Source organism: Carassius gibelio, chromosome B3, assembly GCF_023724105.1.
Source record: "Carassius gibelio isolate Cgi1373 ecotype wild population from Czech Republic chromosome B3, carGib1.2-hapl.c, whole genome shotgun sequence".
NCBI lineage: Eukaryota > Metazoa > Chordata > Actinopteri > Cypriniformes > Cyprinidae > Carassius > Carassius gibelio.
The window spans coordinates 41,805,894-41,945,592 of NC_068398.1; the positions used below are offsets into that span (position 1 = coordinate 41,805,894).

The window sequence follows — 139,699 nt, forward strand, 5'->3', positions numbered from 1 at the left end:
TCACTTTACTTTGGTCTATCTCAGTTTTCTCTCTCTCGCCTACAGCTAGTGCAAAACGCAGCAGCTAGACTCCTCACTGGGACACGCAAGTATGAGTCCATCACCCCTATCTTATTCAAACTCCATTGGCTACCTGTTAAATTTAGAATTGATTTTAAAATGATACTTTTTGTGTATAAAGCTCTTAATAATTTGGCCCCTCAGTACCTGACTGATCTGCTCTGTCCGTACACTCCTTCTCGTACTTTGAGATCCAGCGATCACTGCCTTCTCAAGAAATCTTCTTGAAAAACTTTTTTGTTTTCTCTTGCTTTTGATGCTCATTAATTCTGATGCAATTACTGCTTATTTTTTCTTATTTTTTCTTTTTTCAGTTGTTTCTTTTGTCCTGTACTGCTCTGTATTTAATTCTCTGCTATGTAAAGCACTTTGGTCAGCCTTGGTTGTTTTTATATGTGCTTTATAAATAAATATTGTATTGTATTGTATTGTATTTATGAGGTGAGTTAATGAGAAAATCTCTACCAAATTCACAGGCGTATCAAGAATCAATAAAAGCAGAGCCCTAGTTTATCTTTGCAACTTAATAACGACCTTGCACCATTTCAGCAATAGATAGAGGTTTGTTTGCCTTTACTTGTGGTTGTGCTGCTGGCCGTGGTGTTGTTTCGTCTCCTTGGCTCGCGTTGAGCTGAAAGGGGAATCCCGGCTGGGATTCGTGGTTGTGTTGATGACGTCTGGGGATGCCCTTTGCCTTGATTGGTTGGTTGAGTGCCCGGCGATTTTGAGAGATTCAACAGCTCTTGCTTCTCCTGAGTCCTCTCATATGTGCGGCGTGAGCTTTGGAGATTCTGTCACGGAAAGTTGAAGTTCTTTATGACTTGCAAGCACGCTGATGGCTAGAAGCCTGGGTTGAAAAAGGGTAAGTAAGTGAGCAAGCATGGTTTCGCTGTCATGAAGTTTCAACAGAGAGGTTTTGAATTCTGGATGGCAAGAACGCAAGAGCGTGTAGGTAGTTCAAGCCATGGCCAAGACAGAAGAGCAGCGTAGTGCAGCACACCGCATTTAATCGACACGATACACGACACAACCCTCGACAAGAGAGGATGAGCTTGGAGACTAGACTAGAGACTAGTTCAAGCATGGGGTTTTATCAAAGCAGATTTGGTCCATCCAACGATGCGATCTCCCAATGGGATGCTGTTGCAGAGCTTAGACACGCCCCGTACTGTTTCTCGATTAAACTTCATGTGGCATTGTCATGTGGGATGGATCTTTGGGTTAATACCATATAAAGTGTCATAATATGCACACAATACAGAATCTGGAAATTTAATTTGCTCCAAGTTTAGGTAAACAACGTGAGCTTCCATTCAAGACTAAACTTTCCATATCTTACACAGCTCATATCATTTGAAAGCACTGTTAAAGTTATAAAAACCATACATAAAACATTGGTTAAAGTTGCACTGATTACATTGAGCACTTTAAACATATATAAAGACATAACACATTATTTGTGAATATAGTTAAACCTTCAGATTTCTTAATGGTTGTCCTTTTGAGATAGTTTGTTGAAAAGTACACAGGGTCCTTGTATCTTGTAAAAAGAGTTAATTAAATAAGCTCCCTTTTAGGGACTCAGGATATCGATGTCCCATTAGTTTCCTCATGAGCGGGGGCATTTTGCAACGGATATTTTCTCTGTTGTATGATCACGTTATCCCTTTGCTTAATGTCACAATGTCCTTTTGCCATTTGTTTCCTTGACAAAAAGGGGTCCAGGCAATCTTGAGAATTGTTTTCCTCAGCTAATCATTAACTGTGTTTAGATCGCAAATGGGAGGTATTAGGCTCTTATAATTACTTTAAATTATCTTCTTCAGTAGAATGAGTCTCTTGTAGAAAAACCAAATGTGTCTTTTGCCCCTTACAAAATAAAAATATACCTTTGCATTTTACTTTGTCCTTTAGACCCCTTGCATTCAATGAACAAAAAGATAATCAAGATTTTAGAACATACTCCACTGGAACTCACAGTGAGCTTACAGAAAATGTCACTGAACAGTCAGAAAATAGATCTGAAGAATAAACTTGCAACACAAAAAGAGTATCTCAGAAAAAAAAACTTTTCCCTTTCTTTCATTTTCATCATCATTGAAAAACTTGCTTTCCCTCAATGAAAGCAAACTGACCCCGAAAGTTCATCCATTTTCCTTCTGCTCGAGCTTGTTCAATGCATGGCAAAAGCACTTGCCTTGCCTCTCTGTCCTCTTTTTTTAAGTCCTCAGCAAAATGACAGCCTGCCTCCTTGCACACATTTGAACCCTTGGACAGAGCCAAGATTTGGTCTCTCTATATCCTCTTTGAAAACTGCATAATGATCTCTAATGTTCTCCTTCTGTTTCTCTGCCAGTCCTTTCATACGTAAATTCCAACATCTTTTGTAGCGATCCAATTCTCCTACACTAGATCTCACCTTTTTTGAGATTAGAAAGTTCCATCTCCAATTCAACTGCCTTCTGTTTGTGAGCTTTCATCTCTTCCTTGACTTCGGAGATGATTCTACCGTTCTCTTCCATTTTTCTTTTCAACTCCTTCAACTTCTCTTCCTGCTTGTCAAAGCTTTTACAGAGGGAGTAAATAGCCTCGAGGATATCTGCATTAGAGATGTCTTCCTTAGAATCAGGATGCACTTTCATAATATGCACTTTGCTGGGAGTAACAGGTAGATTCTCAGCACTACAATCCTCCAAGAGACGCTTTTTAGCTTCAACACACACTTCCATCATATCAGCATAATCATGCTCAATTCTCTTACTGATCAAAACCTTATCTTCAGCTTTTCTCCCTCTACACAAAAATGCATGGTATAGAACACAGAATTTGAAGGTTGGCAGGTTTTATCTTAATTAACTTCTACGAAAGGGATGGCCAAATTTGGTCTTGGAGAGCAACAATCCTGCAGAGTTTTGTTCCAACCTTGATAAAAAACTCACCTGCCTGTAGCTTTGAGGTAACTAAAACCCTGTTCACACCGCCAGCGACACACAGCGACAGAGCATCAAAATTCCATTTATTTTCAATGGTGAGCTGGCGACTTCCAGTGACACGTGCAACATTGACCATTGGCGAAGGAATGTGGGCATGTCAAGCGATGCGAGTCAAGTGACAAAAGTTCTGAATTCTTCAACTTTATACAAATAAATACAAAAAATTCATTGTTTTATAAATCTCTGTGTAATAGAGTTATATTTAATCAGGTCTTTAATTTCTGTGTGTAGCTATATCGCATGGTTTTAATAATTCTTGCAGCTTTCAAGTTTATAATGAGGGAAATTCCTGCGTTTATTCAACATAGCTTAGGTTTGAAATCAACACAAACTATAAGATTAAATCAGTCAGTCGAAACCAGTCTTAGAATCCATGAACTCTCTCGGAGCGCTCTTCTCATCAGCACATCTTGTCTGTACTAAAGTGACCTGCTGTACACTGAGATAAGACTCACACGCATTTCGATCGGGACAGCTGACAGAACTGTCACTTGACTAATTGGGTAATTGTTGCATTGTCACAAAAATTTATAATTTGCACACATTTTAAGTATTTTATGCCATTTGGTATTTGCCCGCTTCACAGGCTGTATTACAGAAGCCTACATGCCCAGTCACATCCAAAGCTCGCAATACAGTTGAAGCATTTTTTTTATTAACTCAGTGTTACATTTTTAGACCCTTTGAATTTCAACATAAACCGAGCCAGCTAGTTAAAGGGTCATGTAACCCCCCTCTTTCAGCTCAAGTCTAGCTCACAATCTTTTTGAAAAAATGCGACTTAAATGGGCGTGGTGGCTGTGAGAAGAGGGGAGGGGAGTGGGTGTGGTACGGCAGGGGAGGGGAGGGGGGAAACTCTCATCGCCAGTAGCCCATACATATCGACTAAAAATCAGTGTTAAAACGTGAGGAAATACTACAATTTAAAAAAAAAAACTGGAAAAGTTAAAATCTAATGAAATGCACTGACACTTTATTTTTGTCTTTTCAAGAGTTACTGAATGCCCTGCTACATATATCCTACAGTAATCGTAATTCTATTTAAAACATATTAATGTACATGTGTAATTACAGTCATTATAAAATATATAGTTGTTTATATACACATTATAAATGCATATTTGAAAAAAAAAAATAACGCTTAAAAAAAACCTTGCATACATACAGTAGCATAGATCCAAGCGCCCCCTCAGTATGTAATCAGTCAAAATACACGTTTTACCATATGTAGGTTTTTGGCATGTTTCCATTACACACACACAAACACACACACACACACACATATATATGTATATATATATATATATATATATATTATGTGTGTGTGTAATATATGTGTAGGTATATATATTATACACCTTTTATTTTATTATTACTTTTAATTCTTAACATGTAGGTGATGCTCAAATGTGAGCAGGTTGGTGGGGCAGCACGCATAACTGCTCATCCAGGTTTTGAACCTGTCGCCCTAAACACATTTGTTTTGCAAGCTGTTTATGGCACATATCGCCAGCTCTATGGTGACATGGAGAACACAGTCCTCAATAGGTTAGTAACATTCTTACCTGGTCTTAACTAAACATCTAATTTCACAGATTACCTTTTCAGGTTTTCAACCCCCTCCCCTTGACTAAAATAAAGAACTTTACATTTCAATTTTTTCATGTAATTTGTTTATTTACTTTAGATCACAGACAGACAGAAGGTGGTCTAAATCGTGACGTGTGTTGTGCAACAGCTTCACTCTTTTCAGGTCTTTGAAACTGTGTGCAGAGGTGGTCAGGAACTTCAGTCCTTTTAGAGATTCCTGAAACAGTTGTGGCTGCTCCAACACACTTTCAAAAAGCAGATCCTACAATCTGTCAACATATTCTGCTGAACATTAAAAAAAGAAATAGCACATTACAGATAGATAAAGACAGATAGACAGACAGATAGATACATAAATATAGATAGACAAAGATAGACAGACAGATAGATAGCGAAATCTAGTGACCAGGGAACAATTGCAGGAACACTTTACCCCTGTATTTGCCGGAATGGCAGTGTGAAAGGGGCTTCGGAAAGATCCACGTGGTGTCATGAATAATTAAGAGAGTGTCTTCTCATTGGATAAAAAACTCAGTCTCATTAATAATTATGAGACACCGATGAGTCATCAAAGTACTATCGTGCTCTGGACAGGATGAAGATTTTAAACCCAGAAGACGAAAATAGCTTATAAAAACTAACATTTAACCATTTCCCCCCTACTATTAAATCTAACAGAGGCTAACATTGTCTTCAATGGTGTTCAATTTTGGTTTAGGGTTTCAGGACTCTTTAAGTGGTGCTGGGTCCACTCATCAGTCCAGCCACAGTGATGTATCTCAGCACAGTGATGTATCCCAGCAGAGCAGTGGGTCCCAGGACAGCAAACCGTACCGACACAGGAAGCAGACCAGGCACAGCAACCAGTCCAGGGACAACAACCAGATGGGACAAGGCAAGCATTCAAGGCACAGCGATTTGTCCAAGGACAGTATTCATTCAAACCTTTATGCGGTTCACAAAGTCAAGAACATAAATGTTCTAAAGTAGCAGTGTTATGAGATATTTTGAGCATATTTTCAACAACTGGTTTTATGTTTAACATTCTGAGCCTCATGGTAGAACATAGGGTGTGCTGATAGATAATAGTATCATGTCATATTGCCTGTTGCTGATGCCTTTGACGATAGCTAAATATCAGCAAATATTATTATTATCCATCCAAAATACATTAGGCAGCTATCTTAAGTAAAGCAGCATGGAGTAGCTGGGATAAATAAAAAGCATTGACTAAACTGGCTGCGTTCAGCTCGTGGCCTTGTCAGAGCTGTAATGTGCCACCTACGTGTGCAATGTAACTAAGTGGTAAGAGATTTATTCAACATTAGATTAACATAGCTTCACTGGTTATAACAAGAGTGTTTTTGCACCAATTGAGCTTGACTGACTGCTGAGTACAGCAGAAGCAGGAATTACACACTGGCGTTGCTTTGAAAAAAAAACTTAAATAATATGGGCACAAACTTGCTACAAGAGCTATATCAATTATTATGGACAACAGAGTATAAGTTGACAAATTTTGTCTTTCAGATTATAAATTGATCAAAGACAAATCTCAAGATCCTCTGGGAGGTCTTTCTCAGAGAAGAGTAATAGGTCTTCTGCACATGAATCAAGACGTACAGGGCCTCGTAGGGAAACAGACTTAAGATTCCCAATGGATGTGGCAAGTAAGTACTTAAGTTGGAACTGGTATCAAAAGCACAAATATTGAATTAAACCGGACATATAGCATTAGCAGATTCAATTCACACATCCGTTTAAGGATAACAATAGCACAAGTTTCAGCACAAAAGCATAATTTTGATTTCAGAGTTTCAGAAAGAAGTTTTGTCTAAATTGGTGAAAATCCACATGGAGGTCAGAAGGCTGGGAAGAAGCGAGTCTACCCTTTCATCCACCCATATACAGCAGCTGGAGACAATGAAGGAGTTTGTGAGACTTTTCAAGCCTTTGAGTCCCTGGTATGATTTGCAAGACAATCTGGAAATAAAGTAATTTATCAGTAATATATCAGTGAAGCATGTTATTGTCTAATGTTTTCTAACATGACAGGAATATTATCCCCTCTCTTTGAAGGTATTCCAACTTGCAATAATTGGAGGGAAAGATGTAAGGGATTGTGTCCATAGAATGCTTGACAGGTATTTTCAACAGTATCCCTACATATAGAACTTGCCAAACATGTTACATTTATTGTCACAGTTTGCCAGTCGAAAGAGATGTGACATATCTACCTCTGCTTATACTATACTCTCATTTTGATCAAAATCTGCATCTATTTCTTTTTTGTGCCAATATTTATTTTTGGGGAGAATGTGGGTAACCAAACAGTTGGTGGTCCACATTGACTTTGACACAGAGACAGTTTATAAGAGACATGTCACTTCCTCAATCCTCAATACATATATATAAGGAGAACCCGTAACGGCAAAGATGGTGGTTGTGTGCACATGTCCCGCCCCTCTCGCTGGATAGCCAATCATCTTGCTTTTAGCAGTTAAGCCGGGAAACATTTAAGCCTATCGTCTGGTTCCACTGACGTATGCGCACAGTTGAGGAACCCTTGCGCATGCGTAGTAAAGGTATAACCTGTGGGGAAAAAGGCGTTTTAAACCTTATTTTGGGGCAAAGTCATCAATTTTTTTCAGCGATTTTTATCATATTTCACTGCTGTTTCTATACATGGTGTTTTTATGTCCCGGTGACCTGAGAAATTGCAGTTCTGACTCTCTGCCCATTAATTTAGATAGGAGCTGGTCTTGTTATTCTGAAATAGCTGCCCGGAGGCGTTGCCAAGATGGCGGCCGAGTGGCACGACTTGCCTGAAAGGACTTTGCTTTGACAGCAGGAAATAAATACTAAGGAAGTCACTAAGGACCAGCAACTGTTTGGTTACTCATATTCTTCTAAATAACTTTCATGTTCAACAGAAGAAATTTAGATTTAAAACAACTTGAGAGAGGAAAAATTATGAGAGGATGATAATTTATTTGGTGAACGATCACTTTAATGTTAACACACAAAACATCTTGACTGAAGAACTTTAATACTGTTGCTTTAATAAGAATCAAGTGTTACGCAGTATATAATGCTTTATATTTCTTCATTCAATTTCTTGAATGCTACTGCTAAATACACCTACTGTATCTAAAAACAAGACACCGCTTGTTTTATTTGTATGTGTAATTTTAATGTGTATCTTTGTTCTTATTTTTTAATAACAAAGATGACATGATGACAAAGTTTTTATGTTTACCCATTTTGGCCTAAATGTCTGACTAAGGTTTTTCATTTAATATTGTATTACCTTGTAAGGCTTTGTTTTTAAAATAGGGAAACACGTTGCATCCACTTTTACAATGGATTATATTTCTCATAGTTATAATGTATTATAAGTCTCATATCTTGCCAATTTTCTGATGCTACTTAAAGCGGATAAAGGCCACTTATAAGTAGTAATAATAATCATAATAATATTAAAAACAAAACAAACAAAAAAATCTCAAACAGCCATAAGATCAGATATCAGATCAGATGAATGTGTAATATTAAACATTTGCTTTGAACTATTTTTACTGTAATATCAGTTTGATTATTTTGATGGTATCCTTTACATTGCTGTTGATTAGTAACTCTGCAACTCATGTCAACTAGCAGTCATTAGAGTATTAGTGTGTCTGCTACTGTAAATATACTAACAGTTAAACTGAATATAAGTATCTTTGGAAGTATGTCAGCTTATTTTACCAAACTAGATTCTACCACTCTTGAGCATACTAATACTCTAATGAGAGTAAGTTGGCATGTAGTTGCAAAGTTGCTTATAGTCGATTGATTAAGGGGACCATCAAAATAAAATCTTACCATATAAAACACTGCATTTTTTTTCAGTAGGAGTATTAAGTTCACATCAATTAATTAACATTAGCTACGCAGGAAAGAATCAAATAACACTCAGTATCTAACCACTCACATAGAAAGTGTTCCCAAAATTTCTTCTATGATGATGTCAGTCTGATTGGGCAGAATATCCTTGACCACATCCCTTCAGCCGTTAGTTTGCTATGAGTGAAATGGAGAGGAGCACTACAATAAAACCATCCCTGCTATTTAATCTGTTTCAGTTGGAAATGTATCACTATACTGAAATGAAGTCAGAAGCGAATTCCAGTTTACACAGACTTGAATTATCTGAAATGCAATCATGAGACTGCATAGAAACCTGATGTGGAAGTTAAAGAGGATGGGGTTTGACAGGTGCAGGGACAGATGAAGGGAAAGAATGTCATTAGAGCTATCAAACGGTCACCTCCCAGAGGTTTGTTTAATCAATTTCAGAAAACTAGAGTGTCCAAAATCACATCCATGCTACAGCTGTAGATTTTTACATGTACTTTTTAATTGGTGCATTTGTTTCTTTAGGCTCTTTACCAACCGGTTGATGGCCAAATTCAACATGAAGGGGAAGGGAAAGAAGCAGAAACTGCCTCTGGAGATGACTAAAACTTATGCTAAAAAAGTTAACAGTTTAAGTGATTTGTGGATTGGAGATGTGAACCGTTTCAAACGATTCAGTTCGATTAGGTGAACTGGTTCATGAAGAACCGGTTAAACTTGAATGATTCATCCGCGAACCGCATATCATATACTGCAGTCTTGTCCTCACAACAGACGCGGAACAGAAGACAATTCTGAATAAAGTCATATTTGTTATTATTTGTTACCTTTCTGGACATGGACAGTATACCGTACATACATTTTCAGTGGAGGGACAGAAAGCTCTTGGACTAAATCTAAACTGTGTTCCGAAGATGAACAGCTGTCTTACGGGTTTGAAACAACATGAGAGTGAATAATAAATTACATAATTTTCATTTTTCGGTGAACTAACCATTTAAAAACATGAGCACTCCTATTGTTCCAGGATTAAAAAAAAAAAAGGGTACAGTGGCTTGAGATCACTTGCACTGCATAAAAAAAGAAGAAAAAAAGAAAGGGTGCACTGAGTACAGTGGTCAGTAATTAGCATAGTTCACGCCCCAACCCAGCTCCATATAAGGGCTTTCGACAATGAGTCACTTGTACAGAGAAAGTCAATTATAGCACCGAAACAAAAGACAAAGAAAAATAACTTTAACGATTATGAACGTGAGGTTTTGCTGTCGGAGGTGGAACCCAGGAAAAATTTGTTATTTAAAAGTGTATCCACTGGCATAACGGGCACAGGTAAAAAAGAAGCATGGGTTATAACACAGGCTTTGAAATAAGGTGGTATAGGGTGAGAGCGGTTGGTGATGTGGCTTAGGTGTGGTTCCAGTGAGTTGCATAAATCAATGAGGACTTCTCTGGGCAACCTAAAGCGACTGAATAGCCATTCGTCACTCTCAGCGAACATATCTGTGCGCTCTCTAAAGACACGCTCTCTCCTTAGAGCACGCGCCGCGATGTCTTCAAGCAGTACCAAGTGTGCCATGCCTCTAAACACAAGATGAGACACATTAATCACCGTTTATATAAGGATAGATCAGGTGATTGTTGTTTGGACCATATATATATATATATATATATATATGTATATATATATATATATATATATATATAATAAAATTGGAACTGTAATTATAATTTATCTATAACATCTAATTATATGTAGGGTTCTTAACACATGCTTATAAGGGCCTGGTTGTCCATGATTATTGCATACGTATGGTATAAGTTCTTGAATCTTTTCGTACATTCAGAATAAATTTTAGTACAAAAGTTTTTGATGAATCATGATTTATTCGTGAAAACGTCCGAATGCACATTTCACGCAAAAATCTGTGCCTATGCATATTTAGTGAATGAGACCCAGTGTTCTTAAATCTTTAAGTTGACTGAACTTGTAAAACAGTTACCAATACTAAAGTTTTCATACTTCTAGTTACCTCTGCTAAAACATAGTGTGTTTTATGAAATCAATAATGAGCGAATTTTCATGGGCACACTCATGGGCAAAGCGAGACTGTGATGCCAATAAGAGAAATAACATAGCTATCAATGTAAATATATCCATAAGACATTTATCATGTAAAAAGAGCAGGTTGACATACACTTACCACATATTCTTTAATGAATGTCTCATTGTCTTCATTTAGGGAGATACTTTAGCCCCTCGGGATGTAATTGCAATTGATTTTAGTCTTCATTCTCAAACATGCAGTGCAACAAGATCACAAAAACACAACATTAGTCATTGATTTACTCAGACATACAACTAAAGCTGAGTTAAAAATCTGGCTCAACTAATGCTGCAACTATACAGTAAACCATGTCAATTGGTACATTACTATATTACAGTGATTTGTAAAGAAACATTTAAATTGCATGTAAAGCTATTTTTATATTATTATTTTTTTGTATTATTATTTTGTTTTTATGATATTATTTTTCCTCTCCAGTTTGCTGAAATACAAATATTTAAACAATGGATGTCATTACTCGTTATTTAAGACTAACTTATATAAAAAAAAATTACAGTACATATTGAAGAACAGGTTAAGTAAAAAAATATTTATGTTAAGTGCATATATTTAGCAAAATTACTTTTTATTAATTTTTTTCTAGTTAAGTAACAATTTCACTTAGTAGATAACACTTCTGATGATGGTTCATGTTTATTTGCTGTGGTATTTAGAAGTGAAGAGAAAAGGATGATCAGTTCATGTTTATTTCATGTAGTAACTAGAAGTAAAGAGAAAGAGATGATCATTCATGTTTATTAGCTGTGGTATCTAGAAGTAAAGAGGAAGAGATGATCGGTTCATGTGAGTTCTGAACTGCTGCTTGTACTGAGGCACTAAAATCATCTTTCACCTTACATTTAACAGTAAAACTTTATTTACTGTTTAATTTAGTGATACAATTGGCAGAATTGTTCATTATGTTTAACTGATTAAATCGAATTGCTTTGACAGTTAAAGTGGGGTGAAATGCTCGTTTTCACTCAATATCCTGTTAATCTTGAGTACCTATAAAGTAGTACTGCATCCTTCATAACTCCAAAAAGTCTTTAGTTTTATTATATTCATAAGAGAAAGATAGTCTGTACCGATTTTTCCCGGAAAAACACGACCGGCTGGAGGCGTGACGTGTGGACGGAGCTAAAGAATCACGAGCGCGAGTAGGCTTTTGCGTTGAGAGCATGTGGAAGCTGTGACATTACCGTGAGGGAAAAACGAAGCCGTTTATTTATGATCCAGAATCAGATCCAGAGGCTGAAACTGAACGAGAGCAGCAGCAGCAACGACTCGCTCCGAGCGAGGCTCGAACCTGGGTCTCTGGCATGGGAGGGGACACACTAACAAGGAGGCAGAGATATTTTAAGCAGTTTTACTCACCGCCTGCCAAAAACACACTTCTTTTGTGACATTTCGCGACGCTCTCGCTCTGATCAGTGAATGTCTGTTGTGCTCTCAGTGCTGTGCTATACGGGAGTGCGCGCTCTTCCGGCAGACGTGCCCTTAGGACCCATATAAGGTAATTCCACTCCATCTAACGTCACACAGAGCCATACTCGAAAAAAACTTTCCGAAACTTGTGACAAATCGGAAGGAGTATTTTGGGAACAAACTTAATTTTTTAAACTTTGTCCATGTTTAGCATGGGAATCCAACTCTTTAACAGTGTAACCCCCCCCCCCCCCCCCTTTAACAGATTTATATTGATTCTATGTAATCGGAGTACATAGAGTAATAAAAAAAAAGATTGTTTAAATAAAATCAAATAGATGCAAATGCTTAATAAACAATTGTGCCAAGAATCATTTTAAGCTATAAAAAAACTTTCAGTAATTAAAACCATATTTATTAATGCTAAGGGAAGTTGTGGCCTAGTGGTTAGAGAGTTTGACTCCTCACCCTAGGGTTGTGGGTTCGAATTTTGGGCCAGCAACACCATGACTTAGGTGCCCTTGAGCAAGGCACTGAACCCCCAACTGCTCCCTGGGCGCCGCAGCATAAATGGCTGCCCACTGCTCCGGGTGTGTGTTCACAGTGTGTGTGTGTGTGTGTGTTCACTGATCTGTGTGTGTGCACTTTGGATGGGTTAAATGCAGAGCATGAATTCCGAGTATGGGTCAACATACTTGGCTGAATGTCATGTCATTTAAAAAAAAAAAAGTGTTTCGACATTATAGCAAATACAGTTAAAAAAAATCTGTGTTGAACGCTCACCTCACTTTAAATCCTTAATCAGTTACTCAAAATGCTCAGCAAAACATGCATCATCACTGTTGTTGCATATGCCAAACATTAATTCACATCATTCAGTGACTGGGTCACAGGTAGCAAAGTGTTCTCTTTATTGTGGAGAACACACAATCATCAACTCAGAATACTTCTGTTTTCTATTCTTTTATTTTTTTATACTTCCTGGTGACAATGGCCAATGTCACCACTCCTATTCACCTGAGCCCTTTAAAAAGCAACATTTGACTACGGAGCAAAGTGACTACACAGGGCAAACTATAGAGGATTTTTTTCTGGTAAAACAAATTATATACTTACATTACTATTGACTACCTTTATACAAATACCTCTAGTTGCATTAAGTCTGGATCTTATTTCTGTTGTTTAAACTATATTATACTTATGAATGTATTTCCTTTATGTGGTAATAATTTATAATGGCTGGTTGTACACTTAATTGTTTATACATTTATTTATATAGTCTTTGGGAAAATAGTACCTGCTAATTGCCTTACATGTACAGTAAATGATGTATATTAAATTTAAAAAGCTATTTTACATATAGTACATTTTCTATTTCCAAGATCTAATAAGGATGTTCTAGTTGATGACAATAATTCTACCAATTGTAATAACTACTATGATATAACTGCAGTCATAAATGTTTAAACAATATGAAAAACACAATTATAACAATTATAATGAAAATATCCTTTCAGTAAAACTGGATTTAAATTTTTAGTTTTTTACAAAGAAAATCTATTTTATGATCATGTTCTTTACATGTTTTAATATTCTATGATTTTTGTTTAGGACAATTTCAGGTTTGGAAGCAAGAATGTCTCACACAGTCTTACCCGTGAACTCTTCAACACTCATCATCCAGATTCAACCACCAACTGGGTCTGTGACAAATGCTCCTGTGCCTGTTTATTCTCCTCTTCATGGACTTCAGGCATTTCTGAAAGGCCAACCAAAAGCCCTTGGGGTGAGAAATTGTTCATAAACCCAAATTATAGATTTTTATTTGTGTATGCCAGTGTGAAGTAAGAAAATCAGAACATTATATAAGAAAATTATAGAAGAAAAAAAGCAGAGTAGTAAACGTTATAGCATACATGTTTTTTTATTGCATAATGTGACTTATTGCCTTGGTGACAATAAAATATAAGAAGACAAAGACCAATTTAATTTTAGGTTTAGCATTTACAGAGTTCATTTACAGTTTATAATTTACCAGTTACAAAAAAAGTCACAAAGAATGTTTTAAGAAGTGCAAACTATGAACAGATCGGCAACAGGGCGGACACACATTACACAGCTTTTCAGTACTTCTGTTCGGTCTACACACAAAAGCCACGTTTCCACCACAGGAACTTTACACAGGAACTATGGACTTTGGGCTGGTACACGATGTGTTTCCACCGCAGGAACCAGGAACTAAATAAAGTTCCATAAAATGCCCCTCAGAAAGTCCATGCTGGCGAGGTAGTACTTTTTCAAAGTTCTGGAACTTTCGGGGGCGGGACTTGGGCGCTAAACATCCTGATTGGTTGAGTTCACGCAGCATCGTGATTTCAACAACCATTTATTCGGATCATTTTCTGGTATACATTTTCAAGTATTACTGTTATTGTATCATGAAATGTAATTTGAAAAGTATTTCAGGCTGGAATGTAGTTGTTTAAAACTCAAATCTGTGGTTTATTTATAAAGACAGCGCCTATTTAAAAATGTGTTTCGCCGATCTCGGAGACGTGAGCTCCACTCGATCAGCGGGAGCTCAGTGATCATCTATCTGCCGAGAAGCAGCCTCACCACGGCTAGACCTTCTGATATGTGCCGCTGGCTCTGATGTCTCTTTAGTGGTTAAACATAAAATATAATTCGTTTTGGGTAAATCTAACAGGTTATCTTTGGTCTGTATTCAATTTATCTATATATTAAAATGAAAATAAAAAAGGCAAATTTATATAATATTTCGTTTCATTGTAATGGCTGTATATATACACATTTACCTGAACTAAGTACATGTCTGCAGCTGTTATTATGTTTAAATGAGAACAAAAGGAGACAGTGGTATTTGATATAATAATTTGTTTTATTGTAAATATACAGTGAGGAAAATTGCAGTAGTCAAGGCGAGCTGACTGAAGTTATCAAGTACGCTGCTGTTTGCAGAATTACCGGACTTGCGTCGTCGCGGAGATAACACTTCCGAGTCGAATGCATAGAGTCTGAACTACCGAGGATGCACGTCCAAAATCAGTGAACTTTGTATTGAGAAACGCACGCAGACTTACGCCACCAGTCTATTTGTCTAATCTTCCCAGTACTTTACACAACGGTGGAAATGCTGGAAGCAACAGGTCTGGGGGAAAATAGTTCCTAGGGAAAAAAGTTCCTGGTACAAATGTTCCGGGTAACTTCGGTGGAAAGGCGGCATAAGTCTCACAACATACAAGTGAGCACTGATACAGGAAATAATGCGATTTCCACAAGACTGTTGGTGACTGAAAATCAGGGCTAAAATCATGTAGTATGAACTGAACATTTATTGTTTAGGATTATTGCATCTTTGAGCATTCATTCGGTGTGACTCAAATACTTAAGTACTCTTAAAATCAGATACTTTTAAGTGTTTTACTCAAGTCGTATTGGAATTGGTGACTTGTCATTTGTAATGGAATAAGGAATCTTTACTTTTACTAAAGTATGATTTTTTTGGTATTCTTCACACCTCATCAGTATGTGGATTCATACATTGAGCATTCCACACTTGTAGAATATTTTGGGGGTATTTTTCCACTGCGATCATAAGCTCATAACTACAGATGCAATTCATTTATAGTGTAGATTTTGTTTTGATCCCCAAAAATGTAAACTGTTTTACTTTAGAAAAGACTATCTTGTCCCACACTGTACATTTTTCTTTTTCCTCACAGACTGTCCAGATAATGATTGCTCTGTTAACATTCCTGCTTGGGATCGTGTCTACAGTTTATGCGGAATCCATCTTTGTCTTTAGTGGTATTCCTTACTGGGGATCGGTCATTGTAAGAAACAATTACAATTAAGTGATCTGTCTTTTATAATTCAAGCTAAAATTTTTTCGGGAAGACTAAATTTTTGCCTTTCTCTCTCTTCTCAGTATATTATTGCAGGTTCACTCTGCATTGCTGCCGAAAACAAAATTAATTCACCCTTCGGTTTGTGTTTGGTATGTACACAAAACTTGTTACTTTTAGGGGTCCAAGCTGCCCAACATAGACAGGTTGCATTTTAATAATATAAATAGCATTTTGGAGTAAATGATATAAACAATTTTTTTTAACCCCTTTGAATCTTAAATTGTATTTCTTATGATTTAATTTCCAGCTATACAAATTCTGCCATTTTTTATACTCCTCCTAGGCTATTGGTCCAATCTTCTCTAAATTTTGCACATAGCAGCTAGGAATGTTGCTGGAAAAAATATCTAATTAGATTAAATTAATCACTGTGATGATATAAGTGAATGAATTAGTATGTCAGAACTTATTTTATCTCCTAAGCCAGGGCTCTGCAACCTTCAGCATCAGAAGAGCCATTTTGGCCCCTTTCCCACTGAATAAAATTCATGTGGAGCCACAAAATATTTGATCCCCAAATAAAGATAACATGGCATATAGCTTAAGTGTTATATTAAGTTATGTTACAGGGCACTGGAGAAGCAATCATTTCACAAGTGAGGGGGACAGAAATATGATTGTATAATCAGTATAATAGTTTTTATACTATGGGGTGAATGCTTGAATCTGTTTGGCTGACAAACGTTCTGAGATGTGCAAAACAAATTTGGGAAATGCATGGCAAAGGTAGTTTTGGCTGCTCTCTTGACCACATTAGAGTTCCATATCACTTCGCTTAGTTAACAATAATAATGGAAATTAGTATAAAGTACCTATATAGCACAGCACACATGAATTAATGCAATCACACGTGCACGCAGTTTGCACAAAAAGGTGGTGTTGTCAGCGCTGCCCTGACAAATTGATCAGTTAGCCAATATAGTATAGTAACTTAGGCTACACATGATATTTCTCACTAGCGAGGTAATAATCACACACTTTAGAGATGCTGCTGCAGAACACTTAAGGGACACACAGAGGTACGTTAGCCTAATTCACACAAGCTCTTTCTCTCTTTCTTTCTCTTTCTCTGTGTGTCTCTATCTCTCTCGTTCTCTTTCTAATAACTTTATTAATAACTGCATTAGAATGCTATCAATGGATCAAGCATCCATTATGGTCACGGCGCTACAAAGGGCGCCGAGGAAGAAACAGGGTCTGGGTCCAGGTGCAGGGAAGAAATTACTTTAAAAAATGAAAACAAAAAGGGAAAACAAAACAGAAACAAATCATGATGACAAGAGCAGACGCAGCCAAAATGCAAAAACACGAGTAACCAGGAACACTACAAATCACAATTAACATTATAACACAGCCAGCTAGAGTGGTGCTTGAGACGAAAATATATAGTCTGTGAAAATGGGCAACAGCTGTGTGTGTGAGTGAGTGTGACTGAGTGACCACGTGTGCTGAGGGTAGGTAAAAGATTCCGGGAGCAGGGGAGAAACACATGTGGAGCAACTAAAACAATGATTAGGTACTGTAACAAGATGGGCGGGGTCAGAAACAGACAGCAGAGAGAGAACATGGCACCAAACAAGCACAACACTCAGAGAAGACAGTGACAGAAAGACTGAAGACTGTGACAGTTACCAGCTTTAAAATGAAGTTTTGGAACTAGCAAGAGGGGCGTTGGATGAGATGAGGAAGAAATAATTCTAGTCACAATAGCGATTTAAGTACATAAACTGGACAAATACCTTTCAATTTATCATCTGATCGATGTCTTGAGCTGTGGTAACCATAGTACAAGCAGAATAATTGACAACAGGCCATTGAAATATTAGAAAAATAATGTAAAATAATGAAGTTAGCCATTGGTGCTTGAACCCCAGATGATTGCTGCTTGCATTTATTTATTTAAAGTAGTGTATTTTTTATCCCAAGCTATGTATTTTTCTAAGTTAACCTGATATGATTATAAAATGTTATAGTTTTTTCTAATTCATTACTGTGTTTTATGTGTTGTATTTGTTTATTTGCCTATAGTTGAGAGCTTCACTTGGAATGAACATTTCCAGTGCTTTAACTGCAGGCATTGCCCTTATTTTAACTTCAATGGATTTGGCTCTAGGACCAATGTACTACAGTTACTGCAATGATTATCAATGTTTTGGTTTTGAGGCAAGGTATAAGGTATGTCACCAAATTTTGCATTCACATTCATTTAGTAATTGCAATAAAACTACTGTCTTGTCAGTGCACTTGTCAAAAGTCAATCCGTAATCCACAATCATCTGTCCAGGCTTTTTCCCAAATATTTCAGAAATAGCTTATAGATCTCTTACTATTAGTGATCATGTATAATGCAAGAAGGCACTGACATTATACGTTTGTGTTATTATTATTTTTTTCTGTTGAATTTCCACTCAGACTCTTTTCTTGGGAATCAGTATTGTATCACTGATATTTGCCTTGCTTCAGTTGATCCTCTCCATATTTCTGTCAGCATTTGCCTGTAAAGTTTCCTGTTCCTGTTGTCCTCCACAGGTGAGTAATGCATCAGGGGTTCACAAACTTGTTGTATGTTTTAGTAAAGTATGTGAATTTTAATAAAGTGAATTTAGCACACGTGTTCCCAAACGTTAGGTTCTCAGCGCTTGCAGCTGATTTCTCAATTATGAGAAGCAGCATTCATTGCTACCATTGGGTGGATTTTATGTCCCCATGAAACAATACTAGTGGTTTGATGATACACTTAGCTCAAGAGATGGTATTGAATAAATTACCATGTGTAATAAAAGGCAGAAAAATATCCAAGCACTGTAAAAGGTATTGCCACAAAATCATATGACTGGTTTCTCTTCTATATGTTTTCACATCAGTCACTTGAGACCTTATAACTGAACATGAGCTTCTTACATCTGGTTGAAGCTGTGTGTGAACTTCTAACTGAACTCCTTTCCTAAACTTCACATCTAATTAATTACACAATGACTCCCCCTCTAAAAGATAATTTGAAGTCATTGCTGTGTTAAATGACTAAAGCATTGAATAGACAGTTTAAAAATAATTTTTTTTATATATATACAGTATTGTTCAAAATAATAGCAGTACAATGTGACTAACCAGAATAATCAAGGTTTTTCGTATATTTTTTTATTGCTACGTGGCAAACAAGTTACCAGTAGGTTCAGTAGATTCTCAGAAAACAAATGAGACCCAGCATTCATGATATGCACGCTCTTAAGGCTGTGCAATTGGGCAATTAGTTGAATTAGTTGAAAGGGGTGTGTTCAAAAAAATTGCAGTGTGGCATTCAATCACTGAGGTCATCAATTTTGTGAAGAAACAGGTGTGAATCAGGTGGCCCCTATTTAAGGATGAAGCCAACACTTGTTGAACATGCATTTGAAAGCTGAGGAAAATGGGTCGTTCAAGACATTGTTCAGAAGAACAGCGTACTTTGATTAAAAAGTTGATTAGAGAGGGGAAAACCTATAAAGAGGTGCAAAAAATGATAGGCTGTTCAGCTAAAATGATCTCCAATGCCTTAAAATGGAGAGCAAAACCAGAGAGACGTGGAAGAAAACGGAAGACAACCATCAAAATGGATAGAAGAATAACCAGAATGGCAAAGGCTCAGCCAATGATCACCTCCAGGATGATCAAAGACAGTCTGGAGTTACCTGTAAGTACTGTGACAGTTAGAAGACGTCTGTGTGAAGCTAATCTATTTTCAAGAATCCCCCGCAAAGTCCCTCTGTTAAAAAAAAGGCATGTGCAGAAGAGGTTACAATTTGCCAAAGAACACATCAACTGGCCTAAAGAGAAATGGAGGAACATTTTGTGGACTAATGAGAGTAAAATTGTTCTTTTTGGGTCCAAGGGCCACAGGCAGTTTGTGAGACGACCCCCAAACTCTGAATTCAAGCCACAGTACACAGTGAAGACAGTGAAGCATGGAGGTGCAAGTATCATGATATGGGCATGTTTCTCCTACTATGGTGTTGGGCCTATTTATCGCATACCAGGGATCATGGATCAGTTTGCATATGTTAAAATACTTGAAGAGGTCATGTTGCCCTATGCTGAAGAGGACATGCCCTTGAAATGGTTGTTTCAACAAGACAATGACCCAAAACACACTAGTAAACGGGCAAAGTCTTGGTTCCAAACCAACAAAATTAATGTTATGGAGTGGCCAGCCCAATCTCCAGACCTTAATCCAATTGAGAACTTGTGGGGTGATATCAAAAATGCTGTTTCTGAAGCAAAACCAAGAAATGTGAATGAATTGTGGAATGTTGTTAAAGAATCATGGAGTGGAATAACAGCTGAGAGGTGCCACAAGTTGGTTGACTCCATGCCACACAGATGTCAAGCAGTTTTAAAAAACTGTGGTCATACAACTAAATATTAGTTTAGTGATTCACAGGATTGCTAAATCCCAGAAAAAAAAATGTTTGTACAAAATAGTTTTGAGTTTGTACAGTCAAAGGTAGACACTGCTATTTTTTTGAACACACCCCTTTCAACTAATTGCCCAATTGCACAGCCTTAAGAGCGTGCATATCATGAATGCTGGGTCTCGTTTGTTTTATTGATTATTCTGGTTAGTCACAATGTACTGCTATTATTTTGAACAATACTGTATATATATGCCACTTGACAAATTTCCCTCTTTCCATTTCCTCCTTTCTCTTAAATCACATAAAATAGAATTCACTTTGATACATATTTTTAAGTACAAAACCATTTAATTAGTTTGTCACTGAAAATCCAATCCACCTTGTAACATTGGTGCTACTTGTCCTCTAAAATCTTAAGCATTATGCCTTAAATCACATTACTTGCTAGAAGTAACAATTTACTTGGAGAGAAAGCAACTTCAAGGACGAAGTATTAGTTTTTCTCTCTACTCCTCATTTCTGAAGACTAAAACATACCATGTCCATCTTGTTGTGTCAAGTTACACTGGACAAGAAAGTGTATATTACATATCTATTGCTATTTTATGATGACATTTTTCCAAAATGTAATTTTAGAGCTAGTAATGATGGTCATTGATATGCAGAAATCAAAGTGTATATAATGAGTCTGTGGTTCTCTACTAATCACTAAACCTGTTATAATGGAAGTGTCTGTCAGTGTTATTGCATTTCTGGCATTTTACAGTAAGAAAACATAAAATGTTACATGTGGATTTTTCCCAAGGTGCCAAATGTTGCACAAGGTTTACCTCCAGTGCCCTGTCATTGCCATGATCTTAAGAGCCCTGAGGTAAGAGAAGCTTGAAACACCAGTTTTTTATTGGACTAGAGAGTAAAAATGGTACACAAAACAATATTTTTTTTTATTTAGTGTTGATTGTGCTTGTACTGGAAATATGTAAAGCACTGATACATTTTTGCAATAATTGTCAATCAATAATCATTATATAGCTAATCATGTTTTTTTTTTTTGTTTTTTTTTTTTTGCAGATATCTGTGATCAGCAACCCTTCTGTGCATCACCATTCTGCAGAAATTCCTCCACAATACAGTGGAAGTACATAAATATTAATAGTGTGCATGATGCTTTCCTGGGGCTTTCCCAAAGGTTTCCTGTCACTTGCCTTTCATAATTATTTCATCATTACAAGTGATAATGAAAGCAAAAAAGAAAAAAAAAAGAAAAGAACAAACCAAACCAGTTGATCAGTTGTTTTTCTTCATGTGTAGACAGTATCTTTTCAAGACACTTATAGATACTATTTCCTGATTTTCTTTTGCTAATTAAGTCAAAGCTGTCTAATCATCAGTGTATCTGGGTAGATTGTTTCGAACAAGTAATTGTTTAATATTGTATAACCTATAAAAATGAAGTATACTGAATAAACAACAATCGCAGAAGGATGGAATCTGATGGAGCACATTCATATCCTTAAAACTTAAAAAACAGGAAAATGTGATTTCTTAAACACGGGTGATGGAGCTGTCTCGTTGACACTTTAAAACAGCCTTCCTTTTTTGCTTCAAACATGTTAAACAGATAATTAAATACAGTTGAAACGGTTTTGACAGGGATTATGCTAGAAGTTAGAAGGAACAATTTTATGTTGTTTTAGTCATGTCTTTAACGCAAAGTCTTCTGAGAACTGTTCTTATGTCATGAAGTGCCAAAACGTGACCTAAATACTCTGCTGAGAACTCAAGAAACAGGAGATACAAAATATTTGCACCCTGGTAGAGTGAAGCCCTGTACTGAACAGAGGAGTAACTGCTTCTAAAGCTGATGATAATTGTGTTTACCTCAGTCAAGGCCTTTTGGGTGGGATTAACTAGATTTTTTTAATGACTTTATATTTTAATAATGTAGGAATGTTACTTAACAGTAAAATAGCATTTTGATTTGTGAGTATTGTGTAACAACTGGCTCCAAGTTGCAACATGAACGAGAGCCAACACGGACCAGCAATTAGCAAAGAAAAGTAATTTACTTAACAAAAGTATAATTAACAAAGGTATTCCAACAGTCAGTATTAATGTAAGTCAGTGATGTAAGCGTACATGGCGGTGGACTGTGAGCTCAAGGTCTGATTTGTATGCAAACCAAATAAACAACGAAAAAAAGCAGCAGGTCCGATTAGCGTGATCGCATCATGCCCCCTTCCACATCAGCGCTGCAGTTTGTATAGCTCCACGTAATAAGCCTCAGCTGGGAAGACACACCCGCAATTAACCCACATACCTGCAAACCAAAAAAAAACAAGAATAAACAGGCTCAGCAATCACTGGGTAAACTACAACAACATAATTTTGTGGTTTTTAAATGCATTATCTACTAAAAGGGAAGGTATTACAGTATGTAGACAAGTCAAGTCACCTTCATTTATATAGCGCTTTAAACAAAATACATTGCGTCAAAGCAACTGAACAACATTCATTAGGAAAACAGTGTGTCAGTAATGCAAAATAAAAAGTTAAAGGCAGTTCATCATTGAATTCAGGTATGTCATCTGTAGTGGTGTTAGTGAAATGTCAGGTTTTACGTTCTTGGAGAAGTAACTAGTTTTATCACCCCTCCTAACCGCCCGGGCTCCACCTGCGTCACCTGCTTCATTCTGGGAAACAGCATCAGCAATTATAGTTATGCCATAAAATATGCCTTATCTCATCTCAGACAAGTTACCTATTAACAACAGGGGCAAAAAAAGTTCATCTGGAAAACAGTGTGATATACCACAGTTGACGACTAGTGCTTTTTGTCTTTATTTTTGGTTAATTTTGTTTTAAATGAAATTGTTATTAACAAATGGTTTTGGTTATAAGTGGCTTTATAAGGGCTGGTACAGCACTTTTCTAAATGTCTTTGCAAAGTAGCATCTGTTAAATAATGTAAATATATCCACCTAAACAGTCTGTTTGGTCCGTGATGATTCTCTATTGGGTCTAATGAGGGTGACGGTCTAATAGAATCATCCTAGCATCCAGCTCAAAACAATAACTCTACTCATTTATAATATTGTGTTTAACAATATAAAGACAACAGAACAATTCTGAAAATGAGACAGAATACTACATTTTAACTTGTTCTAAGGTAATACATAGGCTTTCGAGTCTTTTTTTAAAATGTTTGTCATTTTACAATTCTATTATATAATCATATCCTTTGCATGTCTTGATTCAATATGAGATCAATATAAGATTAATTAATCTGTCTCAAGAATGTAGAACATGTCTCAATTATAAACTTGCCATTCAGTTTCCAACCCTCTATTCAAACAACACTCGTGATCCTGTGCCTGGTGTATGTACAAATGGTGGAAGACTCAGCTCTGCAATTTTTTCTTTTTTTTTTTTTAATTCCACATTCCAAGTAATAACAAAAATGTGGTTGGGTTGTTTTGATTAAGTAATAATAACTTAAATACAGGTGATTTACAAAATTAAAGGTCATTGAAAGTATGTTTTTTTTTTTTTTTTACATATAAAGTTTGTTTTATAGCAAGGAGTTAACTCCAATGTTCATTACTATTATTATTATTATTATTATTATTATTATTATTATTATTATTATTATTATTATTATTATTATTATTATTGTGGCAAAAGCAGATAACTCCACATTTCATGTTTTAGAGCACTTCTTTTCAAAGTGAAAGCAGCCTTCTCACCTGACCTGAATACAGTGCGCTGATTTACTAAAATGGACTTATCGGCTTCTGTTCAAAAACAATAGCGCTTATTGGCTTCTGCAGTAAAATGTGAATTTGTGATTCCTTGAAAGTGGACAAAACCAGCTTTTTTGACAAAACATGTTTAGAGTATAAATAGCACTTTATGTTGAGAATAATGCACGAAAAGTAGGTTTTATCGGTTTTTGCAAATTAATTCTTCATATTCACATCTTTTTCTGTCACAAACACAACTTTGCCTTGCAATCATTTGCGAATTCTATTCTGCATGCATTTGTGGATCACTCCCCCGTACATTTGTGAATGGCTTTCCATGCATCCGATGATTGCTGTGCGCATTTCTAGATTTTTAAATGTTTCAAGACCCACTGTCTACTCAAGCCAATCAGATAACAGCAACACTTCCCTGACCAATATAGCATGTTCCCGCTATAGCCAATAACGTTTTGCTTTACAGTCAGGATGGTCTCTTTCTGAAATGACGTTATTCATCTGCACTGGCTTAAAAAGGAAATATAAGTAACAATATTGGTATGGTAAAAATTGATTAAAATTTAATTTCATTACACCATTGGACTATGCATCAAGCCAAGCCACAATATTATACTTTCCATGCCTTATACAAAAATTATTATACATAAAATGCCAGAGAAACAGCACTTTAACCAACGCTACTCTGGGAACAACGCTACATTGGATTAAAATGCACTATAGAAGTGTCACATAACTTACTCATTCACTTTTGCTCCATCTCCCATGCAGACGTCATTATCCTGAAACCATCCGGACCCAATTATGTCCTGTTCTGACCATGGTTAAACAAAGGTTTCCAGAGGATATTTTCCCTGTGTTAAGTTCCATGCTGCTTCAAATGCTATCTTATCGGTCTCACATACTGTGTTCATGCTGTCATTTGAAAGACATACCTAAAGGACATCACTGGAGACACCTACAGAGCAAACAGGATTGTGGATGATGCAGTCAACATGGGAAGGCATTATGTGTTGTAACACCTTAACAGACCTGGGAATTATGCAAGAATCTATTTTTGGCCTTCAATATCATCATGCCTGATCTTCTCATGGACAAACTGACATAGCTCTCTGTACCAACCTCCATCTGTCAGTGAGGCTGGGCAAACTGAAGTCATGAAGTGAAAAAGGCTCAGCAGAGTCTGTATTTTCTTCGCCAGCTGAGGGATTTCAACCTGCCAGAGGACCTGCTCACACAGTTCTACTTGGCCATCTTAAAGTCGGTCCTGTGTTTGTCTATAAGTATTTGGTTTGGCTCGGATACCAGATCAGACATCAGGAGACTACAATGGACTGTCAGGACTGCTGAGAAAATTATTCGAGGCCCCCTGCCTAAATGTACAACCTTCAAAGTGAGGAAAAATGCTGGTAATATCACTCTGGACCTCAGAACTGAGCACCAAAACAGCCAGACAGAATTCCCTTTTTTTTCAGGACATATTCCACTGGAACAACACTAAACACATCTTAGGACTTTAAATCTGTAAATCACTTTCCTAACCTTTTCACCTATAAATAGCATATATGCACATTCACAATTCTGTATATTGACATTTTTCTCAGTATTACTAAATTGTTAATTTTTATATATTGTCTATTCTCTTTGTTATCACTGCTTTATTACTTTAAAATTAAATGCGCGGGTCTGCTTTTTTTCCAACCCGCGGGTCCTGCTTTTCTGAAATTATTGCCCCAGCCTGCCCTAGTCCACCCTGCAAATAAAGTAAAATTTCTTTTCCCGCCCTGACCTGCCCCACGCATTGGGGACATCACGGAAGTTACGTTGCTACTCGGACCTTCGTATTGTAACCTTATCAAAGAACCTAATAAAATACGAAAATATAGATTTCAAATATTTAATATAGGCTATAGGGAATTGCACTAGTGATGGTTCTCCGTGAACGAATATTTTAGGTGAATGAATCGTTCTTGTTCACGTAATCCACTGACTTATGTTTCTCGTTCACTGAAGTTCCTCCCTCCACAGCAGAGCACGAGTGCGACGCTATAGAGGTCGGGATCGTTGCGTCACGTCGCAATGCATTGTGGGAATCGCGGTACAGAAGTAGATGTACTGTATAGTAGGCATTAGGTAACGTTGGTCATTTGGTCATTAATTTTGATTATTTTTTGGAAAATGGTTCAGTATTGCTGTATTGTGAACTGCTGTAATCGGTTTCATGATCGACAGGGCAAACGCCTCGTGAATCATATTAGTTTTCAACAGTTTCCTACTTGGAAAAAAAACACAAGGTGTCTGAAATCACCAAGAGGCGTCAGATGGCTTGGGTCGCCACTGTACGGAGGGAAACCATCACCTTCGATAATATTATAATACATAGTTATGGTGAGACATGTTGTGTATGGTCTCTCTCTCTCTCTCACATACACACACACACACACACAAACTCAGACACAAACACATTACGTTTTCTCTAGTTTTTGGCCAGTAAGGGAGTCAGTTTAGTGTCTGTATTTTTTGTTTAAACATTTTCTTTTGACCCAATCCTGAACTTAATTTGCTTTTTGATATTTTTGTGCTGACTGTATTTAACAAATTTGAACAACTTGTTTAAAAAAAAAAAACTGGAACGAACTTCAAAATAGGAAGTTAAGCGTCTTGTTTTGGTGAATGGTGGGTTGTGTCTGCGGTGAATGTTCGTCAATATTATACCGGATTACAGAACTACCGGAGGAAAACAGTGGATTTTTGCAAGTATGATAGGTGAGTAATTACTCCTGAAGTGTAACAAACCCGCATAGACAAGCTTCATAGCTCGCAGAATCTGAGAAGTGTGTGTGTGTCACCACTGATGCTTGGATAATGTTAACATTTCCTTAGTGAAAAAGATTGTTTTCTCCACGTTTAATTTGCAGATCCATTTATGATCTGCAGGTGAGCCTCCAGTGACTTTTTAAAAAGTGAAAGTGACATTTTTAAATTGATCGGAGGTGTAAGCGCTCACTCCACAGACCCGGTAGGATAAATTATCAGGGAAACTGAGGCTTGGTAAACTTTCATGTGTTCATAGGGATCGATTCCGCCTACAACCTCTTTTTTTTAATTAGCGTTGTTTGGCTTCATTATTAAGTTTGTCCGTATAGGTATAGGCAACTTTTTTTGCACGTTCTATAACTTTTTCTGGAGACTGGCTATTATCTTATTACAAACCTGCTTTGCGATGCCTCTAAAATGGCCGCCGTTACCCACAATGCACCATTCCATGACGTCTACGCCCGAGCTCTATTAGCAGCGCATCCGCAGCTCGTGAACAGCTCTGTGAACTTTCATCCTGTCAAAAGACTCAAGATGTGACGGAGCACGTGATTCGTTGAATGTAGTGAATGAATACGATCTTCTCGTTCGTAAACGAGTTGAATGAACTGATACATAGCTCGTTCGTGAATGAAATGAATGAGAGTATACCGGGTCAGTCGGCCAAGCATGTAAATCTCGATCAGCAATCAGCAGAGACAAAGTGCAGTTATAGGTACTGTGCACATAGGCCTGTTTTCATATTTAGTATACAGAACATAACACGTTTAATCTCTGATTTATTCATGTGAATATATTATATATGAACTTTCTGACCAAACAATTAAAATCTTTAATTATGCAAGAAACCTTGTGCTTTGTTCATCTGAACAACTTATTTAGACTATTTATTTAATACGATCATGCACACACTTTAATAAAGCCAAATCAGTTTTTGTCACAAGTAAATATGTTCGTTTATTTAATACATAAGACACTCTTTTTTGCCACCTGCTGTGGCGTATTTGTGTAATATGAAGAAATGTCACTGAACAAATCAACAGCCCATGCAAGAACATGTCCCACTGCGCATCCTTGTTCCATTTGCACTCTACCACCAACGTTCTGAACTCGATGGAGTAGTCGGCTACTGTACGGTCACCTTGTCTTAGATTCGTGAGGAGTCTGGAAGGGTCCTTGCCTGCTACCGCATGGTCTAAGACCCTCGTCATCTTGGCTGAGAGTGCCTGGAACGAGGTGCATCATGGATCCTTGTTCTCCCACACCACCGTCCCCCATAGTGCCGACTGACCCGTGAGTGAGCACAAACACCACCTTGGACTCTTCTCTCATAAAAGGTCATAAGCTCTAAGGAAAAGTGCATAGAACACAGTGTAAGAAAGGCTCTGCAAAAATTGGGCTCACCAGCTCACCAGCATGGCTCAGGTTGGTTACTTGGCTCCGGTGGTGTTGGGGGAAACGGTGGTGTGGGATTACTCAGTAGCTGGAACTTTTGAGAGAGCTCGGAGACCTGCGTCACGAGCGCTTGCACAGCGTGCCTCGTGGTGGTGATACTCTCCTGCTGCTGGTCCAAATGAGCGATACTGTGGTTGATAAACTCAGTCAGAAAAGCAGAACTTAATGCATCCATAATTAAGGTCAGATCGTTCTGTAACGTGAAAGATAAGCGGATGCAAGTCGCAAGTAAAATAACTCTTTATTGAGAGAACAGCATAGGTCTTCCCGTTGCATCCAGCAGGAGAGTGGTGACGCAGGGACTTCGATGTGCAATCCAGGTGAGGTGAGAAAATGGGAAATGACTTGATCACTGATCAGCGTAACGGGACACCCACACACACAAACACAGAAGACTAGGATGAGACAGAGGACCACCAACAGTGACATTAGTAGTCTACAGATACCTGCACCTTTCTTTTTGCAGCGTTCTTATTGTTTGGATACGGTTTCAAGGTTGAAATATTTAATTTGAGATTTTGAGAAAAATGTATGGGACAATATCTCTAGTACTGAAAAGTGATGACTTCACAGTTGCAGTGGATTGATGATTCAGAAGAACAGAAATAACATCTTCCTCAACAACTATGCTGGTGAGTTCACTTAACTCTATTAATGGTTATTATTAAAATTCATATTTATTATCAAAGCCTATATAGCCTATATAAGCCAGGATATAGCCTATATAAGTGTTTCTGAAAAATTAAGTGATTTAAGTGGTAAAAATTCAATTTTGTAAACTCATATGCCCTATTCGGATGGGACTAGTTTTACAGGGGGTCGTTAGAGAAATCTGTGTTTCACAGACGTACTGTGTTTTTCTCACACAACCTCTGTGATAATTCCAGAGCAAATTACCTACTGTTTTTCAGCAAACCCAGTGATCCTCTGAGAAAACTTATCCCGTCCGAATGCGAATGTCTGCACACAAACTACACACACACAAAAAAAAGGAAAACAAGTTAAACTAAAGGAACCACACATTAACATGATTTTGCTATAACTACTAGCCATTTAGTATTTATTGTGTAATACTAAGGCAATCATTCTGAATGAATGCAATGCACTCATACAGAGCGCATGATCTCTGTGACGCCCAGATGCACAAAACAGACCCTCCCACCTCTGTGATAAACACGGAGATGTTAGTCCCGTCCGAATTGGTACATGAAAATCGCAGACTTCAGGTGGTAAGAATCGAAACTCAAACGTAGTTTAGAAAACTAGTCCCGTCCAAATAGGGTTATATTTGATACAGTAACAATTGAGCACTTGAAGAGGTTTAAGCATGACATTAGCTAACTTAATGAGATTTAGTAGTAAGCATCATTATCAGATTGATATAGTTTTGAGAGTAGAAGATGATAGATAACTTAATCTTAGGAAACGGTTTATCAGTTTTAGGTTAAACTTATGATACACCGACACACCTCTTGAGGGTCTAAAGAGAATAAATCGTCTTTTATTCTTAACTGATGTTTTAATTCTGTAATATCGTTCGTTTTAGTGATCCATTTGATATCAGCCTTACATTTTCTGCCTTCAATTTTCTTCCTATCACAAGCTTGAACTAAAGATGTAAGTCTTTTATTATTGTTATTTTATTATTATTATTATTTATTTACAATTATATTTACTTTGTATATAATTTGTCTTTAAGGTCATGCTACTTAGTATTTTAAATATTTAATAAAAAATATATAGCATTACAAAATACTGAGCAAGAAAGAGAGAAACTTTTGGCAGAGGTCAACAATAAACTTGTTTATTAACAAAAAAACAATAATATCAATATGTTTATGAACTCCTCAGAATGAACTGTAATAAGAAATAAAAAATAATATTGTAATGGATGAAGAAAAAAAAGCCCTTAATGATTTCCTGGCTTATTTTATTTTATTATTTATTTTTTGGTGCCTAATTCATTTACTCTTTGTGAACATGACTGACTACAATGCTGTTCAGATGGTTCTGGCGTGAAGCCATGTCTTCAGTCCCCGAAGAGCGCTGAAGCTTCTCTCTGCCTCAGCTGATGATACAGAAAACACGAGAAGTAAGCGGACCAGAGTTTCCACTTGCTTGAAGAGTCCACGGACCTAATGTACCATGTTCTTCATGGTATTTATAATTTGCACTAAACATGACCATCTGCACCTTTAGGTTCTGGGATTCCAGCTCCGGGTACAGTTCAACAATGTTGTTGACTTGTCCAGAGATTAGGACATTTTCACTTAGAATGTCTCCGACTGTTGCTCCTCTCCCTTGCAGTAAGGTGTTCAGGCCTTAAAAGCCTATCATGATGTCCTGTGCCAACAGCTGTCCAACAGCAGTGTTTCCTTTCTGGAAGCGCTCACAAAGGCCTTCATATTGGTTGAGCACAGAATTGATGGCTGGTGTATGCACTGTCCATCTAGTTGGACACAGGGTTTTCAGTGTTGTATAGCAGCCAGATGTAGCTTTTGCCACAGACTTTTTTTGTTTTAAATGTATTGTTTTAAATTTGCCTGCCTGGCCACATAAACAGCCAAGCTCATGGATCCATTGCAGAGTATCCCGATTATTGGTGAGACAGAAACTTCATAAAGGCCAACAAACTCCTCTTTTGGTTCCAGGTCTATGTCAACATAATGTATGCAGATAGACACCTGTTCAACACCACTGATGTCTTACAGCTCATCCATTATTATTGAATATTGCACTACTGGTAAAGCAGCAATTTCCTGTGGAATTTCATGAATTATGCTGTTGCTCATTAAATTAATTATTTCATTTAGAATAGCAGGGCTTATGTAACAGTGATTTCGTTTGAACCAGGGACCAAGGGCCATCCTTTCTCAAAGATCCTTCAAATCTGTGGCCAGAAATCCCACACCCTGTGGCTGCAGATGAATGTCAGCTACATAAAACAGTTTCCTGCCTCCTTTCCTGCTTCACAGCCAGCTCGTCATAACCTGTAATTAGCAAGTATAAGACTTTTGAAGAGCTACTGGAGTCCAGGGCCTGTCATGGGTTGGCAGGCAATCTGACAGCTGATGACTATAGGACGGCTGAAGTCAGTGTTCTACAGCAAGCTCAGGAAGAGTGTTTTCCCTCTGAATTGGAGCAGTTAAAGCTGGGTAAATCACTTCCCAGAAACAGTCGGCTAAAGACACTGGCCCCTGAACTTGACAACAAGACTCAGCTCATCAGAGTAGGAGGTCATCTTTACTGTAAGCCCTTATCTAGATATTGATACTGTGCACCCCATTATCCTAGACCCAAAATGCCCGGTCTCTAAACTGCTTATACAGAGTTATGACACTATATTCCACCATCCAGGCCCTGAAAGACTCTTTACCCGGTTTTGGTGTAAATATTGGATTTTCCGAGGCAGACAAACCCATTTCTAAATCAGCAGGTAGGTTACTTTTTATACTGCACAACATAAAGACATTCATGAATACTTATCTTATCTTAAGAAAGGAAAGATATTTGTTTATTTCCTGCTAGCAGTGGCCAGGTTTGTGTTTTATAAAGCTCAGGTGATAAGACAAAATGGCAAAGTGCGACTACGTTTCAAAGTGACTCCACAGAGCAAACTGAAGAGAGTTTCTGGTAAAACATATTATACAGTTACATTAAATTTGACTAACTTTATACAAATACCTATCTTTGCGTTATGTCTGCATGTTGTTGTAGTTGGTTTTTAACTAAATGCTATTAATTGATTTATTTTATTTTGTAAAATTCTTTAATGGCTGGTATTGTACTTTTGTAAATGTCTTTGGAAAAGAGAATTTGCTTAATGTTTAGATTGTACAAGAACACACACACACACCCATTTACATGTTTTGGTGTACTATGATTTTTGTATAGGTAAATTTCAGATTTGGAAGCAAGAATGTCCCACACAGTCTTACCCATGAATTCTTCAACACTCATCATCCAGATTCAACCACCAACACAAACAACACCAGCTGGGACCGAGACAAATGCTCCTGCACCTGTTTATGTCCAACAGATTGCAGGAGTTTCCCCTCTTCATGGATTTCAAGCATTTCTGAAGGGCCAACCAAAAGCCCTTGGGGTAAGAATTCCTCTTCTAAACCTATATAGGATGAGGTTTATTATTTACAGATTAAAATTTACAGTGTATCAGTCACATAAAAGTCACAAAGGCTGTTTTAGGAGTTGAAACTATCAAAACTTTAGCTCATCTGCAAATCAGTATATGAATACATACAATGAGAGTTCAATGCTTGTCGAATATTTTTTTTGATGGATATTTTTTTTTTGTATAATCATACGTCCATAACTACAGTCACCATAAATTTGTATTGTACAATTTATACTGATTTCCAAAATTTGAAATGGTTTTACTCTATAAAAGACACTCTTGTACACTTCTCTTGTCCCTCACAGACTGTCCAGATAATAATTGGTCTGTTGACTTTCATGCTTGGGATTGTGTCTACAGTTCATGCAGATTCCATATTTGTCTATAGTGGTATTCCTTACTGGGGATCAATCATCGTAAGAAACAATTACAACTAAGTGATCTTACTTTTATAATTCAAGCTACATTTTCCAGCAGAAGACTTAAATTTGGCCTTTCTCTCTCCTCTCAGTACATTATTGCAGGTTCACTCTGCATTGCTGCCGAAAACAAACATAATTCACCCGGCAGTTTATGTTTGGTATGTACACAACACTTATTACTTTTAGGGGTTCAAGCTGCCCAACACTGGCAGGTGACATAATAATAATAATAATAATAATAATAATAATAATAATAATAATATGTATAGCATTTTTCAGTAATGGCTAGAAACAGTTTTTCCCTCTTGATCATTAAATGTGTATTTCCTGTTTTTTTTTTTTATATATTTATAAAAATTATATCTTTTTGTCACACTACATATACTTCTCCATCTACGTTAACATGATATGTTAACAAAATTTGTCCGCTCTTCCTAATTTATTAATGGGTTTTATGTTTTTTTTTTTCTGGCTGTAGGTGAGAGATTCACTTGTAATGAACATTTTCAGTGCTTTAACTGCAGCCATTGCAATTGTTATAATTTCATTTGATTTGGTATTTGGACCGTTGGACTACAATAACTGCAATGAATATAAGGTATGTGACCTATTACATTTACATTTATTTAGTAATTACATTAAGATAACTGTGTGTTCACTAAACTTGTCAAACGTAAATACATAATATGCACTCAGTCTTTTTCCCCCATAAATTTCAGTATAATAGTGTATAGATCTCTTATCTTGTATTTTGGCTAATTTTTAATGCAAGAAGGCATTGGCATTATACATTAAGCAGCCAGCGTTCCAGTGTGAGTACTAATTATCAATTGCCTTATCATTATTTGAGGATTTGTATTTTCTCTCAGACCCTATTCTTTGGAATCGGGAGTGTTTTGGTGATATTTGCATTGCTTGAGTTTATCATCTCCATCTGTCTATCAGCATTTGCCTGTAAAGCCACCTCCTGCTGTTATCAACAGGTGAGAAATGCATCAAGTCAATTAAATAAATTAAATAAATGGGTCATTGCTACTATTTTTTTGATTTTATGGCCACCAGAAAAAAAAACATTTAGGGATGTGATGATGCACTTCGCTCAAGAGACGATATTGAAGTAATTATCATACACAATTAAAGACTGAACAAAATCTGAACACTGTAAAAGTTAATGGCACAAACTCAACTGACTGGCTTCTCTCAATTTGATTTCACACGAGTCTTTTCAGACCGTACATGAGCTTCTGACTTCTGATAGAAGCTGTATTGTGATCTTCTAATTGAACTTCTACAAACTGATCAGAAAAAATAAGACTGTCAAGGGATAAAAAAATGTAATCTAATTAATCACCCCAAAGAACGAAGTCATTATTGTGCTAAAGAGAAAAGCATTGAATAGACACTACAAAAAGAAGCTTTAGAAATTAATATTTTGATTCAACACTATAAAAAATAATTATAAATGGGTATTAATGTTACTATAAATATGAAACTAAATACCCCAGTAGGTGGTGCCACTTATCCATTAAATTCTTAAAGGGTTAGTTCACCCAGATAGCAAAATTATGGAATTAATAACTTACCCTCATGTTGTTTCAAACCCGTAAGACCTCCGTTTATCTCCGGGACACAGTTTAAGATATTTTAGATTTAGTCCGAGAGCTCTCAGTCCCTCCATTGAAGCCGTGTGTACGGTCTACTGTCCATGTCCAGAAAGGTAAGAAAAACATTATCAAAGTAGTCCATGTTGCATCAGAGGGTCCGTTTGAATTTTTTGAAACATCGAAATACATTTTGGTCGAACGAATCATTCAGTTCAGAACGAGTCAGTCTATTGTTCATTATCTGGCTCGGCTCGGTGTTCACCTTCAGTTCTCTCTTCACAGCAGTTCAGTCGGTGTACTGTTTGAGTAAATGAATTACTCCGGGATATTGGTTTGTTTGAACTCAGAGGGAGTGTCAGCCGCATTAAAAAAAGTGAACAGCTTAAGTCATTTGTGGATTAAAGCGTATTAGAGATGCGAATCGTTTAAAACGATTCAGTTCGATTTGGTGAACTGAATGATTCGTTCGCGAACCGGATATCCAGACTGCTTTGTTTTGAACTCTCTCTCACAACAAACACGGAAGAGAAGACAATGCTGAATAAAGTCGTAGTTTTTGCTATTTTTGGACCAAAATGTATTTCGATATTTAAAAAAATTCTAACTGCCCCTCTGATGTCACATGGACTACTTTGATGATGTTTTTCTTACCTTTCTGGACATGGACAGTAGACCGTACACACAGCTTCAATGGAGGGACTGAGAGCTCTCGGACTAAATCCAAAATATCCAATATCCAAAGATAAACGGAGGTCTTAAGGGTTTGAAACGACATGAGGGTAAGTTATTAATTACATAATTTTGCTATCTGGGTGAACTAACCCTTTAAGTGTAATTCCCTAATTTACATGACTTGCTCTAAGTGACAATTTCAAGAAAGCAACTCTTGATATAGATTTTATATGTGCCAAATGTGCCAAATGTTGCACAAGGTTTACCTCCAGTGCCCAGTGATTTTAGGTCTTGTCATTTCCATGATCTTAAGAGCCCAGAGGTATGAGAAGCTTGTAACATCAGTTTAATTGGACTTTGAGTAAATTGATACACATATTTTGTTTAAAAAGTGAAAACATTATTTGGTTTTAATGTTGTGTATCCCTGTACTAGAAATGTCTAAACGGAGTAATTGGTGGAATAATTGTTTATTATTAATAAAATAGCAATCAATATGTAAGGAAGCTGATCATATAGATTTTCTTTCCCCTTGCAGATATCTGTGATCAGCAACCCTTCCATGAATCACCAACCTGCAGAAATTCCTCCACAATACAGTGAAAAATAAATGAATATGAATAGCAAAAATCCTGCAGTTGTCTGTGCTGCTTTTGTGGGACAAAAGGCTTCCTGTCCCTTACTACTAATGTGTAAATTATAACTATTCAAGACACTAATAGATACTATTTCCTGATTTTCATTCTTTAGTTAAGTCACAGTTGCCTAATCATCAGTGAAACTAGATAGATTGTTTAGAATAAGTAATAGACAAAACTGTACTACTATAAGAATAAAATATACTGAATCAAAATGGCTTATTCTTGTCTATAACCATTATTTAACCATGCAGGTCACTTGAATTAATTAATTCTTATTTACAACAATGGCCTGGAAGGAGAATATCAATCACCTGGAGAACATACAAAGTAAAACTTCATTAAAACAGGAAAATGTGTTTCTTAAACATGGGTGATGGAACTGTTCCATTAAAAATAGCATTCTTTTTTGCTTTATACATAGTAAACATATACAACTTTAGATATGAAAGAGTTTAAACAGTGATTATGTTAAAGCTAAATTAGTATAATTTCATTGTTTCAGCCATGTCTTTAATCCAAAATTACATTCTGAGAACTGTACTTACACCAGCCAGATGAAGCTCTGGTAATCTTTTTATTTATTTATTTTAATTCATTTTTTTGCATGGCCTTTTAAAAAATAAGCAACACACAAGTTAATAATAATCATGGGGAACAGATGAGAAGTAAAAACAGGATCCAGAATCGGACACTGATTAACATTTTGCTCCCCAAGCCTGCTATACCAATAACATCTATTATATTCTGCATCTAAATTCAGTGGGAGAGAATCTTCTCTTTAACTGGCAAAGTTAAGAAAGGCCATTTTTGCTAAAAGAAACATTAATAAGGAAGGGCTTAGGCCTCAGACTGAACAGAGGAGAAACTGCTTCAATAGCTGTGATGATGATAACTGTGTTTACCTCAGGGCTTTTGGGAGTGGGCATAAGGGTGGGAATAACTTGATTTTATGACTTGATGTTTTAATAATGTTTGTAGGCTCTTTGTAAACAATACTTAACAGTAAATTAGCATTTTAATTAATGGTTATCAGAAAGGGGGGTACACTGAAACATTGTTTTGTGTTTATTAAATGTAATATCTTATAAAAGGGAAGTTATTGTATGGTGAAGTGCCAGGCTTCATGTCCTTGTAGAAGTGGCCAGCTTTATCACCACTCCTAACCACCTGAGCTCCACCTGCGTCACCTGCTTCATTCTGGGAAACAGCATCAGCAATTACAGTTATGCCATAAAATATGCCTTATCTCAGATGAGTAACCTGATAATGACAGAAATTAGGTAAATATAATTATGTCACAGTTATCTAGTTTTGCATTTTGTTTGCATATATATATATATGTATATATATATATATATATATATATATATATATATATATATATATATATATATATATATATATATATATATATATATATATATATATATATACTGTATATATCAAGGGTTGAGAACCAGAAGGTTTTTAGTAACATTTTGGGTGAAGGACCCAAGTGAATTCTTAATCATTTTGGAGTTATTCATTAGAAACCAGAAAACTTGACTCTGAACATACCAAACCTGTTTATGACAAAATGGTGTAACTGCACATATGCCCTTTTGGCTCTGAGAACTGTATTGTCTGTAAAGCCTGTGGATAGCACATGACTCAAAATGGCTGACACCACATATAAGCCAGGTAGTTCAACCATGAAAAAAATTGTTGAAGATGTATTATTAATCTTAGCCACAAGAGAGAGGATGCAGGGAAAGGACAGACAGCCATTAGCCCCTTTCACACCGGAGGAACCTTTTCATAGTTCATAGAATTATTGGTGTTAGTACCTGGATGCATTCACACGCAGGAACTACGAACTATTTTAGTTCCAGGAATTCCTTTTACGGGAACTAAATTAGCTCCTAGTTCAGAGCAGGGTCTAAACTGCACTATAGGAACTACCCGTGATGTAAGTGTATGTTGATTGGCCAAACACACACGGGAAAATGCCGGCACCCAGCGTTTTTTAAAAGCTGGATAAACACACAACAGTTTATTATTCATGGAGCATGAATGAATCGTCTTTTATTCTTAACTGATGTTTTAATTCTGTAATATCGTTCGTTTTAGTGATCCATTTGATATCAGCCTTACATTTTCTGCCTTCAATTTTCTTCCTATCGCAAGCTTGGACTAAAGATGCAAGTCTTTTATTATTGTTATTTTATTATTATTATTTATTTTCAATTATATTTACTTTGTATATAATTTGTCTTTAAGGTCATGCTACTTAGTATTTTAAATATTTAATAAAAAATATATAGCATTACAAAATACTGAGCAAGAAAGAGAGAAACTTTTGGCAGAGGTCAACAGTAAACTTGTTTATTAACAAAAAAAAACAATAATATCAATATGTTTATGAACTCCTCAGAATGAACTATAATAAGAAATAAAAAATAATATTGTAATGGATGAAGAAAAAAAAGCCCTTAATGATTTCCTGGCTTATTTTATTTTATTATTTATTTTTTGGTGCCTAATTCATTTACTCTGTCTTTGTGAACATGACTGACTACAATGCTGTTCAGATGGTTCTGGCGTGAAGCCATGTCTTCAGTCCCTGAAGAGCGCTGAAGCTTCTCTCTGCCTCAGCTGATGATACAGAAAACACGAGAAGTAAGCGGACCAGAGTTTCCACTTGCTTGAAGAGTCCACGGACCTAATGTACCATGTTCTTCATGGTATTTATAATTTGCACTAAACATGACCATCTGCACCTTTAGGTTCTGGGATTCCAGCTCCGGGTACAGTTCAACAATGTTGTTGATTTGTCCAGAGATTAGGACATTTTCACTTAGAATGTCTCCGACTGTTGCTCCTCTCCCCTGCAGTAAGGTGTTCAGGCCTTAAAAGCCTATCATGATGTCCTGTGCCAACAGCTGTCCAACAGCAGTGTTTCCTTTCTGGAAGCGCTCACAAAGGCCTTCATATTGGTTGAGCACAGAATTGATGGCTGGTGTATGCACTGTCCATCTAGTTGGACACAGGGTTTTCAGTGTTGTATAGCAGCCAGATGTAGCTTTTGCCACAGACTTTTTTTGTTTTAAATGTATTGTTTTAAATTTGCCTGCCTGGCCACATAAACAGCCAAGCTCATGGATCCATTGCAGAGTATCCCGATTATTGGTGAGACAGAAACTTCATAAAGGCCAACAAACTCCTCTTTTGGTTCCAGGTCTATGTCAACATAATGTATGCAGATAGACACCTGTTCAACACCACTGATGTCTTACAGCTCATCCATTATTACTGAATATTGCACTACTGGTAAAGCAGCAATTTCCTGTGGAATTTCATGAATTATGCTGTTGCTCATTAAATTAATTATTTCATTTAGAATAGCAGGGCTTATGTAACAGTGATTTCGTTTGAACCAGGGACCAAGGGCCATCCTTTCTCAAAGATCCTTCAAATCTGTGGCCAGAAATCCCACACCCTGTGGCTGCAGATGAATGTCAGCTACATAAAACAGTTTCCTGCCTCCTTTCCTGCTTCACAGCCAGCTCGTCATAACCTGTAATTAGCAAGTATAAGACTTTTGAAGAGCTACTGGAGTCCAGGGCCTGTCATGGGTTGGCAGGCAATCTGACAGCTGATGACTATAGGACGGCTGAAGTCAGTGTTCTACAGCAAGCTCAGGAAGAGTGTTTTCCCTCTGAATTGGAGCAGTTAAAGCTGGGTAAATCACTTCCCAGAAACAGTCGGCTAAAGACACTGGCCCCTGAACTTGACAACAAGACTCAGCTCATCAGAGTAGGAGGTCATCTTTACTGTAAGCCCTTATCTAGATATTGATACTGTGCACCCCATTATCCTAGACCCAAAATGCCCGGTCTCTAAACTGCTTATACAGAGTTATGACACTATATTCCACCATCCAGGCCCTGAAAGACTCTTTACCCGGTTTTGGTGTAAATATTGGATTTTCCGAGGCAGAGAGGCCATCAAACAATGTCAGAGTAATTGTGTAGAATGCCAGAGGTGGAGAAAAAACCCTGAAATACTCAAGATGGCAGACCTACCTCCAGCTAGATTACGTTTATTCAGCATACCTTGTATTCAACAGGGATGAATTGCTTTGGTACGTATATTGTTAGTTGGTCACAGAAACAAGAAGAAATTTGGCATCCTGTTCAAATGTATAACTACCCAGGCAGTTTACATTGATGTCTTTCATAGCCTCGACTCTAATTCATTTCTCATGTCTCTCAGACGATTCATCGCTAGGTGAGGCAAACCAACTTCAAAGGAGGAGAGAGAGAATTGAAGGAAGCTTACACAGCTATCATCTCATGACTGCAAGAGCAGCTGGCCAGCCAGCAAGTCCAATTCCACTTCAGTCCCCTTAATTCTCTACACTTTGGTGGCAGCTGAAAAAGAGAGTTTCGCTCCCTAAAACAGGCCTTGAGGATAACACTTGGTGCCTTTGAAGTACTTTTGAAGCAGAGTAAGAGCAACCCAAATTAAGGTGGGGGAGAAGTCATACACACGCCCAGTCGCATGCCTTATCCAGTTGCCTGCCATACCAGATTAAAGCTACCCTGAATGGTATAGTGTAGCTCTAATCGGCCATTAAGTAGTTATTGCTACTGCCACACTCTCTGCCTTTTTTAGACTTCCTATCACATTTGCATTAGCTTTGTGGTACAGGGCTAGATTATGTCATGACTAAAGTTCAGGCCAGATGGGATATTACATTGTACAGAATACAATTTATGAGGGGGGGGGCATTAATGAGGGCAATTGACAAGACACACCCAAACATATTGGTACAAGCAGCAGGAGACAGTAACTATGTCACACAGAGCACATGGGGAATGAAAACAGTTCAGGGGTGTGACTCATAAATTGGGTCACAAATCACTGTTCTGATCATTATTTGTAATGCTTTTTATTTCATTATGTACAAACCCATTTCTAAATCAGCAGGTAGGTTACTTTTTATACTGCACAACATAAAGACATTCATGAATACTCATCTTATCTTAAGAAAGGAAAGATATTTGTTTATTTCCTGCTAGCAGTGGCCAGGTTTGTGTTTTATAAAGCTCAGGTGATAAGACAAAATGGCAAAGTGCGACTACGTTGCAAAGTGACTCCACAGAGCAAACTGAAGAGAGTTTCTGGTAAAACATATTATACAGTTACATTAAATTTGACTAACTTTATACAAATACCTATCTTTGCGTTATGTCTGCATGTTGTTGTAGTTGGTTTTTAACTAAATGCTATTAATTGATTTATTTTATTTTGTAAAATTATTTAATGGCTGGTATTGTACTTTTGTAAATGTCTTTGGAAAAGAGAATTTGCTTAATGTTTAGATTGTACAAGAACACACACACACACCCATTTACATGTTTTGGTGTACTATGATTTTTGTATAGGTAAATTACAGATTTGGAAGCAAGAATGTCCCACACAGTCTTACCCATGAATTCTTCAACACTCATCATCCAGATTCAACCACCAACACAAACAACACCAGCTGGGACCGAGACAAATGCTCCTGCACCTGTTTATGTCCAACAGATTGCAGGAGTTTCCCCTCTTCATGGATTTCAAGCATTTCTGAAGGGCCAACCAAAAGCCCTTGGGGTAAGAATTCCTCTTCTAAACCTAAGTAAACTTTAATGTGTGTTTTTAAGTGTGAAGACAATTACTTAAATAATTTAATTTGAATTCATAAAAAATAAAGTATTAATGTTAAATCATAGGTAGTGTTTTTTCATTGTACTTATTAAAAAAAATATTGCCTTGGTGATAACGCAATGTAAGATGAAGTCCAATATAGGATGAGGTTTTTTTTATTTACAGATTAAAATTTACAGTGTATCAGTCACATAAAAGTCACAAAGGCTGTTTTAGGAGTTGAAACTATCAAAACTTTAGCTCATCTGCAAATCAGTATATGAATACATACAATGAGAGTTCAATGCTTGTCGAATATTTTTTTTGATGGATATTTTTTTTTTGTATAATCATACGTCCATAACTACAGTCACCATAAATTTGTATTGTACAATTTATACTGATTTCCAAAATTTGAAATGGTTTTACTCTATAAAAGACACTCTTGTACACTTCTCTTGTCCCTCACAGACTGTCCAGATAATAATTGGTCTGTTGACTTCCATGCTTGGGATTGTGTCTACACTTCATGCAGATTCCATATTTGTCTATAGTGGTATTCCTTACTGGGGATCAATCATCGTGAGAAACAATTACAACTAAGTGATCTTACTTTTATAATTCAAGCTACATTTTCCAGCAGAAGACTTAAATTTGGCCTTTCTCTCTCCTCTCAGTACATTATTGCAGGTTCACTCTGCATTGCTGCCGAAAACAAACATAATTCACCCGGCAGTTTATGTTTGGTATGTACACAACACTTATTACTTTTAGGGGTTCAAGCTGCCCAACACTGGCAGGTGACATAATAATAATAATAATAATAATAATAATAATAATAATAATAATATGTATTGCATTTTTCAGTAATGGCTAGAAACGTCTCGGTTACGTACGTAACCCTCGTTCCCTGATGGAGGGAACGGAGACGTTATGTCGACCGACAAATGGGGTCTCACTTGGGAGGCCAATCATCTCTGATTTTAAGAGAAAACGCCAATGAAATTGGCAAGTGGATTAACACACCTGAGCCACTCCCCATGCCAACGGGTATAAATAGGGCGACAGGTGCATCCACTCATTAGGTTTTACGCTGAGGAGCCGAGAACGTGTCCCGGCAACAGCGAATGGTTCAAGGTTGTGGCATGGGGACATAACGTCTCCGTTCCCTCCATCAGGGAACGAGGGTTACGTACGTAACCGAGACGTTCCCTATCTGTCGGTCACTACGAGTTATGTCGACCGACAAATGGGGTCCTATGGAAAACGCCATAACCTGAACCTCGTCACAACCCTGAGGCGCTGCAATTTGTTGACAAGCCTTGGCGTGCCACAAAAGCTACACTTAAGGTCGTAACCTTCCCAAAGCCCCAGCGCAAATTCACTGACCTTGGTACCGAAGGGGCCAAAGGGTGAGTACATCGCTGCTGGAGAAGGCCATGCGGCTGTTCCGCCCACATAAAGTAAATGGAAGGGATTTCAACCTTCAGAGAAAGATTGCTTCAAATCTTCCCTATTTGTTCTTTCAGCTGGCAAGACAATGGGGAAGCGAGCCTTTAGGGAGGTAGGGAGGTGACATGTGGATATACCGATATGGACTGGCCCAGAGGGCAGTACTACATATGGAAAGGGTCTCTGAGGCAGGTCCTACCTTGGAGTAGGGATGGAACGGCTGCCAGAAGAGACTGACAGAGCGATCTGTCAAGGGAAGACACGGGTTTGCCAAGAGGGAAACCTTACCGTGGAGAAATACACATATGGGATTACCCGTAGGGAACCCAGCCATATGGACACCTAGCCCAGTACAGGGGCTGACCGGCTCCGGGCATGCTAACGCCAGTACTGGGCCTGGCGACAGACTGCTCCGCCAAGTCTGACGCCGAGGGTGCTGGAGGATGCTCGACCAGGGTACGCCAACCGGGGAACTCTACTGGGAGAAGAAGGCGCTCACATCCCCGTGTTAGGGGGAATGGCGCAGCAAGCGAGACACCCAGCCAGCCCTTCCCGCCAATTACCTGTTACCCAACACACGGGAGGAAACTGGCTCTACACAGAGGTTGTAAAACCTCGCAAAGGTGTTAGGTGTCGCCCAGCCCGCAGCTTGACAAATGTCTGCCAGAGAGGCGCCGTGCGCCAACGCATAGGAGGAGGCCACACTCCGTGTGGAGTGGGCCCTCACCCCCAGGGGGCACGGCTCGCCTTGGGAATGGTAAGCCAAGGCGATGGCGTCCACTATCCAGTGGGCCAACCTCTGCTTAGAGACAGCCTTCCCCTTCTGCTGACCTCCAAAGCAGACCAGGAGCTGCTCAGAGCTTCTGAAGCTCTGGGTGCGGTCCACGAATATGCGAAGCGCTCTTACGGGACACAGCAACGACAAGGCTGGGTCTGCCTCCTCCAGGGGCAGCGCTTGCAGGTTCACCACCTGGTCTCGGAAGGGAGTGGTGGGAACCTTGGGCACGTATCCAGGCCGGGGTCTCAGGACAACGTGAGAGTAGGCCGGCCCGAACACAAGGCACTCTTCACTTACCAAAAATGCTTGGAGGTCCCCGACCCTCTTGATGGAAGTGAGCGCGATCAGGAGCGCTGTCTTGAGAGACAGGAACTTCAGCTCGACCGAATCCAGCGGCTCAAAGGGACCCCTCTGAAGTCCCGCCAGGACAATAGAGAGGTCCCAGGAGGGAATCAAGGGTGTCCTAGGAGGATGTAACCTTCTGGCAACTCTCAGGAACCTAACGATCAGGTCATGCCTCCCCAGGGACCAGCCTTCCACTGCATCGTGATGTGCTGCAATGGCAGCCACATACACCTTCAGGGTGGAGGGTGACAGCCCACGCTCCAGCCTACCTTGCAGGAAAGAAAGCACGACTCTGACCGGGCATCTCCGGGGGTCTTCTCGGTGAGAAGAACACCAATTCGTGAACAGACTCCACTTCAGAGCATAGGCCTGCCTCGTAGAAGGGGCTCTAGCCTGAGTGATAGTGTCTACCACCTCTGGGGGCAGATCACTTAGGTCTAGAAGCCACACATGGAGGTTCCAGAGATCTGGACGCGGGTGCCAAATGGTGCCAAGCCCCTGAGAGAGAAGGTCTCTCCTCAGGGGGATGCGCCAGGGAGGGGCTGTCACGAGGAGCATGAGTTCCGAAAACCAGGTCCGGGTGGGCCAGTAAGGCGCAACCAACAGGACCTGTTCCTCGTCCTCCCTGACCTTGCACAGTGTCTGTGCGAGCAGGCTCACTGGGGGAAACGCATACTTGCGTAAAGCCCGAGGCCAGCTGTGAGCCAGTGCATCTGTGCCCAGGGGGGCCTGGGACAGGGAATAGTACAGCTGGCAGTGGGAGGACTCGTGGGAAGCAAACAGGTCTACCTGGGCTTCCCCGAATCGACTCCAGATCAGCTGGACCGTCTGGGGATGGAGTCGCCATTCCCCGGGGAAAGTGAGCTGTCGTGAGAGCGCGTCGGCTGCACGATTGAGCTCCCCCGGGATGTAGACAGCGTGCAGCGACTTGAGCCACGTCTGACTCCAGAGGAGGAGATGACGGGCGAGTTGAGACATGCGACGTGATCGTAAACCGCCTTGTCGGTTGATGTACGAAACAGCCGCAGTGTTGTCCGTGCGGACCAACACGTGCTTGTCCAGCACTAGCGGACGAAACCGTCGCAAAGCTAGATGCACTGCCAGCAACTCCAGGCAGTTGATGTGCCAAAGCAGTCGAGGTCCTGTCCAGGACCCTGAAGCTGCCTGCCCGTTGCATGTCGCGCCCCAGCCCGAGTTGGAGGCATCTGTTGTGACAACAACGTGCCGGGACACTTGTTCTAAGGGCACGCCGGCCCGTAGAAAAGCAAGGTCCGACCAAGGGCTGAATAGGCGGTGACACATCAGTGTGATGGTGACACGATGTGTACCACGGCGCCATGCCCATCTCGGGACTCGGGAGTGTAACCAGTGCTGAAGTGGTCTCATATGAAGCAACCCGAGCGGCGTGACTGCGGCTGCGGATGCCATATGCCCCAGGAGCCTCTGAAAGTGTTTCAGCGGTACCACTGTCCTGCCTCTGAAGGAACTCAGGCAGTTCAGCACTGAGTGGGCACGCTCGCTGGTGAGACGTGTCGTCATACTCACCGAGTCTAACTCCATACCGAGATAAGAGATTCTCTGCACAGGGGAGAGCTTGCTCTTCTCCCGGTTGACCTGAAGCCCCAACTGACTGAGGTGCCGAAGCACGAAGTCCCTGTGATCGCACAACTCTTCTCGGGACCGGGCCATAATGAGCCAGTCGTCGAGATAGTTGAGGATCCTGATGCCCACTTCCCAAAGTGGGGCAAGGGCGCCCTCCGCGACCTTCGTAAAGACACGGGGGGACAGGGAGAGCCCGAAGGGGAGGACCTTGTACTGCCATGCCTGACCCTCGAAAGCAGAGCGCAGGAATGGTCTGTGACGAGGGAGGATAGAGACATGAAAGTACGCGTCTTTCAGGTCGATCGCTGCAAACCAGTCCTTGGGCTGGACGGATTTGATAATGCGTTTCTGCGTCAACATCCTGAACGGGAGCTTGTGTAGGGCCCGATTCAAGACTCGCAGATCCAGGATAGGTCGAAGGCCACCGCTTTTCTTGGGCACGATGAAGTAAGGGCTGTAAAACCCCGTCCTCATCTCGGCTGGAGGGACCGGCTCGATTGCATCCTTTGCCAGGAGGACAGCAATCTCCTCGCGCAAGACAGGGGCGTCCTGGACTGCCACCAAAGTCTCGAGCACGCCATTGAACTTGGGGGGGTCGCCGGGCGAACTGAATCGCATAGCCGAGTCGAACCGTCCGGATGAGCCAGCGTGACGGGTTGGGCAGCGCAAGCCACGCTCCCAGATACCGTACAAGTGGCACCAAAGGGACAGTCGACATACCCGCAGTGGTGCAGCGATGGGGAGTCGTGCCGGAAGGCCCAGAAGGCACTGCGTCCTGGGTCATCGCAACCACACTCCCCGTGTTCCCGGAGGAACTGGCCAGAGACGCGTGGAGAGGCGTTGCGTCTCCGAACCGCGACCTCTTGGCCGCTGGCGAAAGGGGGCGTCGTGGGTGAGAGTGAGGAAGCTGTGCGTCACTCATTGTCAACCCACGAGCCTTGCAACTCGGAGGAAGGAGAATTTGCTCTTTTATCCGGCCAGTGGCGGAACAGAACAAAACAGAAACTGAAGATTCTCCGCCCGGCCCTCCTCCGGGGGAAGGAGTGGCGATGTCTTCGCCATCTCCTGAAGAGCAGTTCTCCGCATCTCCGAGTTGCCCGTGTCAGGGCCGCTTGGTCGACTTCTTCGAGGACTTCGCAGCCGGGAGTGACACGGGGGGCGCCGCTCTCCTGCGTGGGGCTCGACGCGCCGGCCTCGAAGAACTCTCAGCACGGGGCGGAGCTGGCGTAGAGGACGCAGGGGGGCGCCCACGGCGACGAGCAGGCTGAGGCACTACCCGCGACGGAACGGTGGCAGCCAGAGAGACACGTCGGGGCAGGATGTGCTGGATGGCCTCAGTCTGCTTCTGTACCGCCGAGAACTGCTGGGCAAAGTCCTCGACAGTGTCGCCGAACAGGCCTGCCTGGGAGATGGGGGCGTCGAGAAAGCGCGCTTTGTCCATGTACCTCATCTCAGCCAGGTTCAGCCAGAGATGCCGCTCCTGGACCACCAGCGTGGACATCGCCTTCCCGAGGGACCGCGCCATGACCTTCGTTGCCCGTAAGGCGAAGTCAGTCGCCGTGCGCAGCTCCTGCATCAACCCCGGGTCGGTACCACCCTCGTGCATAGCTTTGAGTGCCTTGGCTTGGTGTACCTGCAGGATAGCCATGGCATGCAGGGCAGAGGCAGCTTGGCCCGCAGCACTGTAAGCCTTGGCAGCGAGTGCGGCCGTCAGCTTACAGGCCTTGGACGGGAGACGTGGACGATTCCTCCAAGTGGCGGCGTTTTGTGGGCACAAGTGCACCGCAACCGCCCTCTCCACCTGGGGAACCTCCACGTACCCCCTGGCTGCCCCGCCATCGAGGGTGGTGAGGATGGAAGAGGGAGAAGAGCGGCTTCTGGCCGTGAAAGGGGCCGTCCACGACTTCGTCACCTCTTCATGCACCTCCGGGAAGAAAGGCACCGGAGCAGAACGAGGTTGTGAGCCGCGTCCCGCGCCGAGAAACCAATCATCCAGCCGTGAGGGCTCGGGACTGGGCGGTGTAGTCACCTCCAGTCCGATACTCACGGCTGCCCGGGCAAGCATGGCCGACAACTCCAAGTCCGATTCGGCAGCAGCGACAACACCCGAGGGGGGCAGCCCCGCCGAACCTTCATCCTCAGAGGTCGATAACCCATCCCCGATGCAGCAATCAACATCTGGTCTTCGGGCGGCACACCGAAAGACACGCTGGGACCGCTGTGAGACGGCCCAGCAGAATCAATCGGCAGCTGCACGGGACAGTCGCTGCGTGAGGAGTGAGAGGTCCGTGGGGCGTGGCCCGGCGGAGAAGCTCTCACTGTGATCCTCAGATCTCCCAGAGCGCCAGCCGGCGGCCCTCTGCTCGAGCCAGAGAGACCGGGACGGGTGGCGACAGAGGGGTCTGCTGCACTCTCCTTGAGGAGTGAGAGACGCGATCGCAGCGCTGCCATGTTCATACGCCCACAGTAGACGCATGAATCATCCACGAGCGCAGCCTCAGCATGTTGGACGCCCAGACACTGCAGACAACGCTCGTGACCGTCAACCGAAGACAGGAAACGACCGCATCCAGAAGGACACGGACGAAACGGCATCTTGAAAAATACGCGAATCGTCCGTGATTTGCTCTTTTAGAACTGTCTCTTTTAGCCGAAGCGCCCAGGGGAATCGGCAACTCGCAGGGACACCGCTGTAATGCGCCGTCACACCGAGCAGGAACAGTTTTAAAACAAAACAAAGATGATGGCTTTGTAGCGATGTCTTCATCCACTACTCGGCTCCGAAGCAAAAATCTAATGAGTGGATGCACCTGTCGCCCTATTTATACCCGTTGGCACGGGGAGTGGCTCAGGTGTGTTAATCCACTTGCCAATTTCATTGGCGTTTTCTCTTAAAATCAGAGATGATTGGCCTCCCAAGTGAGACCCCATTTGTCGGTCGACATAACTCGTAGTGACCGACAGATAGGGAACAGTTTTTCCCTCTTGATCATTAAATGTGTATTTCCTGTTTTTTTTCTATATTTTTAAAAATTATATCTTTTTGTTACACTACATATACTTCTCCATCTAGGTTAACATGATATGTTAACAAAATGTGTCCACTCTTCCTAATTTATTAATGGGTTTTATGTTTTTTTTTTTCTGCCTGTAGGTGAGAGGTTCACTTGGAATGAACATTTTCAGTGCTTTAACTGCAGCCATTGCAATTATTATAATTTCAGTTGATTTGGTATTTGGACTGTTTTACTACAATATCTGCAGTGAATGTACGGTATGTCACCTATTACATTTACATTTATTTAGTAATTACATTAAGATAACTGTGTGGTCAGTAAACTTGTCAAACGTCAATCCCTAATATGCACTCAGTCTTTTTCCCCATAAATTTCAGTATAATAGTGTATAGATCTCTTATCTTGTATTTTGGCTCATTTATAATGCAAGAAGGCATTGGCATTATACATTAAGCAGCCAGCGTTCCAGTGTGAGTACTAATTATCAATTGCCTTATCATTATTTGAGGATTTGTATTTTCTCTCAGACCCTATTCTTTGGAATCGGGAGTGTTTTGGTGATATTTGCATTGCTTGAGTTTATCATCTCCATCTGTCTATCAGCATTTGCCTGTAAAGCCACCTCCTGCTGTTATCAACAGGTGAGAAATGCATCAAGTCAATTAAATAAATGGGTCATTGCTACTATTTTTTAGATTTTATGGCCATCAGAAAAAAAAATATTAGGGATGTGATGATGCACTTCGCTCAAGAGACGATATTGAAGTAATTATCATACACAATTAAAGACTGAACAAAATCTGAACACTGTAAAAGTTAATGGCACAAACTCAACTGACTGGCTTCTCTCAATTTGATTTCACACGAGTCTTTTCAGACCGTACATGAGCTTCTGACTTCTGATAGAAGCTGTATTGTGATCTTCTAATTGAACTTCTACAAACTGATCAGAAAAAATAAGACTGTCAAGAGATAAAAAAAATGTAATCTAATTAATCACCCCAAAGAACGAAGTCATTATTGTGCTAAAGAGAAAAGCATTGAATAGACACTACAAAAAGAAGCTTTAGAAATTAATATTTTGATTCAACACTATAAAAAATAATTATAAATGGGTATTAATGTTACTATAAATATGAAACTAAATACCCCAGTAGGTGGTGCCACTTATCCATTAAATTCTTAAAGGGTTAGTTCACCCAGATAGCAAAATTATGGAATTAATAACTTACCCTCATGTTGTTTCAAACCCGTAAGACCTCCGTTTATCTCCGGGACACAGTTTAAGATATTTTAGATTTAGTCCGAGAGCTCTCAGTCCCTCCATTGAAGCTGTGTGTACGGTCTACTGTCCATGTCCAGAAAGGTAAGAAAAACATTATCAAAGTAGTACATGTTGCATCAGAGGGTCCGTTTGAATTTTTTGAAACATCGAAATACATTTTGGTCGAACGAATCATTCAGTTCAGAACGAGTCAGTCTATTGTTCATTATCTGGCTCGGCTCGGTGTTCACCTTCAGTTCTCTCTTCACAGCAGTTCAGTCGGTGTACTGTTTGAGTAAATGAATTACTCCGGGATATTGGTTTGTTTGAACTCAGAGGGAGTGTCAGCCGCATTAAAAAAAGTGAACAGCTTAAGTCATTTGTGGATTAAAGCGTATTAGAGATGCGAATCGTTTAAAACGATTCAGTTCGATTTGGTGAACTGAATGATTCGTTCGCGAACCGGATATCCAGACTGCTTTGTTTTGAACTCTCTCTCACAACAAACACGGAAGAGAAGACAATGCTGAATAAAGTCGTAGTTTTTGCTATTTTTGGACCAAAATGTATTTCGATGCTTCAAAAAATTCTAACGGACCCTCTGTCGTCACATGGACTACTTTGATAATGTTTTTCTTACCTTTCTGGACATGGACAGTAGACCGTACACACAGCTTCAATGGAGGGACTGAGAGCTCTCGGACTAAATCTAAAATATCTTAAACTGTGTTCAGAAGATAAACAGAGGTCTTACGGATTTGAAACAACATGAGGGTAAGTTATTAATTACATAATTTTGCTATCTGGGTGAACTAACCCTTTAAGTTTAATTCCCTAATTTACATGACTTGCACTAAGTGACAATTTCAAGAAAGCAACTCTTGATATAGAATTTATATTGAAATTTTCAAAAATGTCATTTTAGAGCTAGTAATCTTGAGTTAGTGATCTTGAGCCATTGATATGCATGAGTCTCTCAAAAGCGTTTAGTAGCAGCATCTCTACAAATAGCAAACAACAACAACAACAACAAAAAACTGTAATATTGGAAGTGTCTGTCAGTGTTATTGAATTTATGGCATTTTACAGTAAGAAAACATAAAACGCTACATGTGCATTTTTCCCCCAAGGTGCCAAATGTTGCACAAGGTTTACCTCCAGTGCCCAGTGATTTTAGGTCTTGTCATTTCCATGATCTTAAGAGCCCAGAGGTATGAGAAGCTTGTAACATCAGTATAATTGGACTTTGAGTAAATTGATACATTTTTTTTTTAAAAGTGAAAACATTATTTGGTTTTAATGTTGTGTATCCCTGTACTAGAAATGTCTAAACAGAGTAATTGGTGGAATAATTGTTTATTATTAATAAAATAGCAATCAATATGTATGGAAGCTGATAATATAGATTTTCTTACCCCTTGCAGATATCTGTGATCAGCAACCCTTCCATGAATCACCAACCTGCAGAAATTCCTCCACAATACCGTGAAAAATAAATGAATATGAATAGCAAAAAGGGGGCAGTGTTGTGATCCTGCAGTTGTCTGTGCTGCTTTTGTGGGACAAAAGACTTCCTGTCCCTTACTACTAATGTGTAAATTATAACTATTCAAGACACTAATAGATACTATTTCCTGATTTTCATTCTTAAGTTAAGTCAAAGTTGCCTAATCATCAGTGAAACTAGATAGATTGTTTAGAATAAGTAATAGACAAAACTGTACTACTATAAGAATAAAATATACTGAATCAAAATGGCTTATTCTTGTCTATAACCATTATTTAACCATGCAGGTCACTTGAATTAATTAATTCTTATTTACAACAATGGCCTGGAAGGAGAATATCAATCACCTGGAGAACATACAAAGTAAAACTTCATTAAAACAGGAAAATGTGTTTCTTAAACATGGGTGATGGAACTGTTCCATTAAAAATAGCATTCTTTTTTGCTTTATACATAGTAAACATATACAACTTTAGATATGAAAGAGTTTAAACAGTGATTATGTTAAAGCTAAATTAGTATAATTTCATTGTTTTAGCCACGTCTTTAATCCAAAATTACATTCTGAGAACTGTACTTACACCAGCCAGATGAAGCTCTGGTAATCTTTTTATTTATTTATTTTAATTCATTCTTGTGCATGGCCTTTTAAAAAATAAGCAACACACAAGTTAATAATAATCATGGGGAACAGATGAGAAGTAAAAACAGGATCCAGAATCGGACACTGATTAACATTTTGCTCCCCAAGCCTGCTATACCAATAACATCTATTATATTCCGCATCTAAATTCAATTTTATGACTTGATGTTTTAATAATGTTTGTAGGCTCTTTGTAAACAATACTAATGGTTATCAGAAAGGGGGGTACACTGAAACATTGTTTTGTGTTTATTAAATGAAATATCTTATAAAAGGGAAGTTATTGTATAGTGAAGTGTCAGGCTTCATGTCCTTGTAGAAGTGGCCAGCTTTATCACCACTCCTAACCACCTGAGCTCCACCTGCGTCACCTGCTTCATTCTGGGAAACAGCATCAGCCATTACAGTTATGCCATAAAATATTCCTATATATATATATAGGATATACATATATATATATCAAGGGTTGAGAACCAAAAGGTTTTTAGTAACATTTTGGGTGAAGGACCCAAGTGAATTCTTAATCATTTTGGAGTTATTCATTAGAAACCAGAAAACTTGACTCTGAACATACCAAACCTGTTTATGACAAAATGGTGTAACTGCACATATGCCCTTTTGGCTCTGAGAACTGTATTGTCTGTAAAGCCTGTGGATAGCACATGACTCAAAATGGCTGACACCACATATAAGCCAGGTAGTTCAACCATGAAAAAAATTGTTGAAGATGTATTATTAATCTTAGCCACAAGAGAGAGGATGCAGGGAAAGGACAGACAGCCATTAGCCCCTTTCACACCGGAGGAACCTTTTCATAGTTCATAGAATTATTGGTGTTAGTACCTGGATGCATTCACACGCAGGAACTACGAACTATTTTAGTTCCAGGAATTCCTTTTATGGGAACTAAATTAGCTCCTAGTTCAGAGCAGGGTCTAAACTGCACTATAGGAACTACCCGTGATGTAAGTGTATGTTGATTGGCCAAACAATGATTGAAATGCAACAATGATTGGAAACTGAAACCTGAGAAACTTAGTTTCCACAGGCTTATACTTAATACAGAGTTCGAATTTAGAATTTAGGCTTTCACCAACCCACAAAACATGCATGCAAGTACTGTGAGTGGTGCAAGCATTTAAATGCCAATGACAAACAAATCAATAAAGAACATTACAATGCCCACTAAAATAGAGTGGGTACTACACTCTTGTAGGGATGGTGAGGAAGACCATGCCATTTAAGGTGATTGAGCTTAGACACTGTGACTTTCTGGATCCTTTGAAAGTCCTTTCCATCACACATGGTCCAAAAAAAAAAACAAAGATTATAGAGGCATAAACAGTTTGTTGGCATAAAATTAAATGGCTGCGCTAAACCAATTAGTGTCTAATAGTTGTTCAGTTTAAATATGAACTGTCTGACCAAGCATTTAAAAGTTTTTCCAAAAGACTGAAAACAGGAGACCAGAGGTTATCATGAAATGGAATCTAAAAAGTTAATCAAATGTCCACCTGACATCACTGCTTTGAAAATGAAAGACGTACTTACATTGTGCACAAATGGCAGTATTCCACAGTCTTATATGGACTTCTACCTGGCTTTACAAGTCAGCCAGTCGGAGTATGCTACTAATGTCATGATCCTGCCCTCGTGTCCTTGATTTTTCCTAGTCTTGAGGCAGGATCATGACAGACCCTTGTTTTGTGTACAAGCGCATGGCCTTGTCTTTGGGCCATGTGCTTGTGTTGTCTCGTTCCCTTGCCCCGCCCCCCTTGTTATCCTAGTCGTGTCGTGATTGCCCTATCTGTGTCACCTGTCGTGTCTTAATTGTTCCCCCTATTTAGATCTCCTAGTGTGCTCTGTCTTGCGTCGGTTCATTGTGTTACTTATGTGTTTCTCAGATGTGTTCCAAACTGGTGACTGTGATTGTATCCTGTATACCGTGAGTGTTTGTTTATAGTTAGTGTTTAGTGTCTTTATCTGGTCAGCCCTGTCTTGTTTGGTTATTTAGTCCTTACCCTAGCCCTTGTTTTCCCCCTCGTGGGTTTTTGTTTTCCCTTTTTGTATTTAATAAACCCTTTTGTGTTGAATCCTGTCTGCACTTGAGTTCCTCCCTTGCAAACCCTGACAACTAAATCATAAACAAATAGTTCTGAAATGTTCTTTGTGACACATTGTTTTTATTATGTTGTCATGTCCTCAATATTGAGTGACATATTTTATATGCTCACTGTTCTGGAGCTTCTGGACTTTCAGTTGGTAATATGATAAGTAGTTAAAGCTGCAGTAGGTAACTTTTGTAAAAATATATTTTTTACATATTTGTTAAACCTGTCATTATGTCCTGACAGTAGAATATGCGACAGACCGCTCCCAGAAAGAAAAAAACAACCAATCAGAGCTGCGGTCCGTAACTTTGTTTATGTTCAAAATGTAGAAAAATGTATATAATAAGCGAGTACACCATGAATTCATTTTCCACACCGTGTTTTTAGCTTGTCCTGAATCACTAGGGTGCACCTATAATAAGTGTTTATATTTGGACTATTTTAGATTGCTTCTGGGGTACCGAGGCGGAGTAACCCAGTACCTTTGTGATTCTTCATAGACATAAACAGAGAGAAGTAGTTCCGGCTACTATGTTCTTCCACAAGACGCAAGCAGTTCTGTTTATTAACCGCTAGAGTACAGATACTCAACAGGCAGCCCGCGGGCCACATCCGGCCAATTGGCATTAATTTTATGGCCCGCGTCATGCAAAAGATGAACGCTCAAAAGTTGCGCGCATATCAGACAGTGTGATTTATATCTATGTATATTGCGGATGGTGATAATCCGTTGGTCGTTTAATAAAAAAGAACATTCATCATCGTCATTGTGATGTGTGTGGAATGTTTAGTGAGACTTTATATAGCTACTTGATATCTCCGAAATGTACCAGTAACTTGCTAAGCGCAACAATAGTAAAACAAGCGGTAAAACTGTCAGGCAACTTTTGTGTGTGGCGCTCTATGCATAGCTTGTGCATTCATAGCTGCGCACTTTCACAGCTGATTCGGATGACGTTAGAGCTGATCCGCTGATCTGATCTCTAATGCAGTGTTTAAATGGGCCGATGATATGTCTCTTAACAGCATGAAAAACAAAATTTCTTTTCAAATTGTCAATGGGTCAATTGTCGACAAAGGTTTGTGCTTTCTGTTTGAGGTCTCGGTGAAAGTTTGAAAGTCTTTTAGTGCCGCTTTCAGAGCCCTCACGTCACGTCCGTGTAACGGAGAACTGTCACGTAACATTGTTTTTTCCTTATAAATGCAAACACGAAAAATAAGACAAAAGACTTTTTAAATTATACAAACAAAAAAAGATTTATAGCATTTGGGGTGGGGCTGCATAGCGGGGTTTTTTTTTGGGGGGGGGGGGGGTTGTGGATTTATAGCGTTTTGAAAAGAAAAAAATTACTTTGAATTTATCATCAACTAGGGTCTAGGTAAAATGTCATTTTCTTGAAAACTATTGAAATGGATTTAGCCTATCTGGTTTTGGAAAAGAGCTCCTCATATATTTAATGGTCCTCAACATTTGCTCATGAAGGCTAACAAAAGTTATGTGATAACTGGGGAGTGTAGCCTACCTTTAAGGTTGTGTTGGTAACGGAACCATACACAACCAAGTGTGTTCTGAAAGACACATACCCTGCATAAATCCAGTGTGCTTTAAAAATCTTGAACTGCTTTGGATCTACGTATGTGTGTGAAAGTGCTTTCTCCACAATAGGAATAATAAAGTCAAAGCAACGTTCATGTCTAACTGACCAACCCGGTATCACGCCAAAGCGTGTAGCAGTCACGCTGGTCCACTCGAGGATGCGTGTAAGTGTCACGCTTTGCCTCCTCTAGGCGTGAAAGTTACACGCATGTATGAAGGTGAAGTTACCAATAGAATACCAGCAGGGGCGATAATTTTCTCAAAGCCAACAACTCTAAGGACCAAAAATAAGCGATTTAGTGCATTCTCTAAAAATTCACGCGCAAGGTAAGCGTATGATCGTTGTGTCGATATTATGTCTTTATTGTAATTTTAGCAATATAAAATCACCATATTAGGCTACAGACAGGTCAGTGCCTGGACGCAACCTCAGAACCAGCCGGTCACGGCCTGGCTGGGTCATATTTAGCCATATATTTCTTTCTTAGAGCGCGGTCATTTAATAAATCCTGAATTAACTAGCGTCTAGCAAACGTCATATTTGCCTGTGTGGACTGTAACGTTAAAGCTTTTTGAAATAATAACACAAAATAAATAAACAATAATAGTATTATTAGTATTATGATTAAATAAAATAGTAACCTATTTTGCACTTCCGGTTTTAGCGCAGTTCATAAAGCGCGGCAGTGAATTAATAATAACGTTTTATTTATTTATTTATTTATTTATTATATTATTTTTTTTTTGTTGCCCTGTAATCGAAATCCTATGTAGTATTACAGTTTTTTATTTGCCCAGCGCATTTTCCCTGCTACTTGATATGTTATGCATACTTGCATTAAATTTACATCCTTTCTCTGCGTCCAGTGTACTTTCTGTTCTGGTCATAAGCTTGCAGTAATTAGATAATTATTCTATAGGCTAAACGATATATGTCAGTCATTTCTATGAATTCTGATCAAATACCTTACTGTAACCCCCCCCCCCCCCCCCAATCTAGAGTGTCTTCAAGTAAGTATTGCTTTTTATTATTATTTTTATATCTTACCCTGGTTTGTTTCAGTGAGATAAGGACTTCTCAAAATATCTTTGTGTCTTCTGTTTACTCTAACTCTGACAGAAATGCCAGGCCAGGGGTCTACGATTCGCAAATGTGTACTTTGCCATAAACAAATTAATGTGGCTTGTAAAACCTGCAAATCTTGCCAGGGATAGCAACCACATAAATTGAGGCTTAGAAAAAAACTTGACAAGTTCTATCAGAAACGAGAGAGCTGGGTGCATGCCCAGACAAAAAACAGGACCACCTCTCATTTACAGGATGAAGCGTATATGTTGGTATGAAGTTGTTTTTAATGTAGATTATTTTTCAAAAGTTGCTATGTACATTTAATACCTATTATTCAATATATGTTATTTGTTTGTGTGTCCTTGTATTTTTAGCTAGAAAAACTGCAGGCCCTGGGAAAAAGGGCTATTGTATTGCTCTCAAAGCCCAGAAGAAGACCAAATGAATGGGTGTCTGAGGTTTTGGCACCCCGTTGTAAGCTGGCAGAGACATCACATAAACGCCTAGAAAGAATAAAGGACCTAGGTTAAAGGGACAGTCACATTGTACTCTTCATTATATTGTGGCGATTGCATGTTCAAAGGTAATTACCGATGCCATAATTTTCATTGTACAAATCCAGTAGAAAAAGTGGCATAATTGGTCAACCACTTGACCACCAGACTGTCTTAAACATCCATCACATGTCTTAGGACCATTCCCCTGATAAATCAGTACTGCTTGGTAGTAGTAGTTTGGTAAAACAGTCAGTACTTGTTAGGTCTATAGTCTATACACACGTCTTGTTGCTATTACAACTGCAACTTGCTGTATTTTTTGTTGTAATTTTTTTCCTTGATTAATCAATTATATTTTTAGTCTAGAAAATGTTATAAAATTGTGAAAATAGGCTGATCAGTGTTTTCTAAATAATTCTGTACTTCTAAATAATTCTGTACTAAAATTTAGGCTGGACTGCACAAGGTGCTGCTGAACAATTCAGTGAACCCTCATCAGCCCAGGTTGAACCCCCCTCTGGACCACCAATGGTCGCTCCAGATCCACAGGTAGCAGTGGCCAAGCTTCATTGCCCAGCAACAACCTCTGAACCACCAATTGTTGCTCCAGATCCACAGGTAGAAGTGGCCAAACGTCATCCTTCAGCAGCTAACACTGGACCACCAATGGTTGTTCCAGATGCACAGGTAGAAGTGGCCAAACGTCATCCTTCAGCAGCTAACACTGGACCACCAATGGTCGCTCCAGATGCACAGGTAGAAGTGGCCAAACGTCATCCTTCAGCAGCTAACACTGGACCAACAATGGTCGCTCCAGATCCACAGGTAGAAATAGCCAAACGTCATCCTTCAGCAGCTAACACTGGACCACCAATGGTCGCTCCAGATCCACAGGTAGCAGTGGCCAAACGTCATCCTTCAGCAGCTAACACTGGACCACCAATGGTCGCTCCAGATCCACAGGTAGAAGTGGCCAAACGTCATCCTTCAGCAGCTAACACTGGACCACCAATGGTCGTTCCAGATCCACAGGTAGAAGTGGCCAAACGTCATCCTTCAGCAGCTAACACTGGACCACCAATGGTTGTTCCAGACCCACAGGTAAAAGTGGCCAAACATCATCCTTCAGCAGCTAACACTGGACCACCAATGGTCGCTCCAGATGCACAGGTAGAAGTGGCCAAACGTCATCCTTCAGCAGCTAACACTGGACCACCAATGGTCGCTCCAGATGCACAGGTAGAAGTGGCCAAACGTCATCCTTCAGCAGCTAACACTGGACCACCAATGGTCGCTCCAGATGCACAGGTAGAAGTGGCCAAACATCATCGTTCAGCAGCTAACACTGGACCACCAATGGTCGCTCCAGATCCACAGGTAGCAGTGGCCAAACGTCATCCTTCAGCAGCTAACACTGGACCACCAATGGTTGTTCCAGACCCACAGGTAGAAGTGGCCAAACGTCTTCCTTCAGCAGCTAACACTGGACCACCAATGGTCGCTCCAGACCCACAGGTAGAAGTGGCCAAACGTCATCCTTCAGCAGCTAACACTGGACCACCAATGGTTGTTCCAGACCCACAGGTAGAAGTGGCCAAACGTCTTCCTTCAGCAGCTAACACTGGACCACCAATGGTCGCTCCAGATCCACAGGTAGCAGTGGCCAAACGTCATCCTTCAGCAGCTAACACTGGACCACCAATGGTTGTTCCAGACCCACAGGTAGAAGTGGCCAAACGTCTTCCTTCAGCAGCTAACACTGGACCACCAATGGTCGCTCCAGACCCACAGGTAGAAGTGGCCAAACGTCTTCCTTCAGCAGCTAACACTGGACCACCAATGGTCCCTCCAGACCCACAGGTAGAAGTGGCCAAACGTCATCCTTCAGCAGCTAACACTGGACCACCAATGGTCGCTCCAGACCCACAGGTAGAAGTGGCCAAACGTCATCCTTTAGCAGCTAACACTGGACCACCAATGGTCGCTCCAGACCTACAGGTAGCAGTGGCCAAACGTCTTCCTTCAGCAGCTAACACTGGACCACCAATGGTCCCTCCAGACCCACAGGTAGAAGTGGCCAAATGTCATCCTTCAGCAGCTAACACTGGACCACCAATGGTCGCTCCAGACCCACAGGTAGTAGTGGCCAAACGTCATCCTTCAGCAGCTAACACTGGACCACCAATGGTCGCTCCAGATCCACAGGTAGCAGTGGCCAAACGTCATCCTTCAGCAGCTAACACTGGACCACCAATGATCACTCCAGACCCACAGGTAGAAGTGGCCAAACGTCATCCTTCAGCAGCTAACACTGGACCACCAATGGTCGTTCCAGACCCACAGGTAAAAGTGGCCAAACGTCATCCTTCAGCAGCTAACACTGGACCACCAATGATCGCTCCAGATCCACAGGTAAAAGTGGCCAAACGTCATCCTTCAGCAGCTAACACTGGACCACCAATGATCGCTCCAGATCCACAGGTAAAAGTGGCCAAACGTCATTGCTCAGCAGCTACCACTGGACCACCATCAGCTCTTATTGCTAAAGGTAAGCAGAATAGGAGCTATATTTATATCATATATACACGTGTGTATAAAATTCTATATATTTTACATATTTACATTTTTCCATGTTATTAACAGATGAAGGTGTGGAAAAAGGAGGCTGTCCAGTTACCACTACAGTGCAGCCACATAAAAGGAAAGGTGTGTTGATGTACTGTGTGTAAATCCATACTTAGTAATTGACATTAATTGATGTGAGTCTTCATGAAGGCTGTATTTCCATTTGTAAGATGCTTATTATGTTTGGGCAATGTCCAGATGTATTTGTTTATTTAACAGTAGAGGTGAACAATTAATTGAAATTATCAAAATCATAGTATAGACTTCTGTAATTTTCAATTCACAAGGTGCAATATTTGTGCAAGGCAAAATGTGTGTCAAAAAAGCATTTTAAATTAAATATTGTGCTGCTTCAAAGATGATCTGGCCTACAAATCATATTATAAAGCTTTAAAGGATAGTGGGCCTAAAAAAGAAAATTCTGTCATTAATTACTCACCCTTGTGTCATTCCATGACCTTTGTTCATCTTCAGAACACAAATTAAGATATTTTTTATGAGACATGAGAGCTTTCTGACTCTCCATAGACTGCAGCATAACTGAAATGTTCCCAGAGCCAGAAAGGTTGCACGGACATTGGTAAAACAGTCCACGTGTGGTTCAACTGTAATTCCATGAAGCTATGAGAGTGTATTTTGTGCACAAAGAAAAAAACAAAATAACCACTGTATTCAACAATTATACTCAACCAAATCACGTATTACACCATTATTGAGTGTTCCATGAAGAATGCATGTTCGTTCCCCTGCACAAAAACAAAGTTATTTTTTTTTTTTCAAAATTGTTCAGCAAATTAACCGGCACAATTGACATTGATATTTGTCACTCAATCAGTGATTGCTGGTATATTCAGGAGGGAGCTTGTACTTTATGTAGTGTATCATGGCCTATTGTGACTTGTAAATTAATGAGCAGTCTTCATGTGCAATGACAACAGTGTGGAAGCTGTTATACAGGGTTCCTTTCTATATAGGACCAATTGAAAAAAACGCTTCTTCAAAGGGATAGGGATAAGTGCCTTTGTGCATACGGACATCTGACTGCAAGTAGGGATTGCGTTTTTTAGCAATACAGTGCAGCCTTAATTTATAGAGAAAAGAAGGTCAGAGAAAAATCTGTGGATGGAAAAATGTCCATACAAGTTATTTGTGCTTTTTTTTCTACTTTTTGTTAGGAAATGATTATTTACTATTTATTAATATTTTTTAAGGTATCTAATATTTGGATACTTAATTCCCATGATCTAAATATTCTTAAAAATTAAACAGTTTGTTGTCATTTGGAAGTGTGTAGGCCTACTTTCATTATTATGCCGTTACATTATAATTATATATTCAGTAGTATAAAATGGTCTTTAAAATTACAATATCGCTTATCATAATTATTTCAGGGGCGATATATCTCATAACAAAAACTTGTTATCGTGACAGACCTACTAACACCTACTATTGCATTCACACTAAAAATAGTTGAACAATAATGATTAAGTTATTATTGCCAAACTAAACACAGCCACACAGCCTGCATTTCGTGAAATCTATATTTCAAGTTCATTTGATTTGTATAGCACATTTACAACAGCCATTAGGCTGACCATAGTGCTTTACAGAAGAGAAAATTATAAAAACATACACAGAAAGCAAAACAGATAAAAAATATGAACAACCCGTCTAAAAAGTTACTGATTGACAGTAATCAGTACACTAAGGAAAACAAATAGGTTTTTAACAGGGACTTAAAAACAGACAGAGAAGGGGCCATTCTCATTCCTAAAGGCAGGGTACTCCAAATTTGTGGCCCTGCCACCGCAAGTGCACGCTCCCCTCTGCACTTAAGTCTAACATATGGAACTACCAAGTTCAAAGAGGTATACAGGGGATAGGTTATGTAAAGATTTATAGACAAAGAGTAGAATTTTGAAGTGTATTCTCTGATGAACCGGCAACCAGTGTAGAGATCTGAGAATTGGGGTGATGTGTTTATGTTTGCGACACTTTAGAAGAATTCTGGCTGCAGTGTTTTGGACTAGCTGAAAGGCGAACAACCTGAGATTTAGATACACCGCAATATAAGGGATTCCAGTAATCTAGTTGAGAAGTAACAATTGCATGAACAGCCATTTCTAGAGTTTTAGGAGTGAGAAATTCTCTGATTTTAACAGGAAAGATGTTTTTTCTTTTTATCTACTATCTTTTATCTAAACTCCTGGTAGGAGAAAGAGTCAAGTTACAGATTTAAAATGGTATTCATTGCAAAACCCCTGCGCATTCATTCAAAGGCAACATGATAGAGAAACTAGGTATTTGTAAAAAAAATAAATAAATAAGTGTGTGTACATACAAGTTTACCCTGTTGTAAAATCCAACATATGCGGGTTACTGTAGGTTTAGAAGCATGTTCCTGGTTTGAGCTAGTTTAAGCTGGCCCTTTGCAACTAACTCCTGCTCAGGACCATTTTAGGACCAGCACATGACCAGCTTAAACCAGCTCAAACCAGCAGACATGCTTCAAAAGATACCTAACCAGAATATGCTGTTTTTTCAACATGGTAAACAGAGTAGAAGACAGAAGCAGTGGAGATGTAACCTGTTGCCTGGATTTGGATGCCTTATATGCCTCATGTAGTTAAACTGGAGCTCTTTTAAATTATGTTTCTCAAAACTTATGTAATCTGAGACATTTTTATTTCTTATTTTAGTACACCATTGTCATAAATATATCCTTGCTTCAAAAATACAGAAATTGTCTGTTACTGCAGTACTGCATTACTTTCTTAATAACTGGATCATTATGTTTACTGTCAGCTTGTGATCTTCTTTTACGATAGATGTTGTCTCAAAGTAAAATGTGGACTTCACATTTCTCATTTTTGAGTCACTAGAACAAAATGCAGTCAATTGATGAATGCTTTAAAATAAAAATAAAAATGTTCAAAAAATGACAGACTGAGCCGCTGGCTGAACAGAAAGGAAGATAAGCCCACCAGAAATACACTTGAGAGTATTGTGCATACCAAATAGTGATTCTTGTAAGGAACATATCAGATTATAGAACATGGTAACAACACATTTTCCACTTCTGCATTTTTGACTAACATTAGCCTACTTTGATGTAATGAAACCCCTCTAAAACATAGCTATTGGAAAACAGATACAGGAGTCTTAATATGTGCATTAATGTGTCTACAGTTTGTCTGCATAACCAAAACATTAATTGCATTCTTCATTTTTGTGTTACAGTGGAAAGAAGTGGCCATTGGAGTGGGTGGCAGATGTAGACACTGTTTAGTTTTAATTTCCACAGGTTCCCAATGTGCTCGATTCCTCTTTATTTTATTTCTATATTTATTTTCTTCTGTTGTAATAATAAATAATATTTTTTTTTTGTTCCATACATGAGTTGTTAACACTTTTGAGTGAATTTATGAGTTTTCATTATACCGTTTCTGTACTTTCTTTAATCTTTTTATTTTTATTTTTTATCTTTATTCTCAGACACACTGTTTATTTTATAGTCTACTTAGTTCTTTGAGCATCCAAAACAACATAAAATGTATCTGGGAGTTTGTTCAGAGAATGGTCTCATAAAATAAATAAATAACATATTCATAGTGGTTGATCCTTAACTTGTCTTTATGTATCACATACTTTGTATACACGTTTCATCTATATCCAGCTATGGAAATGCCTTGGCATTTAGCTCCTTGATTAATAAATGACAACCTGTTACGACAAAGCTTTATACAAAGCTTTTTTACATTGGAAATAATCAAGTAAATGTTTCAAATATATACTGTATATATCAAATAATGACACCATCATTTAAAATTATTTTAACTTTCAAGTCTGTCCATTTGTATTGTTAACTTTATACCAATAAAAAAGGTTTTTAAAAGCTGTTGTTAGTGACCTCAAAACATATTGTACATATGTGTTTTGTGTCATTATGGCATATCGTTTGTGACTTTACTCTGTTCTGGATGGCGCTGTCCCTGGATCCCCCTTCCTCTTCAGATGGCACTGTTATTACTGTAGATTACTTTTACTAAGATTACTCCAAACAGATGTCTTTCCATTAACAGGGTAATGTGCAGAATTATATTTATATTCTTAGCATTCTCATAACAGTTACACTTGTAATAAAACATTTTTTTAATTACTTGAGCATGGGACTTCTGAAAGATTTCACGTGAGCTGAGGAGTCAACCTAGTCAGCTGTACTTTTGTCCCAACTGGTCTGCATACTGTCTTTTTTATGTTTTCATGTGCAAAACTCACTCTTAATGTAATAAGCAAATCATTTTACTTAATTGCTCTTGGAGATAAGGTATGGTTAATAACTATACATTTAGTAATTTAGCAGACACTTATATTCAAAGCGACTTAAAACTATATAATGGCATCTGTAAAGTAAATTAGACAATGATTGTGGATATAGCCAATTAGCCATATGACCACTTCTGGTCAGGTGTGTTGAAGCAGTTTGGAACTGAACTCCAAAGGATGAAAAACATTTCAAGAGGCACACAGTGACATCTGTGATTCTAATTAGTCAAAATAAATTTGTCATTAAAGAATTTGTCTTTTATGTCCAGTAATGACATTTTAATTCATGTTTATAAAATAGACCATTTCATGTCTCTTTGAAATGCATGCATGACACAAAGGCTGAGTGGGCAGAGTGAAAATTAAAATGTTGTCATAGGACTGTCAGGAATCTGGAAGGAGGACCCAAATGCTGAGTGAGAAACAAGGGTTTATTGACAGAACAGATCGATACAAGAGGGTTGTGAAGTGCACAAGTGATACTACAACAGGAACACAAACGGAGACAGTTAGGGAAGGCCACTGGAACAGCTTCAGTCATCAACTGGCAGAATAACAGAAGAGGGGGCGGCAAGACCAGGCTGATGAAGACCAAACAACCATAGAGCAGAGCTCAGATACTCATTGACCACCAACTCTGAAGCAGACCAAGTGCCAGGCAGAAACATAATTACCCCACAGTAAGTGGATAATAAAAAAAGAACAAATAAAGGGTAACTTAATAAGAAATAAATAATAACCAACTTAAACCAACGGACACATACTCAGCCACATCTACAGACAGAGACAAGGCGTGAGAATGACCACGAACCGGCAAAGACAATAGGGCAAGGGGCACTATAAATGGGGAGGAAAAAAATTGAGGGACAGCTGAGCACAATTAGACAAACAAAAGGGTGTGGTAAAGAGGAAACAAGGAGGAGGGGCTAAGGAAACACATGGCCAAGAAAACAATCAACAAAGCCATGTGCTGACACAAGACACAAGAAACAAAACACAAGACAAACAGTGTCAATGCAAAACCCTGACATAGGACTAAACCAAATACATCATTTGAAAGGTCTTGATCAGCAGAGTAACAGCATGCCAAGGCCTAAGGCTGTACATTGCTCCTACTTTGAAATATTGACCTCTGCACTTTGACATTGATACATGTTGTGAGCCTTATAATTAAGCAACTGAAGGGGCCACAATGATGAGACCAACTGTTATGCAAAGCACTTGAACTATTCCATTATGAGGGCTACCTTTTGGTGTGATCACAAATAAGGGCAATAACAGAAAATGGTCAAAATTGAATTTCATCTAGTTATCATTCACAATTTCAAATTCTGAACAGCCTAATGTGTTTCTCATCTGCCCATACCCCTGAATGCACTTTAAGTTTTATGTTCCAGACATTCAGTTATGAGAAAGAAAAAAAAAACCTACAATTCCCTGTTGTAGCGGGTTACAAAGTGATAGACAGTATGTTAATTATGTAGTTCTTCCGGTTTGCAAACTAAGGTTGTAAGCAAGTACGGTTTCAAAAAGAACTATAGATTATAACGTCCTTTGCTAAAAAAATTTAAAAACAAGCACAAAACGTGTTTTATGATTTATATATATATATATATATATATATATATATATATATATATATATATATATATATATATATAAACAACTCCCGTTCTTTGCAAGGTTCATGTTCGTTGCTAAACTGTGTTAAAAACTACCATTCACACCTTGGCCAATTTTAGAGTCTCCAGTTAAATAGTTATATTATTTTCTCTCAGTTAAAAATTATAACTTATAGGTTTTTAATAAAGAAAAAAACAAAAAATGATGGAAAAAATCTTTAATTATACATCACTTTTCAAAGTAAAAAACTGACAGGCATTAAAACAAAGATGACAAGGCCATTCATACATACATACAATTGTAGACATAACTCAAAGTATACAGCCTATGATTGTCAGCTTATATTTACAATAGCAGTTGTCTAGTATTAGTTATTGTATCCAAAGTAAAGTTACAGCAGGATAATGAAAAGCTTGTCTTATTTATGGCTATAATTTACTAATTAATTAATAAAACACAACTGTATACCTACTTGACAATTAACATGTAAAAATATTATTTTGTGTGAATTCATTTATTTGTATACAGTAATTTCATGGGTTTTTTTTAAGACAGAAAAACTAAACAAAACCTCAGCATGAACTAGTCTGCATTGCATGTACAACAGTTTTATAGTTACCTGAAGTACAAGGCATGGCAAAATTGTTCCTTTTGTTGGTATGGTAACAGAAATAATAACAGGACACTCTACAAAAATATTTAATTTAGTGTACAGTAAATGGCTCACTCTTAAAGTAACCAAAATTACCTGTGAATAACATTATACAGGCGTGTACAGTATAAAACAATCTGAAAGCATTAAATTTGTGAAATCGTAATATGTAACATAGATTCTTAACGTATGTAATGTAGTGAGAATAGATTTTGAACGGTTTTGAACATTTGTACATTAAAGGTCATAACGTTGACAAGATGGCTGGTGTAATTCACAAGCTGTAGCACCACAGTTGCATGTAGAAATAGTCTGTGAAACACTGGAGGTGGAGGGCAACTTAACCAACCTGCTGTTTGTAAACTGAGTTTTGGAAAATCACATTAAAAAATATAAAAGCACTGTATCAGACATCCAATACACTTCAAAATAAGGTTTGTTGTTTTTCTTGAAACAAACCTGCAATCCACTCACAACTGACACACATTTTTCAACACATCCCACCAGTTAAGAACCACTAATTTCCATTTCTTCAAATTCACTGTCATCTGAACTCTCATAATACAATTCTTCATGGTCCTCCGGTATCTCTTCAGGCCCATCCTCCAGCAGAGAAGCCGCATTTGGTCCTAAAGCCTGGCTGTAACTTGAGCATATGACTTGGAACTCCTCCTCCACATCTGCAAGCCTTTTCTGAAGAAGACACAGTAGTCCTCGATGACCTTCTTCACTTATACTACCTAGAAGAAAAAATTAAAGCAAGGCATGTCAGTACTTCACTGAGTCAGTATTGTTGAACTATTCATCAGCTGACTTCACTGAAGAACTACAGATTTTAAGATCCAGCCACATGGAATCCACAGTATAAAACATGGATCTCAAAGTGAGTGTGGTTTTATTGTCGTATTTGCTATTATAAGATCATTCAGTTGATTCATGACTTTTTAATCACTAAAGGACAAAGGAAAGTAATTTGATAAACTAATAAAAATCCTGAAACTAACATGTGCTTTATAGAGACTTTTGTTTTGAAGTCTCTAGGCCCAGCCATTTAGTGTTTTTATTTTATTTTTTTATTTGTTATACTTTTTTGGCCACCTTTTTTTCTCTTTTTGTCAAATTCTGTCCCAGAAAAATGTAAATAAAAAAATACACATTAATCAAATTATTACGTTCATAAAAAGGATATATAACAGTGGTTGGGTAAAAAACCCAGTATCCCCAAAAGCTTCACACACCAAGAAGGTATAACAAAAGTTAATTTCTTACCACTGTTTCTGCCAGAAGACATTTCTGATGTCATTGTCCTGATGTTCCCAGTCAGCTTTCTGAGGTAGGTGCAGTGCTGTCTCATCTCCCTCATCAAAATGATTCTTTCCTCTTCAAGCTGCACTTTTGACATGTACGCATCAAAAATCTTCTTCTTGGTAAGGATGTTGCTGGATTCTGAAATCACATAAATAAAATCTCTACAATACAAATTTGACCTGTACATTCTAAACAGCAGGCAAAACAGAAGTAGTGTATGTACCTCCCAAAACCTGGTGTCGGGTGCAAAAAAAAAAAAAAAGTTGGCTTATTAAGGTATAAAACATTAGAAAGACACCAACACACTAAAGATTCTCTCCCTTGTTCTTTATTTCAAGAACTCCTACTCCGCTGATTAAAATCTTTAAATACCTCAGCCATCTCACAAGTGATGAAGACCTTGTGGTCAAAATGACTTGTCCTAATAAAGAATAAGTGAGTAAATCCTTAGTGTAGCAGTCAGCAAGATAAATTGCAAAATTAAAATAGACAATTTATTTTTTTATAATTTGATTATTTGAAAGTGCAGACCCAGACATCAACAGATATAGGACAATATGAATATTTTCTCTCAAAACATCACTGTACAAAAACTGTAGAAAAAAAATGAAAAATGATTCTGACAAATTGTGTGAAATATGTTTACAGTAATAAATACAGCATATTAGTTTGCTTAATCGTGCACACACACACACACACACACACAAATAGCCTTAGAGACAAATGGTAACATACCACTGCTGTGCACTTCCCATGGCCATATTAGACTGTCTGCCCCACTGTCTCCAGCCCCCACAGAGAGTCCGCGGACCACCTTCTCCTCAGCGATGCGCTCCTCATCTGGCACTTGCTCATTGTAGAGCTTGATTGCTTGCAAAAGTTTTCTCTTCTCTTCCCACAATTTCCTTCGATGCAAATGTCGAATTTTGTTGCTGTCTATAAAAATTACGAAACACAAAAAAAACACTATGCAAAAGCATGTTTATGCAGATATCAGCAAGTAATATGAAACAGTAATACTTAGAACTAACTTAGGAATTAATATAATATATATATATATATATATATATATATATATATATATATATATATATATATATATATATATATATATATATATAAATGTAAACAAAAAACTGAATAACTTAAAATGCATAACTGTTTATGCCTCTATAATCTTTGGGTTTTTTTTGGACCATGTGTGATGGAAAGGATCCAGAAAGTCACAGTGTCTAAGCTCAATCACCTTAAATGGCATGGTCTTCCTCACCATCCCTACAAGAGTGTAGTACCCACTCTATTTTAGTGGGCATTGTAATGTTCTTTATTGATTTGTTTGTCATTGGCATTTAAATGCTTGCACCACTCACAGTACTTGCATGCATGTTTTGTGGGTTGGTGAAAGCCTAAATTCTAAATTCGAACTCTGTATTAAGTATAAGCCTGTGGAAACTAAGTTTCTCAGGTTTCAGTTTCCAATCATTGTTGCATTTCTGTACATAGAGGTCATGATGTAGATAGAATGTAAATATAGAAATTATGCAATAGAAAGAGCAAATCAAAGGAACAATATCTACTACGGCAACTTGCATTTCTACATATGATCGAGTCGTTGTTTTCTATGTTGTTGTAACTGCTCCATGAATAATAAACTGTTGTGTGTTTATCCAGCTTTTAAAAAACGCTGGGTGCCGGCATTTTCCCGTGTGTGTTTGGCCAATCAACATACACTTACATCACGGGTAGTTCCTATAGCGCAGTTTAGACCCTGCTCTGAACTAGGAGCTAATTTAGTTCCCATAAAAGGAATTCCTGGAACTAAAATAGTTCGTAGTTCCTGCGTGTGAATGCATCCAGGTACTAACACCAATAATTCTATGAACTATGAAAAGGTTCCTCCGGTGTGAAAGGGGCTAATGGCTGTCTGTCCTTTCCCTGCATCCTCTCTCTTGTGGCTAAGATTAATAATACATCTTCAACAATTTTTTTTCATGGTTGAACTACCTGGCTTATATGTGGTGTCAGCCATTTTGAGTCATGTGCTATCCACAGGCTTTACAGACAATACAGTTCTCAGAGCCAAAAGGGCATAAGTGCAGTTACACCATTTTGTCATAAACAGGTTTGGTATGTTCAGAGTCAAGTTTTCTGGTTTCTAATGAATAACTCCAAAATGATTAAGAATTCACTTGGGTCCTTCACCCAAAATGTTACTAAAAACCTTTTGGTTCTCAACCCTTGATATATATATATGTATATCCTATATATATAGGAATATTTTATGGCATAACTGTAATTGCTGATGCTGTTTCCCAGAATGAAGCAGGTGACGCAGGTGGAGCTCAGGTGGTTAGGAGTGGTGATAAAGCTGGCCACTTCTACAAGGACATGAAGCCTGACACTTCACTATACAATAACTTCCCTTTTATAAGATATTTCATTTAATAAACACAAAACAATGTTTCAGTGTACCCCCCTTTCTGATAACCATTAATTAAAATGCTAATTTACTGTTAAGTATTGTTTACAAAGAGCCTACAAACATTATTAAAACATCAAGTCATAAAATCAAGTTATTCCCACCCTTATGCCCACTCCCAAAAGCCCTGAGGTAAACACAGTTATCATCATCACAGCTATTGAAGCAGTTTCTCCTCTGTTCAGTCTGAGGCCTAAGCCCTTCCTTATTAATGTTTCTTTTAGCAAAAATGGCCTTTCTTAACTTTGCCAGTTAAAGAGAAGATTCTCTCCCACTGAATTTAGATGCGGAATATAATAGATGTTATTGGTATAGCAGGCTTGGGGAGCAAAATGTTAATCAGTGTGTAACGGTGGTTGATTTGTCCCCCACAATATAACCATAAAATAAAACAAACAAAAAAAAAATATTTTTAGTGGGAACCGAACTCGGGTCCCCCAGGTGGCAACGCAATGTCGTAACCGCTAGGCCACACGTAAACTGTGACGTCAGCAGCACTCACATTGACCTGATTCTCAAGCCGAAAGCCTCGAAGAAAGAAAAAAAAAAAAAAAAACACACAAAAAATAAATAATCAGTTATTGTTCGGGCGCCAGACAGGTATATACTATATGCCTGTCACACTTTAATTTAGTTCATTCCGGATAGCACACCAGACTGACAAAACCATCCGTATACAAAAGAAAGATAACAGAAATTATATGCAATTTAGATTTACTTTAATTTGATGACATCATTAATATGGACACTTTTCAAATAATTAAGCAACGCACTTTTCAATAACAAATAGAAACTAAATCGAACAAACAAGAAAAGAAAGAAAAAACACTTTTTAACGATTTGAAAATGAAATAGGTGTGTGTATGGGTATGTGTGTGTGTGTGGTTCTGTGGTTAGTGAGAGCAACTGACCAAATAAACAGCACGGGAGTGAGTGACCTCGGAACCTCGGCGGCGGCAGCCCATTTTAGCTCCTTCTCCACTCCAGCTCCAAATCAAAGATTTCGGGAGGTGCAAAATTCCAGATTGTTTTTAAAACTGTGAGAATTCGCCAGCCATGCGAATTGCCTGTTAGCAACAGACCCACCAGGTAGCGTAGCACCAACCCCTCTTCGCGAGCTTCCGGAAACACCCTCCGAGATCCAGCATTCACCCGTCAAAGACTGCCTCCACGGAGCAATTGGTCAGTAAGAAAACTCCCCTTTTTTGTCTTTGAACATGCCCCCTATATACACACTCCTCGTAATTAGTACGGTCCTCCAATCCTAAGATGTTTTAGTTGGAAGGAGGAGTCAAATGAACAAAGGGGCAGTACAAATATGTGTAATGCCACATTCTCCCCCCCAGGATGAAACAACCCAGGGTTGTTATGGAAGAAGAATCAAAATCCTAAAAATTCCTCCTCATCTGAGGTTTCTTGAAAGATGTCTTGAAGTCTTTTCTTTGCTTGGTCCTCAAACTGCTCAGCTGTGGGAAAACACATTTTAAGATTGCACACATGTGCAGTGCGCACATCTTCTCCAGTGGTCTCCAACGCTATGCGATAATTTAAAGGTCCCAGTGACTTCAGAACCCGGTAAGGCCCTTTCCATTTGGGTGCCAATTTGGCACTAAACTTGTGTTGTGCACTAGATTGGGGAAAATTTCGCAGCCATACCCGGTCTTTGATCTTGAAAGTGCTGTCTCGTCTTCTTTTGTTATAGTTCCGAAGTTGTCGATGTTGGGCTTTTCTGATACTCTCTTTAACTTGAGATTGCAAATGTTGTATGTGAGAAACAACGTCATAGGAGGTGGTGTCAGGAGTGAGATTTGGACCATGTAGCATTTTGTCCATAGGCCCTTCCAGTTTCCTTCCAAGCTGCAATTCTGCAGGAGTTAATCCAATGGTTTCCTGAATTGCAGAATTAATGGCGAATCTCATTTCTGGTAAGAACTGGTCCCATTTCGTGTGGTTTTCATCCACATATGATGCAATCATACTCTTAAGAGTTCTGTTTACTCGTTCTGTCATGTTTGTTTGAGGATGATATGCTGTAGTTAACTTCGGTGTTACCCTCCATTTTTCACATACTTCTCTGAACACAGATGAGACAAACTGGGTGCCTCTATCAGAGAGAATGAAGTCTGGGACTCCCCAACGAGTTAAGATTTCTTTTCTGAGAATTGTTGCAACATTTTGAGCGGTGGCGTTACGCATGGGGAAGAACTCAACCCATCGTGAGTAATAATCCACAAAAACCAGTAAGTACTCATTTTGCTGTGTACTCCGGGGTAGTGGGCCCATAATATCAACTCCCAGCATTTGGTTTGGTTTAGTGGTGGTAACTACTTGGAGTTTCCCTGCAGGTTTCTGGTTATCATGTTGAAGGATTTGGCATTTCACACATTCCTTGACATGATGTTTCACATCCGTCCACATCCCTGGCCAAAACGTTACTTCCTGGAGTCGTTTATAGGTCTTATAAATTCCTCTATGACCACTCAGGGGGTGTGAATGATAATGTTGCAGGAGAGTTGGCCGGAGACTGCTGGGAACATACACTCTGTAGTGTATTTGATCATTTTTCAGGTGAGATTTGTGATATAGCTTGTCTTCTACCACTTCGTATTGGTCTGTTTGAGGGATTTGTTCTTCTGCTACTGCTTGTAACAACTTTATTATTTCACAATCTTTATGCTGTTCTTCCCACAGAACAATATCGGTCACTGGAAACTCTGAAAGTTGATCCGTCTGTTGCTTGGTGTAAAGTGCTGTGATAGGAGTCTTTGCTGTGACTGATGACCTGGACAGAGCATCAGGGGCGACGTTTAATTTCCCTTTACGGTATTCAATGACAAAGTTGAATTTTTGCAATCTTAAGACCCATCGGATGAGGCGGCTGTTGGTTTTAGTGGATCCCATGACCCATTGCAGAGCGGAATGGTCTGTGACAACCGTGAAAAGCTTGTATTCCAGGTAATGTTGCCACTTCTCTAAGGCCCATATAACTGCCAGACACTCTTTTTCTGTTGCCGTGTAGTTGATCTCTGCTCCAGTTAATGTTCGACTGGCATATGCAATAACCTCCTCCCTACCTAGTTCTTTTCTCTGCGAGAGAATGGCTCCCAGTCCAGTATCACTGGCATCTGTGTAAACAATGAACGGGACTTGCAGATCAGGGTGGCCGAGAATGGGGGGCGAGGTAAGGCATGCTTTTAACTGGTCAAACGCTTGCTGACACTGTTTTGTCCATTTAAACACCTGTCCCTTTTTTTTCAGGGAATTGAGGGGCTCAGCAATTTTAGAAAAATTTGGCACAAACCGGTGGTACCAACCGGCTAATCCCAAGAACCTCTGAACTTCCTTCAAGGTGTTGGGAGCAGGAAAGGCACGAATGGCTTCAACTTTACTTGGATCAGCTGTGATGCCCTTATTGCTCACCACGTGTCCTAGAAAGGTGATTTTTGGAAGGAAAAAATTGCACTTTTTCAAGTTAATAAAAGACCGGCAGTTTCCAGCCTGTGGAGAACAGTTTTCAGGTCATAGAAGTGTTGAACTACTGACGAAGAATAAATGATAATGTCGTCAATATAGACAAAGCATATTTTCTTTCTTAGCTCCCCCAGGACTGTCTCCATCAGCCTCTGGAAGGTAGCAGGGGCATTTTTTAACCCGAAAGGCATGACATTGAAGTGATACAGACCTGCAGACACGATAAAAGCAGTCTTGGCTTTACTATCAGGGTCCATCATCACTTGCCAATATCCACAGTTAAGGTCTAGAGTGGAGAAAATGGATGCCCCGGAGAGTGATTCTAGGATCTCAGTGATGTTCGGAAGAGGGTAAGCGTCATTTTCAGTAATTCCATTAACTTTACGGTAGTCTACACAGAATCTTAACTTTCCATTTTTCTTTGGAACCAGAACTACAGGTGAGGCCCAAGCAGAATGTGATGGCTCCACAATCCCCTCTTTCAACATTACTTCCAATTGTTCCTCCATTGCTTGTTGCTTGACAGGGGATAACCGATATGGCCGTTGTTTGATAGGAACCTGGCAGGTAGTATAGATGTAATGTTGTAGGACATCCGTTCGCCCAGTTTGGTGAGTACATACTTGTGGGTTGCTTTCTAATATCTGAAGTAGCTGTTGTTTTCCACCCATAGGTAGATGTGCTTTACTTACAGCATCTCTAATTAAGGTTGCATCATCCACACTGTCAGTTTGTAACATGGTTAAGGGAGGAGGAACAGCACTTAACAAGGTTAGGTTTAGTTTGCCTTTGCTAGTTCTTTTGTTTTCCTTCATTGGTGGGGAGTTCACCAGTGGTTCACTAGCATTTCCAGGTTGGAATGGATGTTCTTCAGAAGGGTCTGCTGAAAATAATATTTTTGTTCACTGACATTAATTTGCAAGCCACTGAAAAAAATGAAGTCCAATCCCAAGATGATGGCATAAGCAAGAGCTTGAGAAGGGAGAACCACAGCAGGTACTGTGATGGATTTTTTGTGCAGATGAACATTAATGTTTATCCATCCTAAAGGACCCTCAGCTTTGCCGTTAGCTAAGTAAAGAGGACCACAGGACCAAGGTTGGAGATGAAGAGGGTTTGCAATTTGCTCCATAAGATTCTCATGAATTAACGTGTAACTTGCTCCAGTATCCACGATCGCTTTCCCAGACCAAGATCCAATGCTAATTGGAACTACTAATTGTTGAGGTATGGTCATGAATGCATTTGATCTTGGAATCTTCTGAGTGTCTGCTTGTGCCTGTGGTATTTCAGAGGCTGCTACAGTGTTATTGGATGGTCGGCCTCCTGACTTTGCAGAGTGGTGAGAATACTTTTCATGGGTGAAATGTTGTTGATGTTGACCAGAAGACTGCGGAGAAGGGGGATGTACATACTTTGGACAGTTTCCTGGAGGATGCGGTCCGTTACATCTCCAACACTGAACAAACGGTTTCTCAGCAGATCGGTTGGATAATTGTTTTTGGGAATTGGCTTGTTGTTTAAAGCCCATACGACCTTCATACCGAAGCTGTTCTTCATGGTCTCTTTCCAATTGGTGTCCAAGTCTTACCAAATCTTCGACAGTGTTCACACGACTGCGTAACTGACTTGCAAGGTAAGGCTTGATATTTTTTAGGATCATTTTGACAATCTCGTTTTCTGTTAAGGTGGCTTTCCATCTTTTACACAATGCTCGATAAGTAAATGCAAAGTCTCTTACTGATTCCTTCTCCCCTTGAACTCTAGTGCGGACACGTTCAGCCAGCTCATCCTCATAGTCCTCAGACAAAAAAGCAGAGAGAAATGCAGACTCAAACTCCTTCCAAGTGTTTATATGGAAGCGACTTACTTCCCACCAGTCGCGTGCAGTGCCATGCAACACTGTGCGGAAGGTAGCCAGGAGATCTGCATCATTTAAAGGATGTAGAGCCAGAAAATCTTGACACTTGGTCAAGTACAACAGGGGGTCAGCATCATCAGTAGGACGCCCAAAAGTGGGAAATGTTAATTTAATATGGTCACTTTTGAAAGGTGTTGAAACAATCTCTGTTGGGGGAAAAATAGAAACTTGAGTGTTTTTTTCTGTTTGCACTTTAGCCTCGTCTTCCTTTAAGACTTGAACATCATGTTGCAGCTCAGCTACACCAGTACGACATTTGTGAATTTGTGTTTCACATTGCTGAAGATTGGTGGTTACCTGATCAAGGCTACCCTGAAGTGCACGTTGCATAGCTTTAATATCTTGTTGGATCTCCACACGTAGCTGTTCTACCTTATCCCGGACTACAGAAGTAAGGGACAGTTCCATTTTTTGAATCTCCTTTGACATCATCAGTTGCACAGCCTTAACCATTTGGTCGGTCTCAGCTTCCTCTTGTTGTTTACCTGCAGTCATTAGTGTGACAACCTGTTGATTGTTGGTCTCCACCTTAGCTGCAAGATCAGTAATCTGATTTTCATGGTGAGAAGATGAGGTTTTCAGTACCCGGGTAAGCTCTTTTACAGTTTTCTCCTGTCCTTTCATGAATTCCATTAGATTGTTCCAATTATCATGAACATGAGCATTAATTTGTTGAATTCCCCTACCAGGGGTTGGAAGATTTCCTGGCAGATCATGCTGAGCCATTGAAGGAGATGTAACATCACCAGATGTACACAGTTGCATGCTGTCATATGATGAGGCCCAGGGAAGAGGTTGCACTGGAGCAAGAGCAGGGGCGGGCACATTCACCGGGGTTCCAGTGTAAACGAAACTATGTGGAGTGGAAATATCATACATGGTTGGGTTACGTGAAAGAAGGCCTGAATGAGTTTGTACAGGAGGTGGCCAAATTGGAGTGGAAATACTAGGGACATCAGGGGCATCAATATCCACATAGGTGGAAGGTGGGGAAGGGGAAGTGGCCATGTCTTGTAATATGTGGGACTATTTGAAATGTTGGGAAAAAATAAAAATAAAAAAATGAAAGATTCAGAGCCAGTGTATGTGTTTTTTGGCAACAGGGGCAAAAATAACAAAACAAAAAAAACAGAGTTTCTCTATACAGTCAATTTACAACTTTTTCAACATCAGACTATACACATCCAAAACATCCGGTTTTATAGAAATCCAATTCTCAATTTAAGTTACCACAGTCCAGTCAGGCTATTCAACACACCACAATATATTAATTTTCACTCAAAAAGCACAGAGATAACGCATCAAATGAATTTTCTTTTCACAAAGATTCAGTTACTCATTTCCTTCAAGAAAGTCACAGTGCAAAAAAAATAAAATTTCAGACAAAAGTTCATGGATTCAAATATTCACATGCTGCACATTTCTCACAATTCAGTCACATAATATCAAAGGGTTATAATCAGTTGGTGTTTAGTTCAGGTCCCTGTTCGGGCGCCATTTCTGTAACGGTGGTTGATTTGTCCCCCACAATATAACCATAAAATAAAACAAACAAAAAAAAAATATTTTTAGTGGGAACCGAACTCGGGTCCCCCAGGTGGCAACGCAATGTCGTAACCGCTAGGCCACACGTAAACTGTGACGTCAGCAGCACTCACATTGACCTGATTCTCAAGCCGAAAGCCTCGAAGAAAGAAAAAAAAAAAAAAAAACACACAAAAAATAAATAATCAGTTATTGTTCGGGCGCCAGACAGGTATATACTATATGCCTGTCACACTTTAATTTAGTTCATTCCGGATAGCACACCAGACTGACAAAACCATCCGTATACAAAAGAAAGATAACAGAAATTATATGCAATTTAGATTTACTTTAATTTGATGACATCATTAATATGGACACTTTTCAAATAATTAAGCAACGCACTTTTCAATAACAAATAGAAACTAAATCGAACAAACAAGAAAAGAAAGAAAAAACACTTTTTAACGATTTGAAAATGAAATAGGTGTGTGTATGGGTATGTGTGTGTGTGTGGTTCTGTGGTTAGTGAGAGCAACTGACCAAATAAACAGCACGGGAGTGAGTGACCTCGGAACCTCGGCGGCGGCAGCCCATTTTAGCTCCTTCTCCACTCCAGCTCCAAATCAAAGATTTCGGGAGGTGCAAAATTCCAGATTGTTTTTAAAACTGTGAGAATTCGCCAGCCATGCGAATTGCCTGTTAGCAACAGACCCACCAGGTAGCGTAGCACCAACCCCTCTTCGCGAGCTTCCGGAAACACCCTCCGAGATCCAGCATTCACCCGTCAAAGACTGCCTCCACGGAGCAATTGGTCAGTAAGAAAACTCCCCTTTTTTGTCTTTGAACATGCCCCCTATATACACACTCCTCGTAATTAGTACGGTCCTCCAATCCTAAGATGTTTTAGTTGGAAGGAGGAGTCAAATGAACAAAGGGGCAGTACAAATATGTGTAATGCCACAAGTGTCCGATTCTGGATCCTGTTTTTACTTCTCATCTGTTCTCCATGACTATTATTAACTTGTGTGTTGCTTATTTTTTAAAAGGCCTTGCTAAAACAATGAAATTATACTAATTTAGCTTTAACATAATCACTGTTTAAACTCTTTCATATCTAAAGTTGTATATGTTTACTATGTATAAAGCAAAAAAGAATGCTATTTTTAATGGAACAGTTCCATCACCCATGTTTAAGAAACACATTTTCCTGTTTTAATGAAGTTTTACTTTGTATGTTCTCCAGGTGATTGATATTCTCCTTCCATCCCATTGTTGTAAATAAGAATTAATTAATTCAAGTGACCTGCATGGTTAAATAATGGTTATATACAAGAATAAGCCATTTTGATTCAGTATATTTTATTCTTATAGTAGTACAGTTTTGTCTATTACTTATTCTAAACAATCTATCTAGTTTCACTGATGATTAGGCAACTGTGACTTAACTAAAGAATGAAAATCAGGAAATAGTATCTATTAGTGTCTTGAATAGTTATAATTTACACATTAGTAGTAAGGGACAGGAAGCCTTTTGTCCCACAAAAGCAGCACAGACAACTGCAGGATCACAACACTGCCCCCTTTTTGCTATTCATATTCATTTATATTTCACGGTATTGTGGAGGAATTTCTGCAGGTTGGTGATTCATGGAAGGGTTGCTGATCACAGATACCTGCAAGGGGTAAGAAAATATATATGATCAGCTTCCATACATATTGATTGCTATTTTATTAATAATAAACAATTATTCCACCAATTACTCCTTTTAGACATTTCTAGTACAGGGATACACAACATTAAAACCAAATAATGTTTTCACTTTAAAAAAAAAAAATGTATCAATTTACTCAAAGTCCAATTATACTGATGTTACAAGCTTCTCATACCTCTGGGCTCTTAAGATCATGGAAATGACAAGACCTAAAATCACTGGGCACTGGAGGTAAACCTTGTGCAACATTTGGCACCTTGGGGGAAAAATGCACATGTAGCGTTTTATGTTTTCTTACTGTAAAATGCCATAAATGCAATAACACTGACAGACATTTCCAATATTACAGTTTTTTGTTGTTGTTGTTGTTGTTTGCTATTTGTAGAGATGCTGCTACTAAACGCTTTTGAGAGACTCATGCATATCAATGGCTCAAGATCACTAACTCAAGATTACTAGCTCTAAAATGACATTTTTGAAAATTTCAATATAAATTCTATATCAAGAGTTGCTTTCTTGAAATTGTCACTTAGTGCAAGTCATGTAAATTAGGGAATTACACTTAAAGGGTTAGTTCACCCAGATAGCAAAATTATGTAATTAATAACTTACCCTCATGTTGTTTCCAATCCGTAAGACCTCTGTTTATCTTCTGAACACAGTTTAAGATATTTTAGATTTAGTCTGAGAGCTCTCAGTCCCTCCATTGAAGCTGTGTGTACGGTCTACTGTCCATGTCCAGAAAGGTAAGAAAAACATCATCAAAGTAGTCCATGTGACGACAGAGGGTCCGTTAGAATATTTTGAAGCATCGAAATACATTTTGGTCCAAAAATAGCAAAAACTACGACTTTATTCAGCATTGTCTTCTCTTCCGTGTTTGTTGTGAGAGAGAGTTCAAAACAAAGCAGTCTGGATATCCGGTTCGCGAACGAATCATTCAGTTCACCAAATCGAACTGAATCGTTTTAAACGATTCGCATCTCTAATACGCTTTAATCCACAAATGACTTAAGCTGTTCACTTTTTTTAATGCGGCTGACACTCCCTCTGAGTTCAAACAAACCAATATCCCGCAGTAATTCATTTACTCAAACAGTACACCGACTGAACTGCTGTGAAGAGAGAACTGAAGGTGAACACCGAGCCGAGCCAGATAATGAACAATAGACTAACTCGTTCTGAACTGAATGATTCGTTCGACCAAAATGTATTTCGATGTTTCAAAAAATTCAAACGGACCCTCTGATGCAACATGTACTACTTTGATAATGTTTTTCTTACCTTTCTGGACATGGACAGTAGACCGTACACACAGCTTCAATGGAGGAACTGAGAGCTCTCGGACTAAATCTAAAATATCTTAAACTGTCTCCCGGAGATAAACGGAGGTCTTACGGGTTTGAAACAACATGAGGGTAAGTTATTAATTCCATAATTTTGCTATCTGGGTGAACTAACCCTTTAAGGATTTAATGGATAAGTGGCACCACCTACTGGGGTATTTAGTTTCATATTTATAGTAACATTAATACCCATTTATAATTATTTTTTATAGTGTTGAATCAAAATATTAATTTCTAAAGCTTCTTTTTGTAGTGTCTATTCAATGCTTTTCTCTTTAGCACAATAATGACTTCGTTCTTTGGGGTGATTAATTAGATTAAATTTTTTTATCTCTTGACAGTCTTATTTTTTCTGATCAGTTTGTAGAAGTTCAATTAGAAGATCACAATACAGCTTCTATCAGAAGTCAGAAGCACATGTACGGTCTGAAAAGACTCGTGTGAAATCAAATTGAGAGAAGCCAGTCAGTTGAGTTTGTGCCATTAACTTTTACAGTGTTCAGATTTTGTTCAGTCTTTAATTGTGTATGATAATTACTTCAATATCGTCTCTTGAGCGAAGTGCATCATCACATCCCTAATATTTTTTTTTCTGATGGCCATAAAATCTAAAAAATAGTAGCAATGACCCATTTATTTAATTTATTTAATTGACTTGATGCATTTCTCACCTGTTGATAACAGCAGGAGGTGGCTTTACAGGCAAATGCTGATAGACAGATGGAGATGATAAACTCAAGCAATGCAAATATCACCAAAACACTCCCGATTCCAAAGAATAGGGTCTGAGAGAAAATACAAATCCTCAAATAATGATAAGGCAATTGATAATTAGTACTCACACTGGAACGCTGGCTGCTTAATGTATAATGCCAATGCCTTCTTGCATTAAAAATGAGCCAAAATACAAGATAAGAGATCTATACACTATTATACTGAAATTTATGGGGAAAAGACTGAGTGCATATTAGGGATTGACGTTTGACAAGTTTACTGAACACACAGTTATCTTAATGTAATTACTAAATAAATGTAAATGTAATAGGTCACATACCTTATATTCATTGCAGTTATTGTAGTCCAACGGTCCAAATACCAAATCAAATGAAATTATAACAATTGCAATGGCTGCAGTTAAAGCACTGAAAATGTTCATTACAAGTGAACCTCTCACCTACAGGCAGAAAAAAAAACATAAAACCCATTAATTAATTAGGAAGAGCGGACACATTTTGTTAACATATCATGTTAACGTAGATGGAGAAGTATATGTAGTGTGACAAAAAGATATAATTTTTAAAAATATAGAAAAAAAAACAGGAAATACACATTTAATGATAAAGAGGGAAAAACTGTTTCTAGCCATTACTGAAAAATGCAATACATATTATTATTATTATTATTATTATTATTATTATTATTATTATTATAATTATTATTATTATTATTATGTCACCTGCCAGTGTTGGGCAGCTTGAACCCCTAAAAGTAATAAGTGTTGTGTACATACCAAACATAAACTGCCGGGTGAATTATGTTTGTTTTCGGCAGCAATGCAGAGTGAACCTGCAATAATGTACTGAGAGGAGAGAGAAAGGCCAAATTTAAGTCTTCTGCTGGAAAATGTAGCTTGAATTATAAAAGTAAGATCACTTAGTTGTAATTGTTTCTTACGATGATTGATCCCCAGTAAGGAATACCACTATAGACAAATACGGAATCTGCATGAACTGTAGACACAATCCCAAGCATGAAAGTCAACAGACCAATTATTATCTGGACAGTCTGTGAGGGACAAGAGAAGTGTACAAGAGTGTCTTTTATAGAGTAAAACCATTTCAAATTTTGGAAATCAGTATAAATTGTACAATACAAATTTATGGTGACTGTAGTTATGGACGTATGATTATACAAAAAAAAATATCCATCAAAAAAAATATTCGACAAGCATTGAACTCTCATTGTATGTATTCATATACTGATTTGCAGATGAGCTAAAGTTTTGATAGTTTCAACTCCTAAAACAGCCTTTGTGACTTTTATGTGACTGATACACTGTAAATTTTAATCTGTAAATAATAAACCTCATCCTATATTGGACTTCATCTTACATTGCGTTATCACCAAGGCAATATTTTTTTTTAATAAGTACAATGAAAAAACACTACCTATGATTTAACATTAATACTTTATTTTTTATTTCATTGAATTCAAATTAAATTATTTATGTAATTGTCTTCACACTTAAAAACACACATTAAAGTTTACTTAGGTTTAGAAGAGAAATTCTTACCCCAAGGGCTTTTGGTTGGCCCTTCAGAAATGCTTGAAATCCATGAAGAGGGGAAACTCCTGCAATCTGTTGGACATAAACAGGTGCAGGAGCATTTGTCTCGGTCCCAGCTGGTGTTGTTTGTGTTGGTGGTTGAATCTGGATGATGAGTGTTGAAGAATTCATGGGTAAGACTGTGTGGGACATTCTTGCTTCCAAATCTGTAATTTACCTATACAAAAATCATAGTACACCAAAACATGTAAATGGTTATGTGTGTGTTCTTGTACAATCTAAACATTAAGCAAATTCTCTTTTCCAAAGACATTTACAAAAGTACAATACCAGCCTTTAAAGAATTGTACAAAATAAAATAAATCAATTAATTAATAGCATTTAGTTAAAAACCAACTACAACAACATGCAGACATAACGCAAAGATAGGTATTTGTATAAAGTTAGTCAAATTTAATGTAACCGTATAATATGTTTTACCAGAAACTCTCTTCAGTTTGCTCTGTGGAGTCACTTTGCTACGTAGTCGCACTTTGCCACTACTTCTTATCACCCGAGCTTTATAAAACACAAACCTGGCCACTGCTACCAGGAAATAAACAAATATCTTTCCTTTCTTAAGATAAGATAAGTATTCATGAATGTCTTTATGTTGTGCAGTATAAAAAGTAACCTACCTGCTGATTTAGAAATGGGTTTGTGTATAATGAAAGAAAAAGCGTTACAAATAATGATCAGAACAGTGATTTGTGACCCAATTTATGAGTCACACCCCTGAACTGTTTTCATTCCCCATGTGCTCTGTGTGACATAGTTACTGTCTCCTGCTGCTTGTACCAATATGTTTGGGTGTGTCTTGTCAATTGCCCTCATTAATGCCCCCCCCCCCCCCCCCCCCCATAAGTTGTATTCTGTACAATGTAATATCCCATCTGGCCTGAACTTTAGTCATGACATAATCTAGCCCTGTACCACAAAGCTAATGCAAATGTGATAGGAAGTCTAAAAAAGGCAGAGAGTGTGGCTGTAGCAATAACTACTTAACGGCCGATTAGAGCTACACTATACCATTCAGGGTAGCTTTAATCTGGTGTGGCAGGCAACTGGATGAGGTATGCGACTGGACGTGTGTATGACTTCTCCCCCACCTTAATTTGGGTTGCTCTTACTCTGCTTCAAAAGTAATTCAAAGGCACCAAGTGTTGTCCTCAAGGCCTGTTTTAGGGAGCGAAACTCTTTTTCAGCTGCCACCAAAGTGTAGAGAATTAAGGGGACTGAAGTGGAATTGGACTTGCTGGCTGGCCAGCTGCTCTTGCAGTCATGAGATGATAGCTGTGTAAGCTTCATTCAATTCTCTCTCTCCTCCTTTGAAGTTGGTTTGCCTCACCTAGCGATGAATCGTCTGAGAGACATGAGAAATGAATTAGAGTCGAGGCTATGAAAGACATCAATGTAAACTGCCTGGGTAGTTATACATTTGAACAGGATGCCAAATTTCTTCTTGTTTCTGTGACCAACTAACAATATACGTACCAAAGCAATTCATCCCTGTTGAATACAAGGCATGCTGAATAAACGTAATCTAGCTGGAGCTAGGTCTGTCATCTTGAGTATTTCAGGGTTTTTTCTCCACCTCTGGCATTCTACACAATTACTCTGACATTGTTTGATGGCCTCTCTGCCTCGGAAAATCCAATATTTACACCAAAACCGGGTAAAGACTCTTTCAGGGCCTGGATGGTGGAATATAGTGTCATAACTCTGTATAAGCAGTTTAGAGACCGGGCATTTTGGGTCTAGGATAATGGGGTGCACAGTATCAATATCTAGATAAGGGCTTACAGTAAAGATGACCTCCTACTCTGATGAGCTGAGTCTTGTTGTCAAGTTCAGGGGCCAGTGTCTTTAGGCGACTGTTTCTGGGAAGTGATTTACCCAGCCTTAACTGCTCCAATTCAGAGGGAAAACACTCTTCCTGAGCTTGCTGTAGAACACTGACTTCAGCCGTCCTATAGTCATCAGCTGTCAGATTGCCTGCCATCCCCTGACAGGCCCTGGACTCCAGTAGCTCTTCAAAAGTCTTATACTTGCTAATTACAGGTTATGACGAGCTGGCTGTGAAGCAGGAAAGGAGGCAGGAAACTGTTTTATGTAGCTGACATTCATCTGCAGCCACAGGGTGTGGGATTTCTGGCCACAGATTTGAAGGATCTTTGAGAAAGGATGGCCCTTGGTCCCTGGTTCAAACGAAATCACTGTTACATAAGCCCTGCTATTCTAAATGAAATAATTAATTTAATGAGCAACAGCATAATTCACGAAATTCCACAGGAAATTGCTGCTTTACCAGTAGTGCTATATTCAATAATAATGGATGAGCTGTAAGACATCAGTGGTGTTGAACAGGTGTCTATCTGCATACATTATGTTGACATAGACCTGGAACCAAAAGAGGAGTTTGTTGGCCTTTATGAAGTTTCTTCCACAACTGGTGAGCAAATAGGAAAAACTGCTTCTGATGTCCTCCTTCGTCTAAACCTTCCCTTTTCCAGTCTGCGTGGTCAAACATACGATGGAGCAGCCAACATGTCTGGGCATTTGTCAGGTGCACAAACTCACATCCGCAGAGAGCAGCCACTTGCTGCCTTTGTTCATCGTGGCCCCCAATGCGTGAACTTGGTCACGAGCAGCCTGTTCAGCCTCACCAATAATCAGGATACTCTGCAATGGATCCATGAGCTTGGCTGTTTATTTGGCCAGGCAGGCAAATTTAAAACCATACATTTAAAACAAAAAAAGTCTGTGGCAAAAGCTACATCTGGCTGCTATACAACACTGAAAACCCTGTGTCCAACTAGATGGACAGTGCATACACCAGCCATCAATTCTGTGCTCAACCAATATGAAGGCCTTTGTGAGCGCTTCCAGAAAGGAAACACTGCTGTTGGACAGCTGTTGGCACAGGACATCATGATAGGCCTTGAAAGTGGAAACTCTGGTCCGCTTACTTCTCGTGTTTTCTGTATCATCAGCTGAGGCAGAGAGAAGCTTCAGCGCTCTTCGGGGACTGAAGACATGGCTTCACCCCAGAACCATCTGAACAGCATTGTAGTCAGTCATGTTCACAAAGACAGAATAAATGAATTAGACACCAAAAAATAAATAATAAAATAAAATAAGCCAGGAAATCATTAAGGGCTTTTTTTTCTTCATCCATTACAATATTATTTTTTATTTCTTATTACAGTTCATTCTGAGGAGTTCATAAACATATTGATATTATTGTTTTTTGTTAATAAACAAGTTTATTGTTGACCTCTGCCAAAAGTATCTCTCTTTCTTGCTCAGTATTTTGTAATGCTATATATTTTTAATTAAATATTTAAAATACTAAGTAGCATGACCTTAAAGACAAATTATATACAAACAAAGTAAATATAATTGTAAATAAATAATAATAATAAAAAAACAATAATAAAAGACTTACATCTTTAGTCCAAGCTTGTGATAGGAAGAAAATTGAAGGCAGAAAATGTAAGGCTGATATCAAATGGATCACTAAAACGAACAATATTACAGAATTAAAACATCAGTTAAGAATAAAAGACGATTTATTCTCTTTAGACCCTCAAGAGGTGTGTCGGTGTATCATAAGTTTAACCTAAAACTGATAAACAGTTTCCTAAGATTAAGTTATTTATCATCTTCTACTCTCAAAACTACATCAATCTGATAATGATGCTTACTACTAAATCTCATTAGCTAAGTTAGCTAATGTCATGCTTAAACCTCTTCAAGTGCTCAATTGTTACTGTATCAAATATGAGTTTACAAAATTGAATTTTTACCACATAAATCACTTAATTTTTCAGAAACACTTATATAGGCTATATCCTGGCTTATATAGGCTATATAGGCTTTGATAATAAATATGAATTTTAATAATAACCATTAATAGAGTTAAGTGAACTCACCAGCATAGTTGTTGAGGAAGATGTTATTTCTGTTCCCTTTCAGTCGGTCACGTTCAACGTTACGAATGGGATCTCGCCCGAGAGCCCAATCACCTTCGAGTGGTACAAAACGAGCCAATGGTACACAAAGTACCTTGGTCTGCGGAATTTGCATCGCGAGCTCCGCCCCGCAGAGCGGGTATATAAGGAGCAACGTGAGCAACTCGCATTCAAGCTTTCGCTTCGGAGCCGAGCACATCGCTTGCTGCAATCACCGGAGTGTTTACAAGCAAGAGCTGGTGTTGGTGTGATGGCGCGATTAAGCGGTTCGTCTGGGTTTCCTGCGACAGCTCCCGCGTTCCCCTGAGCGCTTCAACACCTCTAAAAGAGACAAATTTCTCTCACAAAAGAGATACGGGCCGATTTGCGTCTTTTTAAAGATGTCATTTCGCCCGTGTGTTTCTGGGTGCGGTCGATATATCGCTCCTCGTGACGGTCACGATCGCTGTGTCACGTGTCTGGGCTTCCAGCACGCTGAGACTGCGTTCGTGGATGGCTCATGTTCTCATTGCGGGGACATGACCATCTCGGCGTTGAGATCGAGACTCGATTACCTTAAAAGGTATAGAGTCCCCTCTGCCACACCCCGTTCTAGCTCTTCTTCTCGTAAGAGAGCTACTTCGGCTGGTGGCCAGGGTGATCTGAGGGTTACCGTGTGGGCTTCCCCGACGAGCGAACCTCCTCGGGCCACACCCCCCTCACATACGCCGCAGCCGGTTGAGTTCCCGGATGAGTTTGCTGGACCCTCTCAGGCTCCTGACATCTCATTCGGGGCTCGCGAAGAGGACCGTATGTCGATCGCCGCATCACAAGGTGACGGCCGTGCTTTTCCGGGCAGCGGAGAGCATCGGGCTTGAGTGGAATCCTCCACCCTGTCCTGAGCGCTCGAGGCTGGATGATTGGTTCCTGGGGGCTGCTCATGCGGATCGCCAGCACCCCCCTCTGGTTCCTTTCTTCCCGGAAGTGCACCAGGAAGTAACTAGTTCATGGAGGGCACCTTTAACTGCCCGAAACCGTTCTGGTTCTTCCTCCGCCTTCACTGCCCTCGATGGTGGGGCGGCCAAGGGGTATGCTGGGATTCCCCCGGTGGAGCGCTCTGTTGCGATGCAACTGTGTCCACAGAGCGCCTCCGCTTGGCGTGGTGGTCCCAAGCTGCCCTCCAAAGCCTGTAAGTTCTCATCCACGCTTGTGGCCAAGGCTTACAGAGCTGCGGGCCAGGTCGCTTCTGCCCTGCATGCCATGGCCTCTCTGCAGGTCTATCAGGCCAAGCTGCTCCGGCAGCTGCACGAGGGCAGTGCTGACCCAGGGGTTTTGCAGGAGGCGTGCACTGCAACCGACCTCGCTCTCCGGGCGACGAAGGTCACTGCGCGCTCCTTGGGTCAGGTGATGTCCACTTTGGTGGTCCAGGAGCGCCACCTATGGCTGAACCTGGCAGACATGAGGGAGTCTGATCGGGCTCAGCTCCTCAACTCCCCGGTCTCCCAGGATGGCCTCTTCGGCAACGCGGTAGAGAGCTTTGCCCAGTAGTTCTCTGCCGCCCAGAAGCAGTCTGAGGCCTTCAGACACATCCTGCCCCGGCGGCCCTCTGCTGCTTCCACCCCGACGCCGGCGCAACCTCAGCCTGCTCGTCGCCGAGGGCGCCCCCCTGCGGCCTCCTCCACTCCCGCTCGGCCACAGCAGCAGCCTTCACCCCGGCCGCAGCGAGGAGATGGCCGCAGAAGGGCGGCGCAACCCGTCTCTGCCCCTAAACCTGCCAAACGCCAGGCCAAGCGGCGTTCCTGAGACGGGCGACCTGGAGTTGGAGACGTCAGCTCATCAGGGGAGGGTAGCAGGACCACTCCTTCCCCCGGAGGAGGGCCGGGGGAGAATCCTTTGTTCTCGTTTCCCTTTTGTTCCGCCACTGGCCCTGCGGCCAGTGGTACCCAAATCTTCACTAAAAGAGCTGTTTCCTCTACCTCCGGGTCCCAAGAGGCCACGAATGACAGCTGGCGACGTGCTTCCTCGCCGCTCTCGTTCCCCTCTCCCCTTGCCAATTTCCATGCAAAGACGGCTCAAGAACGCTTCGCCTTCTCATGCCCTCTTTGCCACTTGGAGTCAGACGAGTGCCCGCACTCCGCCCCCGCTAAGGGACGCTATGCCTCCCATGCCGGGGCTGTCTGCTCCACCACGCTGCCCCACTGTGGGTACGCCTGTAGTCCCCTTGACCCCGCTGGTTCGGTTCCTGGGAGCCTGGCTAGAGCTCCCCAGGCCTTCCCGCTGGCTCATCCGGACGCTCAGGCTCGGCTACGCGATTCAGTTCGCCCGGCGTCCCCCCAGGTTTCGGGGTGTCCACGCGACGATGGTGGGCAAAGATGCCCCTGTCATGCGCGCGGAGGTCGCGACCCTGCTGGCAAAGGGTGCGATAGAGCCAGTCCCTCCAGCCGACATGAAGTCCGGCTTTTACAGCCCTTACTTCATAGTACCCAAGAAGACAGGTGGGTTACGGCCAATCCTGGACCTGCGTGCCTTGAACCGAGCTCTGCACAGACTCCCGTTCAAGATGCTAACGCCCAAGCGCATTTTCGAATGCATTCGTCCGATGGATTGGTTTGTAGCGATCGACCTGAAGGACGCGTACTTTCATGTCTCCATTCTTCCTCGACGCAGACCGTTTCTTCGGTTTGCTTTCGAGGGGCAGGCATATCAGTACAAGGTTCTCCCATTCGGGTTGGCCCTCTCTCCCCGCGTCTTTACGAAGGTTGCGGAGGGGGCCCTGGCTCCTCTCAGGGAACAGGGTGTCTGTATCCTCAACTACCTCGACGACTGGCTGATCCTAGCTCACTCTCGAGAGCGGTTGTGCGAGCACAGGGATCTGGTGCTCAGACACCTCGCCCGACTGGGTCTTCAGGTCAACTGGGAAAAGAGCAAACTCTCCCCTGTGCAGAGGATCTCTTTTCTCGGTATGGAAATAGACTCGGTCGCCATGTTCGCGCAGCTTACAAACGAGCGCACGCAGTCACTGCTGAGTTGCCTGAGACAATTCGAGGGCAAGAGAGCGGTTCCACTGAAACTGTTTCAGAGGCTCCTGGGGCATATGGCGTCCGCGGCGGCAGTCATACCGCTCGGGCTACTCCATATGAGACCGCTTCAGCACTGGCTTCACGACCGAGTCCCGAGATGGGCATGGCAACAGGGCACGCTCCGAGTGACCATCACTCCGGCCTGCCGTCGATACTTCACCCCGTGGTTGGACCCCTCGTTTCTACGGGCCGGCGTGCCCCTAGAACCGGTGTCCAGACATGTTGTTGTGTCAACAGATGCCTCTGCCACGGGCTGGGGTGCCATGTGCAATGGGGATGCTGCGCCAGGCTCCTGGCCAGGACCCCGACTTCAGTGGCATGTCAATTGCCTCGAGTTGCTAGCAGTACGTCTTGCTCTGCACCGCTTCAGGGCCCTGCTGAAGGACAAGCACGTTCTGGTCCGTACGGACAACACTGCGACCGTAGCGTACATCAACCATCAGGGTGGTCTACGCTCCCGCCGCATGTCGCAACTCGCTCGCCATCTCCTCCTGTGGAGTCACAAGCATCTGAGGTCGCTTCGTGCCATTCACATTCCAGGCAGGCTCAATCGTGCAGCCGACGAGCTCTCACGACAGCAGTCTCGCCCCGGGGAATGGAGACTCCACCCCCAGTCGGTTCAGCTGATTTGGGAACACTTCGGAGACGCCCAGGTAGACTTGTTTGCCTCTCCAGAAAATTCCCACTGCCAGTTGTTTTACTCCCTGACCGAGGGCACCCTCGGCACGGACGCCCTGGCACACAGCTGGCCGCTGGGCCTGCGCAAGTATGCGTTTCCCCCAGTGAGCCTTCTTGCACCGACGTTGTGCAAGATCAGGGAGGACGAGGAGCAGGTCCTCATGGTTGCGCCTTTTTGGCCCGGCCGGACCTGGTTCCCCGAACTTGTACTCCTCGCGACAGCCCCTCCCTGGCCAATTCCTCTGAGGAGGGACCTTCTTTCTCAGAGACGGGGCACCCTCTGGCACCCACGTCCCGATCTATGGAACCTACATGTGTGGGTTCTGGACGGGTCACGGAAGGTTTAGGTACCTTGCCACCACAGGTGGTAGCTACCATCACTTCAGCTAGAGCCGTGTCCACCAGACATGCCTATGCTTTGAAGTGGAACCTCTTCGTCACTTGGTGTTCTTCACGGCGTGAGGACCCCTGGAAGTGCCCGATTGGGTCAGTGCTTTCCTTTCTTCAGGAGGGGTTGGAACGAAGGCTGTCTCCTTCCACCCTCAAGGTCTATGTGGCTGCCATTTCGGCTCACCATGACCCTGTTGAAGGTAAGTCTCTTGGAAGGCACGATCTGATCATCAGGTTCCTGAGAGGAGCAAGGAGGCTCAATCCGCCTCGCCCTCAGCAAGTCCCCTCTTGGGACCTCGCAGTGGTTCTATCAGCACTGCAGAGAGCTCCCTTCGAACCCTTGCTCTCAGTAGAGCTAAAGTTTTTATCTTTGAAAACTTCGCTCCTGACGGCTTTGGCTTCGGTGAAGAGGGTTGGGGACCTGCAGGCATTTTCAGTTGACGAAGCGTGCCTGGAATTCGGGCCGGCTAACTCTCACGTTATCTTGAGACCCCGGCCTGGGTACGTGCCCAAAGTTCCCACCACTCCTTTTAGGGATCAGGTGGTGAACTTGCAAGCGCTGCCCCTGGAGGAGGCAGACCCAGCCCTGGCGCTGCTCTGTCCAGTACGTGCGCTCCGCACCTACGTGGACAGAACTCGGTGCCTTAGGACCTCAGACCAGCTCTTTGTCTGTTTCGGAGGCCAGCAGAAGGGAAAGGCTGTCTCCAAGCAGAGGTTATCCCACTGGATAGTGGATGCTATTGTCCTGGCTTATTAGGCTCGAGACCTGCCATGCCCCCTAGGGGTGAGAGCTCACTCAACTAGGAGCGTAGCTTCCTCCTGGGCGCTGGCGCATGGCGCCTCGCTAGCAGACATCTGTAGAGCTGCGGGCTGGGCGACACCTAACACATTCGCAAGATTTTATAATCTCCGTGTAGAGCCCGTGTCCTCCCAGATACTCGCCCCTTCGGGCCAGTAAGGACCTGCTCGGTGTCAATCCGCTTGCTGCGCCATTCCACTCCGCGGACTGGATGCGTGCGCTATTCCCCTCAGGTGAGTTCCTCAGTCAGAACCCTGGGTTCCTCCAGCACTGTTGATGTCCAACACTTGCGTACATGCCCTTTGGTCAGCCATGTGTGGGACTAGGTGCCTCCATGTGTCGTGATTCCCCTTCTGGGTAATCCCACGTGTGTATGTCCACAGTAAGTCTCTCCGCAGCATGTGTCTTTCCCTTGGCAAGCCCTTGCCAGCTCTGTCGTTGAAAATTCCACCCTGCGGGCTGGGTACCTCAGAGTTCTTATGTATCACCACCTTGGTAGATACCTACTTTTGTAAGTCCTCCCACGGGCAGGCAGCCTGCTAGCATATGTCCAGCTGGAATATGCTACCCAGCGTATTCTGTGCGAGCTGTAGGCCCTCACTCGTGCTGGCCTCACGACAGGGTGCTATCACTCACACGGGTCGCTGGAAGACAGCCATGTGGCGTTTTGTAAGGGACCCCATTCGTAACGTCGAACGTGACCGACTGAAAGGGAACGTCTTGGTTACGTATGTAACCCTCGTTCCCTGAAGGAGGGAACGGAGACGTTACGTCCCCTTGCCACATCGCTGTTCCGCTGAACGGCCGGGTCACTGGCTCGGCTCCTCAGCGAAGACTTGAATGCGAGTTGCTCGCGTTGCTCCTTATATACCTGCTCTGCGGGGCGGAGCTCGCGATCCAAATTCCGCAGACCAAGGTACTTTGTGTACCATTGGCTCGTTTTGTACCACTCGAAGGTGATTGGGCTCTCGGGCGAGATCCCATTCGTAACGTCTCCGTTCCCTCCTTCAGGGAACGAGGGTTACATACGTAACCAAGACGTTCTTCTGAATCATCAATCCACTGCAACTGTGAAGTCATCACTTTTCAGTACTAGAGATATTGTCCCATACATTTTTCTCAAAATCTCAAATTAAATATTTCAACCTTGAAACCATATCCAAACAATAAGAACGCTGCAAAAAGAAAGGTGCAGGTATCTGTAGACTACTAATGTCACTGTTGGTGGTCCTCTGTCTCATCCTAGTCTTCTGTGTTTGTGTGTGTGGGTGTCCCGTTACGCTGATCAGTGATCAAGTCATTTCCCATTTTCTCACCTCACCTGGATTGCACATCGAAGTCCCTGCGTCACCACTCTCCTGCTATGCTATGCTAGACCTATGCTGTTCTCTCAATAAAGAGTTATTTTACTTGCAACTTGCATCCGCTTATCTTTCACGTTACAGAACGACCTGACCTTAATTATGGATGCATTAAGTTCCGCTTTTCTGACTGAGTTTATCAACCACAGTATCGCTCATTTGGACCAGCAGCAGGAGAGTATCACCACCACGAGGCACGCTGTGCAAGCGCTCGTGACGCAGGTGTCCGAGCTCTCTCAAAAGTTCCAGCTACTGAGTAATCCCACACCACCGTTTCCCCCAACACCACCGGAGCCAAGTAACCAACCTGAGCCATGCTGGTGAGCTGGTGAGCCCAATTTTTGCAGAGCCTTTCTTACACTGTGTTCTATGCACTTTTCCTTAGAGCTTATGACCTTTTATGAGAGAAGAGTCCAAGGTGGTGTTTGTGCTCACTCACGGGTCAGTTGGCACTATGGGGACGGTGGTGTGGGAGAAAAAGGATCCATGATGCACCTCGTTCCAGGCACTCTCAGCCAAGATGACGAGGGTCTTAGACCATGAAAAAATCTAAATCCCCCAAAAAGACTGGAGTCGTAATCCAGCACCTTGTACCACTGAGCCACACTTCCCTGTATGCCTGTGCTCTCCGGCTCGCTATGACCGGTGGAAAGGCCGTCCTGATGCTGACATGGCCGAAAAGTTGCATTCTAATCCTGTTTGCGTTTAAACCTGATCCCTAGCAGGATAGGGCTTGTGGCAATGCTGTCACCGCAAGCCTGAGGTGAATTCTCAAGAACAGATCAACACAGGATTGACTAAAATCGTCAGCAATGAAACTTCCAGTAGTCACTTAACCACAGAGGAGAACAGTGCCCCGGGAGCAGGACTGAGTCTGACTGCTTTAGCAGAAAGGAGATTGAAGGCAAAGTGTACTCGCACCATGTTTTCAGAACCTTCATCGAGTACACACAGGGCCTCTGTAATTAAAACCACAGCTGGCAGGATTCGAACCCACGTCCCCAGAGAAACTGGAGCCTAAATCCAGCGCCTTAGACCACTCGGCCACATGACCACTCGGCAACATGATTTTTCCTGTTTTGAAGTAACTTTACTGTGATTGTAAACTAATGGCGTCCCTGCTTCAACACGGTGCATCTGTAAGGAAGGTGCAGAGGCCGTGACAGGCTTTCAGCACCGACTAGGCTAAAATGCAAATAATGTAAAAGCGTCTGAATTTGGACGTTCACGCAGCATCACTTTGCGCAGCCGTCTTCCAAAACCATCTACTGGCAGCGATGGGATTCAAACTCACGGCCCCGAAGAGACTGGAGCCTTAATCCAGCGCCTTGGACCGCTCGGCCATGCTACCCTGTGCTCCTGCACTCTCCGGCTCGCTACGACGGGTGGAAAGGCCTCCCTAATGCTGACTAGAACAGATCAACACAGGATTGACTAAAATCGTCAGCAATGAAACTTCCAGTAGTCACTTAACCACAGAGGAGAACAGTGCCCCGGGAGCAGGACTGAGTCTGACTGCTTTAGCAGAAAGGAGATAGGCTGAGCACCTGGCCGCTGAAAGGCAAAGTGTACTCTCACCATGTTTTCAGAACCTTCTTCGAGTACACACAGGGCCTCTGTAATTAAAACCACAGCTGGCAGCGGTGGGATTCGAACTCACGCCCCCAGAGAGACTGGAGCCTAGAGCACTAGCTGACGAAGGATAGTCCGACATAATTTCAGAAATGTTGAGCAATGTCGAACTGTGCAGCCAATCGCATCGAAGCGCTATGACATTTGGACCAATCGCGGCGAAGCGCCTTAACATTTCCAGCCAATCAAAAAGCGCAATTCATAACATTCTCTTGACATTCGTGACATTTGGCCAATCAGAGAGCAGGGGGATTTCGACGGCACGTTTCCGCGTATCACCGCTAGGTGGAGGGGTCAGCGCTTCTAGTCAGGTGTCAATCAAGTTGCCGAACCGTGCCGAAGGTGTGCGAAAGAATGACATCATCCTCAGGGGGCGTGTCAGAGGTAAAAAGGGTTAATTACTCAAGTTCGTGACCTATGACAAGGGTCATTATCGCGTATTTCGACATAAAAAGTGGTAAGAGATTTATCAAAGGGTGAGTGTTTGTTACCTTTGCATTATAGATAAATAAAAATAAAAAATAATCGTAATCGAACATTATTAATATCTTGGTTTAGTGTATTTGCATAAAAGAACAACACATCAGGCTTCAAAACAAACATTTACCTGGTCCCATTCATTTGAACGATGTAATGTGATGGTTGTGTTATGTTATGGCTTTCAACAGTGCAAACCAGAGTGTGTAATAATTGTTTATAGACATTTATGTAATGTTGCAGGTATTTTAAGAAATGTTCAAGTCTTGTATCTTTCTCCTCTAAATAGAGATACCAGTTGTTACATTATATATAAGATAAATGTAACTTGTGTCCTAGAAATTAATGAATGAATGAATAAATATATGAATTTAATGAAGTATTTTATGCCCTCTTAAGGGACTCACTTGTATTGTGCATTATATTTGTTATAATGCTTACAGATAGAGAAATGTCAGATTCTGTCTCGTGGCCAAACAACCTTGCTTGGAGGTGTGCTGAAATGCATCTGTGGTTTTCAAACTCTAAAGGTAACATTAATGTAGTGTGTTTTTTATTAGTATCATTAGTATATTTACTGAAAAGGTTTCTTTCTGAATTATGTATTAAAGGTTTTTTTTTTTTTTTTTTTTTGGAAGAACCTCATGCTGCTGAAACAGCAAAGAAGGCCATGGAGCAGAGTCAGCCTGACCGCCAGCCTCATCCCATGCCCCTGCCCCAGCCCCAGCCTACTGCACCTGTGGAAGCAAGAGTTGCAACACAATTTTCAATGGTAAGAATTACTATTTAACTTTTTTAATAATACCACTTAAGTATGTGCTCAATTAAAATTCTAGAAAGTTCAGAACGTAAGATGAAGAAAAAAATAAAAAGCAAGAATGCTATGAGATGCTGGCTGAGACCTACTAATTGTCACCCCTCTTGTACAGTGGGGGCACCTTTTGTCTGCTGAATGGTCAGTTTGAATATCTCAGATTTGGTTTAAGTCCCATAGTCAAGGATAAATGTAGAATGTAACCTGTCTGCTCTCTCTCTTGAGACTAGACTCCTGTCCCTCATGGCATCTCTCTCAATACGTCTCATGTGTTAAAGCTACATTATTTTTCTCTCTCAATCTCAGGTAACATTCCACATAGACGCTGGCTATTATTAACTGTACACATATTAACAATTATTCCATCATACATATACTTTGTAGTAATATCAAGAGTCAATACTGCTAATAAATCATTCCTCTTATGGGTGACACTTCTATTCAGAAATAAATGTTTTTAAAAACCTGCATTTACTTAAAATAGTAATATAAATAGTAATAGTATTGCTGTTATAACACATTCTGTCTTCTCACATTTTTGGTTTACCAAACCAAGATTTACTGGCTCTCACATTGCTGCAGCAAAGCCAAATCTTAGTGTGGTCAGGAGACCTTCTCAGGTTGAAGACCAACCCAGCGCAGCAGTGTCTTGTGCCTCTATACAAAGCAGTACTGTATCTGTAAGTAATGGCATAATCTATAAAGTATTCTATGAAGAAATTTTTCACGTTCCATTCTGTACAAATTATTTAACTTGTACATTTTTTTTAATACCAGAAAACCATATTTTTGTCAATGTTTCAGCGTGTGCCAGTGTTCCAGGGTCTGCAAATGGTTCAAAGACTGTCAGCGGTCCATAGGATGCCACTGTTAGAGCCTACAGTTGTGCAGAGCACCAATTCTCAACCAGCTCCACAAACCATGCCCAAGAGACCCTACAAGGCAAACACTTGCAGGAAGTGTGGACAATTCAAAACCAGTGCAACGGGACATAGCCAGTACAGGGGCAAGGTGTATATACTGTCCACAGACTGAGAACGTTACAAAAGAACAGTGGTTAGAGGAAATTCAGAGAACTGTTCCCAAATAATGTATACACTGTATATTTGTATTTATTGTTGTGTGTATATAGTTGTTTAAATATAGTTCACTATTGTTAATATTTGTTTAACCATTTTTTTAACTTTATTTACTGCTTTTTTAATCCTATTTAACTTTTACTTTTACCTTTTTAATTTATTGTTTGAAAACTTAATTTAATATTCATTACTGTTCTGTTAGCATAATTGTAAAAAAAAAAAAAAAAAATTGAGAAATGCATTTTGATTTCTACATTTATTTTCCTTTTATTTCCCTTTTTATTATTTTTTTTTGAAAACTTATATAAATTTAATTTGTTTAATATTCATTACTGTTATGTTGGCATAATTGTAAAAAAAGAGAATTATTGCTTTTTTATTTGTACTTTAGTAAACATTTCATCAGTACACTGCAACAATAGAACGTATTCCTATAAAAAGATCATTTGCACTTTGTCATTTGTCACAGACATTTTTCAGCATAATAATGACTATTTTTGCACACTTTTTTAATAAGAAATGACAGATTTGAAGGTGTCTTGAATGAATGCAACCTTAAAAAAATCTGATTTAATATCAATAAAATCACAACTAATAACATGCTTAAAATAAATATGAATACAACTAAAAATAATAACATGCTTAATCAGAATAAAAATTAATACAACAACTACTAAATAACTAATAATAACAAAACACATTTCCATTGGTGTATTAAAATTTAATTAAAAAAATATCAAACAAAGCACATATATACATTTAATTAACCTTGAAACTTCATTTATTTAAAGCAATTAACAATAAAACAAAAAGTTGTCTTTAGCTGGATTCGAACCTGGGTCGAGGGGAGCACCTGCAATAGAAAACAGTGTAATATAAATGCGTGAATTTACCGCAAGAAGAATCACTGCGCGCATGCTAATGAAGATCTGTCTTTGAACGTCAAATTTTACCCTTTTTTTTCTTCATTTTTTCTTTCTCTTTTTCCCCTTCTCTTTTTCTTCCTTCCCTCTTTTCTTCCCTTCTTCCCCGTCTTTGATGGACTATTGTTCCCCAGCTTAAATCCAGCGCCTTAGACCACTCGGCCACGCTACCAGGGTGATAGTTTCTTTCCAATCCTTTTTCCGCCTTCCGCCTTCCACCTTCCGGAAATAGAGGCAACGCTACCACACTAAGCCCTTTTCAATGAGTAAAACTGGCTGCTTCCATCCTTTTGCCTACTTACTGCTTTCCACTGTTATTTTATTCAAGCGATTTTTCCTGTTTTGAAGTAACTTCACTGTAATGGTAAACTATTGGCGTCAGAAATGAAACTCCCAGTAGTCACTTAACCACAGAGGAGAACAGTGCCCAGGGAGCAGGACTGACTCTGACTGCTTTAGCAGAAAGGAGATAGGCTGAGCACCTGGCCGCTGAAAGGCAAAGTGTACTCTCACCATGTTTTCAGAACCTTCTTCGAGTACACACAGGGCCTCTGTAATTAAAACCACAGCTGGCAGCAGCAGGATTCGAACCCATGCCCCCAGAGAGACTGGAGCCTAAATCCAGTGCCTTAGACCACTCGGCCAGGGTGATAGTTTATTTCCATTCCTTTTTCCGCCTTCCACCTTCCCGAAATAGAGGCAACGCAACCACACTAAGCCCTTTTCAATGAGTAAAACTGGCTGTTTCCATCCTTTTGCGATTTTTCCTGTTTTGAAGTAAATTCACTGTGATGGTAAATTATTGGCGTCCCTGCTTCAACACGGTGCATCTGTAAGGAAAGAGCAGAGGCCGTGACAGGCTTTCAGCACCGACTGCTTCTTCCCATTCCTTTTTTCGCCTTCCGGATATAGAGGCAACGCTACCACACTAAGCCCTTTTCAATGAGTAAAACTGGCTGTTTCCATCCTTTTGCCTACTTATTGCTTTTCACTGTTATTTTATTCAAGCGATTTTTCCTGTTTTGAAGTAACTTTACTGTGATTGTAAACTAATGGCGTCCCTGCTTCAACACGGTGCATCTGTAAGGAAGGAGCAGAGGCTGTGACAGGCTTTCAGACTTGGCTAAAATGCAAGGAATGTAAAAGCGGCTGAATTTGGACGTTCACGCAGCATCACTTTGCGCAGTCACAGCAGTCTTCCAAAAGCATAAATTGGCAGCGGTGGGATTCGAATTCACGCCCCCGAAGAGTCTGGAGCCTTAATCCAGCGCCTTGGACCGCTCGACCACGCTGCCCTATGCTCATGTGCTCTCCATCTCGCTATGACGGGTGGAAAGGCCTCCCTGATGCTGACTAGAACAGATCAACACAGGATTGACCAAAATCGTCAGCAATGAAACTTCCAGTAGTCACTTAACCACAGAGGAGAACAGTGCCCAGGGAGCAGGACTGAGTCTGACTGCTTTAGCAGGAAGGAGATAGGCTGAGCACCTGGCCGCTGAAAGGCAAAGTGTACTCTCACCATGTTTTCAGAACCTTCTTCGAGTACACACAGGGCCTCTGTAATTAAAACCACAGCTGGCAGCGGTGGGATGCGAACCCACGCTCCCAGAGAGACTGGAGCCTAAATCCAGCGCCTTAGACCACTCGGCCACGCTACCAGGGTGATAGTTTCTTGCCATTCCTTTTTCCTGCTTCCGGAAATAGAGGCAACGCTACCACACTAAGCCCTTTTCAATGAGTAAAACTGGCTGTTTCCATCCTTTTTAAATTCACTGTGATGGTAAATTATTGGCGTCCCTGCTTCAACACGGTGCATCTGTAAGGAAAGAGCAGAGGCCGTGACAGGCTTTCAGCACCGACTGCTTCTTTCCATTCCTTTTTTCGCCTTCCGGATATAGAGGCAAAGCTACCACACTAAGCCCGTTTCAATGAGTAAAACTGGCTGTTTCCATCCTTTTGCCTACTTATTGCTGTCCACTGTTATTTTATTCAAGCGATTTTTCCTGTTTTGAAGTAACTTTACTGTGAGTGTAAACTAATGGCGTCCCTGCTTCAACACAGTGCATCTGTAAGGAAGGAGCAGAGGCTGTGACAGGCTTTCAGACTTGGCTAAAATGCAAGGAATGTAAAAGCGGCTGAATTTGGACGTTCACGCACCATCTCTTGGCACAGCCACATCAGTCTTCCAAAACCATCTATTGGCAGCGGTGGGATTCAAACCCACGCCCCCGAAAAGACTGGAGCCTTAATCCAGCCTTGGACAGCTCAGCCTCACTACCCTGCGCTCCTGTGCTCTCCGTCTCTCTACGACGGGTGGAAAGGCCTCCCTGATACTGACTAGAACAGATCAACACAGGATTGACTAAAATCGTCAGCAATGAAACTTCCAGTAGTCACTTAACCACAGAGGAGAACAGTGCCCCGGGAGCAGGACTGAGTCTGACTGCTTTAGCAGAAAGGAGATAGGCTGAGCACCTGGCCGCTGAAAGGCAAAGTGTACTCTCACCATATTTTCAGAACCTTCTTCGAGTACACACAGGGCCTCTGTAATTAAAAGCACAGCTGGCAGCGGTGGGATTCGAACCCACGCCCCCAGAGAGACTGGAGCCTAAATCCAGCGACTTAGACCACACGCTATCAGGGTGATGGTTTCTTTCCAATCCTTTTTCCGCCTTCCACCTTCCGGAAATAGAGGCAACGCTACCACACTAAGCCCTTTTCAATGAGTAAAACTGGCTGCTTCCATCCTTTTGCCTACTTACTGCTTTCCACTGTTATTTTATTCAAGCGATTTTTCCTGTTTTGAAGTAACTTCACTGTGATGGTAAACTATTGGCGTCCCTGCTTCAACACGGTGCATCTGTAAGGAAAGAGCAGAGGCCGTGACAGGCTTTCAGCACCGACTGCTTCTTTCCATTCCTTTTTTCGCCTTCCGTATATAGAGGCAACGCTACAACACTAAGCCCTTTTCAATGAGTAAAACTGGCTGTTTCCATCCTTTTGCCTACTTATTGCTTTCCACTGTTATTTTATTCAAGCGATTTTTCCTGTTTTGAAGTAACTTTACTGTGATTGTAAACTAATGGCGTCCCTGCTTTAACACGGTGCATCTGTAAGGAAGGAGCAGAGGCTGTGACAGGCTTTCAGACTTGGCTAAAATGCAAGGAATGTAAAAGCGGCTGAATTTGGAAGTTCACGCAGCGTCACTTTGCGCAGCCACAGCTGTCTTCCAAAAGCATCTATTGGCAGCAGTGGGATTCGAACCCACGCCCCCGAAAAGACTGGAGCCTTAATCCAGCGCCTTGGACCGCTCAGCCACGCTACCCTGCACTCCTGCGCTCTCCGTCTCGCTACAACGGGTGGAAAGGCCTCCCTGATGCTGACTAGAACAGATCAACACAGAATTGACTAAAATCGTCAGCAATGAAACTTCCAGTAGTCACTTAACCACAGAGGAGAACAGTGCCCCGGGAGCAGGACTGAGTCTGACTGCTTTAGCAGAAAGGAGATAGGCTGAGCACCTGGCCGCTGAAAGGCAAAGTGTCCTCTCACCATGTTTTCAGAACCTTCTTCGAGTACACACAGGGCCTCTGTAATTAAAACCACAGCTGGCAGCTGTGGGATTTGAACCCACGCCCCCAGAGAGAGTGGAGCCTAAATCCAGCGCCTTAGACCACACGCTATCAGGGTGATAGTTTCTTTCCAATCCTTTTTCCGCCTTCCACCTTCCGGAAATAGAGGCAACGCTACCACACTAAGCCCTTTTCAATGAGTAAAACTGGCTGCTTCCATCCTTTTGCCTACTTACTGCTTTCCACTGTTATTTTATTCAAGCTATTTTTCCTGTTTTGAAGTAACTTCACTGTGATGGTAAACTATTGGCGTCCCTGCTTCAAGACGGTGCATCTGTAAGGAAAGAGCAGAGGCCGTGACAGGCTTTCAGCACCGACTGCTTCGACTGCTTCTTTCAGCACCGACTGCTTCTTTCCATTCCTTTTTTCGCCTTCTAGCTATATACTGTGATTACTCTGATTGTAAACTAATGGCGTCCCTGCTTCAACACGGTGCATCTGTAAGGAAGGAGCAGAGGCTATGACAGGCTTTCAGACTTGGCTAAAATGCAAGAAATGTAAAAGCGGCTGAATTTGGATGTTCACGCAGCATCACTTTGCGCAGCCACAGCAGTCTTCCAAAAGCATCTATTGGCAGCGGTGGGATTCGAACCCACGCCCCCGAAGAGACTGGAGCCTTAATCCAGCACCTTGGACTGCTTGGCCACGCTACCCTGCGCTCCTGTGCTCTCCGTCTCGCTACGACGGGTGGAAAGGCCTCCCTGATGCTGACTAGAACAGATCAACACAGGATTGACTAAGGGTGTACTCACACTAGTCACGGTTGCCATGAACCGGGCCCGAGTACGATTGTCCCCCCTCCCCACTCCCCCTCTGGCCTGCACTCACATATAGGGTTTCAGCATTCGTGCCGCAGCACGCTTACGTCATTATGGTGCGACGGTTTCGGGATAAACAGGAAGAGCGGCGCTCTCTGAACGCAATGGAGTACATCGCTCTGTTTTCTTTGTGGATAATTTTGTGTCGTTTGGTCCACAGCCCTCTCACAGCCTGTTGTTAAACAGATGTGTCGCCTTAGTGGCGCGAACATTTTCACGTAATCGCGCTGCTCGTATGAGGATGTTTGCAAGGTACCAGCTGAAGTGCAGCAAGGACTTTGCAGTTTTTAGTTTTTATGCGTTTTGCACCTCTGCCGTAGACCAAAGCGACCCTTTCCCTGCCATGTTGGTTTTGGAGCGTCGAAAAACCGTGAAGCAACGCGTCCTTTTCCGTGCTCCGGCATGGTTAGCGCTCACACTGCATGCGAACCGCGCCTGAGTCCAACTGAACCGTGCCCTGGCCCACCTCTTCCAAGCAGGCCAGGGCCGGCCAATCGAGCCGCGCCCGGGCACGATTCGGAGCACTCACACTAGTCAAACGAACCGCGCTTTGGTGGTCAAACGCACTCGGGCACGGTTCAAACTGGCTAGTGTGAGTACACCCTAAAATCGTCAGCAATGAAACTTCCAGTAGTCACTTAACCACAGAGGAGAACAGTGCCCCGGGAGCAGGACTGAGTCTGACTGCTTTAGCAGAAAGGAGATAGGCTGAGCACCTGGCCGCTGAAAGGCAAAGTGTACTCTCACCATGTTTTCAGAACCTTCTTCGAGTACACACAGGGCCTCTGTAATTAAAACCACAGCTAGCAGCTGTGGGATTCGAACCCACGCCCCCAAAGAGACTGGAGCCTAAACCCAGCGCTTTAGACCACTTGGCCACGCTACCAGAGTGATAGCTGCTTTCCAATCCTTTTTCCGCCTTCCACCTTCCGGAAATAGAGGCAACGCTACCACACTAAGCCCTTTTCAATGAGTAAAACTGGCTGTTTCCATCCTTTTGCCTACTTATTGCTTTCCACTGTTATTTTATTCAAGCGACTTTTCCTGTTTTGAAGTAACTTTACTGTGATTGTAAACTAATGGCGTCCCTGCTTCAACATGGTGCATCTGTAAGGAAGGAGCAGAGGCTGTGACAGGCTTTCAGACTTGGCTAAAATGCAAGGAATGTAAAAGCGGCTGAATTTGGACGTTCAAACACCATCACTTTGCGCAGCCACAGCAGTCTTCCAAAACCATCTATTGGCAGCGGTGGGATTCGAACCCACACCCCCGAAGAGACTGGAGCCTTAATCCAGCGCCTTGGACCGCTTGGCCAGGCTACCCTGCGCTCCTGTGCTCTCCGTCTCGCTACGACGGGTGGAAAGGCCTCCCTGATGCTGACTAGAACAGATCAACACAGGATTGACTAAGGGTGTACTCACACTAGGCACGGTTGCCATGAACCGGGCCCGAGTACGATTGTCCCCCCTCCCCACTCCCCCTCTGGCCTGCACTCACATATAGGGTTTCAGCATTCGTGCCGGAGCACGCTTACGTCATTATGGTGCGACGGTTTCGGGATAAACAGGAAGAGCGGCGCTCTCTGAACGCAATGGAGTACATCGCACTGTTTTCTTTGTGGATAATTTGTTGTCGTTTGGTGCACAGCCCTCTCACAGCCTGTTGTTAAACAGATGTGTCGCCTTAGTGGCGCGAACATTTTCACGTAATCGCGCTGCTCGTATGAGGATGTTTGCAAGGTACCAGCTGAAGTGCAGCAAGGACTTTGCAGTTTTTAGTTTTTATGCATTTTGCACCTCTGCCGAAGACCAAAGCAACCCTTTCCCTGCCATGTTGGTTTTGGAGCGTCGAAAAACCGTGACGCAACGAGTCCTTTTCCGTGCTCCGGCACGGTTAGCGCTCACACTGCATGCAAACCGCGCCCGAGTCCAACTGAACCGTGCCCTGGCCCACCTCTTCCAAGCAGGCCAGGGCCGGCCAATCGAGCCGCGCCCGGGCACGATTCGGAGCACTCACACTAGTCAAAAGAACCGCGCTTTGGTGGTCAAACGCACTCGGGCACGGTTCAAACTGGCTAGTGTGACTACACCCTAAAATCATCAGCAATGAAACTTCCAGTAGTCACTTAACCACAGAGGAGAACAGTGCCCCGGGAGCAGGACTGAGTCTGACTGCTTTAACAGAAAGGAGATAGGCTGAGCACCTGGCCGCTGAAAGGCAAAGTGTACTCTCACCATGTTTTCAGAATCTTCTTCGAGTACACACAGGGCCTCTGTAATGAAAACCACAGCTGGCAGCGGTGGGATTCGAACCCACGCCCCCAGGGAGACTGGAGCCTAAATCCAGCGCCTTAGACCACACGCTACCAGGGTGATAGTTCCTTTCCATTCCTTTTTCCGCCTTCCACCTTCCGGAAATAGAGGCAACGCTACCACACTAAGCCCTTTTCAATGAGTAAAACTGGCTGTTTCCATCCTTTTGCCTACTTATTGCTTTCCACTGTTATTTTATTCAAGCGATTTTTCCTGTTTTGAAGTAACTTCACTGTGATTGTAAACTAATGGCGTCCCTGCTTCAACACGGTGCATCTGTAAGGAAGGAGCAGAGGCTGTGACAGGCTTTCAGACTTGGCTAAAATGCAAGGAATGTAAAAGCGGCTGAATTTGGACGTTCACGCAGCATCACTTTGCGCAGCCACAGCAGTCTTCCAAAAGCATCAATCGGCAGCAGTGGGATTCGAACACACGCCCCCGAAGAGACTTGAGCCTTAATCCAGCGCCTTGGACCGCTCCGCCACGCTACCCTGCGCTCCTGTGCTCTCCGTCTCGCTACGACGGGTGGAAAGGCCTCCATGATGCTGACTAGAACAGATCAACACAGGATTGACCAAAATCGTTAGCAATGAAACTTCCAGTAGTCACTTAACCACAGAGGAGAACAGTGCCCAGGGAGCAGGACTGAGTCTGACTGCTTTAGCAGGAAGGAGATAGGCTGAGCACCTGGCCGCTGAAAGGCAAAGTGTACTCTCACCATATTTTCAGAACCTTCTTCGAGTACACACAGGGCCTCTGTAATTAAAACCACAGCTGGCAGCGGTGGGATTCGAACCCACGCCCACAGAGAGACTAGAGCCTAAATCCAGCGCCTTAGACCACTCGGCCACGCTACCAGGGTGATAGTTTCTTGCCATTCCTTTTTCCGCCTTCCACCTTCCGGAAATAGAGGCAACGCTACCACACTAAGCCCTTTTCAATGAGTAAAACTGGCTGTTTCCATCCTTTTGCCTACTTATTGCTTTCCACTGTTATTTTATTCAAGCTGTTTTTCCTGTTTTGAAGTAACTTTACTGTGATTGTAAACTAATGGCGTCCCTGCTTCAACACGGTGCATCTGTAAGGAAGGAGCAGAGGCTGTGACAGGCTTTCAGACTTGGCTAAAATGCAAGGAATGTAAAAGCAGCTGAATTTGGACGTTCACGCAGCATCACTTTGCGCAGCCACAGCAGTCTTCCAAAAGCATCAATTGGCAGCGGTGGGATTCGAATCCACGCCCCCTAAGAGTCTGAGTCTGACTGCTTTAGCAGAAAGGAGATAGGCTGAGTACCTGGCCGCTGAAAGGCAAAGTGTACTCTCACCATGTTTTCAGAACCTTCTTCGAGTACACACAAGGCCTCTGTAATTAAAACCACAGCTGGCAGCGGTGGGATTCGAACCCACGCCCCCAGACAGACTGGAGCCTAAATCCAGCGCTTTAGACCACACGCTACCAGGGTGATAGTTTGTTTCCAATCCTTTTTCCGCCTTCCACCTTCCGGAAATAGAGGCAACGCTACCACACTAAGCCCTTTTCAATGAGTAAAACTGGCTGTTTCCATCCTTTTGCGATTTTTCCTGTTTTGAAGTGAATTCACTGTGATGGTAAATTATTGGCGTCCCTGCTTCAACACGGTGCATCTGTAAGGAAAGAGCAGAGGCCGTGACAGGCTTTCAGCACGGACTGCTTCTTTCCATTCCTTTTTTCGCCTTCCGGATATAGAGGCAACGCTACCAAACTAAGCCCTTTTCAATGAGTAAAACTGGCTGTTTCCATCCTTTTGCCTACTTATTGCTTTCCACAGTTATTTTATTCAAGCGATTTTTCCTGTTTTGAAGTAACTTTACTGTGATTGTAAACTAATGGCGTCCCTGCTTCAACACGGTGCATCTGTAAGGAAGGAGCAGAGGCTGTGACAGGCTTTCAGACTTGGCTAAAATGCAAGGAATGTAAAAGCGGCTGAATTTGGACGTTCACGCAGCATCACTTTGCGCAGCCACAGCAGTCTTCCAAAAGCATCTATTGGCACTCTTCGAATCCACTCCCCGAAGAGACTGGAGCCTTAATCCAGCGCCTTGGACCTCTCGGCCACACTACCCTGCGCTCCTGTGCTCTCCGTCTCGCTATGACGGGTGGAAAGGCCTCCCTGATGCTGACTAGAACAGATCAACACAGGATTGACTAAAATCGTCAGCAATGAAACTTCCAGTAGTCACTTAACCACAGAGGAGAACAGTGCCCCGGGAGCAGGACTGAGTCTGACTGCTTTAGCAGAAAGGAGATAGGCTGAGCACCTGGCCGCTGAAAGGCAAAGTGTACTCTCACCATGTTTTCAGAACCTTCTTCGAGTACACACAGGGCCTCTGTAATTAAAACCACAGCTGGCAGCGGTGGGATTCGAACCCACGCCCCCAGAGAGACTGGAGCCTAAATCCAGCGCCTTAGACCACTCGGCCACGCTACCAGGGTGATAGTTTCTTGCCATTCCTTTTTCCGCCTTCCGGAAATAGAGGCAACGCTACCACACTAAGCCCTTTTCAATGAGTAAAACTGGCTGTTTCCATCCTTTTTAAATTCACTGTGATGGTAAATTATTGGCGTCCCTGCTTCAACACGGTGCATCTGTAAGGAAAGAGCAGAGGCCGTGACAGGCTTTCAGCACCGACTGCTTCTTTCCATTCCTTTTTTCGCCTTCCGGATATAGAGGCAAAGCTACCACACTAAGCCCGTTTCAATGAGTAAAACTGGCTGTTTCCATCCTTTTGCCTACTTATTGCTGTCCACTGTTATTTTATTCAAGCGATTTTTCCTGTTTTGAAGTAACTTTACTGTGAGTGTAAACTAATGGCGTCCCTGCTTCAACACAGTGCATCTGTAAGGAAGGAGCAGAGGCTGTGACAGGCTTTCAGACTTGGCTAAAATGCAAGGAATGTAAAAGCGGCTGAATTTGGACGTTCACGCACCATCTCTTGGCGCAGCCACATCAGTCTTCCAAAACCATCTATTGGCAGCGGTGGGATTCAAACCCACGCCCCCGAAGAGACTGGAGCCTTAATCCAGCCTTGGACAGCTCAGCCTCACTACCCTGCGCTCCTGTGCTCTCCGTCTCTATACGACGGGTGGAAAGGCCTCCCTGATACTGACTAGAACAGATCAACACAGGATTGACTAAAATCGTCAGTAATGAAACTTCCAGTAGTCACTTAACCACAGAGGAGAACAGTGCCCAGGGAGCAGGACTGAGTCTGACTGCTTTAGCAGAAAGGAGATAGGCTGAGCACCTGGCCGCTGAAAGGCAAAGTGTACTCTCACCATATTTTCAGAACCTTCTTCGAGTACACACAGGGCCTCTGTAATTAAAACCACAGCTGGCAGCGGTGGGATTCGAACCCACACCCCCAGAGAGACTGGAGCCTAAATCCAGCGCCTTAGAACACACGCTACCAGGGTGATAGTTTATTTCCATTCCTTTTTCTGCCTTCCACCTTCCGGAAATAGAGGCAACGTTACCACACTAAGCCCTTTTCAATGAGTAAAACTGGCTGCTTCCATCCTTTTGCCTACTTATTGCTTTCCACTGTAATTTTATGCAAGCGATTTTTCCTGTTTTGAAGTAACTTCACTGTGATGGTAAATTATTGGCGTCCCTGCTTCAACACGGTGCATCTGTAAGGAAAGAGCAGAGGCCGTGACAGGCTTTCAGCACGGACTGCTTCTTTCCATTCCTTTTTTCGCCTTCCGGATATAGAGGCAACGCTACCAAACTAAGCCCTTTTCAATGAGTAAAACTGGCTGTTTCCATCCTTTTGCCTACTTATTGCTTTCCACAGTTATTTTATTCAAGCGATTTTTCCTGTTTTGAAGTAACTTTACTGTGATTGTAAACTAATGGCGTCCCTGCTTCAACACGGTGCATCTGTAAGGAAGGAGCAGAGGCTGTGACAGGCTTTCAGACTTGGCTAAAATGCAAGGAATGTAAAAGCGGCTGAATTTGGACGTTCACGCAGCATCACTTTGCGCAGCCACAGCAGTCTTCCAAAAGCATCTATGGGAAGCAGTGGGATTCGAACACACGCCCCCGAAGAGACTGGAGCCTTAACCCAGCGCCTTGGACCGCTCCGCCACGCTACCCTGCACTCCTGTGCTCTCCGTCTCGCTACGACGGGTGGAAAGGCCTCCCTGATGCTGACTAGAACATATCAACACAGGATTGACCAAAATCGTCAGCAATGAAACTTCCAGTAGTCACTTAACCACAGAGGAGAACAGTGCCCAGGGAGCAGGACTGAGTCTGACTGCTTTAGCAGGAAGGAGATAGGCTGAGCACCTGGCCGCTGAAAGGCAAAGTGTACTCTCACCACGTTTTCAGAACCTTCATCGAGTACACACAGGGCCTCTGTAATTAAAACCAAAGCTGGCAGCGGTGGGATTCGAACCCACGCCCCCAGAGAGACTGAAGCCTAAATCCAGCACCTTAGACCACTCGGCCACGCTACCAGGGTGATAGTTTCTTGCCATTCCTTTTTCCCCCTTCCACCTTCCGGAAATAGAGGCAACGCTACCACACTAAGCCCTTTTCAATGAGTAAAACTGGCTGTTTCCATCCTTTTGCCTACTTATTGCTTTCCACTGTGATTTTATTCAAGCGATTTTTCCTGTTTTGAAGTAACTTTACTGTGATTGTAAACTAATGGCGTCCCTGCTTCAACACGGTGCATCTGTAAGGAAGGAGCAGAGGCTGTGACAGGCTTTCAGACTTGGCTAAAATGCAAAGAATGTAAAAGCGGCTGAATTTGGACGTTCACGCAGCATCACTTTGCGCAGCCACAGCAGTCTTCCAAAAGCATCTATTGGCACTCTTCGAATCCACTCCCCGAAGAGTCTGGAGCCTTAATCCAGCGCCTTGGACCTCTCGGCCACACTACCCTGCGCTCCTGTGCTCTCCGTCTCGCTATGACGGGTGGAAAGGCCTCCCTGATGCTGACTAGAACAGATCAACACAGGATTGACTAAAATCGTCAGCAATGAAACTTCCAGTAGTCACTTAACCACAGAGGAGAACAGTGCCCCGGGAGCAGGACTGAGTCTGACTGCTTTAGCAGAAAGGAGATAGGCTGAGCACCTGGCCGCTGAAAGGCAAAGTGTACTCTCACCATGTTTTCAGAACCTTCTTCGAGTACACACAGGGCCTCTGTAATTAAAACCACAGCTGGCAGCGGTGGGATTCGAACCCACGCCCCCAGAGAGACTGGAGCCTAAATCCAGCGCCATAGACCACTCGGCCACGCTACCAGGGTGATAGTTTCTTGCCATTCCTTTTTCCGCCTTCCGGAAATAGAGGCAACGCTACCACACTAAGCCCTTTTCAATGAGTAAAACTGGCTGTTTCCATCCTTTTTAAATTCACTGTGATGGTAAATTATTGGCGTCCCTGCTTCAACACGGTGCATCTGTAAGGAAAGAGCAGAGGCCGTGACAGGCTTTCAGCACCGACTGCTTCTTTCCATTCCTTTTTTCGCCTTCCGGATATAGAGGCAAAGCTACCACACTAAGCCCGTTTCAATGAGTAAAACTGGCTGTTTCCATCCTTTTGCCTACTTATTGCTGTCCACTGTTATTTTATTCAAGCGATTTTTCCTGTTTTGAAGTAACTTTACTGTGAGTGTAAACTAATGGCGTCCCTGCTTCAACACAGTGCATCTGTAAGGAAGGAGCAGAGGCTGTGACAGGCTTTCAGACTTGGCTAAAATGCAAGGAATGTAAAAGCGGCTGAATTTGGACGTTCACGCACCATCTCTTGGCGCAGCCACATCAGTCTTCCAAAACCATCTATTGGCAGCGGTGGGATTCAAACCCACGCCCCCGAAGAGACTGGAGCCTTAATCCAGCCTTGGACAGCTCAGCCTCACTACCCTGCGCTCCTGTGCTCTCCGTCTCTATACGACGGGTGGAAAGGCCTCCCTGATACTGACTAGAACAGATCAACACAGGATTGACTAAAATCGTCAGTAATGAAACTTCCAGTAGTCACTTAACCACAGAGGAGAACAGTGCCCAGGGAGCAGGACTGAGTCTGACTGCTTTAGCAGAAAGGAGATAGGCTGAGCACCTGGCCGCTGAAAGGCAAAGTGTACTCTCACCATATTTTCAGAACCTTCTTCGAGTACACACAGGGCCTCTGTAATTAAAACCACAGCTGGCAGCGGTGGGATTCGAACCCACACCCCCAGAGAGACTGGAGCCTAAATCCAGCGCCTTAGAACACACGCTACCAGGGTGATAGTTTATTTCCATTCCTTTTTCTGCCTTCCACCTTCCGGAAATAGAGGCAACGTTACCACACTAAGCCCTTTTCAATGAGTAAAACTGGCTGCTTCCATCCTTTTGCCTACTTATTGCTTTCCACTGTAATTTTATGCAAGCGATTTTTCCTGTTTTGAAGTAACTTCACTGTGATGGTAAACTAATGGCGTCCCTGCTTCAACACGGTGCATCTGTAAGGAAGGAGCAGAGGCCGTGACATGCTTTCAGCACCGACTGCTTCGACTGCTTCTTTCAGCACCGACTGCTTCTTTCCATTCCTTTTTTCACCTTCCGGCTATATACTGTGATTACTGTGATTGTAAACTAATGGCGTCCCTGCTTCAACACGGTGCGTCTGTAAGGAAAGAGCAGAGGCCGTGACAGGCTTTCAGCACGGACTGCTTCTTTCCATTCCTTTTTTCGCCTTCCGGATATAGAGGCAACGCTACCAAACTAAGCCCTTTTCAATGAGTAAATCTGGCTGTTTCCATCCTTTTGCGATTTTTCCTGTTTTGAAGTAACTTCACTGTGATTGTAAACTATTGGCGTCCCTGCTTCAACATGGTGCATCTGTAAGGAAGGAGCAGAAGCCGTGACAGGCTTTCAGCACCGACTTGGCTAAAATGCAAGGAATGTAAAAGCGGCTGAATTTGGACGTTCACGCAGCATCACTTTGCGCAGCCACAGCAGTCTTCCAAAAGCATCTACTGGCAGCAATGGGATTCAAAGGCACGCCCCCGAAGAGACTGGAGCCTTAATCCAGCACCTTGGACCGCTCGGCCATGCTACCCTGCACTCCTGCGCTCTCCGGCTCGCTACGAGCGGTGGAAAGGCTTCCCTGATGCTGACTAGGGTGAAAAGCTGCATTCTAATCCTGTTTTTTGTAAAACTAACCTGATCCCTAGCAGGTTAGGGCTTGCGGCAATGTTGCTGTCACTGCAAGTCTGAGGTGAGTTCTGAAGAACAGATCAACACAGGATTGACTAAAATCGTCAGCAATGATGGGATTCGAACCCACGCCCCCAGAGAGACTGGATCCTAAATCTGAGTGCTAGCTGACAAAGGATAGTCCGACATAATTTCAGAAATGTTGAGCAATGTCGAACTGCGCAGCCAATCGCATCGAAGCGCTATGACATTTGGACCAATCACGTCGAAGCGCTTTAACATTTCCAGCCAATCAAAAAGCCCAATTTATAACATTCTCTTGACATTCGTGACATTTGACCAATCAGAGAGCAGGGGGATTTCGACGGCACGTTTCTGCGTATCACTGCTAGGTGGAGGGGTCAGCGCTTCTAGTCAGGTGTCAATCAAGTTGTCGAACCGTGTCGAAGGTGTGCGAAAGAATGACACCATCCTCAGGGGGCGTGTCAGAGGTACAAAAGGTTAATTACTGAAGTTCATGACCTATGACAAGGGTCATTGTCGCGTAGTTCGACATAAAAAGTGGTACGATATTTATCAAAGCGTGAGTGTTTGTTACCTTTGCATTATAGATAAATAAAAATAAAAAATAATCGTAATCGAACATTATTTGTATCTTTGTTTAATGTATTTTCATAAGAGAACAACACATCAGGCTTCAGAACAAACATTTACCTGGTCCCATTCATTTGAACGATGTAATGTGATGGTTGTGTTATGTTATGGCTTTCAACAGTGCAAACCAGGGTGTGTAATAATTTTTTTAATACATTTATGTAATGTTGCAGTTGTTTTAAGAAATGTTCCTGTCTTGTATCTTTCTCCTCTAAATAGAGATACCAGTTGTAACATTATATATAAGATAAATGTGACTTGTGTCCCAGATATTAATCAATGAATGAATAAATATATGAATTTAATGAAGCATTTTATGCTCTCTTAAGGGACTCACTTGTATTGTGCATTATATTTGTTATAGTGCTTACAGATAGAGAAATGTCAGATGCTGTCTCGTGGCCAAACAACCTTGCTTGGAGGTGTGCTGAAATCTGTGATTTTCAATCTCCAAAGGTAACATTAATGTAGCAAGTGTTTTTTATTAGTATTATTAGTATATTTACTGAAAAGGTTTCTTTCTGAATTATGTATTAAAGGTTTTTTTTTTTTTTGGTCGTCTTAGGCCTCTACTGGACCAGCACAAAGGGTGGTGGAAGAACCTCATGCTGCTGAAACAGCAAAGAAGGCCACGGAGCAGAGTCAGCCTGACCCCCAGCCTCATCCCATGCCCCTGCCCCAGCCCCAGCCCCAGCCCCAGCCTACTGCACCTGTGGAAGCAAGAGTTGCAACACAATTTTCAATGGTAAGAATTACTATTTAACTTTTTTAATAATACCACTTAGTATTAGTAAGTATGTGCTCAATTAAAATTCAAGAAAGTTCAGAACGTAAGATGAAGAAAAAAAGAAAAAGCAAGAATGCTATGAGATGCTGGCTGAGACCTACTAATTGTCACCCCTCTTGTACAGTGGGGGCACCTGTTGTCTGCTGAATGGTCAGTTTAAATATCTCAGATTTGGTTTAAGTCACATGGTCAAGGATAAATGTAGAATGTAACCTGTCTGCTTTCTCTCGAGACTAGACTCATGTCCCTCATGGCATCTCTCTCAATACTTCTCATGTGTTAAAGCTGCATTATCTTTCTTTCTCAATCTCAGGTAACATTCCACATAGACGCTGGCTATTATTAACTTTACACATATTAACAATTATTCCATCCTGCAAATACTTTGTAGTAATTTTCAGAGTCAATACTGCTAATAAAACCCAGCGCAGCAGTGTCTAGTCCCTCTATACCAAGCAGTACTGTCTCTGTAAGTAATGGCATAATCTATAAAGTATTCTATGAAGACACTTTTCACGTTCCATTCTGTAAGAATTATTAAACTTTTTTTTAATACCAGAAAACCATATTTTTGTCGATGTTTCAGGGTGTGCCAGTGTTCCAGGGTGTGCAAATGGTTCAAAGACTGTCAGCGGTCCATAGGATGCCACTGTTAGAGCCTACAGTTGTGCAGAGCACCAATTCACAACCGGCTCCACAAACCATGCCCAAGAGACCCTACAAGGCAAACACTTGCAGGAAGTGTGGACAATTCAAAACCAGTGCAACGGGACATAGCCAGTACAGGGGCAAGGTGTACATACTGTCCACAGACTGAGAACGTTACAAAAGAACAGTGGTTAGAGGAAATTCAGAGAACTGTTCCCAAATAATGTATACACTGTATATTTTTATTTATTGTTGTGTATATAGTTGTTTAAATATAGTTCACTATTGTTAATATTTGTGTTTAACATTATTTTATTTAACTTTATTTACTGCTTTTTAAATCCTATTTAACTTTTACTTTTACCTTTTTAATTTATTGTTTGAAAACTTAATTTAATATTCATTACTGTTCTGTTTGCATAATTGTAAAATAAATTAAAAAAATAAATTGAGAAATGCGTTTTGATTTCTACATTTATTTTACTTTTATTTCCATTTTAATAATTTTTTTAAAAAACTTATATAAATTTAATTTGTTTTATATTAATTACTGTTATGTTGGCATAATTGTAAAAAAAAAAGAGAATTATTGCTTTTTTATTTGTACTTTAGTAAACATTTCATCAGTACACTTCAACAATAGAACGTATTCCTATAAAAAGATCATTTGCACTTTGTCATTTGTCACAGACATTTTTCAGCATAATAATGACTATTTTTGCATCCTTTTTTAATAAGAAATGACAGATTTGAAGGTGTCTTGAATGAATGCAACCTTAAAAAAATCTGATTTAATATCAATAAAATCACAACTAATAACATGCTTAAAATAAATATGAATACAACTACAAATAATAACATGCTTAATCAGAATAAAAATTAATACAACAACTACTAAATAACTAATAATAACAATACACATTTCCATTGGTGTATTAAAATTTAATGAAACAAATATCAAACAAAGCATATATATACATTTAATTAACCCAGAAACTTCATTTATTTAAAGCAATTAACAATAAAAAAAAAAAAAGCGCCTTAGACCACTCGGCCACGCTACCAGGGTGAGAGTTTCTTTCCATTCCTTTTTTCGCCTTCCACCTTCCGGAAATAGAGGCAACGCTACCACACTAAGCCCTTTTCAATGAGTAAAACTGGCTGTTTCCATCCTTTTGCTTTTCCATCCATCTGTTTCCACCCATTGCTCTTTTTGTTGTTTTTGATTGCTTCCACTGTCCTCATTTGTAAGTCGCTTTTGATAAAAGAGTCTGCTAAATGAATAAATGTAAATGTAAAATAATAAATGAATAAGTAAAATAATAGAATGATATAAATGGTAAATGATGAAAAATAATCCCAGACAGCACACGTAAGTCTGGCTGACATTGGCCCAAGCATGAACGTCAGCCACATTACCTCTAACATCTAATTAGCCATAACTTTAATAAATAAAATTATGCATTTAGCAGACGCTTTTATACAAAGCAACTTACAAGGCATTCAAGCTATCAACTTTAACCTATCTTGTGCTCCCAGGGAATTGAACCCCCAACCTTGCACTTGATAGCACAATGCTCTACCAACTGAGCTACAGGAACAACATACCACTTAAAAATAAATAAATAAATAAACCACTGTAGAACCATTTAATTAGACAGAGATTGCTGAAATTAAGTTCAGTTTATGTAGAATTAATAATTTGCGACTTTCTCCCTCTGGCGACAGGCCTATAATTTGTCATCTGCTCATTATTGGTGTTAGTTGTCTTTTTTTTACAGCTAGTGATGTTTCATTCACAGACAGATCTGATACTTTAGTTTTAACAAATCTTTAATGAACAAATACATTTTTAGGTCATGACTGCCACCAGTTGAGTCAATGACTCAGAAAAGATCCTCATCTGTTACCAGACAAATTTTTTTTTTCTTCCTTTTTATTATTATTTTTTTTATCAGGTGTAAAGACAGTCTGGGCAGCAGTAACAGGACAACAGTGATTACAAGTAGAGATGGATTTCAAGAACTGTTACTAATTTGGTTCCCGACTTCAGTACTGAAAAATGTATATAAGCTACAGTATCAATAGTGCTGCTATCAGTATTTTTTAAACAAAATTTTATACGTTGATTCATTACCCATTTAGACACAACTACATATCATCCAAATAATCTCCAAGTGGATGGCAGCAAGGATCCAGGATCAAGGGATCATTCATCATGAAGACTGGAAGGAAGAGTTTATCCTGGATTAGAAAAACTAAACCTGGTTGTTTCAGCATCACTCCGGCAAGACTAAATACATTTAAATTGATTTCAGTTGGTTTCAGGTCATCCTGACCATTCTGCTGTCCTGGATGTACGGCCATGCTGGAACTGCATTTCTCGTGGTTGAAAGATTTGTGCAGCACTATCCAGACACATAAGCTGCCTTCCTGGACCCACACAACTAAAGGCTCAGGAGGAGAGACAGTAATCCACAAGGTTGGATTTCACAATCATTTACACATAGCCAGATACAGGGCTCCATAGTGTGACTTAAACAGTTTGTGACCAAAAATATTAATGGAATTTTGACTATATACATTTATGTAGTGACTTTAAAATTTGCATGAAATGCTTGTTTTCCTGATTGTTTTGCGATCAGATATTTTATGTTGATGTGAAAATGAGATGATGCTCATCAATGTTTTAGTGGAAAAAGGCTTTAAAACAGTCCTAATCTCTGCCTAATTCTAGCACTGACACACGCCTGCTAAACGCAGCTAAGATTGTGCAGATAGAAATTACAGAGATGTGCAAACAAAAAAGTGAAGAAAAAATGTCTGTTGTATGCACAACTTGCACAAACTACAATAGGTAAAGCTTTCAGATGTGGGGATATTAACAATATCATTAACAATTTTCATTTATAATCGATACTATTGCTCGTTATCAAGCTGTATATTTATGCTGGGTCCTGTTAATGCGTGAACTTCATGTTATTTGTTGCACACTCTCTCCCACATGGAAAAAACCTATATAAACATATATGTTTCAATATAGGTTTTGATATAGGTTTTTAATATATGTGACACATAAAATTGGCCGTTTTCCTATATTATATGTACATATAAGTACATATAAGCACACATATATGTACATATATGTACACATATATATGTGCATACATATACCTAAATAGGTACATATATGCACATATATATGCACCTATATGTTCACCTATAATAGTAAAATTAAAATCCATAGCTGCTAGGCAACATAAATAAAAGTCCAAAATGTAGAAATGTACATTATTTACTAACTCAAGATCAATCAAGTAGTACAAAACAAAAAATATATTTTTATTTTTTCCTCTTTTTTTTCGGTGCACAAATTTTTTACCGGATAGGCATTTTCGTCCACACGGATCTGGCGTTTTGGAAGAGTGAAACAGATGTTTTGAAGCCGGGTCCCAGAGGGGATATATTAAAAAAAAACACCGCTTTAGTGTTTCACCCGGAAGGGGAATCCGTACATTTTCTGAAAATATGGCGTCATTAGACCACGTCTCGCCCCTAATCAAACACCACTACATCACGTAACAGCAACAAAAACATGAACAAACACTGAACGCTAACATTAACACGGATTAATAAATGTTTACTTGTGTACCACACGCAAGGTTTATCAGCAAATCCATGTCTTCTTGTCCATTTTAAGTGTATCTCTGTGGCAGAATTACAGCGCCACATGCTGTAATGCACTCGCCCCTCCGCAGATCAGCCTGTCTTGGTCCTCGGGGATTTCAACTTATGTAACTTGTCTACACATCTGCCAACTGTTCATCAATATGTTGACTGTACCACACGGTTAAACCGGACCCTTGACTGCTGCTATGGAAATATCCCTAAGGCATAAAAAGCAGTGTGTAGACCACCCCTAGGCAAATCCGATCATAATGTAATTCATTTATTGCCTAAATATAAAGCTATGCTCAAAAGGACAAAACCAGTTATCAAGCAGATACAGACGTGGTCTGGAACAAATAAAGATCAACTCAGGGACTGTTTTGACAACACAAACTGGGACACTTCTTCGAATCCTGCCAGGATGGGAATGAACTTACGAACACTTTAACAACATATATTAAGTTTTGTGAGGACTGTGTGTCTGAAACAAAGACTATTAAAATATTCCCAAATAACAAACCCTGGGTTTCCAAACAATTAAAAACCTGCCTTAATGAAAGAAAGATTGCCTTCTGTTCAGGCAACATGGAATTAGCTCAGGAAAAAAGGAAACAATTAAGGGGGGATATCCTAAAGGCAAAAACTGAATATAAAAACACAATAGAGAGAACATTTTAGTGGGAATATAAAACAGGCTTGGGAGGGCTTAAATATTTTAATGGGAAAAAGCTGCAATAAAAGCAACTGTTCTGTAGCTTGCAGTCAAACTCTTGTAGATGAAATGTACACGTTCTTCTGCAGGTTTGATACTGTGGATGATAAGGATGAGTGTGATGACATCTGTAAAAATCTTCCCATAAGTTCACCTATATTTATCACAGAAGACGCTGTTGCTAAAAGCCTCACTAAATTAAAGCCGAATAAGGCCACCGGCCCAGATGGCCTAAAAGCCCGCCTACTTAAAGACTGTGCCTCACAATTAAAAGGTGTTTTCACAAGGCTTTTTAACTTTCTTCTAGTTGCAGGGGTACCCACATCTTGGAAATTTTCTTTCATAAGGCTGATACCTAAAAAGCCTGGTGCAAGTAAGCCTGAAGATTTTCGACCCATAGTCATCACCTCCATATTATGTAAAACAATGGAGAGGGTCCTGGTAGATCTCCTGACCTCCCAAGTAACCAGCATGACAGATCCGCTGCAGTTCGCTTATAGAAGTAACAGAGGGACAGATGATGCTGTGCTGGTCCTTTTAGACCTTATTTCAAAACAACTTGCACTCCCTAAAGGGTATGCTGGAGTTTTATTTATAGATTTTAGTGCAGCATTTAATTCTATGAAGTTACATATTCTCCTGCAAAGACTAGCTAATAATAATATAGATAACAGCTTTATTCTCTGGATCAGAGATTTTCTCTCCTGTCGTACTCAGATGGTAAGTGTAAACGGCCTTTTGTCTGGAGTGCATACCATTAGTACAGGTTGCCCACAAGGCAGCGTTCTTTCACCTATGCTTTTTTTCCCTATTTACAAATGATTTTAATATAAACAATAGCACTTTTAAATTGATAAAATACGCAGATGATATGGCCTTAGTTGGACTCTTACAAAAAACGAACCCCTTGGGTGAAGCCTCTTATCTTGCACAGGTAAAGGCCCTTGAAGCATGGTGCAAAGATAGCGAGCTAGAAATTAATGTGGCAAAGACAAACGAGCTAATTTTTTTAAAAAAACAAGGCATAATAACAGAGCCAGTTTTACTTAATGGTCAAGTAGCTGAAAATGTGGAAACTTTTAAATATCTAGGTACGGGTCTCGATAACAACCTGAGTTTTACTGATAATACAGAATTTATCTTTAAGAAATGCTCACAACGACTCAGTCTTCTTAGACGACTGAACAGCCTGGGGGTCAGTGCTCAGATTATCGAGCTTGTGTATATCACACACATTGAAAGTGTTTTAACTTTCCATCTCTCTGCTTGGATTGACCATTTAAACTGCAAGCTTAAGAAAAAGCTCAACAGGATAGTGACAATAAAATAGTAGGAAAACCACAAAAACCACTGTCCCAAATATATATTGACAGAACGAGGAAGAAAGCTAGGAAAATCACTGTAGATAGTACTCACCCCCTCTCTAGCGAGTTTGAGCTTCTGAAGTCTGGGAGGCGCCACAGAGTGCCTCTGGCTAATAGTACTTATGAAAATGGGGAAGTCGTGGCCTAATGGTTAGAGGGTTGGATTGGGTCCCAATCGAAGGGTTGTGGGTTCTAGTCTTGGGCCGGCAGGAATTGTGGGTGGGGGGGAGTGCATGTACAGTTCTCTCTCCACCTTCAATACTACGACTTAGGTGCCCTTGAGCAAGGCATCGAACCCCCAACTGCTCCCCAGGCACCGCAGCATAAATGGCTGCCCACTGCTCCGGGTGTGTGCTCACAGTGTGTGTGTGTGTGTGTGTGTGTGTGTGTTCACTGCTCTGTGTGTGTGTTCACTGCTCTGTGTGTGTGCATTTTGGATGGGTTAAATGCAGAGCACAAATTCTGAGTATGGGTCACCATACTTGGCTGAATGTCACTTCACTTTTTTTTTTTTTTTTTAATCTTTTATTCCAAATGCAATTAGTATTCTTAACCAAACAAAGTAACAACAAACAAATGAGCTGCTGTTTTAATGTATTTAAGTATATTACTCTTAATATGATATTTTGCACTGTATCTTTCTTTATTTTTATTGTTATTTTTACTTTGAGTTATCTAGGAATATTTCTTCAATATGCCTGAGATATTGTCTGTATGTTTATTTGTTCTGTATGTTGCGGTGACGCAAAGAAAAATTTCCACCCCGGTGGACAATAAAGATTTATTCTATTCTTATTCTATTCTATTCTTATATGACCGCCATCAGTTCGAAGCGGTGAATGAAGATGAATCATATCGATCATGTGGTGTATTTTGCCGGTTCTCCAAAGAATCGAACTCAGTCAGGGATTTTTCTCTCAGAAGAAAATACTTTATTTTAAGCAAAACAAAGCCGAGAGCTCGTTGCAAGGAGATCTCCCGAAATGCTAGGTTGCATCTCATTATATACCCTATACAGGGCGTTTCCAAATAGTCAAACTTTTCCTTATGCTTGCAATTTTGATCCCTCCCTAGGGAGGAGAGGCCCCTACTTGTTTTTGTATAATGAAAGGCCCTTTCTGGCCATATGTTTCTCCTCAGTTCTGAACATTCCAGCACGTAAGCAACTTTCTATCCATTACCTATAGGATTATAATGGAAAAACAACTAGCAACAAAAATGGCTTGATTCACATTGATTATTCTTGATTGATTAAAATCTTACTAATAAAAATCTTCCACATATTCTCCCCTTTGAGACTTAATAAGTCTCACATTTGATTATTCTTATCCAGAGTGCTACTCCATAATCCAGTCATATTATTTACACTACCTAGTGACTAAGTACGTCACATTGTATTATCACCAGTGACTAGATTATGAAATTCCACTCTGAGGGATTACTGGACCAAACATCTCTTTGACAATTTGACAAGGAGTGAGTAAAAGATCCAGTCTCCCTAACCCCTCTTTAATAGTAAACATTGTTAAAAGCATGAATGTGCAATTGGTTCAGCATTTGCCTGGTTATCACAGTTATGTATAAAAGGCATACAAATACATACACATACAAATACAAATCACATCACACATTGAATATCACAAGATTATAAGAGTTGATCTTCAGCTTAGATACCTTATGTATCAATTTCCCATTATTTTGATATCTTTGAATTTAATTTGCTTAACTGTGGCTTTGACTAGCGACCTCAATATAGGAAGTATACAGTAAAATAGTAAATATCCTGTCATTAATGCAATTCCTAAAAACTTTCCCAATTTAGTTATAAACTATGCTCCACATGCTCCTAACTGTAAATTAAACCAGTCTTACATTTTATTATCTTTTCCAACATTTTCTTTATCTACCATTCTTAGCCTTTTCAATTTGATCAGTTCTTCATTAAATGCTCCCTTCTATAAATACAGCATTTTCCCCAAACCATAACACATACTTTTCCTTCTTCAATTTTCTATTTTGCTCCTTTCATTCTATTTGTTGCTCTATTTTCCCTTCAAATCTTCCTACATCCATATTTCCCTTCTCATAACCTTCAAATTCTTCATCTACCATTACTTAAAATTCTCTTTCCATTTTTTCTTTTCTATTTGTTGGCTCATATCTGCACCCAAGTATTTTGATCTCAGTAGCAGTCCCATCATTCTCTCATTCCATCTTCACCAGGGAGACTCTTTGCGAGTCGTTGCAATGGTCTTTCCCTCGTTGGCAAGGGTGGGTCGTTACTAGCACACCCTTCATCCCTCACTTCATGCTGTGTGGAGTTGTTGAAGCTTGTGGAGTATTTTAAGGTTAGAGATGTGAACTCAGGTGTCACTCTGTAACCATTTTGCTGATTAATGAAAGGCTCTCTTGAGATCATTATTGCACCCTCACTGGTTCTCTTTGATGGAGCAAAGCATTCCTTGGCTTTACTGGAACTGCTGTCACCTGTAAATGGAAAACTTCAGAGTGTTTTGTTAGTGTTATCAAGCATGCTAATTTGTTCATCTTGCCAGTCGTCCTTCTAGGTGTGACCTGGGGAAATGTAATGTGGGTTGAGGGCTGTCTTGGCCCCTTTTTGAGTTTTCACAATTCCTGTGCTGTCTTTACTATTTTTTAATTCCTTTCAATTTTATTCTCAACAATTTGCTTATTTAGTTATCTCTTTGTTTTGTAAACTGAGTTCCACTATATTAATGGATAATTTATCTAGGCCTATGTTGCTCAGTAGCATAGGCCTTTTGACCTGGAAAACACTCAACCCACTTTATTTATTTTAGCATTTAGAAAGACAGTATTTCATCCTTTTGACACAATCTGCTCCATCATGATATGCTGAAAAGAAAGTTAAATGTTGGGTAGACAGAGCAAGCTTGCTTTGCTCTGCCTTCCCATGTTATACACATGCTGCGCATGTGTGGCACTGTTTTTCTTTCTGCCACAACCAAGACCTAGGTACTGACCAGGAAACTTAACCAAATTCATCCCTGGTCATTATTTTTCTGGGCATAAGTTTGCCCTGTGGGCCCACATTCAAATTTGTATACAGCTGTTTGGGCAAATTGATCGAATTGCCTCAGTGTTTCATCAGACACTCTCTTTCATGCCATACAACACCATCATTCATACTTCTTCACACACTTTCACTCCCCCTTTTTTTCTCTCTCTCTCTCTCTCTCTCTCCTTTTTCAAAATCTCATAGATTGATTTATTTAGAAAATTAGGCCTAGGCATTGGGCATTTGAGAGAGCCAATTATCATTTGTCAAATGTCATGTGTTTGTCTAATTTAAAGTTTAGTCAAATAATTTTTTTGTTATTGCTCATGAGCGACTCTGAGAAGAGGATTGGAGATCTCTGTAAATCTTCTTGGATCCATGGCCATCAACATTTCCATCTGGTTATCCCCAGTGATGACAGTATATGTGATTACATGATTTTGGATCTTTGGAATAATTTTTTATTCAATATTATTTTATTCAGTTTTACCTTTGAAAATGACATAATGGAGTGACCAATATTTCTATTTTCTCAACAATATATATTTTTCTATTGTTCATCAAGATACCCGTTTTTATTTTATTTATTTATTCTCTTCTTTCCCAAAGAACTCAGCATTGTTGTCAAGGATTCAGTTATGCATTTTCCCCTAGTTGTTTAATGAAACTGTCTTACTATGCCAAATCCAGCTCCATGTTTATCTGATTGGTGAGTCAAGTACTCACTTCTGTCTATCAAAATTATTTTTTCTTTAAGACATGAGGCTGGACTGGTACCTATTGAAAAGCAGATTGAGAGAGTTAGTTAAAACACAGAATTTAAAGAAATGCTGTGAGACCAGTGAATAATCAAGATTAAAACATAATAAATAAAATAATTAAATAAAATAATTAACATTTGAAGCAGTCTCTATAGTGTTCATTGAATATGCAGGACCTGTGCACTGAAGGGATGGAAGTCCTTCTGGTGACATCATCAGCCTGGGCTGTTGTACTGGGTCGTCAGTCTGTGATGGCACTCAAAGACCTGATGTTGCGGTGTTCGGTCTCCGTTGTTTTTCTTCTTCTTCTCAGTCTGGCTTCTGGTTGCTTTCTGCCAGAGTTTTGCATTTCATAATGTTCTTTTCACCCTCAGGAAAAGTCTCAAGTGAAAGATTCACCTTTTCGTGCTTTCAGTCTTTCTCCATGCTGAAAAGTGTGTTCTTCTCTTTCAGGAGGGGAGCGGAACATCCATCAGCCCCTCCATCTTCTTCTCTCTGCAGCTGTGTTTGCTGCTTTGCCATTCCTCGACAGACTCCATTTCATTGCTTTCCTTTGTCAAGGCACTGTTCCAGAAGTCATCTGAAATTTGAACACTCAGAGACTGCATTAATCAAATGTACCTATGTAACTTCTGACCAAATTGTTTCTGAGCAGTCAGCTCTTTTTCTAATTTTCACTTTTCAACTTCTTCTTTCAGTGGTCCCTTAATAAAAACAAAATAATCTGGTTGAAAACAGCAGTTCTCTTACTCTTTGTTAGTTAAGCAAGTTCTTCATTGCCGGAAAATAGCAAGCATTTTTTCTTCTTTGCAAAATGCAGAAATCAGCTACCTTTATTATCTAAATATACTGCAATAAAATAAAATAAACCTTCCTTTTATAACAGTCAGACATGCATATGGTAAAATAAAGACTTCAATCATAATTTTTCTTCTATATTTGCATACATGATTCAGAATAATCTGGTATTTGTGAATTAATGTTTCCTAACCAACATAAAATTATTCCTATTATTGTAAATAAAATAATTAAATGTAATTCTTTAAGTAACTAGTTCCCTTCCTATTGTAAAATGCCTATAGCTTTTGAATCCAAATGTCTATTAAATTGGTCACCCAATCTTGCTTTCATTCCACATTGCACAAGTTATTTCTTTTATTTTTGACATTTACACAAGCCCAATCTCTGAAACTCTGTAATGGATTAACTTTCATACTGTCCCAGGATAACAAGATACAAATTTTAGATGTCTTCACATATTAGATTTAAAGTTTTAAGCACGTGCATCTTTTAAATTAATCTATTCAGACAAGTTATTAAATACTAAATGCATATCTTATTTTAATTAATTTATTATTATTTCTATATTCCACCATATCTGCCATCTCTATATTAGTCCATTTCTTGGAACATTTGTATTTATTTTTCTCTAAAACAACCTTCATACAGTTAACTTTATTGTTTTAGGGCTCCTGCACTTATCCTTTCTGGGTTGCCTCTGTGTTTTCACAGCTGGCTTCTTTTCCTCATATATTTCTATCTGCCCTTCTAACTCTAGTTCTCCGGTTACCTCCACTGTTCCCTTGAGTATTGGGAACTCTCCTTGTACTGGCAACTAGGGGGGCTCTGAAAATAACTTTTCTTTTCTCATGTTATCTTTCTCTGTCCCCTTCAGGACTTTCCTAGCCTGTTTTATACTCTTCAACATATCCTCACCTTCTTTTTAAACAGAGCAATTACTCCTTTCACTTTTTCCCTCTTTGTGTCCCTTTTTTCTCTTTTCATACTGATGCTTTTAGTTTTATAGTTTTTTATCAGAGTTTCCATTTCCTCACACAATGCTACATCAAATGTCCCTTCCTTTGGCCATTTTGTCGTCATATTTTTTGTTCTCTTCTGCCATTTTTTGAGATTTTGTTTATTTGCTCTTTACACAGTGGATATTTTGATTCCAATTATTTCCACTGGTGTGGCTGCCATATCTTTATTTATATTATTACCCCCAAAAATCAACTTTTTAGTTTTATAGTCACTTGGTTACAATCTCTTCTTTACCTTTCACTTACAGTTTTTCTCAGTCGCTTTGGTACATTTCTCTAATCATTCTTGAGATTTGCAAAACAGTAAGTGCATTTCTCAAAACAACTCGTACAAATATCAAAACACAATGGATGACCTGCAAAAGCCAGTCTCTTGCTCAAAATCCTTAGTTCATCTCTCAAAAATAAATATCTGTGTCAATGAACATGTCAGTGCCATCAGAATGACAAGTCCTTGTGTCATGGTTTACGGATAAGACAGTCAAATTGCTTAGTCATGTTGTCAATTTAACAGTGGAGGGATGTTCTGATGTAAACTACTGTATTGAACAGTATGCCATATGCTTATGTATGCCATATATCCATTTCAAAACTACACATTTACACATTACTGTTTGTGGGATGTTGATTGAAAGAGACTGGATAGAATTCACAGTTACACTTTTACTAGTGGTCTGACCAAAAAAATAAAAAAATAAAAAATACTTTTACAATGCCATTGTGATATAGAAAAGGAAATATGGGAACAAAGATGAAAATAATTCCATTTTCAGAATTTGTAACTCTTGTGTTGTCCTTTGTCTATACAGTATAAGCTTTCCTACTGAAGATTCATGAGATGAACCTTTGAGCTATTTCAGAGAAATGGTTTATCATTGGTTTATCATCTACATTCTCTTCATTAATAAAGATTCACTTGCACAATTCATGCCAAATTAACAAAACATCTAATACAGTTTTTCTCAGTCACTTTGGTGCATTTTTCAAAACAGAAATGAAATTTTCAAAACTACTTGTACAACCTCCACATCATCTAGTCATTAATACACATCATAAAACCAGTTTCTCATTCTTTTGAACAAGTTGCGATTGCTATTGTACATTCATGCAATTGATTACGCACATTTATCTGCGGTTTCCTACATTATCAGTTGCTAATGTCATGTTGCTCAAAATGTATTATATGGTTTTCTGTGCAATAGTGTTACCCCTCAAAACATCTAGTCTTTAGTTCATCGTATAAGTCATTAAATGCAAAATGGTTAATCTAGTTGTCATAAACTGCCAAGCACACTTTTTATTTGTATTTTTACACACTATTATTAGATGTTTTGTCAATTTGGCATGAATTGTGCAAGTGAATCTTTATTAATGAAGAGAATGTAGATGATAAACCAATGATAAACCATTTCTCTGAAATAGCTCAAAGGTTCATCTCATGAATCTTCAGTAGGAAAGCTTATACTGTATAGACAAAGGACAACACAAGAGTTACAAATTCTGAAAATGGAATTATTTTCATCTTTGTTCCCATATTTCCTTTTCTATATCACAATGGCATTGTAAAAGTATTTTTTATTTTTTTATTTTTTTGGTCAGACCACTAGTAAAAGTGTAACTGTGAATTCTATCCAGTCTCTTTCAATCAACATCCCACAAACAGTAATGTGTAAATGTGTAGTTTTGAAATGGATATATGGCATACATAAGCATATGGCATACTGTTCAATACAGTAGTTTACATCAGAACATCCCTCCACTGTTAAATTGACAACATGACTAAGCAATTTGACTGTCTTATCCGTACACCATGACACAAGGACTTGTCATTCTGATGGCACTGACATGTTCATTGACACAGATATTTATTTTTGAGAGATGAACTAAGGATTTTGAGCAAGAGACTGGCTTTTGCAGGTCATCCATTGTGTTTTGATATTTGTACGAGTTGTTTTGAGAAATGCACTTACTGTTTTGCAAATCTCAAGAATGATTAGAGAAATGTACCAAAGCGACTGAGAAAAACTGTAATAGTGTGTAAAAATACAAATAAAAAGTGTGCTTGGCAGTTTATGACAACTAGATTAACCATTTTGCATTTAATGACTTATACGATGAACTAAAGACTAGATGTTTTGAGGGGTAACACTATTGCACAGAAAACCATATAATACATTTTGAGCAACATGACATTAGCAACTGATAATGTAGGAAACCGCAGATAAATGTGCGTAATCAATTGCATGAATGTACAATAGCAATCGCAACTTGTTCAAAAGAATGAGAAACTGGTTTTATGATGTGTATTAATGACTAGATGATGTGGAGGTTGTACAAGTAGTTTTGAAAATTTCATTTCTGTTTTGAAAAATGCACCAAAGTGACTGAGAAAAACTGTAATTTAACTATTTTTACCCATTTCACCCTACTTTTTATTCTTCACTATGTGTCATACCTTTTTGAATTTAGTTTTTTATTTTGTCTCATGCGTTTTCTTTATTATTCTTTGACTGTCTATTTTATTAACTCTATTTGCTTGCTCTCACTCCCACTGCACTGGGCTCAGAAAATTTTCTCCCCTTTGCCACAGACATCCAAAATGCAAAAATCTGTTATAGATCTTGGTTCAAACTTTATTGATGCTATTTTCCTAACCTCATTCACACTTTCTGCACTCTTTATTGAGCCAGAGTGCTTATTCTTGCATACTTTTTCCCTTTATTTAAGGGATAATCACACATTAATTGTCCTTTTATTATCAAGGCTCATAATACATTCATCCCTCGTAAGTGGATACTAGTTGCGTCCAACTCCACCCAGCCACCCTGAAGTGACGGTCCAAGAATGGTGCGCAACTTTTACCCACCCAAAACAGAATTTATTTGTTCACACATTCATTCGTCCGGACACAAATACATCCACACAACAAAACACAGCTCACCTAGAGCTCCTTAAGGGCCCACCTATTCTGACCTTCGAAATTTCACTTATACATTCTCAAAGCGGTATCCGTGGGACTTTTCCTCGCGATTCCTTAATCTGCTTATCCGTTTATCACTGTCCTATCTGGCACAGCTATCCAATAAACACAGACCACAGCATGCCATGTCTTTCTGCCTACACCATATTTGTCTTAAATCGAGGTTGCCTTCCAAGGCCTTCCTATTAATAACCCAAATATGTACATGCAGTTATTTCTTCTGGAGTAAAACCCCTTTTTCAATTTAGATATCATATTATTTTTCTAAATTTGGAAGAGCAGATTTTAAGTGTCCTTACCACTCAGAACTGACCAGTCAACAACACACACTAATTATATAAGCAAAAATGCTTACCTTATTCTATGGTGGCCACCACTGTGTGTGTGTTGCTCATCAGTCAGCTCAAAAGCAGTCGTCCACTCTGCTCCTTTCCAGTCCCATCTGGGGTGCCAAATCTGTGGTGTATTTTGCCGGTTCTCCAAAGAATCGAACTCAGTCAGGGATTTTTCTCTCAGAAGAAAAGACTTTATTTTAAGCAAAACAAAGCCGAGAGCTCGTTGCAAGGAGATCTCGCGAAATGCTAGGTTGCATCTCATTATATACCCTATACAGGGCGTTTCCAAATAGTCAAACTTTTCCTTATGCTTGCAATTTTGATCCCTCCCTAGGGAGGAGAGGCCCCTACTTGTTTTTGTATAACGAAAGGCCCTTTCTGGCCATATGTTTCTCCTCAGTTCTGAACATTCCAGCACGTAAGCAACTTTCTATCCATTACCTATAGGATTATAATGGAAAAACAACTAGCAACAAAAATGGCTTGATTCACATTGATTATTCTTGATTGATTAAAATCTTACTAATAAAAATCTTCCACAATCACAAGTGCAGTATGGAGTACCTCAAGGCTCAGTACTAGGGCCGCTACTCTTCACGCTTTATATGCTACCCCTAGGAGATATCATCAGGAAACATGGTGTTAGCTTTCACTGTTATGCTGATGATCCTCAGCTCTATATATCTTCGCGGCCCAGTGAAACACACCAATTTGAAAAACTAATGGAATGCATAGTCGATATAAAAAACTGGATGACGAGTAATTTCTTACTGATAAATTCTAAAAAAACAGAGGTGTTAATTATAGGACCTAAAAACTCTGCATGTAACAACCTAGAACACTCTCTAAGACTTGATGGTTGCTCTGTCAATTCTTCGTCATCAGTTAGGAACCTAGGTGTTCTATTTGATCGCAATCTTTCCTTAGAAAGCAACGTTTCTAGCATTTGAAAACTGCATTTTCCCATCTCAAACATATATCTAAATTACGGGCCTATGCTCTCAATGTCAAATGCAGAAATGTTAATCCATGCATTTATGACCTCAAGGTTAGATTATTGTAATGCTTTATTCGGTGGTTGTTCTGCACGCTTAGTAAACAAACTACAGCTAGTCCAGAATGCAGCAGCAAGAGTTCTTACTAGAACCAGGAAGTATGACCAGATTAGCCCGGTCCTTTCAACACTGCACTGGCTCCCTATCAAACATCATATAGATTTTAAAATATTGCTTATTACTTATAAAGCCCTGAATGGTTTAGCACCTCAACATTTGAATGAGCTTCTTTTATATTATAATCCTCTATGTCCGCTCCATTCTCAAAACTCAAGGCAATTTGATAATACCTAGAATATCAAAATCAACTGCGGGCGGCAGATCCTTTTCCTATTTGGCGCCTAAACTCTAGAATAACCTACCTAACATTGTTTGGGAGGCAGACACACTTTTGCAGTTTAAATCTAGATTAAAGACCCATCTCTTTAACCTGGCATTTACATAACATACTAATATGCTTTTAATATCCAAATCCGTTAAAGGATTTTTAGGCTGCATTAATTAGGTAAAACAGAACTGGGAACACTTCCCATTACACCCGATGTACTTGCTACATCATTAGAAGAATAGCATCTACGCTAATATTAGTCTGTTTCTCTCTTATTCCGAGGTCACCGTAGCCACCAGATCCTGTCTGTATCCAGATCAGAGGGTCACTGCACTCACCAGACCAGATGGTGGATCAGCACCTAGAAAGGACCTCTACTGCCCTGAAAGACAGCGAGACAACTAGAGCCCCAGATACAGATCCCCTGTAAAGACCTTGTCTCAGAGGACCACCTGGAGAAGACCACAGGAAACAGATGATTCTTCTGCACAATCTGACTTTTGCCTGGAATTGAACTACTGGTTTCGTCTGGTCAGAGGAGAACTGGCCCCCCAACTGAGCCTGGTTTCTCCCAAGGTTTTTTTCTCCATTCTGTCACCGATGGAGTTTCGGTTCCTTGACGCTGTCGCCTTTGGCTTGCTTAGTTGGGGTCACTTCATCTACAGCGATATCATTGACTTGATTTCAAATAAATGCACAGACACTATTTAAACTGAACATAGATGACATCACTGAATTCAATGATGAACTGCTTATAACTATCATTTTGCATTATTGACACACTGTTTTCCTAATGATTGTTGTTCAGTTGCTTTGACGCAATGTATTTTGTTTAAAGCGCTATATAAATAAAGGTGACTTGACTTGAAGTGACTTAATTTGGCAGGAGCTTTAGCGTCTTATTTCAAGTGGCACATGAACCCATATTTTTCTCTTTACTAATATAGTATGAAAGTTTTTGCCATAAAAATAGTCTAATATGCTAAAATGGCATTAAATGAAAATATATATTTTACTAATATATTACTAATAATATAGTACAAAATGAACATCAAAAGGTAGATTATTTAAAAAAGAGCCTACACTCAAAAAAATAATCTTTGCTCTTTGTTCAATATCATTAATAACGAGCACATACAACACAACTTTTGGGGAAAATTTCTTGTTATCACTCATTTAGTGTTTCAAACTGTGGAAAACGTGTAAAGCTTGTAAACAATGCCAAGTATCCATACATTTACTTCAACGTTCATTAAAAATTCATCAGTCGGCTACAAAAAATTAAAAAAGGAAAATTTTTCTAAACTCATGTTCCATATTGCATATTTTTACATATGCAAATGCAAAAGATAAAGATAAAATTCAACTCCTCCTATATAAATGCATATTTCTACTAATAAAGAAAAACAGACTGGATATGTGCAAGCCATACTGCAATTATAGGATGCATTGATGAGGAGCCCAAACTACACAAGTGATTCTGACATAGTTATGGTCCATGAAATTGGCACAGATTCTGTGTTTGGTGACTACAGTTGATGGAAAAGACTTTTAGTTCCCACTTTAAGTGGACCTTAGTTCCCAGGACATCTACACGGTGGATTAAAATGCTGATAAAGACAAGAAAAGATGGGACATAAACACATAGTATGACTGAAATTTTAGTGTTAAAAAAAAAAAACACAATTCTGTTTATTAAAGGAGCCAGTGGCTCCTAAGTTTAATATTTTGTCTAGTGCCCTGTAGACATGAATTAATAGTCTAATTCCAGAGGCTGCAAGCGATTTTGTTTTTCCCCAGTCAGGAGGTTGTTGATGCTCGTATGCTTTTGGTATGAGAAAAATGACGAGCTGATCAGAGTACATTACTGACACAAGCTTAGTTTAGTACATAGAGTTCTTTCCTGAGGAGCTGATTATCTGAATCAAATGTGTTTAACAAGAGTTAATGTACAAAATGTGCAGTACTATGGTACTATGCCTCTATGAGCACCTCCCGTGCTCCTAGTCAGTTCGATTTGGTGAACTGGTTCAAGAAGAACCGGTTAAATTGAATGATTCGTTCGCGAACCGTATATCATTACACTGCAGTGAACGTGCTCACAACAGACCCGGAGAAGACAGTGCTGAATAAATTCATAGTTTTTGCTAATTTTGGACCAAAATGTAAATTTGATGCTTCAAAAAATTCTAACTGACCCTCTGATGTCACATGGACTACTTTGATGATGTTTGTATTACTTTTCTGGACATGGACAGTATACCGTGCACACAGTTTCAATTTGAGGGACAGGAAGCTCTCTGAATAAATCTTAAATATCTTAAACTGTGTTCCAAAGATGAGTCATTAATGACATCATTTTCCTTTTTGGGAGAACTTACCCTTTAACTCTCCTGTGGTAAATGAAGCCACAGTTTCTCGCAGTTTTCATTTAGTTTCACCTATTCATACAATGCAATATGCAAATGTAACATTTGTCGCCGTCAGTTTTAATTTTGACAGCAATATTGATTCACTTTGTCTTTTGATTAAAATGCCATTTAGTTTGTCATATTTTATTCATCTGAATTGTTTTTAGTTTTAGTCTAGTTTAGTCAACTAAATCTACATTAAAATAAGTCTGGTAAAATCTAATGGGTTTGCAGTGCATTTATTAATCTTTTCTCTAAAATTTCCAAATTCATTATATAGGTTTGATATTAAGGTATAGGCTAATTATGCATTCTTTATAGCAACTAGTTTACCATATTGTTGTGAATTCTTTCCTTTTAAGTTTAAGAGTTGCGATCTACGTTATGTTTCAGTAATGACTTGCATAAATAACATAGTGCATTCATAGTATGTACAGTTGTAACGTGACCGGTTATTCACTGTTGCTTCAGCACGGCAGACCCGCCGCGCACTCTCACTCAGAAACTACTTCAAATACACTAACATGTGTGTTAGGTCACATCTTGTGCAATAAACCATCAAAATAAATATGATGACTCTGCAGCGGTCAATAAAGAGCTGATGGAACATATCACGTCATTCTTGAGGGAAGAAGAGGATGAGGAGGATTATCAAAGTGGAAAGCCTACAACATCACCAGTACGATCCCCTTCAGTAACTTCTCCACATTTGCCTCCCTCATGTCATACTACTCCATCACAGTCACCTGACATTGAGCTACCTACCCAAGGATGTGTGAGTGACATGCAAAAGAATGCAAGTAAATCTCCTGCGGAGGCTGAGGACTATAACTCTGGATTTGTTCCAATATGTCCAGTCAGTTCAATGTATTCAGTTCCTTGTATTCACCAGTATCATCTGGAACTATACCTACTGTTTCGCACCAACAACAACCTGCCACAAGAGCAGAGACTGTGCCACCACTGTTTACGAAGCAGTCCCCCATTTATGATGCTGGAAAGGCTTTTCAACCTCAAATGCAGCCACTTTTAATGGCACCTAAGCCAGTCTACCAGCACCTTTTGGCAGGGTCACCTTCACAACAGCAGTTTACTGCTCTGCCTACTCATTATACTCTTATGACTCCAGTAGCATCAGTCTCTCAAACCCAGCCTAGAGTTCCATATAGGACACTAAATACTCCTGCCTTTGATATCCCATCTCTGCAGCCATTTAATAAAGCACTGAATCCAACCGAATACTTTGTGCCTCAACGCCCTTTGCATGCTGCCCCACAACCAAAGATTCCTGATTTTGTGAATGACAATGAAAGGGAATTTGCTAACCTGAAGTTAACACTGGACAACCTTCTTGAACTGCATGCAGAGCTAGATGAGAAATACAAGTACCATATTTTGCTGGAGCACCTCAAATTACCTGAAGCACAGATGATTGGCCAGTCTTGTTGCCATCATTTGTACCCATATTCAGCAGCTATGCAAGCCCTTCAGTTGCAATATGGTCAACCACACCAACTGGCTCAGAGCGAAATAGCAGCAATCCTCACAGCCCCAGAGGTCAAACCAAATGATGCTCACAGCTTCCAGAGTTTCGCTCTTCGTGTACACCTCTTAGTGAGTATGCTTTTGTCGTTGGAGGGTACCAGAGGGATGGAGTTGAACTGTTGTTCACATGTAGATCGTTTACTCAGTAAGCTTCCCAAGTACTTAAGAGATGGCTTCATAGAGTTTCTCCAGCTGAGAGGGAAGCTAAACTCCCAAGTATTAACCTGTACAACCTACAAGACTTTGCTGGATGGCTCCAAGTCAAGGCTCAGCAACAGCGACTTTCCAGTAGGTTAGTGCAACGTTACCAGTATGAAAGAGCACCCAGCAGTTCAAAGGAGAAGAATGCAGCTAAACCGAAAAGCCAAAGTACAACCTTGTATCATGCTGTATCACCCACAGAGACTAAACCATCCTCCAGTCCTAAGGTGTCTTGGAAAAGAACACCACCCAAAGTTATCTGCCTATTCTGTGGCAGCAAAGATCACTACATCACTCGATGCAGTAGTATCAGAGAGCAGCCTGTTGCTGAACTTTGCAAGTGGATTTCGGAGGAAAAGCGCTGCTGGAAATGTGCTCGTTCCCATGCCCCCGAGACCTGTAATCTAAAGAAACCCTGCAGTGACTGTGGTGGTATTCACCTTCAAGTGCTTCATGGTGTGGCCCAAAGTTATACAACTTACACAGCATCAGCTAACTCTGAGAGCCGTATCTACCTCTTACCATCCATTGCATCAGGCAGAGTCCTTCTGAAGGTGGTACCAGTGCTGCTACATCACAGATCAAAAACATTTGTGACTTATGCTATACTGGATGATGGAGCACAGCGCACCATGATCCTGCCCACTGCCGTCCAGCAACTGCAGCTGAAAGGTGAACCTGAGACTCTAGCCCTTCGTACCGTCCGACCAGACACTACTCACCTCAGTGGCACAAAAGTCACCTTTAAATCTCTCCAAGAAATAACCCAGAGAAACGCTATCAGGTGTTATGAGCATTTACAGCTTCTGGTCTTGATCTGGTAGAACAAACATACCCAGTTCAGGCTCTTCGGAGACGGTATGCACATCTAAGGGGAGTTCCACTACAGCCATTTCACAAAGTGCATCCGCTTGTACTCATTGGTTCGGACCAAGTTCATCTCATTACAGCCAAAGAGCCAATTCGTCAAAGCACCAAAGGGGGTCCAGTAGCAGTCCATACAGCTCTTGGGTGGGCTCTCCAAGGAGCAGTAATGGGTACCACAGACCAGGCACCAGTGCAGCAATGTTTCTTTATCTCCACAGCTCACACAGATGATCTTCTCTACAGAAATGTGGAAAGGTTATGGCAATTGGACGTATTGCCCTTTCGCAATGAGAAGCTGGTTGTCCGGTCCAGACAAGATAACGAGGCTATGCAGCTGCTTGAGTCTCAAACGCAGCAAGTCAGTGTACAGGGTGTACAACGTTATGCCACCCCACTTCTGTGGAAGTCAGATGCCCTTAAGCTCAAGGGATCTTTGCAATCTGTTCTTGCAAACCTAAGGAGTACTGAAAGGATATCCAGAAAGACCATGTGAAGGCCTCAATCTACTCGGGAGAGATTGCTAAACTCATTGAAGCAGATTATGTAGCCAAACTGAACCAAAGGGAATCAGCCCAGGCAGAAGAATCATGGTACCTGCCCCACCATCTGGTGAGCCATAACAATAAACCACTTTTATTTTTTTTTTACACTTTTTATTTAACTGTTCATTCAAACACCAGGGTCTTTCTCTTAACAATCAACTCCTGCCTGGCCCTGCTCTTGGACCATCACTGTTGGGCGTCCTTCTGAGATTCAGAGAGCATCATGTGGCTGTAAGTGCAGATATTAAGGGCATGTTCCATCAGGTTCGTCTCCTACCAAAGAACAGACCCTTTCTCCGTTTAATTTGGAGAGACCTGCAGAGCGAGAACCCTCCAGATGTATATGAATGGCAGGTCCTACCATTTGGTACAACAAGCAGTCCATGCTGTGCCATCTTCGCTCTGCAACATCATGCTCATAATTCTGAAGCCGAATATCCAGGGTTACAAGAAATAGTACACCAGAGCTTCTATGTGGACAATTGTCTCACAAGCTTTCGTACTGTTGCTGCAGCCAAACAAAAAGTGGATCAGCTACGCAGCATGTTAGCAAAAGGAGGATTCGATCTCAGACAGTGGGCTAGTAGTCACCCAGCCGTGATTGCTCATCTTCCTACTGAAGCCCGCTCCTCCACTACAGAGCAGTGGTTGGTCCAAACCCATGTTGACCCAATGTAGCCCACATTGGGGCTTCGGTGGAACTGCGCAACTGATAGCCTTGGCTATCATTACCGGCCTATTGAGCATGCAGCCCTGACAATGAGAACAGCCTACGAGGTGATGGCATCTCAATATGATCCATTGGGGTTTATACTACCATTTACCACAAGGGCTAAGGTAATCATCCAACAGTTGTGGGGGAAAAAGAGAGACTGGGATGATCCAAATCTACCGCCAACCCTCAAGGCGGCCTGGATAATTTGGGAGAGTGAGCTAGAACATCTCAGGGCAGTATCCATTCCTCGCTGTTACCTAACGGCCTTCACAACTCCAGCAGAACAGAACATTTCCCTCCATGTGTTCTGCGACGCCTCTGAAAAAGCATATGGGGCAGTGGCATATTTTGCAATTCAATCCGACAGTGTCATTCACGTTTCCTTCATAATGGCCAGATCGAGGGTTGCTCCAAAGAGGCAGCAGTCAATGCCTCGTCTGGAGCTTTGTGCCGCCTTAGCTGGAGCACAGCTAGCCAAACTGGTGAGGAATGAGACCACTCTCTCCATCAGTCAGACAATCCTATGGACAGACTCCTTGACTGTGTTGGAATGGATTCAATCAGACTCCTGTCGATATAAAGTGTTCGTCGGAACTCGAGTCTCCGAGATACAGGAGCTAGCTGATCACAGATCATGGAGGTACGTGAATGCACAGGACAACCCCGCTGACGACATAACACAAGGGAAATCGCTCCAAAGTCTGGCTGAGCCTAGTCGCTGGAGTCAAGGACCTCCATTCTTGAAACAGAGCGAAGAACACTGGCCTAAAATACCTGAACTCACCCAGTCAGAGGGAGTATTCGAATTAAAAGGACTTCCAAGCTACTGCCTAATAGCATTTGACATTGTCTCCAACCTCCCTGATTCTACCCAGTTCAAATCATGGTGTGAATTAGTAGAAGCAACTCGACAGGCCTGTCATGGGGCGGCCACATCGGATTGTGCCTCCAGTGAGCCTGGATTGTGCCTCCAGTGAGCCTATAACAAGCAAAGAGGCAGAAGCTGTCCTGATAAGAGCATGCCAACTCCAGAGCTTTCCTGAAGAAGTTGCTGCCCTCAAGGCAAAGAAACCAGTTCCTGCACACAGCCAATTAGTCAGTCTTGCTCCAGAATGGGATCCACTGAAAAACATGATAAGAGTTGGAGGCAGATTAAGAAGACTAGCAAACTCAGACCCAGAACAAATCCACCCTATTGTGCTGGACTCCAGACACACAATAACGAAGCTCCTTATCAAAGAATTTGATGAGCATCTGTTACATCCAGGAGCAGAAAGAGTATACGCTGAAATAAGGAGACAGTACTGGATTCTTAGAGGGCGTCAGGCCATAAAGTACCATCAGCTACACTATCTGTCCTGTCAGCGATGGAGAGCTCAGCCAAAGGTCCCACAAATGGCAGATTTGCCACCAGAACGCCTCAGATTGCTCTGTCCACCTTTCCACTCAACTGGTGTCGACTGCTTTGGCCCATACCTGGTCAAAATAGGGAGAAGAAATGAGAAACGCTGGGGACTAATCTTCAAATGTCTTACAACTAAGGCAGTACACATTGAGCTCCTCAATTCAATGGATGTAGATGCCTTCCTTCTTGCGCTCTGCCGGTTCATAGCCAGAAGAGGTAAACCACACGAGATTCGTTCGGATTGTGGCACCAACTTTAGGGGAGCTGACAGAGAATTACGGGAAGATTTCTCAAAAGTTCTCAAAGTTCAGCTTTCAGACTATCAAATTAGCTTCATGTTTAATCCACCTAGTGCTCCACACTTTGGCGGAATATGGGAGCGTGAAGTCCGTTCCATAAAGAATGCTCTCCAGGTGGCTCTCGGAACGCAAGCTGTCACAGAAGATGTTCTGTCCACAGTCCTAGTGGAAGTAGAAGGGATCCTCAATTCGAAACCATTAGGATATGCCTCATCAGATGTTGCTGACATGGATCCGATTACTCCTAATATTCTCCTTATGGGGCGGCGGGATGCATCGCTGCCTCAGGTGGCATACGCTCCAGGAGACATGGGGCAGTGGCGATAGCGGCACTGTCAGAACACGGTGGACCAGTTCTGGATTCACTTCACTAGAAACTACTTGCCTATGCTCCAGACCCGACAGAAGTGGCATAAGGCTTCAAAGAACCTGGAAGTTGACTCTGTCGTACTGTTTGTGGATCCGCAGCTCCCGAGAGCTCAGTGGCCCATAGGCAGAGTTCAAAAGACATTGCCCAGTAGTGATGGATGTGTGCGGACTGTTGAAATCGTCGTTAATGGTAAAGTTTTCACCAGACCAGTTGCCCGTCTGATAGAGTTACCTGCTTTAGAAGGTAATACCAAAGACATTTAGAGAATTCCCTTTATTACCCATTTGCTGCTCAAATGTGGGGGCGGCTGTTGTGAATTCTTTCCTTTTAAGTTTAAGAGTTGTGATCTGCGTTATGTTTCAGTAATGACTTGCGTGAATAACGTAGTGCAGCATTCATAGTATGTACGGTTGTAACGTGACCGGTTATTCACTGTTGCTTCAGCACGGCAGACCCGCCGCGCGCTCTCACCCAGAAACTACCTCAAATACACTAACATGTGTGTTAGGTCACATCTTGTGCAATAAACCATCAAAATAAATATGATGACTCCGACTCCTTGACTCCTTGAGTTCTGCAGCGGTCAATAAATATTAACCAGCATTCAGTGGGGCGATCCCCAACACATATTCTTCATTCTTTCAAGCAGACATATTTATTTCTATAAATAAATTTAGATGAATATTTTGTGCTAATAAAGATTTTCAGTCAAGAGCAGTGAGTGATTTTCTGTTATTCTTTTGATGCTTGATTAACATCAATGACAATAGCAACTAAATTGGGCTGCTGTGCCTTTAAAACCAAATGCACAGCTGCAATGGATGCAATGTACTGATACACATTCTCCCTACTGTTCACGTTCACTTAAGACATAATGTGTTTACCTGAATTCCATTACAATTCAACATAATTTTGTGCGTAATTCTCAGTTCATCAAAGCGAAAAAGCTAACTCGCACACTGTGAGACACGATCTCTGTGTGTGTATAATTCATGGTCTGTGCTAAGAAAACTGGACTGAATTGAGTTTTTTTTTGTGCAATCAGATTTATCCATATGTCTGTTCTTCTCTTACTACTACATATTGAACTTTTTTTTTGTTTTATGTGTCCACACAGCAGATTTTGTTCTGAATGAATCTCTTCCCAAATCGGCCCTCCCTAACATTTTAGTCTTGTTTTTATTAGTTGATGAAAATTTCAATAGATTTACCTCATTCAAAAATAGTTTTAGTTTATCATCTCATCCTCTGTGGAAAAAAATGTTGTGGACTAATCAGTC

General features: G+C 40.7%; 3 protein-coding genes, 1 long non-coding RNA gene and 6 other non-coding genes across 14 annotated transcripts; 2 read left to right on the top strand and 8 right to left on the bottom strand.

Moving 5' to 3' along the window:
• Window positions 1-4,706: 4,706 nt before the first annotated feature.
• Window positions 4,707-11,127, bottom strand: LOC127953506 (uncharacterized). The gene is made up of 3 exons (XR_008153273.1): window positions 10,745-11,127; window positions 8,620-8,708; window positions 4,707-6,626 (listed from the first exon to the last, which is right to left on the bottom strand). It is a non-coding gene; the product is annotated as an uncharacterized LOC127953506 (long non-coding RNA).
• A 1,879-nt stretch (window positions 11,128-13,006) lies between these two features.
• LOC127953433 (membrane-spanning 4-domains subfamily A member 4A-like) lies at window positions 13,007-36,109 on the top strand. 3 transcript variants are annotated; one of them, XM_052552683.1, is made up of 8 exons: window positions 13,007-13,170; window positions 13,688-13,862; window positions 15,820-15,930; window positions 16,026-16,094; window positions 18,034-18,180; window positions 18,418-18,534; window positions 21,202-21,267; window positions 35,798-35,884. In XM_052552683.1, the coding sequence occupies exons 2-8, from the start codon at window positions 13,713-13,715 to the stop codon at window positions 35,867-35,869; spliced, it is 732 nt and encodes a 243-aa protein (XP_052408643.1). In that variant the 5' UTR covers window positions 13,007-13,170; window positions 13,688-13,712; the 3' UTR covers window positions 35,870-35,884. The 3 variants fall into 3 exon arrangements, with proteins under 3 accessions (XP_052408643.1, XP_052408642.1, XP_052408644.1); XM_052552682.1 differs by lacking the exon at window positions 35,798-35,884 and adding an exon at window positions 21,468-21,881; XM_052552684.1 differs by lacking the exons at window positions 13,007-13,170; window positions 13,688-13,862; window positions 15,820-15,930; ... (2 more) ...; window positions 18,418-18,534; window positions 21,202-21,267 and adding exons at window positions 31,942-32,059; window positions 32,321-32,531; window positions 32,867-32,977; ... (1 more) ...; window positions 33,462-33,581; window positions 33,853-33,966 and having other exon boundaries at window positions 35,798-36,109.
• Window positions 36,110-40,729: 4,620 nt separating this feature from the next.
• LOC127953432 (membrane-spanning 4-domains subfamily A member 4A-like) lies at window positions 40,730-51,779 on the top strand. Of its 2 annotated transcripts, none has more exons than XM_052552681.1 (8): window positions 40,730-40,871; window positions 41,330-41,540; window positions 42,045-42,155; window positions 42,251-42,319; window positions 48,905-49,024; window positions 49,295-49,408; window positions 51,162-51,242; window positions 51,456-51,779. In XM_052552681.1, exons 2-8 carry the CDS (start codon window positions 41,355-41,357, stop codon window positions 51,525-51,527), a joined length of 753 nt encoding a protein of 250 aa, XP_052408641.1. In that variant the 5' UTR covers window positions 40,730-40,871; window positions 41,330-41,354; the 3' UTR covers window positions 51,528-51,779. The 2 variants fall into 2 exon arrangements, with proteins under 2 accessions (XP_052408641.1, XP_052408639.1); XM_052552679.1 differs by lacking the exon at window positions 40,730-40,871 and adding an exon at window positions 40,957-41,068.
• A 26,952-nt stretch (window positions 51,780-78,731) lies between these two features.
• Window positions 78,732-83,551, bottom strand: LOC127953619 (membrane-spanning 4-domains subfamily A member 4A-like). 2 transcript variants are annotated; one of them, XM_052552851.1, is made up of 8 exons: window positions 83,410-83,551; window positions 82,739-82,949; window positions 82,120-82,230; window positions 81,956-82,024; window positions 81,500-81,619; window positions 81,117-81,230; window positions 79,275-79,355; window positions 78,732-79,060 (listed from the first exon to the last, which is right to left on the bottom strand). In XM_052552851.1, exons 2-8 carry the CDS (start codon window positions 82,922-82,924, stop codon window positions 78,989-78,991), a joined length of 753 nt encoding a protein of 250 aa, XP_052408811.1. In that variant the 5' UTR covers window positions 82,925-82,949; window positions 83,410-83,551; the 3' UTR covers window positions 78,732-78,988. The 2 variants fall into 2 exon arrangements, with proteins under 2 accessions (XP_052408811.1, XP_052408810.1); XM_052552850.1 differs by lacking the exon at window positions 83,410-83,551 and adding an exon at window positions 83,213-83,337.
• A 15,985-nt stretch (window positions 83,552-99,536) lies between these two features.
• trnal-uag (transfer RNA leucine (anticodon UAG)) lies at window positions 99,537-99,618 on the bottom strand. The gene has a single exon. It is a non-coding gene; the product is annotated as a tRNA-Leu (tRNA).
• Window positions 99,619-101,203: 1,585 nt separating this feature from the next.
• Window positions 101,204-101,285, bottom strand: trnal-aag (transfer RNA leucine (anticodon AAG)). Its single transcript has one exon. It is a non-coding gene; the product is annotated as a tRNA-Leu (tRNA).
• A 4,212-nt stretch (window positions 101,286-105,497) lies between these two features.
• On the bottom strand, window positions 105,498-105,579 carry trnal-uag (transfer RNA leucine (anticodon UAG)). The gene has a single exon. It is a non-coding gene; the product is annotated as a tRNA-Leu (tRNA).
• A 1,526-nt stretch (window positions 105,580-107,105) lies between these two features.
• Window positions 107,106-107,187, bottom strand: trnal-uag (transfer RNA leucine (anticodon UAG)). The gene has a single exon. It is a non-coding gene; the product is annotated as a tRNA-Leu (tRNA).
• A 1,951-nt stretch (window positions 107,188-109,138) lies between these two features.
• Window positions 109,139-109,220, bottom strand: trnal-uag (transfer RNA leucine (anticodon UAG)). Its single transcript has one exon. It is a non-coding gene; the product is annotated as a tRNA-Leu (tRNA).
• A 713-nt stretch (window positions 109,221-109,933) lies between these two features.
• trnal-uag (transfer RNA leucine (anticodon UAG)) lies at window positions 109,934-110,015 on the bottom strand. Its single transcript has one exon. It is a non-coding gene; the product is annotated as a tRNA-Leu (tRNA).
• Window positions 110,016-139,699: the final 29,684 nt, after the last annotated feature.

What these genes read in the sequence shown, in the direction of transcription:
- LOC127953432 (XM_052552681.1), top strand. Translation starts at nt 41,355, where the DNA reads ATGTCCCACACAGTCTTACCCATGAATTCTTCAACACTCATCATCCAG. An exon ending in ATATCTGCAGTGAATGTACG is followed by an intron (nt 49,025 to 49,294) that starts GTATGTCACCTA and finishes ATTTTCTCTCAG; the next exon opens with ACCCTATTCTTTGGAATCGG. An exon ending in CCTCCTGCTGTTATCAACAG is followed by an intron (nt 49,409 to 51,161) that starts GTGAGAAATGCA and finishes TTTTCCCCCAAG; the next exon opens with GTGCCAAATGTTGCACAAGG.
- LOC127953433 (XM_052552682.1), top strand. Translation starts at nt 13,713, where the DNA reads ATGTCTCACACAGTCTTACCCGTGAACTCTTCAACACTCATCATCCAG. An exon ending in GCCAACCAAAAGCCCTTGGG is followed by an intron (nt 13,863 to 15,819) that starts GTGAGAAATTGT and finishes TTTTCCTCACAG; the next exon opens with ACTGTCCAGATAATGATTGC. An exon ending in GTTTTGAGGCAAGGTATAAG is followed by an intron (nt 18,181 to 18,417) that starts GTATGTCACCAA and finishes ATTTCCACTCAG; the next exon opens with ACTCTTTTCTTGGGAATCAG.
- LOC127953619 (XM_052552851.1), bottom strand. Translation starts at nt 82,924, where the DNA reads ATGTCCCACACAGTCTTACCCATGAATTCTTCAACACTCATCATCCAG. An exon ending in CTTACTGGGGATCAATCATC is followed by an intron (nt 82,025 to 82,119) that starts GTAAGAAACAAT and finishes CTCTCCTCTCAG; the next exon opens with TACATTATTGCAGGTTCACT. An exon ending in CCTCCTGCTGTTATCAACAG is followed by an intron (nt 79,356 to 81,116) that starts GTGAGAAATGCA and finishes TTTTCCCCCAAG; the next exon opens with GTGCCAAATGTTGCACAAGG.